The 136,190-nt window shown below is 44.7% G+C and overlaps 6 protein-coding genes and 2 pseudogenes across 6 annotated transcripts; all 8 read right to left on the reverse strand.

Annotated features, from left to right (window-relative positions):
- Positions 1-4,922: 4,922 nt before the first annotated feature.
- Positions 4,923-6,743, reverse strand: LOC134107038 (gastrula zinc finger protein XlCGF57.1-like; annotated as a pseudogene).
- A 17,479-nt stretch (positions 6,744-24,222) lies between these two features.
- Positions 24,223-29,184, reverse strand: LOC134107044 (zinc finger protein 235-like). Its single transcript, XM_062558317.1, has 2 exons — positions 28,777-29,184; positions 24,223-25,060 (listed from the first exon to the last, which is right to left on the reverse strand). The coding sequence occupies exons 1-2, from the start codon at positions 29,167-29,169 to the stop codon at positions 24,449-24,451; spliced, it is 1,005 nt and encodes a 334-aa protein (XP_062414301.1). The 5' UTR covers positions 29,170-29,184; the 3' UTR covers positions 24,223-24,448.
- Positions 29,185-33,605: 4,421 nt separating this feature from the next.
- On the reverse strand, positions 33,606-35,700 carry LOC119219249 (gastrula zinc finger protein XlCGF49.1-like). The gene has a single exon (XM_062558318.1). The coding sequence runs from the start codon at positions 35,342-35,344 to the stop codon at positions 34,745-34,747; it is 600 nt and encodes a 199-aa protein (XP_062414302.1). The 5' UTR covers positions 35,345-35,700; the 3' UTR covers positions 33,606-34,744.
- Positions 35,701-50,654: 14,954 nt separating this feature from the next.
- On the reverse strand, positions 50,655-51,721 carry LOC134107043 (gastrula zinc finger protein XlCGF49.1-like). The gene is made up of 2 exons (XM_062558316.1): positions 51,295-51,721; positions 50,655-51,209 (listed from the first exon to the last, which is right to left on the reverse strand). Exons 1-2 carry the CDS (start codon positions 51,666-51,668, stop codon positions 51,047-51,049), a joined length of 537 nt encoding a protein of 178 aa, XP_062414300.1. The 5' UTR covers positions 51,669-51,721; the 3' UTR covers positions 50,655-51,046.
- Positions 51,722-53,327: 1,606 nt separating this feature from the next.
- On the reverse strand, positions 53,328-72,223 carry LOC134107156 (gastrula zinc finger protein XlCGF57.1-like). Its single transcript, XM_062558639.1, has 3 exons — positions 72,051-72,223; positions 56,098-56,194; positions 53,328-55,438 (listed from the first exon to the last, which is right to left on the reverse strand). The coding sequence occupies exons 1-3, from the start codon at positions 72,221-72,223 to the stop codon at positions 54,482-54,484; spliced, it is 1,227 nt and encodes a 408-aa protein (XP_062414623.1). The 3' UTR covers positions 53,328-54,481.
- Positions 72,224-97,115: 24,892 nt separating this feature from the next.
- Positions 97,116-98,696, reverse strand: LOC134107045 (gastrula zinc finger protein XlCGF49.1-like; annotated as a pseudogene).
- Positions 98,697-119,026: 20,330 nt separating this feature from the next.
- LOC134107157 (gastrula zinc finger protein XlCGF7.1-like) lies at positions 119,027-121,013 on the reverse strand. Its single transcript, XM_062558640.1, has 3 exons — positions 120,993-121,013; positions 120,903-120,907; positions 119,027-120,401 (listed from the first exon to the last, which is right to left on the reverse strand). Exons 1-3 carry the CDS (start codon positions 121,011-121,013, stop codon positions 119,492-119,494), a joined length of 936 nt encoding a protein of 311 aa, XP_062414624.1. The 3' UTR covers positions 119,027-119,491.
- Positions 121,014-127,920: 6,907 nt separating this feature from the next.
- Positions 127,921-129,741, reverse strand: LOC134107039 (zinc finger protein 558-like). The gene is made up of 2 exons (XM_062558309.1): positions 129,515-129,741; positions 127,921-129,369 (listed from the first exon to the last, which is right to left on the reverse strand). Exons 1-2 carry the CDS (start codon positions 129,684-129,686, stop codon positions 128,309-128,311), a joined length of 1,233 nt encoding a protein of 410 aa, XP_062414293.1. The 5' UTR covers positions 129,687-129,741; the 3' UTR covers positions 127,921-128,308.
- Between the last annotated feature and the right edge of the window lie 6,449 nt (positions 129,742-136,190).

Raw genomic sequence — 136,190 nt, forward strand, 5'->3', positions numbered from 1 at the left:
TGGTCTATGACTGACTGCTACTGTAACTTCATGTCACCAATTCTGCCTGAAAAATCTGCAAAGTGCACGGTGATCTTTAGCTGTATGCCTAATGCCTAATGAATATGTATATTGCTTTGGATGAATTATTTGCAGTTTTAACTATTGACTTAACTATTGAGGACACACACATCCTCTCAGGGTCATTCTGTAACACACTGAGATTCAGATTCAATTCAATTCACTGAGATTTATCAAAGCAACATACACTTGCATAATCCGAGCTCTTTCCAGAAAGACCCTAACGAGGCGATAATACAGCACATTATTTCATGCATTTCTTTGACCATCCGCATTGAGCTCAACACTCCCCCTCTATCCTAACTGCGTAACTCTCCTCCTGTTGTGTCCCACTATCCTCCCCTCGTCCTTTAGTAGCCTCACCTATCTGGTGTGTTGATGCTAGTCTGGCATGGTCATTCTGGTTGATTGACTATCTCGCTGCCCCCCTTCATTCTTTCTCCTAGCTCCTACATACACACCCATGAGACTTTTGTCTCAAACTCTCCGTATCTGTTCAACCTGCTTGGCGTCTTACTATATCTGTCTGTGGGCCTCTTTCTAGCTTCTCCTCTCCCTCTGTCGAACTGTAACTCATGTACCTGGATATATAAATATAGCTGTATCCTTACTTACACAGTTTCCTAGAAATGATCATAATGAGTATATGTTGGAGAATAATGTTTTATTAATGTACATCACTAATTAAGCTTCTTTCCGGGAGTTCTTTGTGCTTTCTCGCCTAGCAGGTCTCCGTGGATCATAGTTTCGTGCGGACCCCGGTTCTGACTCCTGGCATGGCTCTGCTGACACCTGCTGCTGCCATCATCATTACTTCAAATATGATTCATATTACTGTAATCATAAACCAACATCTTTCTGCTCTCCCTCCCCACAGAAGCCTCTGTGGATGGTGGTTCTATCTGATGGTGGTTGTCCCTGCAGTGGTCCTGCCGTACACTTGTTCTGCTACTTGCAATTACTTTAATTTCTGTTTGAGAAATTGAATGTATTGTACATCTTTTACATTGTTGATTCTGTACACATGACATCCATTGCAGTCTGTCCATCCCGGGAGAGGGATCCCTCCTCTGACGTTCTCCCTAAGGTTTCTTCCCTTTTTTCCCCATTCAAGGGTTTTTTCATATTTTGGGGAGTTTGTCCTGTGCCGAAGTGAGGGTTTCGGGACAGAGGATCTTGCATGTGTACATGTGACTGTAAAGCCCTCTGAGGCAAATTTGTAATTTGCGATTTTGGGCTATGCAAAATAAAATGAATTGAATTGAATAAAGAAACACTTCCCTCTACAATATATATTGATGGATTTCTCTCTTTTTGTGTATCTATGTAATTATGTAATGACAAAGTTTAATTGAGGTTTTAACCAAGTTTCTTGAATGTGAAAAACATTTAGTTTGACTTTCAGATCAGCTAAAACTTTCTTGCCTTTATGTTATTAGACTTCTGGCATTCCATTGTAGGACATGCATCCCCATTATGACGTTTATCATCCTGAGCCTGTCCATCATAGTTGGGAGGGTTCAACATTTCATGAATCAGATAGGCCTTAAATTCTTTAATCCACAGTATCCTTTTGGCTGCCTCTTCAAATGTGTTTATTCTGTCACTTTCTATCTTTTGTTGAATTGCCAAATTCATAGTTTTGCAAATGAAGGCCACAAAAAAGATTTCATCTACAATTATATTATCCTAATTAATCTCTTGTATGCATGAATGTAATTCCATTTGACTCTCATATACGAAAAGGGGAAGGTCCAAAAGTGGTTGTCTAATCCCAGATTTACTTCTATCATTTCTCTGGGTTTCCCTGGATGTGACTTCATCATTTTCCTTCACTTTTTTCGCTGCTTCTGCATAAGACACTTGGTTAAGTATTTTATATTTCTGCACTTCCCATGCTTGCATTTGAACCAGACATCTTCCAAAAGCACGGCTGTGTTCACTGACGCAGTTACAACATTTAGTTATTTTCTTTTATTTTGACCAGATTTTCCTTATTCATGCTCACCTCCACATCATCTCGGCTTCCACTTACTTTGGCCTGCAGTGTGTTCCATTCTTTGACACCTGGAGGTCCTTAAATTGAGCGAACACATTCTTATTTCATTAGACAAGATCATTGCAAACTCGAGCAGCACTGATTGTAAATGACTTGTATCTGGATGGGACTGGAGGCTTCTCCAGCAGCCAAAGGAAGAGGTCTTACTTCACTACAAATTAAGATTTTGTTAGATAGTAAATAATATTTGTATTAAAGAGGTCTTGTGAGGTTAATATCATTTAGTCATGGATTGTTGTTTGACCAAAAGTTGTCTCTATTAGATAGAAGAGTATATTAGCATTTTATAAAATACATTTTACACACTTATCCTGTTTAACTGAAATTCAGGTTTCCAAATATCCCACAATCCAAGTATTTGGTTTATGTCTTCCTCCTACTCCAAATTAGTTTTATTTTAATCAAAATATTTTACCTTTTAGAAGAATATACCTCTGAGTTTTGTAATAAGTGGAAAATGTTTGAATGGGAGTTCCCTCTCAGGGAACTTGAGCTGCGTAAAGACGCTGTGGGAACACCTCTGTGTGACCGCGTCATGAAGCACGTGTGAAATCTAACCAATGGCGAGCTGGTACGTCGTAGGCGGGGGACGCCGGGACCAGGGCGCTATAAAGGGACCCGAAAGGCAGGAACATTCATCTCTGTGCCTTCATCTAGTGCGGTAGTGAAGTTTTCCCACCTAGTAATGGCTGAGCGGTTTGTCCAGTGTGTTCCCCCTTGCACCCATTTTATTACGGGCAGAGACTCACACGACCTGTGTGTTGTCTGCTTAGGCATGGAGCATGCCCAGCTAGCCCTTGAGTGGGCTAGCTGGGCGAATTGTGAGCACCTGTCGTGGCAATCTCGCATCTCCCGTCGAGCTCTCTTCACTGAGGACAGCTCGATGAGGCGTGCTCCCCGCAGCTACGGTCCAGCTCGTGCCGAGGCAGAGCACCGGATGTCTTCATTGGGATCACAAATGGATCTCGCGGAGGATTCCGGGACGGCTGAGGCCTTTTCCCGGCCCTTCACCGCGGGATCCAGGCGCTCGTTTTTGGCGTCGGAGGCACGCTCCGCGGCTTCCTGAGAAACTTTTTGGGAGAGTGGCGAGTATCTCAATGGGTCCTGCGCACAATCGACGAAGGCTACGCCACCCAGTTCAGGTGGTGGCCGCCTCGATTTTGCGGGGTACTACCCACTTTGGTAGACCCCAGCAGGCTCGGATATTGGAGCGAGAAGTACAGACCCTGCTGTGGATGGGAGCCTCAGAACGAGTTCTCCCTCCAGACACAGAGTTGGGCTACTACAGCCGCTAGAGCTTCAAGATGCTCACTCTCAAACAGATCGCGGCACAGATCAAATCACAGGGGCCGAGGCCCGGGGACTGGACCCCACTCCGAGGTAGTGGAGCTCCTGTGGAAAGGCGGTCTTACCGAGGTAGACCTGTTTGCCTTCGGAGAGACCACTCATTGTCCTCTGTGATTTCTCCCCTGGGCAGGATGCAGTGCAGGTGCAGGCATGGCCGAGGTCATGTCTGTACGTCTTTATCTCCGGTTGCTCTCCTCCCGGGGATTCTGGAGAAGGTCCGTCAGGACGGTGGTTGTAGCCCCGCCCTGGCCGGCCCTAGTATGGTTCACGGACCTTTTGTCGCTCCTCGCAGGTCCTCCGTTGGAGACCCCCATCAGGGTGGACCTGCTGTCTCAGGTGTTGGGGTCCATTGTTTACCCTCACCTCGGTGGAGGTTGCAGTGAAGTATGTGGCTCTCAAGACCCTCTTCCTGCTCGCTATTTCTTCCCTCAAGAGAGTTGGAGATGTGCAAGCCCTCCCGGTGGGCCCCATCGTGCTTGGAATTTGCACCCGGTATGGTGAAGGCGTTTTTTCTACCTTCCCCTGACTATATTCCTAAGGTCCCGTCCGCTACGGTCGGGCCTATGGTGCTGCAGGCTTTCTGTCCTCCCTCGTTCCTGTGAAGAAAAAGCGTCGGACCAGGCGAAGCTTAACCTCCTCTGTCCATTCAGAACCCTAGACCTGTACGTCCGCAGGACCTCCCTGTGTAGCCTCTCCGAACAGCTGTTTTTGTGTTTCGGGCCTCCCAACACTGGTGGCCCGGTAACTAAGCAGAGGATGCGCAAGTGGGTGGTTGAGGCCATCACACTTGCTTATGAATCGGCCGGCCAGCCCGCACCTTGGCTGTCCGGGCCCATTCTACTAGGGGTATGGCGGCTTCTAAAGCCCTGTTGTCGGGAAGAGTATCGCTACACGACGTTTGCATGGCGGCAGGCTGGTCCTCTCCCCACACGTTCGTGAGGTTTTACCACCTTGGCCTTAACGCTACACCTGGAGCACAGGTGCTCGTCTGAGTGTGCGTCTAAAAACTTCACACCACGGTCACTTGCTCATATGGTGAGTGGGTGTAGGGTTCCCACAGCGTCTTTACGCAGCTCCAGTTCCCTGAGAGGGAACGTCTCTCGGTTACGTATGTAACCTTCGTACTGAAGGGAACGAGACGCTACGTAAACGTTCTGGCATACTCCCGGCCTGCCCGTGGCACTCGATTCGGCCTTTCAGAGATGAATGGTCCTGCCCTTCGGTAACCGAGAGACGATTGATCTTTGTATTTTGACTTTTTCTAATTCTGCTTTATACAAATAATAATTAGGCAGGATGAAATCATTAGTAAACATCACTTGATCCTCACACTCGCTTTTCAGTTTAAGCAAAAAATATGATATTAATATATATTTATATCAAACCCGTTAAACATTAAACATACGCAAGATATGTTCACTCAATGCAACAGAGATTCAGGGGATGACAGTCAATCTTTAACTTTAATGACATTAAATTATATTACATGTCATTTACCTGAAGGTTTTATCTAAAGCAATTTTTATTGCATATTTAACCCATCTCACACAGTGGGAGTAGTATGCTGCAGTAAGGGTGCTCAATGAGCAGTTGGGTGTCCTCCTCAGGGACACTTTGACAGGAAATGGAGTTGGGAGGGTTCGAACTAACAACCTTGCGGTTCCCAGCGCAGCATCTCTACTCCATGCACCAAGGTCGCCTCTCTCTGTCTGTCTGCCGGAAGAAGAGATTACTGAAAAGACTTTTCTCTCAAATGGAGCATTTGTGTTCTCTTCTTATAAAAAGCATCAACTCGTTTTTATTCTAAAAAAATTGCTCAGACTATTTTCTCACAGGAGTTGCATCTATGACATTTCACCTTTGTGGGTTCTTCTCATGTGGACAATTAAGTCACTAGAACGTCTGAAACTTCTTTCACATATTTTACAGGAATATGGCTTCTCCCCAGTATGGATTTTTATATGACGTTTCAAATGTGAATTCTTAGTGAATGTTTTCCCACAGGTGATGCAGGAATATGGCTTCTCTCCAGTATGGATTCTTGTATGAGACTTCAAATGTGATGTCTGAGAGAATGTCTTTCCGCAGGTGATGCAGGAATATGGCTTCTCCCCACTATGAATTCTTGTATGAGACTTCAAATTTGATTTGTCACAGAATGTTTTCCCACAGGTGAAGCAAGAAAACGGCTTCTCCTAAACATGGATTCTTATATGACGATTAAAATTTGATGTATCAGTGAATGTTTTCCCACAGATGCTGCAGGAATATGGCTTCTCCCCAGTATGGATTCGTGTATGAGACTTCAAAGTTGATGTCTGAGAGAATGTTTTCCCGCAGGTTATACAGGAAAATGGCTTCTCCCCACTATGAACTCTTATATGTGACTTCAAATGTGAATTCTTAGTGAATGTTTTCCCACAGGTGATGCAGGAATATGGCCTTTCCCCAGTGTGAACTCTCATGTGGGCTTTTAAGATGCTACTATATTTGAATCCTTTTCCACATGTTTTGCAAGAAAAAGGTTTCTCATGAAATGCTGATTTATGAGAGTTGTGAGGGAGAAGCTGGTGGTCATTGTTTAGTTCAACTACAGTGGTGCTTTCAACTGAAATGTTGCTATGAGATGTTTCCTGTACCACACGCTCAGTTTCATCAGTACACAAGTCCAAAAGTTGATCTTCACCGTGTCCTCTTTCCTCACAAGTAGGAGCCAACGTAAAGGCCTCCTGCTTCGGTGCAAGCTGCTCTCCCTCTGGACTGCTGCAGAGTTCCTCCTGTTCCTCTTTAATCTGTGGAGGATCTGGGTCCTCTTGGTCCACACTGGGCTTCCTCTCCTGGAGACAGAGCTCCTGGTCAGAGGGAGCCTCCTCCTCCTCCTTACAGACACGTGACTGTGGGAGCTCTGGAGGGACAAAAGAAATACAAGACCAACGTTTGAGCGCAACGTGTGTATAAAACATAAGCATCACGTGTTCTATTGTTCGATTAGTAAACTAAGTTAAAAAAACTCGTTCGAGAACAGATGTTTCTAACAAAGTTGTACTCACCTATCCTGTGTAACCTTACTTCGGGTTTCCAAAAAACATCCAACAGTCTGCGCTGCCGGTCGATCTCTTCCTGATACTCGACGACGGTTCTTTTAAAAACTCCGAATATTTCCTCAGCAGCAGCAGATAGTCGCTCGTTGACAAACTCTCTCAAATTCTCCACTGAAGACATTGTTGCTTGGTTACCGAGGAAATAATTAACTGCTCTGACACAAGACCGAGCAACGGACGAGTGTAACACTACAAAGTTCCGACTGCAGACCTCGGTCACATTAAGGTTCCGCTTGCGATCATGGTTGCAGGTCAGTCTGCTTGCTGCGCCGTATCTGCACTCTGGGGGGTGAGAGGGGTTGAGAGGGTTTGAGGGGGGGCAGCAGCCGCCGCTGGTTGTCCGAGTCGCTCCGGTCCGGCAGCCCCAGTGACGACCCCCTGGTGGAGGTGGGAGAACCGCGGTGATCTCCTCCTCCGCTTAGTTTTCCACTAGATGTCACTGTAGACGTACCAGTTATGTGCAATTGATTGGGATTTTCGTCAGATGATCTTGAATTGCAAAAATGAAAGACTCTTTCTTCTTTATTTTTGCTTCACAAATGTTCTTTTTTTAGTTCGATTATCATCAGCAAGTTAGGCAAGTGTGAACTCTTGTTGATGCAATAAAAGGGTTATAATGGTTAATCATGAGAATATCATTCCTCTTGTGAGATGTATGGTTCTTTGAAGGAGTCGTTCATATTCTTTTTTAGCCATAGCAAAATTGTAACAACGTAGGAAATAATGCTGTGCATCGTATGACCATATACTGTAAACACTTGCGGCTGGGCTTCAGATAACCATATCTGGTAAACATGTGGACTGGGGAAGTATAATATGCGTAACGCTGTCAGGGCAGGAGTGACAGCGGGGCAAAAAACTAACAGCGACAGCTGCAGCGCCACTAATAAGGCAGAATAGAGAAGTACAAAAATACATCTTGTGTTATAACCGCCTTTACAAGCCAGTTTTTACCATTTCTTAGAGTGGGTAAAATATAAGAGAGGTCACAGTCTGACAGACTCTGTGAGGGAATACTTTTTGATGCGTGCTTAGGGTCTCCAGATATATCTGTGAGGAATCTAAATAAATGTTAACTTTTTTTACTTAATTGATTAGCGTGTCAGCAGTGTTGTGCCTGAACGTGTTCATTGAACGATAGTTCATGAACTCGTTCATATTTTGGGTGAACGTGAACTGAACGTACTGTATTAATGCCCGATGAAGGTTACTGTGAACTCGTTCATTCTGGTGTCTGTGAACGGCGCGTTCTTTCAGGTTAACGTCGTGTGTAAAAAGGTGACAAGACGCTCTGTATTGTATGGCCCAATAATGTGTGCACAACTGTGGCTCTCATCTCACACTCAGTGTCACACTATAAAGTTCCGACTGCAGACTTCAGTCACGTTAAGGTTCCGCTTCTTACTTTGGTTGCCGGTTTAGCCATAAGCCCTTTCTAAACATGCGTTTTGCATGTCACAGGAGAGTGCAGTTTAATCCGCTTCATCACTGTTTCAACGGATAGTAAAACCAATCAGAAAATATTCAACACAAATACAGTCTGATCCGTGGCAGGTCAATAGAGGGTTAGGGGGCGCGGCGAAAAAAAACAACACATTGATCGGGTGTTTTCCCATCAAACAAGGTTCATAGTTGCATCTCAATAAATACGTATATATACATATTCTAATAGAATTTATATAAATATATTCATATTGTAATATATTTGTCCTATTTGTTATATGATATTTATATATTTTGGATATTTATGATAGTTACGATATAGTTACATATATTCATTGATATGAAGGTTCAGATCAACAAAAAGTTTGGGTCAGAACACAATATAAAGATCATACACTTCAATAGTAGAAGCCTTTACGCTAATCTTTACAAGATTAAAGACTACTTAGACCAGTTCACCTCACCGTTCAGCATAATCACCATCCGGGAGACCTGGATTAGTCTGGAGAAAGGGGTGGATTTTGAGTTGGATGGTTATAATCTGAATTATGTGAACAGAGGCAACAAAAGGGGAGGGGGAGTTGCACTTTATGTTGATAGAAGACTTAAGTAAAAGATTGTTGAAAGTATGACGGCTGCAATTGATGATATATGTGAATGTATTACTATTGAAATTGATATGGGGAAAAGGAAGATCATCATTGTCAGCTGTGCATACCGGGCTCCCAACAATAGCATAGAGAAGTTCAAGGAGGTGATGGAGATTATGGCTACAAACACCGAGCAAAAGGTAACTTTTCTCCGTGGCAATTACAACATAGATTTTCTGAATCCTAACAAACTAACACAGAGAAATTCATTGATGCAATGTACAGCAGAAGCTTTTATCCTATTATTACTAAACCTAGTCGAATTACATCTCACTCTGCAACACTTATAGATAATATTTTTACTAATAACCTAATAGTTATTATAGAAAGTGGATTAATATTAAATTATATTAGTGACCATCTGCCGGTGTTTGCAATCTACAGCGGTGCACTTAGGTTGGCTGCAAGGAATGAAATGATAGAAAGGAAATTAAGAACGGTTGACACTCTAAACAATTCCGAAATGAATTGCACAAAACTGAAGATGTATACTAGTCAAAGTCAGACATATTGAATATAAAATCACTGCATACACTGTACTGTACACTGTTTTCCCCCTATTTGAGTTACGATGTGGAAGTGTGGGGTAATACCTACAAAAGCACCTTACAGGCAATATGCACCATTTTTAAAAAAGCAATAAGGATAGTTAATAATGTGGGGTACTATGAACACACAACACATAATTTCTGAAATTAAAAATATTAAAGTTTATGGATTTAAAAGATTTTAAAACGTTACAGATTGTATATAAAGCAAGAAACAGCCTCCTTTCAGGAATCATTCAAAGATGGTTTAGCGACAGACTGGGTGACTATAATTCAAGAGGGAGACTGAAACTGAGGCAACCAAAGGTGCACTCTACACTCAATAGCAGGTGCATATCGGTCTGTGGGGTGAAGTTGTAGAACAACTTATGAGATAAGATCAAAGATTGTAAACATATTGCACCGTTTAAAAAACATCTTAAATTATACACATTAGCCAAATTTGAGATCTGTGAAAATATTCAGTGATGGAAATAATAGGTAGTTTACTATCTTAAATTGTATTTATTTAAGACTGTGTGTTCGTGTGTACTAATAGGTGTATGTGTCACGGTTTGGCTTCGCTTCCTGTTTTAGTTTGAAGTTTCATGTCTCTTGTGGTCCTGGGTTAACTTCACTTCCTGCCTTGTCTTGTGATTGCGTGATTGTCTCCACCTGTGTCCAATCACCTGCACCTCCCTTGTGTATTTAAGCCCTGTGTGCCTGTTGTCCCCTGTCGCGTCATTGTCTATATGTCCCTCGTCGTTGGAGCACGTTATGAGTTTTGATAATAAAGAGCACTGTGGATCGAGAAACTCTGCGCCTGAGTCCTCCCTGTACTCTGCACCAGCCGCGAGTACGTGACAGAATGACGCGACCTAAGGAGGACTCAGCAGAGTTTTGGAGCGGTCAGGGCCCCGACTATTTGGACGTGGGAAGTCCATTCTGGCAGCGCAAGACGGACGTTGTTCTCGGGCCCAGAGCCTACAGGAAGATGTGCCTCGAGCTTCGAGACCTCCTCAATCCGAGGAAAGGGAGCCCGGGAGAGGAGGAGACCACGAACCCCCCGGTCCCGGCTCCTGTCCCGGGCCCCAGAGTCTCGTCTCCGTCCGTTTCTGCGCCGAGACGCCCGTCAGCGCCCGTTCCTGCGCCGAGACGCCCGTCAGCGCCTGCGCCGAGACGCCCGTCAGCGCCCGTTCCTGCGCCGAGACGCCCGTCAGCGCCCGTTCCTGCGCCGAGACGCCCGTCAGCGCCCGACTATTTGGACGTGGGAAGTCCATTCTGGCAGCGCAAGACGGACGTTGTTCTCGGGCCCAGAGCCTACAGGAAGATGTGCCTCGAGCTTCGAGACCTCCTCAATCCGAGGAAAGGGAGCCCGGGAGAGGAGGAGACCACGAACCCCCCGGTCCCGGCTCCTGTCCCGGGCCCCAGAGTCTCGTCTCCGTCCGTTTCTGCGCCGAGACGCCCGTCAGCGCCCGTTCCTGCGCCGAGACGCCCGTCAGCGCCTGCGCCGAGACGCCCGTCAGCGCCCGTTCCTGCGCCGAGACGCCCGTCAGCGCCCGTTCCTGCGCCGAGACGCCCGTCAGCGCCCGTTCCTGCCCCGAGAACCCCGTCAGCGCCCGTTCCTGCCCCGAGAACCACGCTCCCGGCCCCGCGGCGCCTGACCATGACCCCCCCTTCCCACCCTCTGGGGACCGTCTGGAATCCGGTCCTTGGAGGGGGATTGGGGTCAGGGCTCAGCCCGGTGATCCTCGCCACGACGACGCCGCAGCCGCACCGCCCGGCGCCCCCCGCCACGACGACGCCGGAGCCGCACCGCCCGGCGCCCCCCGCCACGACGACGCCGGAGCCGCACAGCTCGGCGCCCCCCGCCACGACGACGCCGGAGCCGCACCGCCCGGCGCCCCCCGCCACGCCGACGCCGGAGCCGCACAGCTCGGCGCCCCCCGCCACGACGACGCCGGAGCCGCACCGCCCGGCGCCCCCCGAGACCCTGAAGCCCGGTCGCCGTAGCGGCCGGCCCCCCGAGACCCTGAAGCCCGGTCGCCGTAGCGGCCGGCCCCCCGAGACCCTGAGGCCCGGTCGCCGACCCGGCAGGGCCCCCGAGACCCTGAGGCCCGGTCGCCGACCCGGCAGACCCCCCGAGACCCTGAGGCCCGGCCGCCGTAGCGGTCGGCCCCCCGAGACCCTGAGGTCCGGCGGTCATCCCGGCCGGAGGGACCCGACCCCGTGCCGCTGACCCTTGGAGTCCCCTGGGCGGCTGGGGGTTGTTGGGTTCCCCGCCCTCCCTCCCTTGTCTGTTTTGCTAGGTTCCACCCTCCTTTAGGACCGTCTGGAATCCGGTCCTTAAGGGGGGGGTTCTGTCACGGTTTGGCTTCGCTTCCTGTTTTAGTTTGAAGTTTCATGTCTCTTGTGGTCCTGGGTTAACTTCACTTCCTGCCTTGTCTTGTGATTGCGTGATTGTCTCCACCTGTGTCCAATCACCTGCACCTTCCTTGTGTATTTAAGCCCTGTGTGCCTGTTGTCCCCTGTCGCGTCATTGTCTATATGTCCCTCGTCGTTGGAGCACGTTATGAGTTTTGATAATAAAGAGCACTGTGGATCGAGAAACTCTGCGCCTGAGTCCTCACTGCACCCGCTCCAGCTGCGAGCACGTGACAGTATGTATGTATGATGAACAGAGGAGTGATTTTAATCTCCACCGTAATATATAACTTCTTTGAATAAGAGGTCCTTATTATGTCAAACTTTTGTAATAAATGTTTAACGTTTAACTGAAAAGTGATAATGCGTGTTTGATATCCTTTTTTTGCATTTAATCATACTGGGATGTTTAAATCCTGGAGGCAACAGAACTTTCTCAAACTCATCATCGGCCCTACAACCCACATCCACTCAGCCCTGACCTTCTCTCTCGACGTTGATGGCTCCGTCGTCACCCCCTCCAGCCTGCTCCGCAACCATCATCCTCAACATCATGAGGCGACAAGGCCTTCTCAGCTGCTGCACCTCCCCTCTGGAACGGCCTCCCCATTCCAATCCGCCAGGTTCCCACCGTATCATCATTCAAACCAGCACTCAAAACCCACCTCTTCAAACTTGCTTTTAAATGCCCCCACATGACTCATTGTCCAGTTGGGTCAAGTTCTATTTGTTTGTTTATTTTATTTTTTTGTGTTTTCTGTTTCTCTATTCTGTAATTTTTTACCTTAGATTTATATTGCAAAGCGTCTTGGGTACCAAGAAAAGCGCTATAAAAAATGAAAGTAGTATTATTATTATAACTGAAACTGATTGGCTGGCCCTACCAAAAAAAAAATCCACCAGCTGCAACGGAGTCTAATCATTTTTCTTATAGAAATCACAACTGAGGGTCTTACGTCATTCTTCATTCGCTGCCAGAACTCTAAATTTCACTCCCGTCCCAACCGACTCATTTTTTGCATCAAGATGTACTTTTCTAAATTGTCGCTTCTGTAAGATTACACATAGTGTACTTACCAGACTCATTTTTAGGTATTAAATACATCTTTAGGAAAACACTACCTTTCTGTTGTATTACCATTCTGAGTACGGATACAATTTAATGGACACCATATAGGAACGAGATCACTACCTAAATAAGATTTGTTCATTCTATTCCATTCACAGCATCAACCGCGCTACCTCTTCTACCATTAAGACAAATCAGTGGAGAGGCCACAACATCATCAAGGTCAGAACACTTCCCCAGCACACTCTTCTCTTCTGCCATTAGGCAGACGCTGCAGGAGTCTGGAATCAAGGACAAAGAGACTAGCAAGCAGTTCCTACAGCAAGCCACAAGGCTAGTTATTCATTCATAAATATTATTGTTTAATTCCTTAGGTTGATATAATATTAAGATAGCTTTTTCCATAGCCAGGTGTAGGACCAGCATGTACCTGCATGACAGCTTTTACCAGCACAGCATATGTGCAAGAGCAATGTGAGCAGCATTAGAAAGCCGCCACGGCATAGGAGCCACAAGCTATATATTGTACGTGTTTGTTGGTCTCTTTGAAAAGAATTGAAATTAAGCCTAGTTTAAAGGAAGACAAGGTACATTTCCAGAGGAACATTGTTACGTGTAGAGATTTGTGCCTCTTGCCCTCACCTTTTTTTTGTTTGTCCTGCAGGTGAGGGGCGGAGTATTGGCTGGCCCTGCCTCCAGAGCACCCCGGTATTGGCCCACACTCCGGCCAATCCGATATGGAGGGCAACTATAAAGCCTCTCACTGTGCGCTCTCTCAGTCTTGCTTTGTTTTCCATTGAGGTTTGTGGTGGGGGAAGTGGGACTGAGGTAAGACTGGGGTACCCTGTACACACCCACATCCACGCAGAGTTACTGTTATTCCACTAGGTTATGGGTTGTTGCCACCGATGTATTTCTGTTATTTTGAGCATTTGTAGAATAGAGTCAGGTCTTTTGTTTTCCTTTTTCTTTCCAGAGTTGAGCTAGGCCTGGTTTTATTGTACTTTGATAATTTTGTTTGGCACAACCCCCACAGTACACTCTCCCCCCGCCACCTTTTTCCAACCTACCCGTTATGTTCCTTTTTTTGTAAATAAACCTACTTTTCTTTAACTGCCTCACACGGTCCCTGTTTTATTCCCCCATTGGATGTCAGCGTTTCCCTCTTAACCGGAGGAAACGTAACAAACATTAATTCCCTCTGCTTACTTTTAAGGCAAACTAGGCTAAATAATAATACATTTTATTTATATAGTGCTTAACATGGTAACACTGATAACCGCCCCAATACACGCACACAGACATGCACATACTGGTCTATGACTGACTGCTACTGTAACTTCATGTCACCAATTCTGCCTGCAAAATTTGCAAAGTGCACGGTGATCTTTAGCTGTATGCCTAATGCCTAATGAATATGTATATTGCTTTGGATTAATTATTTGCAGTTTTAACTATTGACTTAACTATTGAGGACACAAACATCCTCTCAGGGTCATTCTGTAACACACTGAGATTCAGATTAAATTCAATTCACTGAGATTTATCAAAGCAACATACACTTGCATAATCCGAGCTCTTTCCAGAAAGACCCTAACGAGGCGATAATACAGCACATTATTTCATGCATTTCTTTGACCATCCGCATTGAGCTCAACACTCCCCCTCTATCCTAACTGCGTAACTCTCCTCCTGTTGTGTCCCACTATCCTCCCCTCGTCCTTTAGTAGCCTCACCTATCTGGCATGTTGATGCTAGTCTGGCATGGTCATTCTGGTTGATTGACTATCTCGCTGCCCCCCTTCATTCTTTCTCCTAGCTCCTACATACACACCCATGAGACTTTCGTCCCAAACTCTCCTGTCTCCGTATCTGTTCAACCTGCTTGGCGTCTTACTATATCTGTCTGTGGGCCTCTTTCTAGCTTCTCCTCTCCCTCTGTTGAACTGTTACTCATGTCCCTGGATATATAAAAATAGCTGTATCCTTACTTACAGTTTCCTAGAAATGATCATAATATGTTGAGTATGAGTACATGTTGGAGAATAATGTTTTATTAATGTACATCACTAAGCTTCTTTCCGGGAGTTCTTTGTGCTTTCTCGCCTAGCAGGTCTCCGTGGATCGTAGTTTCGTGCGGACCCTGGTTCTGACTCCTGGCATGGCTCTGCTGACACCTGCTGCTGCCATCATCATTACTTTAAATATGATTCATATTACTGTCATATTAAACCAACATCTTTCTGCTCTCCCTCCCCACAGAAGCCTCTGTGGATGGTGGTTCGACCTGATGGAGGTTGTCCCTGCAGTGGTCCTGCCGTACACTTGTTCTGCTACTTGCAATTACTATCATTTCTGTTTGAGAAATTTAATGTATTGTACATCTTTTACATTGTTGATTCTGTACACATGACATCCATTGCAGTCTGTCCATCCCGGGAGAGGGATCCCTCCTCTGACATTCGCCCTAAGGTTTCTTCCCTTTTTTCCCCATTCAAGGGTTTTTTCATATTTTGGGAGTTTTTCCTGTGCCGAAGTGAGGGTTTCGGGACAGAGGGTCTTGCATGTGTACATGTGACTGTAAAGCCCTCTTAGGCAAATTTGTAATTTGCGATTTTGGGCTATACAAAATAAAATGAATATAATAAAATGAATTGAATATAGAAACACTTCCCTCTACAATATACTGTATATTGATCGATTTCTCTCTTAGTGTATCTATGTAATTATGTAATGACAAAGTTCAATTGAGGTTTTAACCAAGTTTCTTGAATGTGAAAAACATTTAGTTTGACTTTCAGATCAGCTAAAACGTTCTTGCCTTTATGTAATTAGACTTCTGGCATTCCATTGTAGGACATGCATCCCCATTATGAGGTTCATCATCCTGAGCCTGTCCATCATAGTTGGGAGGGTTCAACATTTTATGAATCAGATAGGCCTTAAATTCTTTAATCCACAGTATCCTTTTGGCTGCCTCTTCATATGTGTTTATTCTGTCACTTTCTATCTTTTGTTGAATTGCCAAATTCATAGTTTTGCAAATGAAGGCCACAAAAAAGATTTCATCTACAATTATATTATCCTAATTAATCTCTTGTATGCATGAATGTAATTCCATTTGACTCTCATATACGAAAAGGGGAAGGTCCAAAAGTGGTTGTCTAATCCCAGATTTACTTCTATCATTTCTCTGGGTTTCCCTGGATGTGACTTCATTATTTTCCTTCACTTTTTTCGCTGCTTCTGCATAAGACACTTGGTTAAGTATTTTATATTTCTGCACTTCCCATGCTTGCATTTGAACCAGACATCTTCCAAAAGCACCGCTGTGTTCACTGACGCAGTTACAACATTTATTTTCTTTTATTTTGACCAGATTTTCCTAATTCATGCTCACCTCCACATCTTGCACATCTCGGCTTCCACTTACTTTGTCCTGAAGTGTGTTCCATTCTTTGACACCTGGAGGTCCTTAAATTGAGCGAACACATTCTTATTTCATTAGACAAGATCATTGCAAACTCGAGCAGCACTGATTGTAAATGACTTGCATCTAGATGGGACTGGAGGCTTCTCCAGCAGCCAAAGGAAGAGGTCTCACTTCACTACAAATTAAGATTTTGTTAGATAGTAAATCATATTTGTATTAAAGAGGTCTTGTGAGGTTGACATGTGACATGACATGTAATGTAATATCATTTAGTAATATCAAATTACATGTAATGTAATATCATTTAGTCATGGATTGTTGTTTGACCAAAAGTTGTCTCTATTAGAAGAGTATATTAGCATTTTAAAAAATACATTTTACACACATATCCTGTTTAACTGAAATTCAGGTTTCCAAATATCCCACAATCCAAGTATTTGGTTTATGTCTTCCTCCTACTCCAAATTAGTTTTATTTTAGTCAAAATATTTTACCTTTTAGAAGAATATACCTCTGAGTTTTGTAATAAGTGGAAAATGTTTGAATGGGAGTTCCCTATCAGGGAACTCGAGCTGCGTAAAGACGCTGTGGGAACTCCTCTGCGTGACCGCGTCATGAAGCACGCGTGAAATCTAACCAATGGCGAGCTGGTACGTCGTAGGCGGGGGACGCCGGGACCAGGGCGCTATAAAGGGACCCGAAGGGCAGGACCATTCATCTCTGTGCCTTCATCTAATGCGGTAGTGAAGTTTTCCCACCTAGTAATGGCTGAGCGGTTTGTCCAGTGTGTTCCCCCTTGCACCCGTTTTATTACGGGCAGAGACTCACACGACCTGTGTGTTGTCTGCTTAGGCATGGAGCACGCCCAGCTAGCCCTTGAGTGGGCTAGCTGGGCGGATTGTGAGCACCTGTCGTGGCAATCTCGCGTCTCCCGTCGAGCTCTCTTCACTGAGGACAGCTCGATGAGGCGTGCTCCCCGCGGCTCCGGTCCACCTCGTGCCGAGGCAGAGCGCCGGATGTCTTCATGGGGATCACAAATGGATCTCGCGAAGGATTCCGGGACGGCTGAGGCCTTTTCCCGACCCTTCACCGCGGGATCCAGGTGCTCGTTTTCGGCGTTGGAGGCACGCTCCGCGGCTTCCTGAGAGACTTTTTGGGAGAGATTGAGAGTATCTCAATGGGTCCTGCGCACGATCGACGAAAGGCTACGCCACCCAGTTCAGGTGGCGGCCGCCTCGATTTCGCGGGGTACTACCCACTTTGGTAGACCCCAGCAGGCTCGGATATCGGAGCGAGAAGTACAGACCCTGCTGTGGATGGGAGCCTCAGAACGAGTTCTCCCTCCAGACAGAGAGTTGGGCTACTACAGCCGCTACTTCACCGTTCCAAAGGAGGATGGGGGTTTGCGTCCCAAAGGGAGAAGAGATACTAGATCTCCACCGTTTGAACCGCGCTGTTGCGGAGCTGAGCTTCAAGATGCTCACTCTCAAACAGATCGCGGCACAGATCAAATCACAGGGGGCGAGGCCCGGGGACTGGACCCCACTCCGAGGTGGTAAAGCTCCTGTGGAAAGGCCGTCTTACCGAGGTAGACCTGTTTGCCTTCGGAGAGACCACTCATTGTCCTCTGTGATTTCTCCCTCGCGCATCCTGACCCAGGCATGGCCGAGGTCATGTCTGTACGTCTTTATCTCCGGTTGCTCTGCTCCCGGGGATTCTGGAGAAGGTCCGTCAGGACGGTGGTTGTAGCCCCGCCCTGGCTGGCCCTAGTGTGGTTCACGGACCTTTTGTCGCTCCTCGCAGGTCCTCCGTTGGAGACCCCCATCAGGGTGGACCTGCTGTCTCAGGTGTTGGGGTCCATTGTTTACCCTCACCTCGGCGGAGGTTGCAGTGAAATATGTGGCTCTTAAGACCCTCTTCCTGCTCGCTATTTCTTCCCTCAAGAGAGTTGGAGATGTGCAATGCTTGGAATTTGCACCCGGTATGGTGAAGGCGTTCTTTCTACCTTACCCCGGCTATATTCCTAAGGTCCCGTCCGCTACGGTCCGGCCTATGGTGGGTGCTGCAGTCTTTCTGTCCTCCCCCGTTCCTGAGAAGAAAAAGCGTCGGACCAGGCGAAGCTTAACCTCCTCTGCCCATTCAGAGCCCTAGACTTGTACGTCCGCAGGACCTCCCTGTGTAGGCTCTCCGAACAGCTGTTTGTGTGTTTCAGGCCTCCCAACACTGGTAGCCCGGTAACTAAGCAGAGGATGCGCAAGTGGGTGGTTGAGGCCATCACACTTGCTTATGAACCGGCCGGCCAGCCCGCACCTCTGCTGTCCGGGCCCATTCTACTAGGGATATGGCGGCTTCTAAAGCCCTGTTGTCGGGAAGAGTATCGCTACACGACGTGTGCATGGCCTTTCAGAGATGAATGGTCCTGCCCTTCGGGTCCCTTTATAGTGCCCTGGTCCGGCGTCCCCGACTATGACGAACCAGCTCGCCATTGGTTAGATTTCACAAGTGCTTCATGACGCGGTCACGCAGAGGCGTTCCCACAGCGTCTTTACACAGCGTCTCGTTCCCTTCAGGGAACGAAGGTTACATACGTAACCGAGAGACGATTGATCTTTGTATTTTGACTTTTTCTAAATCTGCTTTATACAAAAAATAATTAGGCAGGATGAAGTCTTTAGTAAACATCACTTGATCCTCACACTCGCTTTTCAGTTTAAACAAAACATATATATTAATATATATTTATATCAAACCCGTTAAACATTAAACATACGCAAGATATGTTCACTCAATGCAACAGAGATTCAGGGGATGACAGTAAATCTTAATGACATTAAATTATATTACATGTCATTTACCTGAAGGTTTTATCTAAAGCAATTTTTATTGCATATTTAACCCATCTCACACAGTGGGAGTAGTGTGCTGCAGTAAGGGTCCTCAATGAGCAGTTGGGTGTCCTCCTCAGGGACACTTTGACAGGAAATGGAGTTGGGAGGGTTCGAACTAACAACCTTGCGGGTCCCAGCGCAGCATCTCTACTCCATGCACCAAGGTCGCCTCTGTCTGACTGTCTGTCTGTCTGCCAGAAGAAGAGATTGCTGAAAAGACTTTTCTCTCAAATGGAGCATTTGTGTTCCCTTCTTATAAAAAGCATCAACTCCTTTTTATTCTGAAAAATTGCTCAGACTATTTCCTCACAGGAGTTGCATCTATGACATTTCACCTTTGTGGGTTCTTCTCATGTGGACAATTAAGTCACTAGAAGGTCTGAAACTTCTTTCACATATTTTACGGGAATATGGCTTCTCCCCAGTATGGATTCCCTAAATGTGACTTCAAATGTGATGCCTCAGTGAATGTTTTCCAACAGGTGATGCAGGAATATGGCCTTTACCCAGTGTGAACTGTCATGTGGACTTTTAAGCTCCTACTATATTTGAATCCTTTTCCACATGTTTTGCAAGAAAAAGGTTTCTCATCACTATGGACTCTTGTATGAGTCTCAAATGCTGATTCATGAGAGTTGTGAGGGAGAAGCTGGTGGTCAATGTTTAGTTCAACTACAGTGGTGCTTTCAACTGAAATGTTGCTATAAGATGTTTCCTGTACCACACTCTTAGTTTCATCAGTACACGAGTCCAAAAGTTGATCTTCACCGTGTCCCCTTTCCTCACAAGTAGGAGTCAACGTAAAGGCCTCCTGCTTCGGTTCAAGCTGCTCTCCCTCTGGACTGCTGCAGAGTTCCTCCTGTTCCTCTTTAATCTGTGGAGGATATGGGTCCTCTTGGTCCACACTGGGCTTCCTCTCCTGGAGACAAAGCTCCTGGTCAGAGGGAGCCTCCTCCTCCTCCTTACAGACACGTGACTGTGGGAGCTCTGGAGGGACAAAAGAAATACAAGACAAACGTTTGAGCGCATAAATACAACGATGACCATAAGCATCACGTGTCCTACTGTTTATTTTTAAGTTGAATTAAAAAAGTCACGTTGGTTCGAAAAACCTAAAAAATGTGTCTTCATTATTGCTTTAGAGAAGATGTTTCTAACAAAGTTGTACTCACCTATCCTGTGTAGCTTTACTTCGGGTTTCCAAAAAACATCCAACAGTCTGCGCTGCCGGTCGATCTCTTCCTGATACTCGACGACGGTTCTTTTAAAAACTCCGAATATTTCCTCAGCAGCAGCAGATATTCGCTCGTTGACAAACTCTCTTAAATTCTCCACTGAAGACATTGTTGCTTGGTTACCGAGGAAATAATTACCTGCACTGAAACAAGACCGAGCAACGGAAGAGTGTCACACTATAATGTTCCGACTGCAGACCTCAGTCACATTAAGGTTCCGCTTCTTACTGTGGTAGGCCCTTTCTCAATATGCGTTCTTGCATGGTCTTTTGTTCTCGTGGACTCGTGAATTGTCATCAGTCGTAGCCCGAGTGAGAGCCAAATATCCCAGAATGCATTTCACCTCAGCAACAGTCAAGAGTCAACAAATATACGGAAACAAACACAACTTTAAGTCGAAGTTTATAAATACCAATATATGCCAGTCACGAATTGTCCATAACAAACACCATGTTCAAACATAAGGATGTTCATAAGTGTTCGTGGTACCAGAGCACCCTAGGTCAAAGATCAATGATTGATGTAACTGGTTCAGGTTCTCAATGGCCTCTTGCATCTCTTTTTCTGCTCCAACAAAATGTGTACCAATGTCAGAGCGCATGATGGAAACCTGGCCTTTTCTGCTTAAAAAACAACATAAGGCATTGATGCAATAACTGGTGGCAAAACGGTCTGCGATTTCTATGCACAGCGCGAATGGCGAGACAGGTGAAGATTACACCATAGCTTTTGATGTTACTCCAGCCCCATCTAGCTTCATAGATACCAAAATAGTTGACGCCTACGTTGGTAAATGGTGGCTGATCTGGTGTTACACGATCTACTGGTAGGTTGGCCATTTTTTGCTCTCCCACTCTGCCTTCAAGCCTCCGGCAGACTACGCATCTTGAGATAAGCTTCCTTTTGGCAGAGGTGACTAGCGGAATCCAAAACTTTTCCCTTAGCCGAGACAACATATAGTTGCGCCCACAATGTCCAATCTTTTCATGAAGATCGAGCAAGAGGAGGGTGGCACTTCTGGAAGCTTTTGACAGAATTGCTGGGTGTTTCTCACTGTCTGTCATGGTGGATTTATTCAGCCATCCTCAAACTCTTAAGACGCCATCTTGCAAAGTAGGGACAAGCTTGTATAGCCAACTACTTCTTTTGACAGAACCACTAGATAGAGGGTCTTCACTTGCTTTTGACTGTGTCGAATGATTTCAGTTTCTGCAGCCATCAACTGTTCCCAGTTCAGTGTTTTCCTTTTAATGTCAGATTTGACCTTTTTCATTCGTTGCTGCATAAGTAATTTTAGTCTTGCTGGATCCTGGTCAACTTGACTGATGGCGCGCTGTAATTCTTTTCTCTTGTCCATCAGGTGGATCAAAGTTTGCATGGCAACAATGAGTGAGGTCAGGTCCCTGCAATAACTGTCCATTCAATGACACATCCTGAAAAGAGGCAGTGCAGTCAAAGACAACACTAATTTTCTTTTTCTTTGGGTGTTACACCCCATGGTAAGCAACGTACCAGACCCTGTAATCATCACGGTCAATCTGCTTTTCAGGAACTTCATCAGCGTAGCCTTTCTCCAGTATGCTTTTCATGAAATCTTTGTAATCTTTCAGGAAAACATTGTTCTTTTCCAGTTTTCTCTTCAGGCTAGCAGCTTGCTGTACTGCCATGCAGCGGTTGCTTGGCATCTTGGCTGCTTCATATTTCAATGGAAGTCCTATGCACCATCCACAAACTTTGTAATACTTTACACAGACATCATAAACTGCTTGTCCTCCTGCGACATCTCTTCCTTGTCATCATAGCGACGTTCTGGAAAGTCAGTGTTGTACTGCTGAACCATTAGTTGTTCTATTTGTACCACTGAAATTCAGTTGACGCTGTAATGAGCTGACTCCACTTTGGAATCAGTAGGCTTGTCCTTTACAGGTCCACACACCATCAAGCCCCGGACAGTCTTCACAGCGTAGGGCCCATCATCTTGACTATTGGATTTATGCCATGGTTCTATGGCTTTTGGGTTATTAGCTCCAATGAGAAGGCCTACGTCAGCATCAATGTGTGGTAAGGTTACTTCCTGCAAATACGGCCACTTTCGCAGATGTTGTTGAACTGGAATATTTATCTTTTGAACAGGGATACTGTTGTGTGTGAAGACTTTTGGTAGCTGGACATACCTTGTGTCTTCAAGGCCACACACTTCCAGTTCTGAGAGCATGTGACTCTCGAGTAGTTGCTGTTCACCAGGTTTATCCTGAGCCATAGTGCTCAACAAGATTTGAGGTTTTTTTCCTCTAATGTTTAGTCTCTTTTGCAGCTCGTCTGTACAGAACGTGGCGGTACTTCCAGGATCTATAAACGCGCATGTCTCTATACACCTTCCCCCTTTACGGGATCTGACTTTTACTGGCACAATTGATAGCATACACTCAGTGTTCTCTGTCCCAGCATACCCAACTATTTATTGTTTAACAGACTTCTGAGCTCTGGCGACCTCTTCATTTGAATTGCTGTCCGTTCTCTCTACTGTAGGCAACATACTATTAGTAGTTTCCTTCGCTATGTGAAGAATGTCTGGGTGTTTCTGTTTCTCTCTTCTTGCATGTTCGGCTCAGATGACCTTGTGTTAAGCAGCCAAAGCACATTCTTTTGTTTTTCAGGAATTCTATACAATCCTTCTGCGCTAGCTCTTTAACTTTGAATCAAGACTCCAATATGTGATCTTTTTGACAGAAAAGACATGGTGACTCGAAAGTATCTGCTGCCCCAACCGGGTCGGCCTGTCTTGCTGCCGCATCGGGCCTTTTTCTTTCCACCGACACATTTGTTGTGAAGCTGCTTCCTACTTTTGAAGAATTTATCCTTTTCTTTGCTTTTGCCTATCATAGATGAGAGTCTGTCTTGGAAGTTTCCAAACAGTGGGTCCATAGCAATCTTTGCTTGATGGTCAATAAAATTAACAAGATCGGCAAATCTTGCTCTGCGTTCTCTACTTTCCTTGAAGTAGTGTTTAAAAAAACATAGTTTACAGAAGGTCTACTTACCTATAGGCTACCTGAATTTCTGAAAGTACTATATTTCTAATTATGCTATTGCTACACTTGTCTGCTGGAATTAATTGAACAAAAATAAAAATTCATAAAATTCCATGTGAAAAAAATTACTTCTCACTGTTCTCAGGTCAAATATTTATGCAATTTAAAATGCGATTAATTCCGATTAGTTACAAAACCTCTAATTAATTAGATTAATATTTCTAATCGAGTCCCGGCCCTAATATATATATATAATATATATATATAAAATCCTAGAGTTAATTTTCCGGTGTCAGGCAAAAGTGTTGAAGTCACACTGCAAAAAGTTGATTCAACTCTTAGTCATTTGTACGACAGAGCTGGAGTCATTATCCAGTGTCAAGATCAGATTCATTTGCGACACTTGGTAGAGTTAAATTAACTCTTTGATTGAGGTTTTAAATGCAACTGTACAGTGTCACACTTCTTGGTATCTGAAAACCCCAGAACTCTTTCACCAGGTTTATTTTCCAACACTTTGCCTAATGGCCATGAAAGAACTAAAATGATACTACACTATGTTTTACATTTAGTACAATGTTTGTTGTACAGAAACATCGGAGATCTTATCAGCATAGTTCAGTCTGCATGTGCATTTAAGTGAATAACACTGCTTGAGTTACATCTGGTAAGCACAATGTAAAATTATTCAAAGTTTCTGAACTTGCACTCTTATGCGTGTTTACCTCGCAATATATATTTCAACGTCTTTTCAACCGGCTAAAAAGTTAATGAAAGATGAAACATCAACGTGCCAAACTATTTTTTTAACAAGAGACAATATTATCATTATAATTAATAATAGTAGTGATAATTAATGAACTTGTTGGCCAAATATATATATGTATATTGTGACGTCACGGGAGGCTACACCGCTCTCGGCGGAACAGTTCATTAAGTGCAAGGACACCAGGTTAATGGCTTTTAATGAGGAGCACTGTCTTATTTGCACATCCTTACAGAAGCGAGCATTTTTGGATAAAATTAGCAACATCAATCTTCATTAAGGTAAAGGAAACATGATAGTCCATCTTCACGAATCCGACATCGTACACGGGATTTCGTTCCTTTCTTTACCTTGTCTGACGTAGTCTTTTTAATCAGAAAAATTGCTCTGACTATTTTCTCACCAGAGTTGCATCTATGATGTTTCACCTTTGTGATTTCTTCTCATGTGGACAATTGAGTCAGTAGAACTTCTTTCCCCACTGTGTATTCTTATATGACGTTTCAAATGTGATGTGTCAGTGAATGTTTTCCCACAGGTGATGCAGAAATATGGCTTCTCCCCAGTATGGATTCTTGTATGAGACTTCAAATGTGATTTCTTAGTGAATGTTTTCCCGCAGGTGATGCAGGAATATGGCTTCTCCCCAGTATGGATTCTTGTATGAGACTTCAAATGTGATGTCTGAGAGAATGTTTTCCCGCAGGTGATGCAGGAAAATGGCTTCTCCCCAGTATGGATTCTTGTATGAGACTTCAAATGTGATTTCTTAGTGAATGTTTTCCCGCAGGTGATGCAGGAATATGGCTTCTCCCCAGTATGGATTCTTGTATGAGACTTCAAAGTTGATTTCTTAGTGAATGTTTTCCCGCAGGTGATGCAGGAATATGGCCTTTCCCCAGTGTGAACTCTCATGTGGGCTTTTAAGTTGCTACTATATTTGAATCCTTTTCCACATGTTTTGCACGAAAAAGGTTTCTCATCACTATGGACTCTTGTACGAGTCTCAAATGCTGATTTATGAGAGTTGTGAGGGAGAAAATGGTGGTCGTTGTTTAGTTCAACTACAGTGGTGCTTTCAACTGAAGTGTTGCTATAAGATGTTTCCTGTATCACACTCTCAGTTTCATCAGTACACAAGTCCAAAAGTTGATCATCACCGTGTCCCCTTTCCTCACAAGTAGGAGTCAACGTAAAGGCCTCCTGCTTTGGTGCAAGCTGCTCTCCCTCTGGACTGCTGCAGAGTTCCTCCTGTTCCTCTTTAATCTGTGGAGGATCTGGGTCCTCTTGGTCCACACTGGGCTTCCTCTCCTGGAGACAGAGCTCCTGGTCAGAGGGAGCCTCCTCCTCCTCCTCCTTACAGACACGTGACTGTGGGAGCTCTGGAGGGACAAAAAAAATACAAGACAAACGTTTGAGCGCATAAATACAACGATGACCATAAGCACCACGTGTCCTACTGTTTATTTGTAAGTTGAATTAAAAAAGACACGTTGGTTCAAAAAACCTAAATAATGTGTCTTTATTATTGCTTTAGAGAAGATTTTTCTAACAAAGTTGTACTCACCTATCCTGTGTAACCTTACTTCGGGTTTCCAAAAAACATCCAACAGTCTGCGCTGCCGGTCGATCTCTTCCTGATACTCGACGACGGTTCTTTTAAAAACTCCGAATATTTCCTCAGCAGCAGCAGATAGTCGCTCGTTGACAAACTCTCTCAAATTCTCCACTGAAGACATTGTTGCTTGGTTACCGAGGAAATAATTACCTGCACTGAAACAAGACCGAGCAACGGATGAGTGTCACACTATAAAGTTCCGACTGCAGACCTCGGTCACATTAAGGTTCCGCTTGCGTTCATGGTTGCAGGTCAGCCTGCTTGCTGCGCCGTATCTGCACTCTGGGGGGTGAGAGGGGTTGAGAGGGTTTGAGGGGGGGCAGCAGCCATCGCTGGTTGTCCGAGTCGCTCCGGTCCGGCAGCCCCAGTGACGACCCCCTGGTGGAGGTGGGAGAACCGCGGTGATCTCCTCCTCCGCTTAGTTTTCCACTAGATGTCACTGTTATGTGCAATCGATTAGGATTTTCGTCAGATGATCTTGAATTTCAAAAATGAAAGACTCTTTCTTCTTTATATTTGCTTCACAAATGTTCTATTTTTAGTTCGATTATCATCAGCAAGTTAGGCAAGTGTGAACTCTTGTTGATGCAATAAAAGGGTTATAATGGTTAATCCTGAGAATATCATTCCTCTTGTGAGATGTATGGTTCTTTGAAGGAGTCGTTCATATTCTTTTTTAGCCATAGCAAAATTGTAACAACGTAGGAAATAATGCTGTGCATCGTATGGCCATATACTGTAAACACTTGCGGCTGGGCTTCAGATAACCATATCTGGTAAACATGTGGACTGGGGAAGTATAATATGCGTAACGCTATCAGGGCAGGAGTGACAGCGGGGCAAAAAACTAACAGCGACAGCTGCAGCGCCACTAATAAGGCAGAATACAGAAGTACAAAAATACATCTTGTGTTATAACCGCCTTTAACAAGCCAGTTTTGACAATTTCTTAGTGTGGGAAAAATATAAGAGAGGTCACAGTCTGACAGCCTGAACGCGTTCATTGAACGATAGTTCATGAACTCGTTCATATTTTGGGCGAACGTGAACTGAACGTACTGTATTAATGCCCGATGAATGTTACTGTGAACTCGTTCATTCTGGTGTCTGTGAACGGCGCGTTCTTTCAGGCTAACGTTGTGTGTAAAAAGGTGACAAGACGCTCTGTATTGTATGTGTGCACAACTGTGACTCTCATCTCATCAGGGACACGCGGGTATTTGTTGGCTCTTTTCCTCAGGTTTCACCGGTGATCAACTGGCATCCAAAATCCTCATGCCCAGTCCTTGGAGTAGCTTTTTCTACTAATCACCAGTTTTTATTAATAGCGAGTTTTTCTACTATTTTATTCCGTCAAGCGGTAGAAAAACTGTGCACAAGTGCCTAATCAGCTCATCTCGGGAATCACCTGGTGGAAACATGATGTCAATATAAGCAGGAAAATAAAGGGGGCGTCAACGCCAACATACACTCAACTAAAGGATTATTAGGGACACCTGTTCAATTTCTCATTAATAGAATCATCTAATCAACCAATCACATGGCAGTTGCTTCAATGCATTTAGGGATGTGGTCCTGGTCAAGACAATCTCCTGAACTCCAAACTGGATGTCAGAATGGGAAAGAAAGGTGATTTAAGCAATTTTGAGCGTGGCATGGTTGTTGGTGCCAGACAGGCCGGTCTGAGTGTTGATGGTTGTTACGCCCTCCTCTACAGGCGAGGATACCGTAACACGCCATCACACGTGAGCTGGCCACAAGGTGGGTGAGGTGAAATAAAACAGTGGGCGCACAAGCAGGACCAACACAACACTGTACCGTTCAAACCAGGTTTATTTGACCTATACAACGGTAGTGGGGGAAAAGGGGCTGAGCGGAACCAAAGCAAAGAAATTAACCACTGAAAAAGACCCCTACTCTACCTAGTCCAAACACAACCTGCTAAACTCTCTGAAAAATACAGGGGATGGTCCGCCCAGATCTTACCTAGTGTGTATAGACAGAGGTTTATCTACTGATAGCATGTAAACCCCAGGGTCTCTTACCTACACACTCCCATTGTGCAGCCCCCTTTTCCCTGGGACAACTGAAGAAACAAAAAACGGAATAGTACAAACAATGGGATGAACACAGACAGAATAACAAAAATAATTTAACCTTGACCAGTTCAAGGTTCAAACACCAACGTACACAAAACAAAAGAAACGTCCCTTTGAACACCGCTCTGCTCAAAACACAAGTTTGTTCATTCGTTCCCATAAGTTCTGTTTAACAACAATCCTTCGGCTCTCTCTCTCTCTCCAACAGCTCTCCCCTTCTTGTCTCTCCCTACCTCCTTTAAGCCTCTACATCCTGCAGTTGATTGGCTGTGGGTGAGGGTGATTAGTGGCTGCAGGTGGGAGCTGGCAGGGGAGATTATTGCCTGGTGGGTGTGTCAGAACACCTGTGGGAACACAAAATCAAAACATACACACACACCCCCTCCCACAAGCAGGCCAAGGCACGTAACAATGGTAGAGTCAGAATTTGGCGTAAACAGAATGAGGACATGGATCCATCATGCCTTGTTACCACATCTTTGGGATGTGGTGGAACAGGAGCTTCGTGCCCTGGATGTGCATCCCACAAATCTCCATCAACTGCAAGATGCTATCCTATCAATATGGGCCAATATTTCGAAAGAATGCTTTCAGCACCTTGTTGAATCAATGCCACGTAGAATTAAGGCAGTTCACAAGGCGAAAGGGGGTCAAACGCAGTATTAGTATGGTGTTCCGAAAAATCCTTTAGGTGAGTGTATATAAAATATATGTCCTTAACATGAGAAGGTCCAATTAAACAACATACACACTTTGGGCTCTTACAATACATTTTACACACTTATTCTGTCGGGTTTCCAAATATTATCCCACAACCCAAGAATTTGGTTGATGTCTTCCTCCTACTCTACATTATATTTAGTTTAGTCTTTTTAATCGGAAAAATTGCTCAGACTATTTCCTCACCAGAGTTGCATCTATGATGTTTCACCTTTGTGATTTCTTCTCATGTGGACAATTGAGTCAGTAGAACTTCTTTCCCCACTGTGTATTCTTATATGACGTTTCAAATGTGATTTCTTAATGAATGTTTTCCCGCAGGTGATGCAGGAATATGGCTTCTCCCCAGTATGGATTCGTGTATGAGACTTCAACGATGATTTCTGAGAGAATGTTTTCCCGCAGGTGGTGCAAGAAAACTGCTTCTCGTGAACATGGATTCTGATATGACGATTTAAATTTGATGTCTCAGTGAATGTTTTCCCACAGATGCTGCAGGAATATGGCTTCTCCCCAGTATGAACTCTTAAATGTGTCTTCAAATGTGATTTCATAGTGAATGTTTTCCCACAAGTGATGCAGGAAAATGGCTTCTCCCCAGTATGAACTCTTAAATGTGTCTTCAAATGTGATTTCATAGTAAATGTTTTCCCACAGATGCTGCAGGAATATGGCTTCTCCCCAGTGTGAACTTTCATGTGGGCTTTAAAGCTGCTACTATATTTGAATCCTTTTGCACATGTTTTGCAAGAAAAAGGTTTCTCATCACTATGGACTCTTGTAAGAGTCTCAAATGCTGATTCATGAGAGTTGTGAGGGAGAAGCTGGTGGTCATTGTTTAGTTCAACTACAGTGGTGCTTTCAACTGAAATGTTGCTATGAGATGTTTCCTGTACCACACTCTCAGTTTCATCAGTACACAAGTCCAAAAGTTGATCTTCACCGTGTCCTCTTTCCTCACAAGTAGGAGTCAACGTAAAGGCCTCCTGCTTCGGTGCAAGCTGCTCTCCCTCTGGACTGCTGCAGAGTTTCTCCTGTTCCTCTTTAATCTGTGGAGGATCTGGGTCCTCTTTGTCCACACTGGGCTTCCTCTCCTGGAGACAGAGCTGCTGGTCAGAGGGAGCCTCCTCCTCCTCCTTACAGACACGTGACTGTGGGAGCTCTGGAGGGACAAAAGAAATACAAGACAAACGTTTGAGCGCATAAATACAACGATGACCATAAGCACCACGTGTCCTACTGTTTATTTTTAAGTTGCGCCGTATCTGCACTCAGTTCATATCTGAACTTGTGACAAACAATGCCCAAGCATGATTACATGATGCTTAAATATTTGAAGAATTTTGAGTTCATGTCTGGCTAGTCCTGTACGATGTCCGATTTGGATTAATCCACCTGCTCTGTCTGACTATCTGTGTACCGAACCCCTGCCTGATGTAACTTGACATGCATTAAATCAAATGGGGAGTAGGGAGAGAGTAACTCCATCAGCATGCTGTTGTGGGTCGCAAACCATTGCCTGATGATGTTGGAGCGATGGAAACTGGCATTGTCCCAAACTATCACGGACTTGGGTAAGTCATCTCCAATGTGACCCCTCTCTTGTTCAGGGATAAGGTCCCTGTACAGTGTGTAAAAAGGTGACAAGACGCTCTGTATTGTATGGCCCAATAATGTGTGCACAACTGTGGCTCTCATCTCATCAGGGACACGCATATTTCCTCGGCCTCATCCTCAGAAATGTATAGAAATATGTTAATATATTATGACAACTTGTTCAACCATTTTGCACCTAAAAATTCTTGCAATAAACTAATGTTAAAGGAAACCGCAGAGAAATGTACATAATCATTTGCATGGACGTACCAAAGCGTTTCCAACTTGTTCAAAGAAATGAGAAAATGCTTTTTTGATATGCACAAGTGACACAATTATGTGAAGTTTGAACAGGAAGTTTTGAGAATTTATTTTTCACATATTTTTTTCAGGATTATGGCTACTGCCCACAATGAGTTCTTATATGAGACTTCAAATTTGATTTCTGAGGGAATGTTCTCCCACAGGTGATGCAAGAATATGGCTTCTCCCCAATATGGATTTTTTTATGACGATTCAAATTTGATGCCTCAATGAATGATTTCCCACAGGTGATGCAGGAATAGGGCTTCTCCCCAGTATGGATTCTTCTATGACGATTCAAATGTGATGCCTCAATGAATGATTTCCCACAGGTGATGCAGGAATAGGGCTTCTTCCCAGTATGGATTCTTATATGACGATTCAAAAATGATGCCTCAATGAATGATTTCCCACAGGTGATGCAGGAATAGGGCTTCTCCACAGTATGAACTCTTATATGTGACTTCAAATGTGATTTCATAGTGAATGTTTTCCCGCAGATGCTGCAGGAATATGGCTTCTCCCCAGTATGGATTCTTGTATGATACTTCAACGATGATGCATGAGAGAATGTTTTCCCACAGGTGATGCAGGAAAATGGCATCTCCCCAGTATGAACTCTTAAATGTGTCTTCAAATGTGATGCCTCAATGAATGTTTTCCCACAGGTGATGCAGGAATATGGCCTTTCCCCAGTATGAACTCTCATGTGGGCTTTTAATCTGCTACTATATTTGAAACCTTTTCCACATGTTTTGCAAGAAAAAGGTTTCTCATCACTATGGACTCTTGTATGAGTCTCAAATGCTGATTCATGAGAGTTGTGAGGGAGAAGCTGGTGGTCATTGTTTAGTTCAACTACAGTGGTGCTTTCAACTGAAATGTTGCTATGAGATGTTTCCTGTACCACACTCTCAGTTTCATCAGTACACAAGTCCAAAAGTTGATCTTCACAGTGTCCTCTTTCGTCACAAGTAGGAGTCACCGTAAAGGCCTCCTGCTTCGGTGCAAGCTGCTCTCCCTCTGGACTGCTGCAGAGTTCCTCCTGTTCCTCTTTAATCTGTGGAGGATCTGGGTCCTCTTGGTCCACACTGGGCTTCCTCTCCTGGAGACAGAGCTGCTGGTCAGAGGGAGCCTCCTCCTCCTCCTTACAGACACGTGACTGTGGGAGCTCTGGAGGGACAAAAGAAATACAAGACAAACGTTTGAGCGCAACGTGTGTATAAAACATAAGCATCACGTGTTCTATTGTTCGATTAGTAAACTAAAGTTAAAAAAACTCGTTCGAAAACAGATGTTTCTAACAAAGTTGTACTCACCTATCCTGTGTAACCTTACTTCGGGTTTCCAAAAAACATCCAACAGTCTGCGCTGCCGGTCGATCTCTTTCTGATACTCGACGACGGTTTTTTTAAAAACTCCGAATATTTCCTCAGCAGCAGCAGATAGTCGCTCGTTGACAAACTCTCTCAAATTCTCCACTGAAGACATTGTTGCTTGGTTACCGAGGAAATAATTACCTGCACTGAAACAAGACCGAGCAACGGACGAGTGTCACACTATAAAGTTCCGACTGCAGACCTCGGTCACATTAAGGTTCCGCTTGCGATCATGGTTGCAGGTCGGCCTGCTTGCTGCGCCGTATCTGGGGGGTGAGAGGGGGTGAGAGGGGTTGAGGGGGGGCAGCAGCCATCGCTGGTTGTCCGAGTCGCTCCGGTCCGGCAGCCCCAGTGACGACCCCCTGGTGGAGGTGGGAGCACCGCGGTGATCTCCTCCTCCGCTTAGTTTTCCACTAGATGTCACTGTAGACGTACCAGTTATGTGCAATTGATTAGGATTTTCGTCAGATGATCTTGAATTTCAAAAATGAAAGACTCTTTCTTCTTTATATTTGCTTCACAAATGTTCTATTTTTAGTTCGATTATCATCAGCAAGTTAGGCAAGTGTGAACTCTTGTTGATGCAATAAAAGGGTTATAATGGTTAATCCTGAGAATATCATTCCTCTTGTGAGATGTATGGTTCTTTGAAGGAGTCGTTCATATTCTTTTTTAGCCATAGCAAAATTGTAACAACGTAGGAAATAATGCTGTGCATCGTATGGCCATATACTGTAAACACTTGCGGCTGGGCTTCAGATAACCATATCTGGTAAACATGTGGACTGGGGAAGTATAATATGCGTAACGCTATCAGGGCAGGAGTGACAGCGGGGCAACAAACTAACAGCGACAGCTGCAGCGCGACTAATAAGGCAGAATAGAGAAGTACAAAAATACATCTTGTGTTATAACCGCCTTTAACAAGCCAGTTTTGACCATTTCTTAGTGGGGGAAAAATATAAGAGAGGTCACAGTCTGACAGCCTGAACGCGTTCATTGAACGATAGTTCATGAACTCGTTCATATTTTGGGCGAACGTGAACTGAACGTACTGTATTAATGCCCGATGAATGTTACTGTGAACTCGTTCATTCTGGTGTCTGTGAACGGCGCGTTCTTTCAGGCTAACGTTGTGTGTAAAAAGGTGACAAGACGCTCTGTATTGTATGTGTGCACAACTGTGACTCTCATCTCATCAGGGACACGCGGGTATTTGTTGGCCCTTTTCCTCAGGTCTCACCGGTGATCAACTGGCATCCGAAATCCTCATGCCCAGTCCTTGGAGTAGCTTTTTCTACTAATCACCAGTTTTTATTAATAGCGAGTTTTTCTACTATTTTATTCCGTCAAGCGGTAGAAAAACTGTGCACAAGTGCCTAATCAGCTCATCTCGGGAATCACCTGGTGGAAACATGATGTCAATATAAGCAGGAAAATAAAGGGGGCGTCAACGCCAACATACACTCAACTAAAGGATTATTAGGGACAGCTGTTCAATTTCTCATTAATAGAATCATCTAATCAACCAATCACATGGCAGTTGCTTCAATGCATTTAGGGGTGTGGTCCTGGTCAAGACAATCTCCTGAACTCCAAACTGGATGTCAGAATGGGAAAGAAAGGTGATTTAAGCAATTTTGAGCGTGGCATGGTTGTTGGTGCCAAACGGGCCGGTCTGAGTGTTGATGGTTGTTACGCCCTCCTCTACAGGCGAGGATACCGTAACACGCCATCACACGTGAGCTGGCAACAAGGTGGGTGAGGTGAAATAAAACAGTGGGCGCACAAGCAGGACCAACACAACACTGTACCATTCAAACCAGGTTTATTTGACCTATACAATGGTAGTGGGGGAAAAGGGGCTGAGCGGAACCAAAGCAAAGAAATTAACCACTGAAAAAGACCCCTACTCTACCTAGTCCAAACACAACCTGCTAAACTCTCTGAAAAATACAGGGGATGGTCCGCCCAGATCTTACCTAGTGTGTATAGACAGAGGTTTATCTACGGATAGCATGTAAACCCCAGGGTCTCTTACCTACACACTCCCATTGTGCAGCCCCCTTTTCCCTGGGACAACTGAAGAAACAAAAAACGGAATAGTACAAACAATGGAATGAACACAGACAGAATAACAAAAATAACTTAACCTTGACCAGTTCAAGGTTCAAACACCAACGTACACAAAACAAAAGAAACGTCCCTTTGAACACCGCTCTGCTCAAAACACAAGTTTGTTCATTCGTTCCCAAAACTTCTGTTTAACAACAATCCTTCGGCTCTCTCTCTCTCCAACAACTCTCCCCTTCTTGTCTCTCCCGACCTCCTTTAAGCCTCTACATCCTGCAGTTGATTGGCTGTGGGTGAGGGTGATTAGTGGCTGCAGGTGGGAGCTGGCAGGGAAGATTATTGCCTGGTGGGTGTGTCAGAACACCTGTGGGAACACAAAATCAAAACAAACACACACACCCCCTCCCACAAGCAGGCCAAGGCACGTAACAATGGTAGAGTCAGAATTTGGCGTAAACAGAATGAGGACATGGATCCATCATGCCTTGTTACCACATCTTTGGGATGTGGTGGAACAGGAGCTTCGTGCCCTGGATGTGCATCCCACAAATCTCCATCAACTGCAAGATGCTATCCTATCAATATGGGCCAACATTTCTAAAGAATGCTTTCAGCACCTTGTTGAATCAATGCCACGTAGAATTAAGGCAGTTCACAAGGCGAAAGGGGGTCAAACGCAGTATTAGTATGGTGTTCCGAAAAATCCTTTAGGTGAGTGTATATAAAATATATGTCCTTAACATGAGACGGTCCAATTAAACAACATACACACTTCGGGCTCTTACAATACATTTTACACACTTATTCTGTCGGGTTTCCAAATATTATCCCACAACCCAAGTATTTGGTTGATGTCTTCCTCCTACTCTACATTATATTTAGTTTAGTCTTTTTAATCGGAAAAATTGCTCAGACTATTATCTCACCAGAGTTGCATCTCTGATGTTTCACCTTTGTGATTTCTTCTCATGTGGACAATTGAGTCAGTAGAACTTCTTTCCCCACTGTGTATTGTTATATGACGTTTCAAAGTTGAATACTTAGTGAATGTTTTCCCACAGGTGATGCAGGAATATGGCTTTTCCCCACTATGAATTCTTGTATGATCCTTCAACGATGATGTCTGAGAGAATGTTTTCCCGCAGGTGGTGCAAGAAAACTGCTTCTCGTGAACATGGATTCTGATATGACGATTTAAATTTGATGTCTCAGTGAATGTTTTCCCACAGATGCTGCAGGAATATGGCTTCTCCCCAGTATGAACTCTTAAATGTGACTTCAAATGTGATTTCATAGTGAATGTTTTCCCACAAGTGATGCAGGAAAATGGCATCTCCCCAGTATGGATTCGTGTATGAGACTTCAACGATGATGCCTGAGAGAATGTTTTCCCGCAGGTTATGCAGGAAAATGGCTTCTCCCCAGTATGAACTCTTAAATGTGTCTTCAAATGTGATGCCTCAATGAATGTTTTCCCACAGGTGATGCAGGAATATGGCCTTTCCCCAGTGTGAACTCTCATGTGGGCTTTTAAGATGCTACTATATTTGAATCCTTTTCCACATGTTTTGCAAGAAAAAGGTTTCTCATCACTATGGACTCTTGTATGAGTCTGAAATGCTGATTCATGAGAGTTGTGAAGGAGAAGCTGGTGGTCATTGTTTAGTTCAACTACAGTGGTGCTTTCAACTGAAATGTTGCTATGAGATGTTTCCTGTACCACACTCTCAGTTTCATCAGTACACAAGTCCAAAAGTTGATCTTCACCGTGTCCTCTTTCCTCACAAGTAGGAGTCACCGTAAAGGCCTCCTGCTTCGGTGCAAGCTGCTCTCCCTCTGGACTGCTGCAGAGTTCCTCCTGTTCCTCTTTAATCTGTGGAGGATCTGGGTCCTCTTGGTCCACACTGGGCTTCCTCTCCTGGAGACAGAGCTCCTGGTTAATGAGAGCCTCCTCCTCCTCCTTACAGACACGTGACTGTGGGAGCTCTGGAGGGACAAAAGAAATACAAGACAAACGTTTGAGCGCATAAATACAACGATGACCATAAGCACCACGTGTCCTACTGTTTATTTGTAAGTTGAATTAAAAAAGACACGTTGGTTCAAAAAACCTAAATAATGTGTCTTTATTATTGCTTTAGAGAAGATTTTTCTAACAAAGTTGTACTCACCTATCCTGTGTAACCTTACTTCGGGTTTCCAAAAAACATCCAACAGTCTGCGCTGCCGGTCGATCTCTTCCTGATACTCGACGACGGTTCTTTTAAAAACTCCGAATATTTCCTCAGCAGCAGCAGATAGTCGCTCGTTGACAAACTCTCTCAAATTCTCCACTGAAGACATTGTTGCTTGGTTCTTCTTCTTCTTCTTCTTTGGGATTTTACGGCAGCCGGCATCTAATGAGTTGCATTGCTGCCATCTATGGGCCTATCCCACTATTGCTTTACACTCTGTCATACACTCCAGCATCTCTCAAAAATTTAACAAGGCATTTCTTTCCCCACTCGCTTACTCCTAGAATATTTTCCAGAGTTAGATCTTCCACGCCAATTTCTCTCAGTCCTGAGAATAGCTCCTGCCTTTGCCGGTCATACTTCCTACACAACATCAGCACATGCTCCACTGTCTCAGGTTCCATACATGAGCACAGGCCACTCTGATGCTTTCCTATAATATATAAAGTGCTGTTCAGTCCTGTGCGACCAATTCTCATTCTAGCCATAGTAACCTGCTCTTTACGACTGCCCCCCCCTCTGCTTTTATTGATATTAACCATAGCATGTACCCTGAATAGCTGCCTCCCTTTGGCTTCCTGCTCCCATACTTGCTGCCACTTTAGCATTGTTTCCTGCCACACTACACTTTTACCTTCTGCCTTAGATAGGCTTAAATTTACCTCTATAACCTCTTTTTGAGCAGCCCTTTTCGCCAATTTATCAGCCTTTTCGTTATACGTAATGCCTACATGAGCTGGAACCCACATAAACGAAATTTCTACCCCTCTCCTTTTCACATCTCTAATTGCTATTAAAATCTCATATACAAGGTCTTGCCGCCTCTTTGACGACCCTTTCCCGATACTACTGATAGCTGACACAGAGTCACTACATATCACTACTTTTTGGTTCTGAATCTGCTCAGTCCATTGCACTGCCATCAAGATTGCATATAATTCCACTGTGAATACACTTAAAAAATTTGACGTTCTCTTAAAGTCTTGGACATTCCACCTCTGAATAATAAAAGCTGCTCCTGTGGCACCAGTTGTTTGATCTTTCGAACCATCTGTAAAGATGCTAATATGTTCCTGATATCTCTCCATTATCTGACATTGGACTGCATATACTAAATTTGCCTCAGGATTATCCGTCTTAATTTTAAGTATCTCTAAATCGGTTTTTGGGGCCTCTAATAGCCATATAGGAACTGCCGGCCACATTACCCCTGGGCAAAAGTTCTTATCTTTTACAGCCATTTCCTGTGCCACTGCCTCCCCTGTCCATCCAAAACTTGACAGTCTTACCATCTCTCTTTCCCAGCTTGCCTGAATTATACTGTTCACTGGGTGATCCCCCTTTTGACCCATCAGGTTTACCCAATAATTCGCCTGAAGCTGCTTTCTTCGCAGATCAAATGGCACTTCTCCTGCTTCTACCTGCAATGAACATACTGGAGAAGTTCGCACGGCTCCTGTACATATTCTCAGTGCCTTAGCTTGGATTACATCTAATCTGGCTAGCACTGACTTGGCTGCAGATCCATACACCAAACACCCATATTCAATTCTTGCTCTAATTAAATATATATATATTTGCTTCAAGGAGACTACGTCTGCTCCCCACTCTGTTCCAGCCAGGCATCTCATTACATTCATTACCTTTTTACATTTGTCTACTATACTTGCCACATGATTCCTCCACGTAAGTCTAGGATCAAATACCACACCAAGAAATTTAAAACCTTGCACCCTTTCCAAATTCTTACCATACAACTTCAAGGTTATATTTTCGTATATTTTCCTCTTAGTAAAACACATATATTTAGTTCTCAATTGAAAATCTAAAACCCCATTTCCTTCCCCAATCCTCTACTGACGTCAGAGCTTCCTGCACCTTCTTCAGTGTATATTTCACATTTTTCCCCCTTTTCCATAAGCTACCATCATCTGCGAATAATGACTTTCCAATTCCTGGCTGAACATTAGAAAACACATCATTAATCATTATATTTAACAGCAATGGACTCACCACACTACCTTGTGGCGTCCCATTTTCTACGAAACACCTTCTAGATATTGCTCCTCCTATTTTCACCTGAATGCTTCTATTATATAAGAAGTCCATTACCCAGTTAAACATGTTTCCCCCAATTCCTAGTATGTGCATTTTGATTAAGAGACCTTCTACCCATAGCATATCATATGCTTTTTCCACATCTATAAATACTGCCACAACAGTCTCTTTCTTTACCTGAGCTTTTCTTATTTCATCCTCAAGACATATGATTGAGTCAATCGTACTTCTTCCTTTTCTAAATCCACTCTGACAGCTAGCCACCTCCCCTTCTTGTCTCTCCCGACCTCCTTTAAGCCTCTACATCCTGCAGTTGATTGGCTGTGGGTGAGGGTGATTAGTGGCTGCAGGTCGGAGCTGGCAGGGGAGATTATTGCCTGGTGGGTGTGTCAGAACACCTGTGGGAACACAAAATCAAAACATACACACACACCCCCTCCCACAAGCAGGCCAAGGCACGTAACAATGGTAGAGTCAGAATTTGGCGTAAACAGAATGAGGACATGGATCCATCATGCCTTGTTACCACATCTTTTGGGATGTGGTGGAACAGGAGCTTCGTGGCCTGGATGTGCATCCCACAAATCTCCATCAACTGCAAGATGCTATCCTATCAATATGGGCCAACATTTCTAAAGAATGCTTTCAGCACCTTGTTGAATCAATGCCACGTAGAATTAAGGCAGTTCACAAGGCGAAAGGGGGTCAAACGCAGTATTAGTATGGTGTTCCGAAAAATCCTTTAGGTGAGTGTATATAAAATATATGTCCTTAACATGAGACGGTCCAATTAAACAACATACACACTTTGGGCTCTTACAATACATTTTACACACTTATTCTGTCGGGTTTCCAAATATTATCCCACAACCCAAGAATTTGGTTGATGTCTTCCTCCTACTCTACATTATATTTAGTTTAGTCTTTTTAATCGGAAAAATTGCTCAGACTATTATCTCACCAGAGTTGCATCTATGATGTTTCACCTTTGTGATTTCTTCTCATGTGGACAATTGAGTCAGTAGAACTTCTTTCCCCACTGTGTATTCTTATATGACGTTTCAAAGTTGAATTCTTAGTGAATGTTTTCCCACAGGTGATGCAGGAATATGGCTTTTCCCCAGTATGAATTCTTGTATGATCCTTCAACGATGATGTCTGAGAGAATGTTTTCCCGCAGGTGGTGCAAGAAAACTGCTTCTGGTGAACATGGATTCTTATATGGCGATTTAAATTTGATGTCTCAGTGAATGTTTTCCCACAGATGCTGCAGGAATATGGCTTCTCCCCAGTGTGAACTTTCATGTGGGCTTTTAAGCTGCTACTATATTTGAATCCTTTTCCACATGTTTTGCAAGAAAAAGGTTTCTCATCACTATGGACTCTTGTAAGAGTCTCAAATGCTGATTCATGAGAGTTGTGAGGGAGAAGCTGGTGGTCATTGTTTAGTTCAACTACAGTGGTGCTTTCAACTGAAATGTTGCTATGAGATGTTTCCTGTACCACACTCTCAGTTTTATCAGTACACAAGTCCAAAAGTTGATCTTCACCGTGTCCTCTTTCCTCACAAGTAGGAGTCAACGTAAAGGCCTCCTGCTTCGGTTCAAGCTGCTCTCCCTCTGGACTGCTGCAGAGTTCCTCCTGTTCCTCCTGTAATCTGTGGAGGATCTGGGTCCTCTTGGTCCACACTGGGCTTCCTCTCCTGGAGACAGAGCTCCTGGTCAGAGGGAGCCTCCTCCTCCTCCTCCTTACAGACACGTGACTGTGGGAGCTCTGGAGGGACAAAAGAAATACAAGACAAACGTTTGAGTGCATAAATACAACGATGACCATAAGCACCACGTGTCCTACTGTTTATTTTTAAGTTGGCCGTATCTGCACTCAGTTCATATCTGAACTTGTGACAAACAATGCCCAAGCATGATTACATGATGCTTAAATATTTGAAGAATTTTGAGTTCATGTCTGGCTAGTCCTGTACGATGTCCGATTTGGATGAATCCACCCGCTCTGTCTGACTATCTGTGTACCGAACCCCTGCCTGATGTAACTTGACATGCATTAAATCGAATGGGGAGTAGGGAGAGAGTAACTCCATCAGCATGCTGTTGTGGGTCGCAAACCATTGCCTGATGATGTTGGAGCGATGGAAACTGGCATTGTCCCAAACTATCACGGACTTGGGTAAGTCATCTCCAATGTGACCCCTCTCTTGTTCAGGGATAAGGTCCCTGTACAGTGTGTAAAAAGGTGACAAGACGCTCTGTATTGTATGGCCCAATAATGTGTGCACAACTGTGGCTCTCATCTCATCAGGGACACGCATATTTCCTCGGCCTCATCCTCAGAAATGTATAGAAATATGTTAATATATTATGACAACTTGTTCAACCATTTTGCACCTAAAAATTCTTGCAATAAACTAATGTTAAAGGAAACCGCAGAGAAATGTACATAATCATTTGCATGGACGTACCAAAGCGTTTCCAACTTGTTCAAAGAAATGAGAAAATGCTTTTTTGATATGCACAAGTGACACAATTATGTGAAGTTTGAACAGGAAGTTTTGAGAATTTATTTTTCACATATTTTTTTCAGGATTATGGCTACTGCCCACAATGAGTTCTTATATGAGACTTCAAATTTGATTTCTGAGGGAATGTTCTCCCACAGGTGATGCAAGAATATGGCTTCTCCCCAATATGGATTTTTTTATGACGATTCAAATTTGATGTCACAGAGAATGTTTTCCCACAGGTGATGCAGGAATAGGGCTTCTCCCCAGTATGGATTCTTATATGACGATTCAAAAATGATGCCTCAATGAATGATTTCCCACAGGTGATGCAGGAATAGGGCTTCTCCCCAGTATGGATTCTTCTATGACGATTCAAATGTGATGCCTCAATGAATGATTTCCCACAGGTGATGCAGGAATAGGGCTTCTCCACAGTATGAACCCTTATATGTGACTTCAAATGTGATTTCATAGTGAATGTTTTCCCGCAGATGCTGCAGGAATATGGCTTCTCCCCAGTATGGATTCTTGTATGATACTTCAACGATGATGCATGGGAGAATGTTTTCCCACAGGTGATGCAGGAAAATGGCATCTCCCCACTATGAATTGTTATATGTGACTTCAAATGTGAATTCTTAGTGAATGTTTTCCCACAGGTGATGCAGGAATATGGCCTTTCCCCAGTATGAACTCTCATGTGGGCTTTTAATCTGCTACTATATTTGAAACCTTTTCCACATGTTTTGCAAGTAAAAGGTTTCTCATCACTGTGGACTCTTGTATGAGTCTCAAATGCTGATTCATGAGAGTTGTGAGGGAGAAGCTGGTGGTCATTGTTTAGTTCAACTACAGTGGTGCTTTCAACTGAAATGTTGCTATGAGATGTTTCCTGTACCACACTCTCAGTTTCATCAGTACACAAGTCCAAAAGTTGATCTTCACAGTGTCCTCTTTCGTCACAAGTAGGAGTCAATGTAAAGGCCTCCTGCTTCGGTGCAAGCTGCTCTCCCTCTGGACTGCTGCAGAGTTCCTCCTGTTCCTCTTTAATCTGTGGAGGATCTGGGTCCTCTTGGTCCACACTGGGCTTCCTCTCCTGGAGACAGAGCTCCTGGTCAATGAGAGCCTCCTTCTCCTCCTCCTCCTTACAGACACGTGACTGTGGGAGCTCTGGAGGGACAAAAGAAATACAAGACAAACGTTTGAGCGCATAAATACAACGATGACCATAAGCACCACGTGTCCTACTGTTTATTTGTAAGTTGAATTAAAAAAGACACGTTGGTTCAAAAAACCTAAATAATGTGTCTTTATTATTGCTTTAGAGAAGATTTTTCTAACAAAGTTGTACTCACCTATCCTGTGTAACCTTACTTCGGGTTTCCAAAAAACATCCAACAGTCTGCGCTGCCGGTCGATCTCTTCCTGATACTCGACGACGGTTCTTTTAAAAACTCCGAATATTTCCTCAGCAGCAGCAGATAGTCGCTCGTTGACAAACTCTCTCAAATTCTCCACTGAAGACATTGTTGCTTGGTTACCGAGGAAATAATTACCTGCACTGACACAAGACCGAGCAACGGATGAGTGTCACACTATAAAGTTCCGACTGCAGACTTTAGTCACATTAAGGTTCCGCTTCTTACTTTGGTGTCCGGTTTAGCCATAAGCCCTTTCTAAATATGTATTCTTGCATGGTCACAGGAGAGTGCAGTTTAATCCGCTTCATCACTGTTTTAAACTGATATTAAAACCAATCAGAAAATATTCAATATAAATACAGTCCGATCCGTGGCAGCTGGTCAATAGAGGGTTAGGGGGCGTGGCGAAAAAACTTTTTGAGGATTTTGAGTTGGATGGTTATAATCTGAATTATGTGAACAGAGGCAACAAAAGGTGAGGGGAGTTGCACTTTATGTTGATAGAAGACTTAAGTAAAAGATTGTTGAAAGTATGACGGCTGCAATTGATGATATATGTGAATGTATTACTATTGAAATTGATATGGGGAAAAGGAAGAACATCATTGTCAGCTGTGCATACCGGGCTCCCAACAATAGCATAGAGAAGTTCAAGGAGGTGATGGAGAGTATGGCTACAAACACTGAGCAAAAGGTAACTATTCTCTGTCAAGAATAGAAATAAGGAGAAAGAAATGAAGTATAAGAGATATAAAAATAAATTAACTGATATTATGCGAAATTGTAAAAAAGATTATTATTGTACTACTAGATAAAAATAATATAAAGGAAACATGGAAGATCTTAAATTCAATTATAAGAAATAAATCGACCCAGTGACAAGGGTTAGGGTTAGGGTAATTTCTAGATAATGATAAGATTATTAATGAAAAAAAGGAGATGGTAGAAGGCTTCAATAAATTCTTTGTTGGGCCCTAAACTAGCAGAACAGATAAACCTTCCGCAAGGGGGATGTGTACCACATTATTTGGGTTAGAGGAACCCAGATACTATTTTTCTGAAGGACACAGATAAAAATGAAATTATTGCTATAGTTAATAAGTTTAAAAATAAAACATCAAGAGACTGGAATGGAATTGATATGACAATAGTAAAAGAAGTTATTATTAATATAGCAGATCCCTTAGCACATATCTGTAATGTTTCACTTCAAACGGGCTCCTTTCCAAAAAAAATGAAAACTGCCAAGGTAATTCCGATTTTCAAAGAAGGTGAAAAAAACCTTTACAATAACTACAGACCAGTCTCCCTGCAGTCCCAATTTTCCAAAATTTTGGAAAAAATATTTGCTACTAGGATGGACAGTTTCATAGATAAAAAAGAATTACTCATAGTCAATATGGTTTTAGGACAAACCGATCAACATCATTGGCACTCATGGACTTAGTACAAGAACTGACAAGCATAATAGATGACAAAAAGATTGCAATAGGGGTCTTCATAGATCTGAAGAAGGTATTTGACACAATAAACCATGATATATTGCTACACAAACTGGAAAGGGATCAGAGGGGTTGGACTTAATTGGTTACAAAGCTAGTTTGTACAGATAGGGGATAACAGGTCCACCTTAAGGAATATTACCTGTGGTGTGCTGCAAGGGTCAATACTGGGTCCAAAACTATTTATTATTTATATAAATGACATAAGTAATGCTTCCATGATCCTGAAAAATGATATTTTTGTTGATGACACAAATGTAATCTGTGAAGGAGGGAACCTCAAACAGTTGTTGGAGGCTGTCTCGACTGAGTTAACCAAGTTGAAATTGTGGTTTGATATGAATAGATTATAACTCAATGTAAAGAAAACTAAATTCATGGTCTTTGGCAAAAGTAACAAACAAGCAAACACACACATTGAACTAAAGATCAATAATATAAAAATCGAAAGGGTGTTTCAATGCTGCTTTCTAGGTGTAATGATAGACCACAAGCTCAGTTGGAGGCAACAGGTCACTCGTGTACACTCAAAATTGGCACGATGTTTAGGGATACTAGTCAAAGTCAGACATTTATTGAATATAAAATCACTGCAGACACTGTACTGTACACTGTTTTCCCCCTATTTGAGTTACGGTGTGGAAGTGTGAGGTAATACCTACAAAAGCACCCTACAGGCAATATGCACAATTTTTAAAAAAGCAATAAGGATAGTTAATAATGTGGGGTACTATGAACACACAAACACATTATTTCTGAAATTAAAAATATTAAAGTTTATGGATTTAAAACGTTACAGATTGTATATAAAGCAAGAAACAGCCTCCTTTCAGGAAACATTCAAAGATTGTTTAGCGAGAGACTAGGTGACTATAATTCAAGAGGGAGACTGAAACTGAGGCAACCAAAGATGCACTCTACACTCAAAAGCAGGTGCATATCGGTCTGTGGGGTGAAGTTGTGGAACAACTTACCAGATAAGATCAAAGATTGTAAACATATTGCACCGTTTAACAAACATCTCCCCAATACACGCACACACAGACATGCACATGCTGGTCTATGACTGACTGCTACTGTAACTTCATGTCACCAATTCTGCCTGAAAAATCTGCAAAGTGCACGGTGATCTTTAGCTGTATGCCTAATGCCTAATGAATATGTATATTGCTTTGGATGAATTATTTGCAGTTTTAACTTTTGACTTAACTATTGAGGACACACACATCCTCTCAGGGTCATTCTGTAACACACTGAGATTCAGATTCAATTCAATTCACTGAGATTTATCAAAGCAACATACACTTGCATAATCCGAGCTCTTTCCAGAAAGACCCTAACGAGGCGATAATACAGCACATTATTTCATGCATTTCTTTGACCATCCGCATTGAGCTCAACACTCCCCCTCTATCCTAACTGCGTAACTCTCCTCCTGTTGTGTCCCACTATCCTCCCCTCGTCCTTTAGTAGCCTCACCTATCTGGCATGTTGATGCTAGTCTGGCATGGTCATTCTGGTTGATTGACTATCTCGCTGCCCCCCTTCATTCTTTCTCCTAGCTCCTACATACACACCCATGAGACTTTTGTCTCAAACTCTCCGTATCTGTTCAACCTGCTTGGCGTCTTACTATATCTGTCTGTGGGCCTCTTTCTAGCTTCTCCTCTCCCTCTGTCGAACTGTAACTCATGTACCTGGATATATAAATATAGCTGTATCCTTACTTACACAGTTTCCTAGAAATGATCATAATGAGTATATGTTGGAGAATAATGTTTTATTAATGTACATCACTAATTAAGCTTCTTTCCGGGAGTTCTTTGTGCTTTCTCGCCTAGCAGGTCTCCGTGGATCGTAGTTTCGTGCGGACCCCGGTTCTGACTCCTGGCATGGCTCTGCTGACACCTGCTGCTGCCATCATCATTACTTTAAATATGATTCATATTACTGTCATCATAAACCAACATCTTTCTGCTCTCCCTCCCCACAGAAGCCTCTGTGGATGGTGGTTCGACCTGATGGAGGTTGTCCCTGCAGTGGTCCTGCCGTACACTTGTTCTGCTACTTGCAATTACTTTAATTTCTGTTTGAGGAATTGAATGTATTGTACATCTTTTACATTGTTGGTTCTGTACACATGACATCCATTGCAGTCTGTCCATCCCGGGAGAGGGATCCCTCCTCTGACGTTCTCCCTAAGGTTTCTTCCCTTTTTCCCCATTCAAGGGTTTTTTCATATTTTGGGGAGTTTGTCCTGTGCCGAAGTGAGGGTTTCGGGACAGAGGATCTTGCATGTGTACATGTGACTGTAAAGCCCTCTGAGGCAAATTTGTAATTTGCGATTTTGGGCTATGCAAAATAAAATGAATTGAATTGAATAAAGAAACACTTCCCTCTACAATATACACTCACCGGCCACTTTATTAGGTACCCCATGCTAGTAACGGGTTGGACCCCCTTTTGCCTTCAGAACTGCCTCAATTCTTCGTGGCATAGATTCAACAAGGTGCTGGAAGCATTCCTCGGGGAGTTTGGTCCATATTGACATGATGGCATCACACAGTTGCCGCAGATTTGTCGGCTGCACATCCATGATGCGAATCTCCCGTTCCACCACATCCCAAAGATGCTCTATTGGATTGAGATCTGGTGATTGTGGAGGCCATTTGAGTACAGCGAACTCATTGTCATGTTCAAGAAACCAGTCTGAGATGATTCCAGCTTTATGACATGGCGCATTATCCTGCTGAAAGTAGCCATCAGAAGTTGGGTACATTGTGGTCATAAAGGGATGGACATGGTCAGCAACAATACTCAGGTAGGCTGTGGCGTTGCAACGATGCTCAATTGGTACCAAGGGGCCCAAAGAGTGCCAAGAAAATATTCCCCACACCATGACACCACCACCACCAGCCTGAACCGTTGATACAAGGCAGGATGGATCCATGCTTTCATGTTGTAGACGCCAAATTCTGACCCTACCATCCGAATGTCGCAGCAGAAATCGAGACTCATCAGACCAGGCAACGTTTTTCCAATCTTCTATTGTCCAATTTCGATGAGCTTGTGCAAATTGTAGCCTCAGTTTCCTGTTCTTAGCTGAAAGGAGTGGCACCCGGTGTGGTCTTCTGCTGCTGTAGCCCATCTGCCTCAAAGTTCGACGTACTGTGCGTTCAGAGATGCTCTTATGCCCACCTTGGTTGTAACGGGTGGTTATTTGAGTCACTGTTGCCCTTCTATCAGCTCGAACCAGTCTGGCCATTCTCCTCTGACCTCTGGCATCAACAAGGCATTTCCGCCCACAGAACTGCCGCTCACTGGATGTTTTTTCTTTTTCGGACCATTCTCTGTAAACCCTAGAGATGGTTGTGCGTGAAAATCCCAGTAGATTAGCAGTTTCTGAAATACTCAGACCAGCCCTTCTGGCACCAACAATCATGCCACGTTCAAAGTCACTCAAATCACCTTTCTTCCCCATACTGATGCTCGGTTTGAACTGCAGGAGATTGTCTTGACAATGTCTACATGCCTAAATGCACTGAGTTGCCGCCATGTGATTGGCTGCTTAGAAATTAAGTGTTAACGAGCAGTTGGACAGGTGTACCTAATAAAGTGGCCGGTGAGTGTATATTGATGGATTTCTCTCTTTTTGTGTATCTATGTAATTATGTAATGACAAAGTTCAATTGAGGTTTTAACCAAGTTTCTTGAATGTGAAAAACATTTAGTTTGACTTTCAGATCAGCTAAAACTTTCTTGCCTTTATGTTATTAGACTTCTGGGATTCCATTGTAGGACATGCATCCCCATTATGACGTTTATCATCCTGAGCCTGTCCATCATAGTTGGGAGGGTTCAACATTTCATGAATCAGATAGGCCTTAAATTCTTTAATCCACAGTATCCTTTTGGCTGCCTCTTCAAATGTGTTTATTCTGTCACTTTCTATCTTTTGTTGAATTGCCAAATTCATAGTTTTGCAAATGAAGGCCACACAAAAGATTTCATCTACAATTATATTATCCTAATTAATCTCTTGTATGCATGAATTTAATTCTGTTTGACTCTCATATACAAAAAGGGGAAGGTCCAAAAGTGGTTGTCTAATCCCAGATTTACTTCTATCATTTCTCTGGGTTTCCCTGGATGTGACTTCATCATTTTTCTTCACTTTTTTAGCTGCTTCTGCATAAGACACTTGGTTAAGTATTTTATATTTCTGCACTTCCCATGCTTGCATTTGAACCAGACATCTTCCAAAAGCACCGCTGTGTTCACTGACACAGTTACAACATTTAGTTATTTTCTTTTATTTTGACCAGATTTTCCTTATTCATGCTCACCTCCACATCTTGCACATCTCTGCTTCCACTTACTTTGCCCTGAAGTGTGTTCCATTCTTTGACACCTGGAGGTCCTTAAATTGAGCGAACACATTCTTATTTCATTAGACAAGATCATTGCAAACTCGAGCAGCACTGATTGTAAATGACTTGTATCTGGATGGGACTGGAGGCTTCCCCAGCAGCCAAACGAAGAGGTCTCACTTCACTACAAATTAAGATTTTGTTAGATAGTAAATAATATTTGTATTAAAGAGGTCTTGTGAGGTTAATATCATTTAGTCATGGATTGTTGTTTGACCAAAAGTTGTCTCTATTAGATAGAAGAGTATATTAGCATTTTATAAAATACATTTTACACACTTATCCTGTTTAACTGAAATTCAGGTTTCCAAATATCCCACAATCCAAGTATTTGGTTTATGTCTTCCTCCTACTCCAAATTAGTTTTATTTTAATCAAAATATTTTACCTTTTAGAAGAATATACCTCTGAGTTTTGTAATAAGTGGAAAATGTTTGAATGGGAGTTCCCTCTCAGGGAACTTGAGCTGCGTAAAGACGCTGTGGGAACACCTCTGTGTGACCGCGTCATGAAGCACGCGTGAAATCTAACCAATGGCGAGCTGGTACGTCGTAGGCGGGGGACGCCGGGACCAGGGCGCTATAAAGGGACCCGAAAGGCAGGAACATTCATCTCTGTGCCTTCATCTAGTGCGGTAGTGAAGTTTTCCCACCTAGTAATGGCTGAGCGTTTTTTTCCAGTGTGTTCCCTCTTGCACCCGTTTTATTACGGGCAGAGACTCACACGACCTGTGTGTTGTCTACTTAGGCATGGAGCAGATAGGCGGATTGTGAGCACCTGTCGTGGCAATCTTGCGTCTCCCGTCGAGCTCTCTTCACTGAGGACAGCTGGATGAGGCGTGCTCCCCGCAGCTCCGGTCCGGCTCGTGCCGAGGCAGAGCACCGGATGTCTTCATGGGGATCACAAATGGATCTCGCGGAGGATTCCGGGACGGCTGAGGCCTTTTCCCGGCCCTTCACCGCGGGATCCAGGCGCTCGTTTTCGGCGTCGGAGGCACGCTCCGCGGCTTCTTGAGATACTTTTTGGGAGAGATTGAGAGTATCTCAATGGGTCCTGCGCACAATCGACGAAGGCTACGCCACCCAGTTCAGGTGGTGGCCGCCTCGATTTTGCGGGGTACTACCCACTTTGGTAGACTCCAACAGGCTCGGATATTGGAGCGAGAAGTACAGACCCTGCTGTGGATGGGAGCCTCAGAACGAGTTCTCCCTCCAGACAGAGAGTTGGGCTACTACAGCCGCTACTTAACCGCTCCAAAGGAGGATGGGGGTTTGCGTCCGAAAGGGAGAAGAGATACTAGATCTCCACCGTTTGAACCGCGCTGTTGCGGAGCTGAGCTTCAAGATGCTCACTCTCAAACAGATCGCGGCACAGATCAAATCACAGGGGCCGAGGCCCGGGGACTGGACCCCACTCCGAGGTAGTGGAGCTCCTGTGGAAAGGCGGTCTTACCGAGGTAGACCTGTTTGCCTTCGGAGAGACCACTCATTGTCCTCTGTGATTTCTCCCCTGGGCAGGATGCAGTGCAGGTGCAGGCATGGCCGAGGTCATGTCTGTACGTCTTTATCTCCGGTTGCTCTCCTCCCGGGGATTCTGGAGAAGGTCCGTTAGGACGGTGGTTGTAGCCCCGCCCTGGCCGGCCCTAGTATGGTTCACGGACCTTTTGTCGCTCCTCGCAGGTCCTCCGTTGGAGACCCCCATCAGGGTGGACCTGCTGTCTCAGGTGTTGGGGTCCATTGTTTACCCTCACCTCGGTGGAGGTTGCAGTGAAGTATCTGGCCTATGGTGCTGCAGGCTTTCTGTCCTCCCTCGTTCCTGAGAAGAAATAGCGTCGGACCAGGCGAAGCTTAACCTCCTCTGTCCATTCAGAGCCCTAGACCTGTACGTCCGCAGGACCTCCCTGTGTAGCCTCTCCGAACAGCTGTTTTTGTGTTTCGGGCCTCCCAACACTGGTGGCCCGGTAACTAAGCAGAGGATGCGCAAGTGGGTGGTTGAGGCCATCACACTTGCTTATGAATCGGCCGGCCAGCCCGCACCTTGTCTGTCCGGGCCCATTCTACTAGGGGTATGGCGGCTTCTAAAGCCCTGTTGTCGGGAAGAGTATCGCTACACGACGTTTGCATGGCGGCAGGCTGGTCCTCTCCCCACACGTTCGTGAGGTTTTACCACCTTGGCCTTAACGCTACACCTGGAGCACAGGTGCTCGTCTGAGTGTGCGTCTAAAAACTTCACACCACGGTCACTTGCTCATATGGTGAGTGGGTATAGGGTTCCCACAGCGTCTTTACGCAGCTCCAGTTCCCTGAGAGGGAACGTCTCTCGGTTACGTATATAACCTTCGTACTGAAGGGAACGAGACGCTGCGTAAACGTTCTGGCATACTCCCGGCCTGCCCGTGGCACTCGATTCGGCCTTTCAGAGATGAATGGTCCTGCCCTTCGGTAACCGAGAGACGATTGATCTTTGTATTTTGACTTTTTCTAATTCTGCTTTATACAAATAATAATTAGGCAGGATGAAATCATTAGTAAACATCACTTGATCCTCACACTCGCTTTTCAGTTTAAACAAAAAATATGATATTAATATATATTTATATCAAACCCGTTAAACATTAAACATACGCAAGATATGTTCACTCAATGCAACAGAGATTCAGGGGATGACAGTCAATCTTTAACTTTAATGACATTAAATTATATTACATGTCATTTACCTGAAGGTTTTATCTAAAGCAATTTTTATTGCATATTTAACCCATCTCACACAGTGGGAGTAGTGTGCTGCAGTAAGGGTCCTCAATGAGCAGTTGGGTGTCCTCCTCAGGGACACTTTGACAGGAAATGGAGTTGGGAGGGTTCGAACTAACATCCTTGCGGTTCCCAGCGCAGCATCTCTACTCCATGCACCAAGGTCGCCTCTCTCTGTCTGTCTGCCGGAAGAAGAGATTACTGAAAAGACTTTTCTCTCAAATGGAGCATTTGTGTTCTCTTCTTATAAAAAGCATCAACTCGTTTTTATTCTGAAAAATTGCTCAGACTATTTTCTGCAGGAGTTGCATCTATGACATTTCACCTTTGTGGGTTCTTCTCATGTGGACAATTAAGTCACTAGAACGTCTAAAACTTCTTTCACATATTTTACAGGAATATGGCTTCTCCCCACTATGAATTCTTGTATGAGACTTCAAATTTGATTTGTCACAGAATGTTTTCCCACAGGTGAAGCAAGAAAACGGCTTCTCCTGAACATGGATTCTTACATGACGATTAAAATTTGATGTATCAGGGAATGTTTTTCCCACAGATGCTGCAGGAATATGGCTTCTCCCCAGTATGGATTCGTGTATGAGACTTCAACGATGATGCCTGAGAGAATGTTTTCCCGCAGGTTATACAGGAAAATGGTTTCTCCCCAGTATGAACTCTTATATGTGACTTCAAATGTGATTTCTTAGTGAATGTTTTCCCACAAGTGATGCAGGAATATGGCATCTCCCCAGTATGGATTTGTGTATGAGACTTCAAAGTTGATGTCTGAGAGAATGTTTTTCCGCAGGTTATACAGGAAAATGGCTTCTCCCCAGTATGAACTCTTATATGTGACTTCAAATGTGAATTCTTAGTGAATGTTTTCCCACAGGTGATGCAGGAATATGGCCTTTCCCCAGTGTGAACTCTCATGTGGGCTTTTAAGATGCTACTATATTTGAATCCTTTTCCACATGTTTTGCAAGAAAAAGATTTCTCATCACTATGGACTCTTGTATGAGTCTGACATGCTGATTCATGAGAGTTGTGAAGGAGAAGCTGGTGGTCATTGTTTAGTTCAACTACAGTGGTGCTTTCAACTGAAATGTTGCTATGAGATGTTTCCTGTACCACACTCTCAGTTTTATCAGTACACAAGTCCAGAAGTTGATCTTCACCGTGTCCTCTTTCCTCACAAGTAGGAGTCAATGTAAAGGCCTCCTGCTTCGGTGCAAGCTGCTCTCCCTCTGGACTGCTGCAGAGTTCCTCCTGTTCCTCTTTAATCTGTGGAGGATCTGGGTCCTCTTGGTCCACACTGGGCTTCCTCTCCTGGAGACAGAGCTCCTGGTCAGAGGGAGCCTCCTCCTTCTCCTCCTCCTTACAGACACGTGACTGTGGGAGCTCTGGAGGGACAAAAGAAATACAAGACAAACGTTTGAGCGCATAAATACAACGATGACCATAAGCATCACTTGTCCTACTGTTTATTTTTAAGTTGGCCGTATCTGCACTCAGTTCATATCTGAACTTGTGACAAATAATGCCCAAGCATGATTACATGATGCTTAAATATTTGAAGAATTTTGAGTTCATGTCTGGCTAGTCCTGTACGATGTCCGATTTAGATGAATCCACCTGCTCTGTCTGACTATCTGTGTACCGAACCCCTGCCTGATGTAACTTGACATGCATTAAATCGAATGGGGAGTAGGGAGAGAGTAACTCCATCAGCATGCTGTTGTGGGTCGCAAACCATTGCCTGATGATGTTGGAGCGATGGAAACTGGCATTGTCCCAAACTATCACGTACTTGGGTAAGTCATCTCCAATGTGACCCCTCTCTTGTTCAGGGATAAGGTCCCTGTACAGTGTGTAAAAAGGTGACAAGACGCTCTGTATTGTATGGCCCAATAATGTGTGCACAACTGTGGCTCTCATCTCATCAGGGACACGCGGGTATTTGTTGGCTCTTTTCCTCAGGTTTCACCGGTGATCAACTGGCATCCAAAATCCTCATGCCCAGTCCTTGGAGTAGCTTTTTCTACTAATCACCAGTTTTTATTAATAGCGAGTTTTTCTACTATTTTATTCCGTCAAGCGGTAGAAAAACTGTGCACAAGTGCCTAATCAGCTCATCTCGGGAATCACCTGGTGGAAACATGATGTCAATATAAGCAGGAAAATAAAGGGGGCGTCAACGCCAACATACACTCAACTAAAGGATTATTAGGGACACCTGTTCAATTTCTCATTAATAGAATCATCTAATCAACCAATCACATGGCAGTTGCTTCAATGCATTTAGGGGTGTGGTCCTGGTCAAGACAATCTCCAAACTGGATGTCAGAATGGGAAAGAAAGGTGATTTAAGCAATTTTGAGCGTGGCATGGTTGTTGGTGCCAGACGGGCCGGTCTGAGTGTTGATGGTTGTTACGCCCTCCTCTACAGGCGAGGATACCGTAACACGCCATCACACGTGAGCTGGCCACAAGGTGGGTGAGGTGAAATAAAACAGTGGGCGCACAAGCAGGACCAACACAACACTGTACCGTTCAAACCAGGTTTATTTGACCTATAATACGGTAGTGGGGGAAAAGGGGCTGAGCGGAACCAAAGCAAAGAAATTAAACACTGAAAAAGACCCCCACTCTACCTAGTCCAAACACAACCTGCTAAACTCTCTGAAAAATACAGGGGGTGGTCCTCCCAGATCTTACCTAGTGTGTATAGACAGAGGTTTATCTACGGATAGCATGTAAACCCCAGGGTCTCTTACCTACACACTCCCATTGTGCAGCCCCCTTTTCCCTGGGACAACTGAAGAAACAAAAAACGGAATAGTACAAACAATGGGATGAACACAGACAGAATAACAAAAATAACTTAACCTTGACCAGTTCAAGGTTCAAACACCAACGTACACAAAACAAAAGAAACGTCCCTTGAACACCGCTCTGCTCAAAACACAAGTTTGTTCATTCGTTCCCAAAAGTTCTGTTTAACAACAATCCTTCGGCTCTCTCTCTCTCCAACAGCTCTCCCCTTCTTGTCTCTCCTCGACCTCCTTTAAGCCTCTACATCCTGCAGTTGATTGGCTGTGGGTGAGGGTGATTAGTGGCTGCAGGTGGGAGCTGGCAGGGGAGATTATTGCCTGGTGGGTGTGTCAGAACACCTGTGCGAACACAAAATCAAAACATACACACACACCCCCTCCCACAAGCAGGCCAAGGCACGTAACAATGGTAGAGTTAGAATTTGGCGTAAACAGAATGAGGACATGGATCCATCATGCCTTGTTACCACATCTTTGGGATGTGGTGGAATAGGAGCTTCGTGCCCTGGATGTGCATCCCACAAATCTCCATCAACTGCAAGATGCTATCCTATCAATATGGGCCAACATTTTTAAAGACTGTGTTCAGCATCTTGTTGAATCAATGCCACGTAGAATTAAGGCAGTTCACAAGGCAAAAGGGGGTCAAACGCAGTATTAGTATGGTGTTCCGAAAAATCCTTTAGGTGAGTGTATATAAAATATATGTCCTTAACATGAGAAGGTCCAATTAAACAACATACACACTTTGGGCTCTTACAATACATTTTACACACTTATTCTGTCGGGTTTCCAAATATTATCCCACAACCCAAGAATTTGGTTGATGTCTTCCTCCTACTCTACATTATATTTAGTTTAGTCTTTTTAATCGGAAAAATTGCTCAGACTATTTCCTCACCAGAGTTGCATCTATGATGTTTCACCTTTGTGATTTCTTCTCATGTGGACAATTGAGTCAGTAGAACTTCTTTCCCCACTGTGTATTCTTATATGACGTTTCAAAGTTGAATTCTTAGTGAATGTTTTCCCACAGGTCATGCAGGAATATGGCTTTTCCCCAGTATGAATTCTTATATGAGACTTCAACGATGATTTCTGAGAGAATGTTTTCCCGCAGGTGGTGCAAGAAAACTGCTTCTCGTGAACATGGATTCTTATATGATGATTTGAATTTGATGTGTCAGTGAATGTTTTCCCACAGATGCTGCAGGAATATGGCTTCTCCCCAGTATGGATTCGTGTATGAGCCTTCAAAGTTGATGCCAGAGAGAATGTTTTCCCGCAGGTTATACAGGAAAATGGCTTCTCCCCACTATGAACTATTAAATGTGTCTTCAAATGTGATTTCATAGTGAATGTTTTCCCACAAGTGATGCAGGAATATGGCATCTCCCCAGTATGGATTTGTGTATGAGACTTCAAATGTGATGTCTGAGAGAATGTTTTCCCACAAGTGATGCAGGAAAATGGCTTCTCCCCACTATGAACTCTTAAATGTGTCTTCAAATGTGATGTCTCAGTGAATGTTTTCCCGCAGGTGATGCAGGAATATGGCCTTTCCCCAGTGTGAACTCTCATGTGGATTTTTAAGATGCTACTATATTTGAAACCTTTTCCACATGTTTTGCACGAAAAAGGTTTCTCATCACTATGGACTCTTGTACAAGTCTCAAATGCTGATTCATGAGAGTTGTGAGGGAGAAGCTGGTGGTCATTGTTTAGTTCAACTACAGTGGTGCTTTCAACTGAAATGTTGCTATGAGATGTTTCCTGTACCACACGCTCAGTTTCATCAGTACACAAGTCCAAAAGTTGATCTTCACCGTGTCCTCTTTCCTCACAAGTAGGAGCCAACGTAAAGGCCTCCTGCTTCGGTGCAAGCTGCTCTCCCTCTGGACTGCTGCAGAGTTCCTCCTGTTCCTCTTTAATCTGTGGAGGATCTGGGTCCTCTTGGTCCACACTGGGCTTCCTCTCCTGGAGACAGAGCTCCTGGTCAGAGGGAGCCTCCTCCTTCTCCTCCTCCTTACAGACACGTGACTGTGGGAGCTCTGGAGGGACAAAAGAAATACAAGACCAACGTTTGAGCGCAACGTGTGTATAAAACATAAGCATCACGTGTTCTATTGTTCGATTAGTAAACTAAAGTTAAAAAACTCGTTCGAAAACAGATGTTTCTAACAAAGTTGTACTCACCTATCCTGTGTAACCTTACTTCGGGTTTCCAAAAAACATCCAACAGTCTGCGCTGCCGGTCGATCTCTTCCTGATACTCGACGACGGTTCTTTTAAAAACTCCGAATATTTCCTCAGCAGCAGCAGATAGTCGCTCGTTGACAAACTCTCTCAAATTCTCCACTGTAGACATTGTTGCTTGGTTACCGAGGAAATACTTACCCACACTGAAACAAGACCGAGCAACGGACGAGTGTCACACTATAAAGTTCCGACTGCAGACCTCGGTCACATTAAGGTTCCGCTTGCGATCATGGTTGCAGGTCAGCCTGCTTGCTGCGCCGTATCTGCACTCTGGGGGGTGAGAGGGGTTGAGAGGGGTTGAGGGGGGGCAGCAGCCGCCGCTGGTTGTCCGAGTCGCTCCGGTCCGGCAGCCCCAGTGACGACCCCCTGGTGGAGGTGGGAGAACCGCGGTGATCTCCTTCTCCGCTTAGTTTTCCACTAGATGTCACTGTAGACGTACCAGTTATGTGCAATCGATTAGGATTTTCGTCAGATGATCTTGAATTGCAAAAATGAAAGACTCTTTCTTCTTTATTTTTGCTTCACAAATGTTCTTTTTTTAGTTCGATTATCATCAGCAAGTTAGGCAAGTGTGAACTCTTGTTGATGCAATAAAAGGGTTATAATGGTTAATCACGAGAATATCATTCCCCTTGTTAGATGTATGGTTCTTTGAAGGAGTCTTTCATATTCTTTTTTAGCCATAGCAAAATTGTAACAACGTAGGAAATAATGCTGTGCATCGTATGACCATATACTGTAAACACTTGCGGCTGGGCTTCAGATAACCATATCTGGTAAACATGTGGACTGGGGAAGTATAATATGCGTAACGCTATCAGGGCAGGAGTGACAGCGGGGCAAAAAACTAACAGCGACAGCTGCAGCGCCACTAATAAGGCAGAATAGAGAAGTACAAAAATACATCTTGTGTTATAACCGCCTTTACAAGCCAGTTTTTACCATTTCTTAGAGTGGGTAAAATATAAGAGAGGTCACAGTCTGACAGACTCTGTGAGGGAATACTTTTTGATGCGTGCTTAGGGTCTCCAGATATATCTGTGAGGAATCTAAATAAATGTTAACTTTTTTTACTTAATTGATTAGCGTGTCAGCAGTGTTGTGCCTGAACGCGTTCATTGAACGATAGTTCATGAACTCGTTCATATTTTGGGCGAACGTGAACTGAACGTACTGTATTAATGCCCGATGAATGTTACTGTGAACTCGTTCATTCTGGTGTCTGTGAACGGCGCGTTCTTTCAGGTTAACGTCGTGTGTAAAAAGGTGACAAGACGCTCTGTATTGTATGGCCCAATAATGTGTGCACAACTGTGGCTCTCATCTCACACTCAGTGTCACACTATAAAGTTCCGACTGCAGACTTCAGTCACGTTAAGGTTCCGCTTCTTACTTTGGTGTCCGGTTTAGCCATAAGCCCTTTCTAAACATGCGTTTTGCATGTCACAGGAGAGTGCAGTTTAATCCGCTTCATCACTGTTTCAACGGATAGTAAAACCAATCAGAAAATATTCAACACAAATACAGTCTGATCCGTGGCAGGTCAATAGAGGGTTAGGGGGCGCGGCGAAAAAAAACAACACATTGATCGGGTGTTTTCCCATCAAACAAGGTTCATAGTTGCATCTCAATAAATACGTATATATACATATTCTAATAGAATTTATATAAATATATTCATATTGTAATATATTTGTCCTATTTGTTATATGATATTTATATATTTTGGATATTTATGATAGTTACGATATAGTTACATATATTCATTGATATGAAGGTTCAGATCAACAAAAAGTTTGGGCCAGAACACAATATAAAGATCATACACTTCAATAGTAGAAGCCTTTACGCTAATCTTTACAAGATTAAAGACTACTTAGACCAGTTCACCTCACCGTTCAGCATAATCACCATCCGGGAGACCTGGATTAGTCTGGAGAAAGGGGTGGATTTTGAGTTGGATGGTTATAATCTGAATTATGTGAACAGAGGCAACAAAAGGGGAGGGGGAGTTGCACTTTATGTTGATAGAAGACTTAAGTAAAAGATTGTTGAAAGTATGACGGCTGCAATTGATGATATATGTGAATGTATTACTATTGAAATTGATATGGGGAAAAGGAAGATCATCATTGTCAGCTGTGCATACCGGGCTCCCAACAATAGCATAGAGAAGTTCAAGGAGGTGATGGAGATTATGGCTACAAACACCGAGCAAAAGGTAACTTTTCTCCGTGGCAATTACAACATAGATTTTCTGAATCCTAACAAACTAACACAGAGAAATTCATTGATGCAATGTACAGCAGAAGCTTTTATCCTATTATTACTAAACCTAGTCGAATTACATCTCACTCTGCAACACTTATAGATAATATTTTTACTAATAACCTAATAGTTATTATAGAAAGTGGATTAATATTAAATTATATTAGTGACCATCTGCCGGTGTTTGCAATCTACAGCGGTGCACTTAGGTTGGCTGCAAGGAATGAAATGATAGAAAGGAAATTAAGAACGGTTGACACTCTAAACAATTCCGAAATGAATTGCACAAAACTGAAGATGTATACTAGTCAAAGTCAGACATATTGAATATAAAATCACTGCATACACTGTACTGTACACTGTTTTCCCCCTATTTGAGTTACGATGTGGAAGTGTGGGGTAATACCTACAAAAGCACCTTACAGGCAATATGCACCATTTTTTAAAAAGCAATAAGGATAGTTAATAATGTGGGGTACTATGAACACACAACACATAATTTCTGAAATTAAAAATATTAAAGTTTATGGATTTAAAAGATTTTAAAATGTTACAGATTGTATATAAAGCAAGAAACAGCCTCCTTTCAGGAATCATTCAAAGATGGTTTAGCGACAGACTAGGTGACTATAATTCAAGAGGGAGACTGAAACTGAGGCAACCAAAGGTGCACTCTACACTCAATAGCAGGTGCATATCGGTCTGTGGGGTGAAGTTGTAGAACAACTTATGAGATAAGATCAAAGATTGTAAACATATTGCACCGTTTAAAAAACATCTTAAATTATACACATTAGCCAAATTTGAGATCTGTGAAAATATTCAGTGATGGAAATAATAGGTAGTTTACTATCTTAAATTGTATTTATTTAAGACTGTGTGTTCGTGTGTACTAATAGGTGTATGTGTCACGGTTTGGCTTCGCTTCCTGTTTTAGTTTGAAGTTTCATGTCTCTTGTGGTCCTGGGTTAACTTCACTTCCTGCCTTGTCTTGTGATTGCGTGATTGTCTCCACCTGTGTCCAATCACCTGCACCTCCCTTGTGTATTTAAGCCCTGTGTGCCTGTTGTCCCCTGTCGCGTCATTGTCTATATGTCCCTCGTCGTTGGAGCACGTTATGAGTTTTGATAATAAAGAGCACTGTGGATCGAGAAACTCTGCGCCTGAGTCCTCCCTGTACTCTGCACCAGCCGCGAGTACGTGACAGAATGACGCGACCTAAGGAGGACTCAGCAGAGTTTTGGAGCGGTCAGGGCCCCGACTATTTGGACGTGGGAAGTCCATTCTGGCAGCGCAAGACGGACGTTGTTCTCGGGCCCAGAGCCTACAGGAAGATGTGCCTCGAGCTTCGAGACCTCCTCAATCCGAGGAAAGGGAGCCCGGGAGAGGAGGAGACCACGAACCCCCCGGTCCCGGCTCCTGTCCCGGGCCCCAGAGTCTCGTCTCCGTCCGTTCCTGCGCCGAGACGCCCGTCAGCGCCCGTTCCTGCGCCGAGACGCCCGTCAGCGCCTGCGCCGAGACGCCCGTCAGCGCCCGTTCCTGCCCCGAGACGCCCGTCAGCGCCCGTTCCTGCCCCGAGAACCCCGTCAGCGCCCGTTCCTGCCCCGAGAACCACGCTCCCGGCCCCGCGGCGCCTGACCATGACCCCCCCTTCCCACCCTCTGGGGACCGTCTGGAATCCGGTCCTTGGAGGGGGATTGGGGTCAGGGCTCAGCCCGGTGATCCTCGCCACGACGACGCCGCAGCCGCACAGCTCGGCGCCCCCCGCCACGACGACGCCGGAGCCGCACAGCTCTGCGCCCCCCGCCACGACGACGCCGCAGCCGCACAGCTCGGCGCCCCCCGCCACGACGACGCCGCAGCCGCACAGCTCGGCGCCCCCCGCCACGACGACGCCGGAGCCGCACAGCTCGGCGCCCCCCGCCACGACGACGCCGCAGCCGCACAGCTCGGCGCCCCCCGCCACGACGACGCCGGAGCCGCACAGCTCGGCGCCCCCCGCCACGACGACGCCGGAGCCGCACAGCCCGGCGCCCCCCGCCACGACGACGCCGGAGCCGCACAGCCCGGCGCCCCCCGCCACGACGACGCCAGAGCCGCACCGCCCGGCGCCCCCCGCCACGACGACGCCGGAGCCGCACGGCCCGGCGCCCCCCGCCACGACGACGCCGGAGCCGCACAGCTCGGCGCCCCCCGCCACGACGACGCCGGAGCCGCACCGTAGCGGTCGGCCCCCCGAGACCCTGAGGTCCGGCGGTCATCCCGGCCGGAGGGACCCGACCCCGTGCCGCTGACCCTTGGAGTCCCCTGGGCGGCTGGGGGTTGTTGGGTTCCCCGCCCTCCCTCCCTTGTCTGTTTTTCTAGGTTCCACCCTCCTTTAGGACCGTCTGGAATCCGGTCCTTAAGGGGGGGGTTCTGTCACGGTTTGGCTTCGCTTCCTGTTTTAGTTTGAAGTTTCATGTCTCTTGTGGTCCTGGGTTAACTTCACTTCCTGCCTTGTCTTGTGATTGCGTGATTGTCTCCACCTGTGTCCAATCACCTGCACCTTCCTTGTGTATTTAAGCCCTGTGTGCCTGTTGTCCCCTGTCGCGTCATTGTCTATATGTCCCTCGTCGTTGGAGCACGTTATGAGTTTTGATAATAAAGAGCACTGTGGATCGAGAAACTCTGCGCCTGAGTCCTCACTGCACCCGCTCCAGCTGCGAGCACGTGACAGTATGTATGTATGATGAACAGAGGAGTGATTTTAATCTCCACCGTAATATATAACTTCTTTGAATAAGAGGTCCTTATTATGTCAAACTTTTGTAATAAATGTTTAACGTTTAACTGAAAAGTGATAATGCGTTCCTGCGCCGAGACGCCCGTCAGCGCCCGTTCCTGCGCCGAGACGCCCGTTAGCGCCTGCGCCGAGACGCCCGTCAGCGCCCGTTCCTGCCCCGAGACGCCCGTCAGCGCCCGTTCCTGCCCCGAGAACCCCGTCAGCGCCCGTTCCTGCCCCGAGAACCACGCTCCCGGCCCCGCGGCGCCTGACCATGACCCCCCCTTCCCACCCTCTGGTCCTCGCCACGACGACGCCGCAGCCGCACAGCTCGGCGCCCCCCGCCACGACGACGCCGGAGCCGCACAGCTCTGCGCCCCCCGCCACGACGACGCCGCAGCCGCACAGCTCGGCGCCCCCCGCCACGACGACGCCGCAGCCGCACAGCTCGGCGCCCCCCGCCACGACGACGCCGGAGCCGCACAGCTCGGCGCCCCCCGCCACGACGACGCCGCAGCCGCACAGCTCGGCGCCCCCCGCCACGACGACGCCGGAGCCGCACAGCTCGGCGCCCCCCGCCACGACGACGCCGGAGCCGCACAGCCCGGCGCCCCCCGCCACGACGACGCCGGAGCCGCACAGCCCGGCGCCCCCCGCCACGACGACGCCAGAGCCGCACCGCCCGGCGCCCCCCGCCACGACGACGCCGGAGCCGCACGGCCCGGCGCCCCCCGCCACGACGACGCCGGAGCCGCACAGCTCGGCGCCCCCCGCCACGACGACGCCGGAGCCGCACCGTAGCGGTCGGCCCCCCGAGACCCTGAGGTCCGGCGGTCATCCCGGCCGGAGGGACCCGACCCCGTGCCGCTGACCCTTGGAGTCCCCTGGGCGGCTGGGGGTTGTTGGGTTCCCCGCCCTCCCTCCCTTGTCTGTTTTTCTAGGTTCCACCCTCCTTTAGGACCGTCTGGAATCCGGTCCTTAAGGGGGGGGTTCTGTCACGGTTTGGCTTCGCTTCCTGTTTTAGTTTGAAGTTTCATGTCTCTTGTGGTCCTGGGTTAACTTCACTTCCTGCCTTGTCTTGTGATTGCGTGATTGTCTCCACCTGTGTCCAATCACCTGCACCTTCCTTGTGTATTTAAGCCCTGTGTGCCTGTTGTCCCCTGTCGCGTCATTGTCTATATGTCCCTCGTCGTTGGAGCACGTTATGAGTTTTGATAATAAAGAGCACTGTGGATCGAGAAACTCTGCGCCTGAGTCCTCACTGCACCCGCTCCAGCTGCGAGCACGTGACAGTATGTATGTATGATGAACAGAGGAGTGATTTTAATCTCCACCGTAATATATAACTTCTTTGAATAAGAGGTCCTTATTATGTCAAACTTTTGTAATAAATGTTTAACGTTTAACTGAAAAGTGATAATGCGTGTTTGATATCCTTTTTTTGCATTTAATCATACTGGGATGTTTAAATCCTGGAGGCAACAGAACTTTCTCAAACTCATCATCGGCCCTACAACCCACATCCACTCAGCCCTGACCTTCTCTCTCGACGTTGATGGCTCCGTCGTCACCCCCTCCAGCCTGCTCCGCAACCATCATCCTCAACATCATGAGGCGACAAGGCCTTCTCAGCTGCTGCACCTGCCCTCTGGAACGGCCTCCCCATTCCAATCCGCCAGGTTCCCACCGTATCATCATTCAAACCAGCACTCAAAACCCACCTCTTCAAACTTGCTTTTAAATGCCCCCACATGACTCATTGTCCAGTTGGGTCAAGTTCTATTTGTTTGTTTATTTTATTTTTTTGTGTTTTCTGTTTCTCTATTCTGTAATTTTTTACCTTAGATTTATATTGCAAAGCGTCTTGGGTACCAAGAAAAGCGCTATAAAAAATGAAAGTAGTATTATTATTATAACTGAAACTGATTGGCTGGCCCTACCAAAAAAAAAATCCACCAGCTGCAACGGAGTCTAATCATTTTTCTTATAGAAATCACAACTGAGGGTCTTACGTCATTCTTCATTCGCTGCCAGAACTCTAAATTTCACTCCCGTCCCAACCGACTCATTTTTTGCATCAAGATGTACTTTTCTAAATTGTCGCTTCTGTAAGATTACACATAGTGTACTTACCAGACTCATTTTTAGGTATTAAATACATCTTTAGGAAAACACTACCTTTCTGTTGTATTACCATTCTGAGTACGGATACAATTTAATGGACACCATATAGGAACGAGATCACTACCTAAATAAGATTTGTTCATTCTATTCCATTCACAGCATCAACCGCGCTACCTCTTCTACCATTAAGACAAATCAGTGGAGAGGCCACAACATCATCAAGGTCAGAACACTTCCCCAGCACACTCTTCTCTTCTGCCATTAGGCAGACGCTGCAGGAGTCTGGAATCAAGGACAAAGAGACTAGCAAGCAGTTCCTACAGCAAGCCACAAGGCTAGTTATTCATTCATAAATATTATTGTTTAATTCCTTAGGTTGATATAATATTAAGATAGCTTTTTCCATAGCCAGGTGTAGGACCAGCATGTACCTGCATGACAGCTTTTACCACCACAGCATATGTGCAAGAGCAATGTGAGCAGCATTAGAAAGCCGCCACGGCATAGGAGCCACAAGCTATATATTGTACGTGTTTGTTGGTCTCTTTGAAAAGAATTGAAATTAAGCCTAGTTTAAAGGAAGACAAGGTACATTTCCAGAGGAACATTGTTACGTGTAGAGATTTGTGCCTCTTGCCCTCACCTTTTTTTTGTTTGTCCTGCAGGTGAGGGGCGGAGTATTGGCTGGCCCTGCCTCCAGAGCACCCCGGTATTGGCCCACACTCCGGCCAATCCGATATGGAGGGCAACTATAAAGCCTCTCACTGTGCGCTCTCTCAGTCTTGCTTTGTTTTCCATTGAGGTTTGTGGTGGGGGAAGTGGGACTGAGGTAAGACTGGGGTACCCTGTACACACCCACATCCACGCAGAGTTACTGTTATTCCACTAGGTTATGGGTTGTTGCCACCGATGTATTTCTGTTATTTTGAGCATTTGTAGAATAGAGTCAGGTCTTTTGTTTTCCTTTTTCTTTCCAGAGTTGAGCTAGGCCTGGTTTTATTGTACTTTGATAATTTTGTTTGGCACAACCCCCACAGTACACTCTCCCCCCGCCACCTTTTTCCAACCTACCCGTTATGTTCCTTTTTTTGTAAATAAACCTACTTTTCTTTAACTGCCTCACACGGTCCCTGTTTTATTCCCCCATTGGATGTCAGCGTTTCCCTCTTAACCGGAGGAAACGTAACAAACATTAATTCCCTCTGCTTACTTTTAAGGCAAACTAGGCTAAATAATAATACATTTTATTTATATAGTGCTTAACATGGTAACACTGATAACCGCCCCAATACACGCACACAGACATGCACATACTGGTCTATGACTGACTGCTACTGTAACTTCATGTCACCAATTCTGCCTGCAAAATTTGCAAAGTGCACGGTGATCTTTAGCTGTATGCCTAATGCCTAATGAATATGTATATTGCTTTGGATTAATTATTTGCAGTTTTAACTATTGACTTAACTATTGAGGACACAAACATCCTCTCAGGGTCATTCTGTAACACACTGAGATTCAGATTAAATTCAATTCACTGAGATTTATCAAAGCAACATACATTTGCATAATCCGAGCTCTTTCCAGAAAGACCCTAACGAGGCGATAATACAGCACATTATTTCATGCATTTCTTTGACCATCCGCATTGAGCTCAACACTCCCCCTCTATCCTAACTGCGTAACTCTCCTCCTGTTGTGTCCCACTATCCTCCCCTCGTCCTTTAGTAGCCTCACCTATCTGGCATGTTGATGCTAGTCTGGCATGGTCATTCTGGTTGATTGACTATCTCTCTGCCCCCCTTCATTCTTTCTCCTAGCTCCTACATACACACCCATGAGACTTTCGTCCCAAACTCTCCTGTCTCCGTATCTGTTCAACCTGCTTGGCGTCTTACTATATCTGTCTGTGGGCCTCTTTCTAGCTTCTCCTCTCCCTCTGTTGAACTGTTACTCATGTCCCTGGATATATAAAAATAGCTGTATCCTTACTTACAGTTTCCTAGAAATGATCATAATATGTTGAGTATGAGTACATGTTGGAGAATGATGTTTTATTAATGTACATCACTAAGCTTCTTTCCGGGAGTTCTTTGTGCTTTCTCGCCTAGCAGGTCTCCGTGGATCGTAGTTTCGTGCGGACCCCGGTTCTGACTCCTGGCATGGCTCTACTGACACCTGCTGCTGCCATCATCATTACTTTAAATATGATTCATATTACTGTCATATTAAACCAACATCTTTCTGCTCTCCCTCCCCACAGAAGCCTCTGTGGATGGTGGTTCGACCTGATGGAGGTTGTCCCTGCAGTGGTCCTGCCGTACACTTGTTCTGCTACTTGCAATTACTATCATTTCTGTTTGAGAAATTTAATGTATTGTACATCTTTTACATTGTTGATTCTGTACACATGACATCCATTGCAGTCTGTCCATCCCGGGAGAGGGATCCCTCCTCTGACATTCGCCCTAAGGTTTCTTCCCTTTTTTCCCCATTCAAGGGTTTTTTCATATTTTGGGAGTTTTTCCTGTGCCGAAGTGAGGGTTTCGGGACAGAGGGTCTTGCATGTGTACATGTGACTGTAAAGCCCTCTTAGGCAAATTTGTAATTTGCGATTTTGGGCTATACAAAATAAAATGAATATAATAAAATGAATTGAATATAGAAACACTTCCCTCTACAATATACTGTATATTGATCGATTTCTCTCTTAGTGTATCTATGTAATTATGTAATGACAAAGTTCAATTGAGGTTTTAACCAAGTTTCTTGAATGTGAAAAACATTTAGTTTGACTTTCAGATCAGCTAAAACGTTCTTGCCTTTATGTAATTAGACTTCTGGCATTCCATTGTAGGACATGCATCCCCATTATGAGGTTCATCATCCTGAGCCTGTCCATCATAGTTGGGAGGGTTCAACATTTTATGAATCAGATAGGCCTTAAATTCTTTAATCCACAGTATCCTTTTGGCTGCCTCTTCATATGTGTTTATTCTGTCACTTTCTATCTTTTGTTGAATTGCCAAATTCATAGTTTTGCAAATGAAGGCCACAAAAAAGATTTCATCTACAATTATATTATCCTAATTAATCTCTTGTATGCATGAATGTAATTCCATTTGACTCTCATATACGAAAAGGGGAAGGTCCAAAAGTGGTTGTCTAATCCCAGATTTACTTCTATCATTTCTCTGGGTTTCCCTGGATGTGACTTCATCATTTTCCTTCACTTTTTTCGCTGCTTCTGCATAAGACACTTGGTTAAGTATTTTATATTTCTGCACTTCCCATGCTTGCATTTGAACCAGACATCTTCCAAAAGCACCGCTGTGTTCACTGACGCAGTTACAACATTTATTTTCTTTTATTTTGACCAGATTTTCCTAATTCATGCTCACCTCCACATCTTGCACATCTCGGCTTCCACTTACTTTGTCCTGAAGTGTGTTCCATTCTTTGACACCTGGAGGTCCTTAAATTGAGCGAACACATTCTTATTTCATTAGACAAGATCATTGCAAACTCGAGCAGCACTGATTGTAAATGACTTGCATCTAGATGGGACTGGAGGCTTCTCCAGCAGCCAAAGGAAGAGGTCTCACTTCACTACAAATTAAGATTTTGTTAGATAGTAAATCATATTTGTATTAAAGAGGTCTTGTGAGGTTGACATGTGACATGACATGTAATGTAATATCATTTAGTAATATCAAATTACATGTAATGTAATATCATTTAGTCATGGATTGTTGTTTGACCAAAAGTTGTCTCTATTAGAAGAGTATATTAGCATTTTAAAAAATACATTTTACACACATATCCTGTTTAACTGAAATTCAGGTTTCCAAATATCCCACAATCCAAGTATTTGGTTTATGTCTTCCTCCTACTCCAAATTAGTTTTATTTTAGTCAAAATATTTTACCTTTTAGAAGAATATACCTCTGAGTTTTGTAATAAGTGGAAAATGTTTGAATGGGAGTTCCCTATCAGGGAACTCGAGCTGCGTAAAGACGCTGTGGGAACTCCTCTGCGTGACCGCGTCATGAAGCACGCGTGAAATCTAACCAATGGCGAGCTGGTACGTCATAGGCGGGGGACGCCGGGACCAGGGCGCTATAAAGGGACCCGAAGGGCAGGACCATTCATCTCTGTGCCTTCATCTAATGCGGTAGTGAAGTTTTCCCACCTAGTAATGGCTGAGCGGTTTGTCCAGTGTGTTCCCCCTTGCACCCGTTTTATTACGGGCAGAGACTCACACGACCTGTGTGTTGTCTGCTTAGGCATGGAGCACGCCCAGCTAGCCCTTGAGTGGGCTAGCTGGGCGGATTGTGAGCACCTGTCGTGGCAATCTCGCGTCTCCCGTCGAGCTCTCTTCACTGAGGACAGCTCGATGAGGCGTGCTCCCCGCGGCTCCGGTCCACCTCGTGCCGAGGCAGAGCGCCGGATGTCTTCATGGGGATCACAAATGGATCTCGCGAAGGATTCCGGGACGGCTGAGGCCTTTTCCCGACCCTTCACCGCGGGATCCAGGTGCTCGTTTTCGGCGTCGGAGGCACGCTCCGCGGCTTCCTGAGAGACTTTTTGGGAGAGATTGAGAGTATCTCAATGGGTCCTGCGCACGATCGACGAAAGGCTACGCCACCCAGTTCAGGTGGCGGCCGCCTCGATTTCGCGGGGTACTACCCACTTTGGTAGACCCCAGCAGGCTCGGATATCGGAGCGAGAAGTACAGACCCTGCTGTGGATGGGAGCCTCAGAACGAGTTCTCCCTCCAGACAGAGAGTTGGGCTACTACAGCCGCTACTTCACCGTTCCAAAGGAGGATGGGGGTTTGCGTCCCAAAGGGAGAAGAGATACTAGATCTCCACCGTTTGAACCGCGCTGTTGCGGAGCTGAGCTTCAAGATGCTCACTCTCAAACAGATCGCGGCACAGATCAAATCACAGGGGGCGAGGCCCGGGGACTGGACCCCACTCCGAGGTGGTAAAGCTCCTGTGGAAAGGCCGTCTTACCGAGGTAGACCTGTTTGCCTTCGGAGAGACCACTCATTGTCCTCTGTGATTTCTCCCTCGCGCATCCTGCCCCAGGCATGGCCGAGGTCATGTCTGTACGTCTTTATCTCCGGTTGCTCTGCTCCCGGGGATTCTGGAGAAGGTCCGTCAGGACGGTGGTTGTAGCCCCGCCCTGGCTGGCCCTAGTGTGGTTCATGGACCTTTTGTCGCTCCTCGCAGGTCCTCCGTTGGAGACCCCCATCAGGGTGGACCTGCTGTCTCAGGTGTTGGGGTCCATTGTTTACCCTCACCTCGGCGGAGGTTGCAGTGAAATATGTGGCTCTTAAGACCCTCTTCCTGCTCGCTATTTCTTCCCTCAAGAGAGTTGGAGATGTGCAATGCTTGGAATTTGCACCCGGTATGGTGAAGGCGTTCTTTCTACCTTACCCCGGCTATATTCCTAAGGTCCCGTCCGCTACGGTCGGGCCTATGGTGGATGCTGCAGTCTTTCTGTCCTCCCCCGTTCCTGAGAAGAAAAAGCGTCGGACCAGGCGAAGCTTAACCTCCTCTGCCCATTCAGAGCCCTAGACTTGTACGTCCGCAGGACCTCCCTGTGTAGGCTCTCCGAACAGCTGTTTGTGTGTTTCAGGCCTCCCAACACTGGTAGCCCGGTAACTAAGCAGAGGATGCGCAAGTGGGTGGTTGAGGCCATCACACTTGCTTATGAACCGGCCGGCCAGCCCGCACCTCTGCTGTCCGGGCCCATTCTACTAGGGATATGGCGGCTTCTAAAGCCCTGTTGTCGGGAAGAGTATCGCTACACGACGTGTGCATGGCCTTTCAGAGATGAATGGTCCTGCCCTTCGGGTCCCTTTATAGTGCCCTGGTCCGGCGTCCCCGACTATGACGAACCAGCTCGCCATTGGTTAGATTTCACAAGTGCTTCATGACGCGGTCACGCAGAGGCGTTCCCACAGCGTCTTTACACAGCGTCTCGTTCCCTTCAGGGAACGAAGGTTACATACGTAACCGAGAGACGATTGATCTTTGTATTTTGACTTTTTCTAAATCTGCTTTATACAAAAAATAATTAGGCAGGATGAAGTCTTTAGTAAACATCACTTGATCCTCACACTCGCTTTTCAGTTTAAACAAAACATATATATTAATATATATTTATATCAAACCCGTTAAACATTAAACATACGCAAGATATGTTCACTCAATGCAACAGAGATTCAGGGGATGACAGTAAATCTTAATGACATTAAATTATATTACATGTCATTTACCTGAAGGTTTTATCTAAAGCAATTTTTATTGCATATTTAACCCATCTCACACAGTGGGAGTAGTGTGCTGCAGTAAGGGTCCTCAATGAGCAGTTGGGTGTCCTCCTCAGGGACACTTTGACAGGAAATGGAGTTGGGAGGGTTCGAACTAACAACCTTGCGGGTCCCAGCGCAGCATCTCTACTCCATGCACCAAGGTCGCCTCTGTCTGACTGTCTGTCTGTCTGCCAGAAGAAGAGATTGCTGAAAAGACTTTTCTCTCAAATGGAGCATTTGTGTTCCCTTCTTATAAAAAGCATCAACTCCTTTTTATTCTGAAAAATTGCTCAGACTATTTCCTCACAGGAGTTGCATCTATGACATTTCACCTTTGTGGGTTCTTCTCATGTGGACAATTAAGTCACTAGAAGGTCTGAAACTTCTTTCACATATTTTACGGGAATATGGCTTCTCCCCAGTATGGATTCCCTAAATGTGACTTCAAATGTGATGCCTCAGTGAATGTTTTCCAACAGGTGATGCAGGAATATGGCCTTTACCCAGTGTGAACTGTCATGTGGACTTTTAAGCTCCTACTATATTTGAATCCTTTTCCACATGTTTTGCAAGAAAAAGGTTTCTCATCACTATGGACTCTTGTATGAGTCTCAAATGCTGATTCATGAGAGTTGTGAGGGAGAAGCTGGTGGTCAATGTTTAGTTCAACTACAGTGGTGCTTTCAACTGAAATGTTGCTATGAGAGGTTTCCTGTACCACACTCTTAGTTTCATCAGTACACGAGTCCAAAAGTTGATCTTCACCGTGTCCTCTTTCCTCACAAGTAGGAGTCAATGTAAAGGCCTCCTGCTTCGGTTCAAGCTGCTCTCCCTCTGGACTGCTGCAGAGTTCCTCCTGTTCCTCTTTAATCTGTGGAGGATCTGGGTCCTCTTGGTCCACACTGGGCTTCCTCTCCTGGAGACAAAGCTCCTGGTCAGAGGGAGCCTCCTCCTCCTCCTTACAGACACGTGACTGTGGGAGCTCTGGAGGGACAAAAGAAATACAAGACAAACGTTTGAGCGCATAAATACAACGATGACCATAAGCATCACGTGTCCTACTGTTTATTTTTAAGTTGAATTAAAAAAGTCACGTTGGTTCGAAAAACCTAAAAAATGTGTTTTCATTATTGCTTTAGAGAAGATGTTTCTAACAAAGTTGTACTCACCTATCCTGTGTAGCTTTACTTCGGGTTTCCAAAAAACATCCAACAGTCTGCGCTGCCGGTCGATCTCTTCCTGATACTCGACGACGGTTCTTTTAAAAACTCCGAATATTTCCTCAGCAGCAGCAGATATTCGCTCGTTGACAAACTCTCTTAAATTCTCCACTGAAGACATTGTTGCTTGGTTACCGAGGAAATAATTACCTGCACTGAAACAAGACCGAGCAACGGAAGAGTGTCACACTATAATGTTCCGACTGCAGACCTCAGTCACATTAAGGTTCCGCTTCTTACTGTGGTAGGCCCTTTCTCAATATGCGTTCTTGCATGGTCTTTTGTTCTCGTGGACTCGTGAATTGTCATCAGTCGTAGCCCGAGTGAGAGCCAAATATCCCAGAATGCATTTCACCTCAGCAACAGTCAAGAGTCAACAAATATACGGAAACAAACACAACTTTAAGTCGAAGTTTATAAATACCAATATATGCCAGTCACGAATTGTCCATAACAAACACCATGTTCAAACATAAGGATGTTCATAAGTGTTCGTGGTACCAGAGCACCCTAGGTCAAAGATCAATGATTGATGTAACTGGTTCAGGTTCTCAATGGCCTCTTGCATCTCTTTTTCTGCTCCAACAAAATGTGTACCAATGTCAGAGCGCATGATGGAAACCTGGCCTTTTCTGCTTACAAAACAACATAAGGCATTGATGCAATAACTGGTGGCAAAACGGTCTGCGATTTCTATGCACAGCGCGAATGGCGAGACAGGTGAAGATTACACCATAGCTTTTGATGTTACTCCAGCCCCATCTAGCTTCATAGATACCAAAATAGTTGACGCCTACGTTGGTAAATGGTGGCTGATCTGGTGTTACACGATCTACTGGTAGGTTGGCCATTTTTTGCTCTCCCACTCTGCCTTCAAGCCTCCGGCAGACTACGCATCTTGAGATAAGCTTCCTTTTGGCAGAGGTGACTAGCGGAATCCAAAACTTTTCCCTTAGCCGAGACAACATATAGTTGCGCCCACAATGTCCAATCTTTTCATGAAGATCGAGCAAGAAGAGGGTGGCACTTCTGGAAGCTTTTGACAGAATTGCTGGGTGTTTCTCACTGTCTGTCATGGTGGATTTATTCAGCCATCCTCAAACTCTTAAGACGCCATCTTGCAAAGTAGGGACAAGCTTGTATAGCCAACTACTTCTTTTGACAGAACCACTAGATAGAGGGTCTTCACTTGCTTTTGACTGTGTCGAATGATTTCAGTTTCTGCAGCCATCAACTGTTCCCAGTTCAGTGTTTTCCTTTTAATGTCAGATTTGACCTTTTTCATTCGTTGCTGCATAAGTAATTTTAGTCTTGCTGGATCCTGGTCATCTTGACTGATGGCGCGCTGTAATTCTTTTCTCTTGTCCATCAGGTGGATCAAAGTTTGCATGGCAACAATGAGTGAGGTCAGGTCCCTGCAATAACTGTCCATTCAATGACACATCCTGAAAAGAGGCAGTGCAGTCAAAGACAACACTAATTTTCTTTTTCTTTGGGTGTTACACCCCATGGTAAGCAACGTACCAGACCCTGTAATCATCACGGTCAATCTGCTTTTCAGGAACTTCATCAGCGTAGCCTTTCTCCAGTATGCTTTTCATGAAATCTTTGTAATCTTTCAGGAAAACATTGTTCTTTTCCAGTTTTCTCTTCAGGCTAGCAGCTTGCTGTACTGCCATGCAGCGGTTGCTTGGCATCTTGGCTGCTTCATATTTCAATGGAAGTCCTATGCACCATCCACAAACTTTGTAATACTTTACACAGACATCATAAACTGCTTGTCCTCCTGCGACATCTCTTCCTTGTCATCATAGCGACGTTCTGGAAAGTCAGTGTTGTACTGCTGAACCATTAGTTGTTCTATTTGTACCACTGAAATTCAGTTGACGCTGTAATGAGCTGACTCCACTTTGGAATCAGTAGGCTTGTCCTTTACAGGTCCACACACCATCAAGCCCCGGACAGTCTTCACAGCGTAGGGCCCATCATCTTGACTATTGGATTTATGCCATGGTTCTATGGCTTTTGGGTTATTAGCTCCAATGAGAAGGCCTACGTCAGCATCAATGTGTGGTAAGGTTACTTCCTGAAAATACGGCCACTTTCGCAGATGTTGTTGAACTGGAATATTTATCTTTTGAACAGGGATACTGTTGTGTGTGAAGACTTTTGGTAGCTGGACATACCTTGTGTCTTCAAGGCCACACACTTCCAGTTCTGAGAGCATGTGACTCTCGAGTAGTTGCTGTTCACCAGGTTTATCCTGAGCCATAGTGCTCAACAAGATTTGAGGTTTTTTTCCTCTAATGTTTAGTCTCTTTTGCAGCTCGTCTGTACAGAACGTGGCGGTACTTCCAGGATCTATAAACGCGCATGTCTCTATACACCTTCCCCCTTTACGGGATCTGACTTTTACTGGCACAATTGATAGCATACACTCAGTGTTCTCTGTCCCAGCATACCCAACTATTTATTGTTTAACAGACTTCTGAGCTCTGGCGACCTCTTCATTTGAATTGCTGTCCGTTCTCTCTACTGTAGGCAACATACTATTAGTAGTTTCCTTCGCTATGTGAAGAATGTCTGGGTGTTTCTGTTTCTCTCTTCTTGCATGTTCGGCTCAGATGACCTTGTGTTAAGCAGCCAAAGCACATTCTTTTGTTTTTCAGGAATTCTATACAATCCTTCTGCGCTAGCTCTTTAACTTTTAAGCAAGACTCCAATATGTGATCTTTTTGACAGAAAAGACATGGTGACTCGAAAGTACCTGCTGCCCCAACCGGGTCGGCCTGTCTTGCTGCCGCATCGGGCCTTTTTCTTTCCACCGACACATTTGTTGTGAAGCTGCTTCCTACTTTTGAAGAATTTATCCTTTTCTTTGCTTTTGCCTATCATAGATGAGAGTCTGTCTTGGAAGTTTCCAAACAGTGGGTCCATAGCAATCTTTGCTTGATGGTCAATAAAATTAACAAGATCGGCAAATCTTGCTCTGCGTTCTCTACTTTCCTTGAAGTAGTGTTTAAAAAAACATAGTTTACAGAAGGTCTACTTACCTATAGGCTACCTGAATTTCTGAAAGTACTATATTTCTAATTATGCTATTGCTACACTTGTCTGCTGGAATTAATTGAACAAAAATAAAAATTCATAAAATTCCATGTGAAAAAAATTACTTCTCACTGTTCTCAGGTCAAATATTTATGCAATTTAAAATGCGATTAATTCCGATTAGTTACAAAACCTCTAATTAATTAGATTAATATTTCTAATCGAGTCCCGGCCCTAATATATATATATAATATATATATATAAAATCCTAGAGTTAATTTTCCGGTGTCAGGCAAAAGTGTTGAAGTCACACTGCAAAAAGTTGATTCAACTCTTAGTCATTTGTACGACAGAGCTGGAGTCATTATCCAGTGTCAAGATCAGATTCATTTGCGACACTTGGTAGAGTTAAATTAACTCTTTGATTGAGGTTTTAAATGCAACTGTACAGTGTCACACTTCTTGGTATCTGAAAACCCCAGAACTCTTTCACCAGGTTTATTTTCCAACACTTTGCCTAATGGCCATGAAAGAACTAAAATGATACTACACTATGTTTTACATTTAGTACAATGTTTGTTGTACAGAAACATCGGAGATCTTATCAGCATAGTTCAGTCTGCATGTGCATTTAAGTGAATAACACTGCTTGAGTTACATCTGGTAAGCACAATGTAAAATTATTCAAAGTTTCTGAACTTGCACTCTTATGCGTGTTTACCTCGCAATATATATTTCAACGTCTTTTCAACCGGCTAAAAAGTTAATGAAAGATGAAACATCAACGTGCCAAACTATTTTTTTAACAAGAGACAATATTATCATTATAATTAATAATAGTAGTGATAATTAATGAACTTGTTGGCCAAATATATATATGTATATTGTGACGTCACGGGAGGCTACACCGCTCTCGGCGGAACAGTTCAATAAGTGCAAGGACACCAGGTTAATGGCTTTTAATGAAGAGCACTGTCTTATTTGCACATCCTTACAGAAGCGAGCATTTTTGGATAAAATTAGCAACATCAATCTTCATTAAGGTAAAGGAAACATGATAGTCCATCTTCACGAATCCGACATCGTAAACGGGATTTCGTTCCTTTCTTTACCTTGTCTGACGTAGTCTTTTTAATCAGAAAAATTGCTCTGACTATTTTCTCACCAGAGTTGCATCTATGATGTTTCACCTTTGTGATTTCTTCTCATGTGGACAATTGAGTCAGTAGAACTTCTTTCCCCACTGTGTATTCTTATATGACGTTTCAAATGTGATGTGTCAGTGAATGTTTTCCCACAGGTGATGCAGAAATATGGCTTCTCCCCAGTATGGATTCTTGTATGAGACTTCAAATGTGATTTCTTAGTGAATGTTTTCCCGCAGGTGATGCAGGAATATGGCTTCTCCCCAGTATGGATTCTTGTATGAGACTTCAAATGTGATGTCTGAGAGAATGTTTTCCCGCAGGTGATGCAGGAAAATGGCTTCTCCCCAGTATGGATTCTTGTATGAGACTTCAAATGTGATTTCTTAGTGAATGTTTTCCCGCAGGTGATGCAGGAATATGGCTTCTCCCCAGTATGGATTCTTGTATGAGACTTCAAAGTTGATTTCTTAGTGAATGTTTTCCCGCAGGTGATGCAGGAATATGGCTTCTCCCCAGTGTGAACTCTCATGTGGGCTTTAAAGCTGCTAATGTGTTTTAATTCCTTTGCACATGTTTTGCAAGAAAAAGGTTTCTCATCACTATGGACTCTTGTACGAGTCTGAAATGCTGATTCATGAGAGTTGTGAGGGAGAAGCTGGTGGTCATTGTTTAGTTCAACTACAGTGGTGGTTTCAACTGAAATGTTGCTATGAGATGTTTCCTGTACCACACTCCTAGTTTCATCAGTACACAAGTCCAAAAGTTGATCTTCACCGTGTCCTCTTTCCTCACAAGTAGGAGTCAACGTAAAGGCCTCCTGCTTCGGTGCAAGCTGCTCTCCCTCTGGACTGCTGCAGAGTTCCTCCTGTTCCTCTTTAATCTGTGGAGGATCTGGGTCCTCTTGGTCCACACTGGGCTTCCTCTCCTGGAGACAGAGCTCCTGGTCAGAGGGAGCCTCCTCCTCCTCCTCCTTACAGACACGTGACTGTGGGAGCTCTGGAGGGACAAAAAAAATACAAGACAAACGTTTGAGCGCATAAATACAACGATGACCATAAGCACCACGTGTCCTACTGTTTATTTGTAAGTTGAATTAAAAAAGACACGTTGGTTCAAAAAACCTAAATAATGTGTCTTTATTATTGCTTTAGAGAAGATTTTTCTAACAAAGTTGTACTCACCTATCCTGTGTAACCTTACTTCGGGTTTCCAAAAAACATCCAACAGTCTGCGCTGCCGGTCGATCTCTTTCTGATACTCGACGACGGTTCTTTTAAAAACTCCGAATATTTCCTCAGCAGCAGCAGATAGTCGCTCGTTGACAAACTCTCTCAAATTCTCCACTGAAGACATTGTTGCTTGGTTACCGAGGAAATAATTACCTGCACTGAAACAAGACCGAGCAACGGATGAGTGTCACACTATAAAGTTCCGACTGCAGACCTCGGTCACATTAAGGTTCCGCTTGCGTTCATGGTTGCAGGTCAGCCTGCTTGCTGCGCCGTATCAGCACTCTGGGGGGTGAGAGGGGTTGAGAGGGTTTGAGGGGGGGCAGCAGCCATCGCTGGTTGTCCGAGTCGCTCCGGTCCGGCAGCCCCAGTGACGACCCCCTGGTGGAGGTGGGAGCACCGCGGTGATCTCCTCCTCCGCTTAGTTTTCCACTAGATGTCACTGTAGACGTACCAGTTATGTGCAATTGATTAGGATTTTCGTCAGATGATCTTGAATTTCAAAAATGAAAGACTCTTTCTTCTTTATATTTGCTTCACAAATGTTCTATTTTTAGTTCGATTATCATCAGCAAGTTAGGCAAGTGTGAACTCTTGTTGATGCAATAAAAGGGTTATAATGGTTAATCCTGAGAATATCATTCCTCTTGTGAGATGTATGGTTCTTTGAAGGAGTCGTTCATATTCTTTTTTAGCCATAGCAAAATTGTAACAACGTAGGAAATAATGCTGTGCATCGTATGGCCATATACTGTAAACACTTGCGGCTGGGCTTCAGATAACCATATCTGGTAAACATGTGGACTGGGGAAGTATAATATGCGTAACGCTATCAGGGCAGGAGTGACAGCGGGGCAAAAAACTAACAGCGACAGCTGCAGCGCCACTAATAAGGCAGAATAGAGAAGTACAAAAATACATCTTGTGTTATAACCGCCTTTAACAAGCCAGTTTTGACCATTTCTTAGTGGGGGAAAAATATAAGAGAGGTTGTAGCGACTATTTACCATCTTGTCACTAGTTAGAGGTGTTTGTAGGGCTATCTGACGCGTGGTTCCGAACAAATCCACTTCCAGTCCAATACTGCATTTATCTTCTTTATTTTGGCTCGGTTCTGATGCTCAAACACATTGCAATCAATAGTTATGGTCCACCATGATTCTTGATCCTCACGGTCAAAAACTGTTTGCTTCCCCATAACACCTGGCCTCCCCTGCTCTCTGATTATCTATATACCTTAAACCCATACTCCACCCAGTGTTCTCCAGTGGAACTACATGTATGGTTCTTTGAAGGAGTCTTTCATATTCTTTTTTAGCCATAGCAAAATTGTAACAACGTAGGAAATAATGCTGTGCATCGTATGACCATATACTGTAAACACTTGCGGCTGGGCTTCAGATAACCATATCTGGTAAACATGTGGACTGGGGAAATATAATATGCGTAACGCTGTCAGGGCAGGAGTGACAGCGGGACAAACAACTACAGATATATCTGTGAGGAATCGCTCATGTATACTTTTTCTCTTCTAAATAAATGTTAACTTTTTTTATTTAATTGATTGACGTCTCAGCAGTGTTGTGCCTGAACGTGTTCATTGAATGATAGTTCATGAACTCGTTCATATTTTGGGCGAACGTGAACTGAACGTACTGTATTAATGCCCGATGAATGTTACTGTGAACTCGTTCATTCTGGTGTCTGTGAACGGCGCGTTCTTTCAGGCTAACGTCGTGTGTAAAAAGGTGACAAGACGCTCTGTATTGTATGTGTGCACAACTGTGGCTCTCATCTCATCAGGGACACGCGGGTATTTGTCGGCTCTTTTCCTCAGGTTTCACCGGTGATCAACTGGCATCCGAAATCCTCATGCCCAGTCCTTGGAGTAGCTTTTTCTACTAATCACCAGTTGTTATTAATAGCGAGTTTTTCTTCTATTTTATAGCAACGTTCCTTTGTTGTCATGCATTTCTAAGCCACTATTGAGCTGCAGGTGTGACAGAGTGGCTCAGTCCACTTCAATTTACCGATCTAGTGGGTTGGTCTAACCCAGGTGGCTTGCCACCTATGCACCTCCAATCACGGTGGGGTACCCAGCTGTAAACAATTATTCCCCGTCTTTTTGATCACAGGGCGGGGCTCTCCCCGGGAGAGTATATGTTTCAGTCCACCTACCTGTGGTGCGTCTTCCTTTTTCCGCTTCTCGGGGGTATAATGGTTGCTTGGGGGCTCCTGTGAGACTCACCTGGTCGTGGGCTTTGGCCAGCCGTGGTTTGGAGGTTGCGGCTGAGGGAGCGTGCCTGCAGGAAGCTGGTGTGGCAACTTCCCATTCTGTGCCATCAACGGTACTCACCCGCTTGTCGGCTGAGTTGATTTGAAAGAGCGTGGTTCTCCAGCCTGGTGTATTCAAGTGTGACACCATATTCCGACGGTAGGCTGTCTCATCTGTACTGCGATTACAGTTGCTCTGGCCAGCTGTTTTAAGCGATGTGTTAATTTGCAGCCAGCGGCACTGGCCTGATGCACGGCTGACCAGCGGACCAACTGCGGAGGCAAGCCCCACAAGATACTGCGGAAACCCCCTCCACTGCTGTTCTGTCTGAACTCGTTTTGTGAATTAATCATTCTTTTCTTTGTTTTTGTTTGTGTGTGTGGGCCCCGTGGCCGATATTTTGTGTTTATTAATTGTTTTCTTTCTTTATTTAAGGGACAGGAGTTTCTTGGGCTGCTGGTAAGAGTGGTTGGCTGAGCCTGGTGGTGGTGGTCCCCCTCGTTTGATTTATATTACTTCATCATATATTCAGCTGTGTGGTTTTCTTTTATTTTGTTTGGTTTGGTTTTCTTTGCTGTGACATTAGGGACCGTCCACCCCCACCTTTTTCTCAGAAGTCATCTCTGCCAGCGAGCCCTCAGTCTTCTGTCCCCTTTTCCTGGTTTGATTTATTTCTTTTTGTAACATGGATGACTTTTAAGCATTTTTCATTGTTTTGGTCTAATCGTGTATCAATTTAGAGACCATATCACTAGTCTCGAGACTGTTTTTTAAGAACGATGTACTCATAAATAAACGTATAATTTTGTATAATGGAATCACGTCTAGTGCCGGTGTTGTTCGAATCTGTGTCCTGTTGCTGACCATAATTAGGTGCTCCATGTCATTAATTCCGGGGGTGAAATTCCCACGGTGGCGTTGCTCGTATATTAATTAAGATTATTTGGTCGTCCTCCCGACATTGCTACAAACTTGGCGTTGCTGGCAGGATAACACTTTGAGCCGGACGTGTATTCCTTTTTTTGTTGTAAATAAATATATATATTATCATTTTTATTATTATTATTATTATTTTTTTTTGTTATTTGTGTGAGTGGTTGTAGAGACAGAACAGCAGTGGATTAATTTGGCTTAACTATTGGATTTCTAAAATTTGCCTAGCAGGTTCTGCTCCTGTCCCTCTCTGGTACCATGGAAGAGGAACTGCAACAGCTCAGAGACCTTGTTATACAGCTGAAGGCAGACAATGAGCAGCTGCGCCGGGAAACGGATGCTTCGCAGGCTGGCCCAAGCTCAATCACACCAACCCTTTCAGCTCCGGTGAGTGGTGCTCCCTTAGCCGAGACTAGTGCTACCATAACCGAGCGACTGGTCGTGGTGCCACGAGACCGGCGGTGTCCAATATTTAATGGAAAAACCGGTATAGGTGTGGATGACTGGGCAGAGGAAATTCAAGCCTGCATGCGCACTCGCCGCTTGACAGCTGCTGATCAGGCCCACTTCATATTTGATCATTTAGAGGGAGAGGCAAGGAACGAGATCAAATATCGTACTAGCACTGAACAAGCGGACCCGGTCCAGATTCTTGCCGTCCTGAGAGAATTGTATGGTTGCACTCGGTCATATATAGTTTTACAGCAAGCCTTCTTCGCTAGGACACAACAGCAAGGAGAAACCTTGCAGGAGTTCTCCTTGGCCCTGATGGCCCTGATGGAGCAGGTTAAGCAGCGGGCACCTGATGGTCTGCTTAATTCGGCCGTTCTTCTTCGAGACCAATTTGTGGAACATGTCCTTGACGGGGCCCTTCGTAGGGAACTGAAACAGTTGGTCCGTCGTCAGCCGTACGTCACCCTGATAGAAGTGCGTGCAGAAGCTATCCGCTGGGAACGAGAGGGACTCCCAGGTGGCGTTAGAGAGCGAAGTCATTCTCTTCCAGCCGTGTACGGTCTACAGTATGGAGTACAGAGTAGTCCTCGTCTACCGCTGGTTCCTGCAACAAGCTCAGAATTGGGAGAGCTGAAGGAACTGTTGAAACAACAGCAGCAACAACTCAACCAGCTCACCCAGACGGTGGCCTCCCTGCAGACTTCCTCTTTTCCGCCTCACCCTCGTCGTACGGGCCCTGTAATATGTCGTAGGTGTCAGCGGCCAGGCCATTTTGCCAGGGAGTGTCATAGCCGACAAGCTCCCGCTCATGCTGGTTCGGCACTTGGTTTAAGTACAAGTATGCCAAGACCTTCCGCTCCTGCTTCCCATTCGGAAAACTGAAACCCTCTGAGTTCACGAGTCACAGCTCAGGTGGGGAGTCAATCGACTCAACGAGAGAGGCCGTGGGTAAACTAGTGTCATCTTGTCCCCAACTCAATCTTTTGATGGGAGGCATTAAGGTCCCATGCTTGGTGGATACTGGACCCATGGTATCCACTATAATAGAGAGTTTCTTTTTGGCGCATTTTTCATCTTGGGGCCAGGAGCGCCTACAATCTTGTCATTGGCTTCAACTTCGAGCGGCCAATGGCTTGGCAATTCCATACATCGGCTATCTTGAGCTGGATGTGACGTTGTGTGACCAGGTGTTTCAGGGTTGTGGGATACTGGTGGTGCGAGACCCTCCTGGGGGGTCGTCTTCAGTCCCCGGAATCCTGGGGATGAACGTCATCCGACGCTGTTACCAAGAGCTCTTTGGAGCACATGGCACTGGGCTGTTCACGTTGCCGGTAGTTAACCAGGCCCCTGATTCAGTTCTTGAAGCCCTACAGCAATGCCACCAGTCAACCACCCAACAATCCAGGGACCTCTCTGGAATGGTGAGAGTTCGAGGCCCACAGGCAGTACGCCTGCCTGGTGGGGTCATGCAGTTCATCGCGAGCACCTGTCCAGAACAGCCCTCCAGTCCAGTGGTGCTATTTGAGCCCAGGGCATCTGGGCTTCCGGCAGGGCTCCTTGCATCCCCCTGCCTTATCAAAGTTGTCCGAGGTACAGTGTACATCCCTGTAGTTAACGTAGGGACTACTGAAGTCCTCCTCTACCCACGCACCACACTGGGCAGTCTTGGTAGTGCCAAAGTAGTCAGTTTACCCACTGGGGTTACTGAAGTGAGATCAACCATGGCTACAGTTTCCTCTTGCACGGCTGGTGGCCCTGTGCAGAGTGGTATAGAGGAGGTAGACTTAACAGCTTTGGTTGACCAAGACGAAGTTGATGCTCGGCACCTTCTGCGCCAGTATAGCTCTGTCTTTTCGGCACATGTGGGTGACTTGGGGTGCACCGAGCTTATTTCTCATAACATACCATTGCTTGACGATGTCCCGGTGCGACAACGATACAGGCGCATCCCTCCATCGGAGTATGAGGAGGCAAAGGCCCATATTAATCAACTTCTGGAGGCCAAGGTGATTAAGGAGAGCAGCAGCCCCTATGCTTCACCTATTGTTCTGGTTAGGAAAAAGGATGGCAGTCTACGCCTGTGCGTGGACTACCGGCTCCTTAATAGTAAGACCAGGAAGGATGCTTTTCCCCTCCCTCGTATAGAGGAGAGTCTTGATGCCCTCTCTGGTGCCTGTTGGTTCTCAACTTTGGATTTGGCCAGTGGGTATAACCAAGTTCCAGTGGCGGAACAGGATAAGCCTAAAACGGCCTTCTGCACACCCTTTGGCCTTTTTGAATGGAACCGGATGCCTTTTGGGCTGTGTAACGCCCCAAGTACATTCCAACGGCTAATGCAGAGGATGTTCGGAGCTCAACATTGCCAGTCCCTTCTCTTATATCTCGACGACATTGTTGTGTTCTCGTCTTCCTTCACTCAACATCTCCAACGTCTGGACGTTGTTTTGAGTCGCCTACAGAAGGAAGGATTAAAGGTCAATTTGGGGAAGTGCTCATTCTTTCAGAAAGAAGTTCGCTATCTTGGGCATGTTATTTCGGCGAATGGTGTTTCCACCGACCCGACAAAGATTGAGGCAGTTTCTAAGTGGCAGCGTCCCCGCCATGTTTCAGAGCTGCGTTCTTTTCTGGGGTTTGCAAGCTATTACAGACGCTTTGTAGAGGGATTTGCCCAGTTGGCAGCCCCTCTTCATAAGCTAGTGGCAGAAAAAGCGGGTACCAAGTCCAAACGACGCCAGAAACAAGATCTTGGTTCGGAATGGACATCTCTGTGTGATGAGAGCTTTGAGGCTTTGAAGGCCAAGTTGGTTTCAGCCCCAGTTTTGGCATATGCAGACTTTTCTTGCCCTTTTATTCTGGAGATTGACGCAAGTCACAATGGCCTAGGGGCTGTCCTGTCCCAAGAGCAAGAAGGTAGCATTAGGCCAGTGGCCTATGCCAGTCGAGGCCTTCGGCCCACTGAAAGAAATATGGACAATTATAGTTCAATGAAATTGGAGTTTCTCGCCCTGAAATGGGCTATGACCGAGAAGTTTCGGGAATACCTGTTGGGCCACAAGTGTGTTATCTTCACTGATAACAACCCGTTAAGTCACCTGCAATCTGCCAAATTGGGGGCCACAGAACATCGGTGGGCTGCACAACTGGCTGCTTTCAATTTTGAAATTAAATATCGATCTGGCCGGAGCAATAGAAATGCTGATGCACTTTCTCGGCAGTACGTTTCGGACCATGGCTTATTTGAACAGGCTCTACCAGGCACATCAGTCCCAGCTGTACTTCAGCAAGCTACTCATTCGGACTCGCTACCCTCAGCATCTCAGGCGATGATATCTGCTCTTCCGTCCTACTCGTGTGTGGACATTCATGCGATGCAGAATGGTGATCCCCTCTTAGAGGAGGTTATGGTTTTTTGGAGGCGGCAGGTTCCACCGACCCTGGAGGAAAGGCGAGAGTTGTCCAAGCCAGCCTTGGCATTGTTGCGACAGTGGGACCGCCTGGTTGAGACAGATGGTATTCTGTACCGCAGAGTGTTCCGATCAAATGGTGGAGAAGAGAACCTCCAGCTGATCTTGCCAGCTTGTCTAAAGCAGGAGACACTGAGGCAGCTCCACCAAGCGCACGGACATCAAGGAATCGATCGAACAACTGAATTGGTTCGAGAACGGTGCTACTGGCCAGGGATGTGCTCGGACATAAAGCAGTGGGTCCAAGAATGTGAGCGGTGTCAGGTCGCAAAGGATTCTGGACCAGTCATTCACAGCTTTATGGGGCACCTGTTGGCAGCCCGTCCAAACCAGATTGTTGCCATGGACTTCACGATCTTGGAGTCTTCCAGCACTGGCATGGAAAATGTCCTCGTAATGACTGACGTGTTCAGTAAGTACACAGTGGCTGTCCCAACTCGGGATCAGCGTGCTTCCACCGCGGCTCAAGTCTTGTTGAACGAATGGTTTTTTAAGTTTGGGGTACCGAGCCGCATCCACTCCGACCAAGGCCGCAGTTTTGAGAGTGCCTTGATACGGCAACTTTGTTGTCTGTATGGGGTGGAGAAATCCCGCACTACCCCATACCATCCTGCCGGGAACGGACAGTGTGAGCGGTTCAATCGAACCCTACACAACCTCCTGCGCACGCTTCCAGTTTCACGAAAGCATGACTGGACGTCATGTCTTCCGCAGGTCCTGTTCTGTTATAACACCACGCCCCACCAGGTCACAGGGGAATCTCCGTTCTTCCTGATGTTCGGCCGCGACCCTGGGCTTCCTGTTGACTTTTTGTTAGGTCGGGTCCGCGACCCTGTACCCGGGAAAGTACAGGATTGGGTGGTCGAGCATCAGGCCAGACTTAGAATGGCTTTTGAGGGGGCGCATGATCGTCTGTTGGCAGCGGCTGGTCGCCGCAAGGAGCGGTATGACCAGCGGGTCCATGATGAACCATTGCGGGTGGGACAGCTTGTCTATATGAGAGACAACAGTGTCAGGGGCCGTCACAAAATCCACAACATTTGGAGTTCTGTGGTATATCAGGTGCTTAGAGCGCCTCATGGCGAGGGTCCGGTGTATACTATTGCACCGGTAGACAATTTGGAGAGATTGAGGAATGTGCACCGCAACATGTTGAAGGCTCAAGTGGGGCCTGCTACGGTGGCCCTTCCCGTTCCGTCACCACCGTTACCAACAGTAACGGAGGGTAACTCCTCCAGTGATGATGATCTGTGGGTCATGGTCTCTGAAACCACTGGAACCGGCTACCCAAGTACTAGGGGGCCCGCTGTGGCGAAGGACTTGCCTGTCCTTGATGCGCCTCTGGCAAAGGGCCCGGCCGACACACTAGTTACTTGTCCATCTCCATCAGAACCGGTCGGTGTCTGTCAACCCGCTGTTCGTCGGACTGGTCGGTCCACTGCTGGCAGGCACCCTAACGTCCATCATCTTCCACGGCCTGCTGGTCGCTTTGACAATAACCCTGTTGAACCGCCTAGGGCTGTGTCCAATGTTCAGGTAGCCTTCCATCGGCCTTGGTGTTAACCTCTAGACCTTCCCCCCCCCGTCCCGTAGGTTCATCGCCGGGGCGACGATGCAAAAAGCTGGGGGTAAATGTGACAGAGTGGCTCAGTCCACTTCAATTTACCGATCTAGTGGGTTGGTCTAACCCAGGTGGCTTGCCACCTATGCACCTCCAATCACGGTGGGGTACCCAGCTGTAAACAATTATTCCCCGTCTTTTTGATCACAGGGCGGGGCTCTCCCCGGGAGAGTATATGTTTCAGTCCACCTACCTGTGGTGCGTCTTCCTTTTTCCGCTTCTCGGGGGTATAATGGTTGCTTGGGGGCTCCTGTGAGACTCACCTGGTCGTGGGCTTTGGCCAGCCGTGGTTTGGAGGTTGCGGCTGAGGGAGCGTGCCTGCAGGAAGCTGGTGTGGCAACTTCCCATTCTGTGCCATCAACGGTACTCACCCGCTTGTCGGCTGAGTTGATTTGAAAGAGCGTGGTTCTCCAGCCTGGTGTATTCAAGTGTGACACCATATTCCGACGGTAGGCTGTCTCATCTGTACTGCGATTACAGTTGCTCTGGCCAGCTGTTTTAAGCGATGTGTTAATTTGCAGCCAGCGGCACTGGCCTGATGCACGGCTGACCAGCGGACCAACTGCGGAGGCAAGCCCCACAAGATACTGCGGAAACCCCCTCCACTGCTGTTCTGTCTGAACTCGTTTTGTGAATTAATCATTCTTTTCTTTGTTTTTGTTTGTGTGTGTGGGCCCCGTGGCCGATATTTTGTGTTTATTAATTGTTTTCTTTCTTTATTTAAGGGACAGGAGTTTCTTGGGCTGCTGGTAAGAGTGGTTGGCTGAGCCTGGTGGTGGTGGTCCCCCTCGTTTGATTTATATTACTTCATCATATATTCAGCTGTGTGGTTTTCTTTTATTTTGTTTGGTTTGGTTTTCTTTGCTGTGACATTAGGGACCGTCCACCCCCACCTTTTTCTCAGAAGTCATCTCTGCCAGCGAGCCCTCAGTCTTCTGTCCCCTTTTCCTGGTTTGATTTATTTCTTTTTGTAACATGGATGACTTTTAAGCATTTTTCATTGTTTTGGTCTAATCGTGTATCAATTTAGAGACCATATCACTAGTCTCGAGACTGTTTTTTAAGAACGATGTACTCATAAATAAACGTATAATTTTGTATAATGGAATCACGTCTAGTGCCGGTGTTGTTCGAATCTGTGTCCTGTTGCTGACCATAATTAGGTGCTCCATGTCATTAATTCCGGGGGTGAAATTCCCACGGTGGCGTTGCTCGTATATTAATTAAGATTATTTGGTCGTCCTCCCGACATTGCTACACAGGCACATTGAATTCCTTTTCTTGACGCAAATGACAGGAGATCTTATGTTTGTTTTGTTTGGAGTTTATTTACGCATTAAAAACGTAAACTAAATACACAAAAATAAAACATTCCGTCACACGGTAGAAAAACTGCACAAGTGCCTAATCAGCTCATCTCGGGAATCACCTGTTGGCAACATGATGTCAATATAAGCAGGAAAATAAAGGAGGCGTCACGCCAACATACACTCACCTAAAGGATTATTAGGAACACCTATTCAATTTCTCATTAATAGAATTATCTAATCAACCAATCACATGGCAGTTGCTTCAATGCATTTAGGGGTGTGGTCCTGGTCAAGACAATCTCCTAAACTCCAAACTGGATGTCAGAATGGGAAAGAAAGGTGATTTAAGCAATTTTGAGCGTGGCATGGTTGTTGGTGCCAGACGGGCCGGTCTGAGTGTTTCACAATCTGCTCATTTACTGGGAACTTTTTTTACTTAATTGATTGACGTGTCAGATTCTTCTCAATAGCCACCCCGGAGGGATCGGTGATCCCGACACTCCCCAGGACTACAACACACTCGATAGTTTGTTCCAACTCTTGTCCCTCATATTCCTTGTTGCTCATGTCAGGATATAAACCTCAGACTTCATACGTGATGTCTGGCTAGTCCTGTACGATGTCCGATTTGGATCAATCCACCTGCTCTGTCTGACTATCTGTGTACCGAACCCCTGCCTGATGTAACTTGACATGCATTAAATCGAATGGGGAGTAGGGAGAGAGTAACTCCATCAGCATGCTGTTGTGGGTCGCAAACCATTGCCTGATGATGTTGGAGCGATGGAAACTGGCATTGTCCCAAACTATCACGTGCTTGGGTAAGTCATCTCCAATGTGACCCCTCTCTTGTTCAGGGATAAGGTCCCTGTACAGTGTGTAAAAAGGTGACATGACGCTCTGTATTGTATGGCCCAATAATGTGTGCACAACTGTGGCTCTCATCTCATCAGGGTGTGGGTGGTTGGTGTAAACTCCTGGGGCCAGTTGTTCAAAACATTTAATCTGGATCAAAATTATCCGCATTTGGAAATCCCCTTTTTTCTTATCCAGGATCAGGTAATCCATCTTACTTTTATGCCGGTTTTTCAAAGCAACATTGGACTGGTTCACTCTGATCCAGATACACAGTTTTCAAGATTACCAAATCCGGATTACAGTGCTCTAAATGGGACAACATATCACAATGTGGGCTATGTAAAGAACAGGTAGAAGTAAGAGCCAACATAGGGTCACTGTAAGTGTTTATTTTGAGCCAAAACACAAAAATAATATAAACATCCACTTCCATTCATAATTTAACTTTAATTAAATTATATTAAAAAATAATTATATTAAATAATTACTTTTATGACCCCTCATCTGAACCACAACAAATAAAAAACAAATATACATTAACAAATACATAGTGGATATTTTGAAAACATCTTTAAAAAATAAAATGGCTAAATATCCAATTGTTAACGAAATAAAGAATGTTCAGGGTTCTTCTTCATCTGAGGAGGAGAGACCAGCATTTCCAAGCCCTGCTTTTAGGAGGCGGATCTGAAGTTTCGCTTTGGTTTTTCTGCAGTTTGGTCAGCTTGATTTGTTCCTCTGCCAGGAGTATCTGTGCTTCTGCTCTTTCAGTTTCTCGTTTAAGAAGTGATTCATAGGCATCATCATTATTATTCGGCAAAGGATGCTTCAAGCCTCTTTTCTGAGCTCCTGTGACTGCTGGCTCTACCAGTGAGGATCCAGGTTGTTCTTCAACAATAGGGCTGAGATCCAGAATGAATGTTTCCTCTGCATTAGGAAGAACTGGCTCACTTTCCTCTACAATTGTAGGCTCACCATCCCCTACAACACCATGAATCCCATGCAGAGCTTTAGAGTTCTCACCTCCAATAATGTCCAGAACCACATCTGTGTATTCACCTTTCTTAAAGGGTTTGTTGCCTGTTTGGGTGTTTTTTTGCCTCAGCAAGGTCCTTCGTTGCTCTGGCCCTCAGATTCTTCCATCTAAATTTCACTTGCTCCAAGGTCCTCTTCTGGCCAGACCCCATTGCATTTACATTCTGGGTGATTTCAACCCAAATGTCTTTCTTCCTTTTGTTAGTCACCATTCCACCTGCAACAGAGCTTCCTACTATTGAGGCATAATGGCACTTGACACCCTCCAGCAGTGCATGGGTTTCTGCAACAGTGAAATTAGGTCCTTTTGAGTCCATGGTTTCACCGCTTCTGTTGTAGTGAACATAGTATTTGTATGCCTTGGGCATGATTGATTTAATTGAACACAAGCCACAGCACGTCAGCCAATTGGTGTGTGGGTATTTGACAGCCATCTTATATTCAGCCTTTCTCAGAGGACTTAGAGAGAGACACTGACATGGCAGGTATTGTCCATCGCTACCACCGTGTTGGTGGAAGAGGATACCGTCAAAGGGTGTATGTTGAGCGTGCACAACCACTGGAGCAATACACCACTGAAGAACTGTATGCTCGCTTTCGCTTTGGGAATGCTGATATTAAGTACATTGCAGACCTTGTCAGGCCAAAACTTCAACGGAGAACCCGAAGGAGCCACAGTCTGTCTGTGGAAGAACAGGTCCTCATTGCTCTGCGCTTCTATGCATCTGGGACTTTCTACCAAGTTGTTGGTGACAATATAGGAGTGGACAAATCAACTGTGAGTGATGTAGTGAAAGCTGTGTCAATTGCATTGGCCAGCCTGGTCAATCAGTTTGTTTCACTTCCAAAGGATGTTCAGATTGCCCAGACCAAGCACAAGTTTTTTCTTTTGGGGAATATGCCCAATACTATTGGGGTTATTGACTGCACTCATGTGCATATCCAAGCACCTCATGAGAGGGATTGGGAGTACATCAACCGAAAGGGGAGGCGCAGCATCAACATCCAACTTGTGGGCGATGCTGACCTCATCATCACAAACTGTGTTGTGAAGTGGCCTGGGTCTGTTCATGATGCACGCATCCTGAGAGAGAGTGCTTTATACAGAGAGCTCCAAACCAACCGACCGGATGGCATAATATTAGGAGACAGTGCCTATCCACTCCTACCATGGCTGATGACTCCTTTTCTTGCAGCAACCACACCTGCGCAGGCACGCTTCAACACTGCTCATTGCAAAACAAGATGTGCAATTGAGCGTTTAAATGGAGTTCTGAAGAGACGCTTTGCATGCCTTAACTACTTGCGAGTGGAACCACAGGGAGCATGCAACATAATACTTGCGTGTATCGTCCTGCACAACATCGCTACCAGGCGCAATGTCCCTCTCTGTGATGATGTTTGTGATGCACCTGAGCCTGTTGAAGAACCAGACCAACCTCTGGTGGTCTGTCAGAATCAGGGACTGACTGGACGTATAGTAAGGGATGCAATTGTTAGACATTATTTTTGACAGGCTCATCTCTGATGATTGTTTCTTTGAAATTAATATACGGTGATGAATGACCGAAAAATGAATATATTATTTTTGTTTATTGAAATCTGTTTGGGGGATTATTTCATGGGGACACAATCATTTTTATTTTATTTTTACTTTACTATACTGAATAGCTTAATTGTTAGCCTATGTCTACTTTATCACTGTTACAACGGTTACACAAGTTAAGTGCAAAATATAAATAAAAGTATATACACTAAATGATACAAATGTATTATTTGACCAATTTTAAAGTTTTACTACATTTTCTTCCTGAAATCCTACCCCCTGTTGGGATCAGGATAATCCTGTTTTTTTGGATCAAAGTTATCCAAATCCCACTGACAAGTTTTGAACAACACAAACTGAAGGTTTGATCCAGATTAAAACTAGGATTGGATTCCCTGATCTAATCTGATTTCAGATTCCTTCTTTCCCTTTTGAACAACTCATTTTCAAGATTTGATCCAATCCGATAACCAAAATCCGATCAGTTTACCTTTGAACAACTGGCCCCTTGGGTTACATATATGGGAACGGTTTCTGTCCTGACTAAGGAAGCAAGGTCAGCGGGTCAACCAGCAGATGTGTAAGATAAGGGGGGGTTCACACCACACGATCCAACATCCACACTTTTTTCATTGTTTACGTTAGGCAAGGTGGTCTGGACATTGAATGTGACAGGATCTTTAGATGCGGGGGGAGGAAGATCCTCCTCTACGCCAGCTTAGGGCCAATAGAAATCTTTTCTTTGTCTTTCGGGTTATAAAACATGATGTTCTTGCTGATGTTAGTTAGTGTGTTCTTCCGGCCTGCTCTGTATTGTATGGCCCAATAATGTGTGCACAACTGTGGCTCTCATCTCATCAGGGACACGCGGGTATTTGTCGTCTCTTTTCCTCAGGTTTCACCGGTGATCAACTGGCATCCGAAATCCTCATGCCCAGTCCTTGGAGTAGCTTTTTCTACTAATCACCAGTTTTTATTAATAGCGAGTTTTTCTACTATTTTATAGCAGCGTTCCTTTGTTGTCATGCATTTCTAAGCCGCTATTGAGCTGCGGGCACATTGAATTCCTTTTCTTGACGCAAATGACAGGAGATCTTATGTTTGTTTTGTTTGGAGTTTATTTACGCATTAAAAACGTAGACTAAATACACTTTTTCCACTATTTTATTCCGTCACACGGTAGAAAAACTGTGCACAAGTGCCTAATCAGCTCATCTCGGGAATCACCTGTTGGAAACATGATGTCAATATAAGCAGGAAAATAAAGGAGGCGTCACGCCAACATACACTCACCTAAAGGATTATTAGGAACACCTATTCAATTTCTCATTAATAGAATCATCTAATCAACCAATCACATGGCAGTTGCTTCAATGCATTTAGGGGTGTGGTCCTGGTCAAGACAATCTCCTGAACTCCAAACTGAATGTCAGAATGGGAAAGAAAAGTGATTTAAGCAATTTTGAGCGTGGCCTGGTTGTTGGTGCCAGACGGGCCGGTCTGAGTGTTTCACAATCTGCTCAGTTACTGGGATTTTCACGCAAAACCATTTCTAGGGTTTACAAAGAATGGTGTGAAAAGGGAAAAACATCCAGTATGCGGCAGTCCTGTGGGGGACAATGCCTTGTTGATGCTAGAGGTCAGAGGAGAATGGGCCGACTGATTCAGGCTGATAGAAGAGCAACATTGACTGAAATAACCACTCGTTACAACCGAGGTATGCTGCAAAGCATTCGTGAAGCCACAACCCGCAAAACCTTGAGGCGGATGGGCTACAACAGCAGAAGACCCCTCTGGGTACCATTCATCTCCACTACAAATAGGAAAATGAGGCTACAATTTGCAAGAGCTCACCAAAATTGGACAGTCGAAGACTGGAAAAATGTTGCCTGGTCTGATAAGTCTCGATTTCTATTGAGACATTCAGATGGTAGAGTCAGAATTTGTCGTAAACAGAATGAGGACATGGATCCATCATGCCTTGTTACCATATCTTTGGGATGTGGTGGAATAGGAGTTTCGTGCCCTGAATGTGCATCCCACAAATCTCCATCAACTGCAAGATGCTATCCTATCAATATGGGCCAACATTTCTAAAGAATGCTTTCAGCACCTTGTTGAATCAATGCCACGTAGAATTAAGGCAGTTCACAAGGTGAAAGGGGGTCAAACGCAGTATTAGTATGGTGTTCTGAAAAATCCTTTAGGTGAGTGTATATCAAATATATGTCCTTAACATGAGAAGGTCCAATTAAACAACATACACACTTTGGGCTCTTACAATACATTTTACACACTTATTCTGTCGGGTTTCCAAATATTATCCCACAACCCAAGTATTTGGTTGATGTCTTCCTCCTACTCTACATTATATTTAGTTTAGTCTTTTTAATCGGAAAAATTGCTCAGACTATTTCCTCACCAGAGTTGCATCTATGATGTTTCACCTTTGTGATTTCTTCTCATGTGGACAATTGAGTCAGTAGAACTTCTTTCCCCACTGTGTATTCTTATATGACGATTGAAATAAGATTTGTCACCGAATGTTTTCCCGCAGATGCTGCAGGAATATGGCTTCTCCCCAGTATGGATTCTTATATGTGACTTCAAATGTGATTTGTTAGTGAATGTTTTCCCACAGGTGATGCAGGAATATGGCCTTTCCCCAGTGTGAACTCTCATGTGGGCTTTAAAGTTGCTACTATATTTGAATCCTTTTCCACATGTTTTGCACGAAAAAGGTTTCTCATCACTATGGACTCTTGTATGAGTCTCAAATGCTGATTCATGAGAGTTGTGAGGGAGAAGCTGGTGGTCATTGTTTAGTTCAACTACAGTGGTGCTTTCAACTGAACCGTTGCTATGAGATGTTTCCTGTACCACACTCTCAGTTTCATCAGTACACAAGTCCAAAATTTGATCTTCACCGTGTCCTCTTTCCTCACAAGTAGGAGTCACCGTAAAGGCCTCCTGCTTCGGTGCAAGCTGCTCTCCCTCTGGACTGCTGCAGAGTTCCTCCTGTTCCTCTTTAATCTGTGGAGGATCTGGGTCCTCTTGGTCCACACTGGGCTTCCTCTCCTGGAGACAGAGCTGCTGGTCAGAGGGAGCCTCCTCCTCCTCCTCCTTACAGACACGTGACTGTGGGAGCTCTGGAGGGACAAAAGAAATACAAGACAAACGTTTGAGCGCATAAATACAACGATGACCATAAGCATCACGTGTCGTACTGTTTATTTTTAAGCTGCGCCGTATCTGCACTCAGTTCATATCTGAACTTGTGACAAACAATGCCCAAGCATGATTACATGATGCTTAAATATTTGAAGAATTTTGAGTTCATGTCTGGCTAGTCCTGTACGACGTCCGATTTGGATGAATCCACCTGCTCTGTCTGACTATCTGTGTACCAAACCCCTGCCTGATGTAACTTGACATGCATTAAATCGAATGGGGAGTAGGGAGAGAGTAACTCCATCAGCATGCTGTTGTGGGTCGCAAACCATTGCCTGATGATGTTGGAGCGATGGAAACTGGCATTGTCCCAAACTATCACGTACTTGGGTAAGTCATCTCCAATGTGACCCCTCTCTTGTTCAGGGATAAGGTCCCTGTACAGTGTGTAAAAAGGTGACAAGACGCTCTGTATTGTATGGCCCAATAATGTGTGCACAACTGTGGCTCTCATCTCATCAGGGACACGCATATTTCCTCGGCCTCATCCTCAGAAATGTATAGAAATATGCTTAATATATTATGACAACTTGTTCAACCATTTTGCACCTAAAAATTCTTGCAATAAACTAATGTAAAAGGAAACCGCAGAGAAATGTACATAATCATTTGCATGGACGTACCAAAGCATTTCCAACTTGTTTAAAGAAATGAGAAAATGCTTTTTTGATATGCACAAGTGACACAATTATGAAGTTTGAACAGGTAGTTTTGAGAATTTATTTTTCACATATTTTTTCAGGAATATGGCTACTGCCCACAATGAGTTCTTATATGAGACTTCAGATTTGATGTCACAGAGAATGTTTTCCCACAGGTGATGCAGGAATATGGCTTCTCCCCAATATGGATTTTTTTATGACGATTCAAATTTGATGTCACAGAGAATGATTTCCCACAGGTGATGCAGGAATATGGCTTCTCCCCAGTATGGATTCTTGTATGATACTTCAAATGTGATGTCTCAGAGAATGATTTCCCACAGGTGATGCAGGAATATGGCTTCTCCCCAGTATGGATTCTTGTATGAGACTTCAAAGTTGATGTCTCAGAAAATGTTTTCCCACAGGTGATGCAGGAATATGGCTTCTCCCCAATATGGATTCTTATATGACGATTCAAATATGATGTCTCAGTGAATGTTTTCCCACAGGTGATGCAGGAATATGGCCTTTCCCCAGTGTGAACTCTCATGTGGGCTTTTAAGATGCTACTATATTTGAATCCTTTTCCACATGTTTTGCAAGAAAAAGGTTTCTCATCACTATGGACTCTTGTATGAGTCTTAAATGCTGATTCATGAGAGTTGTGAGGGAGAAGCTGGTGGTCATTGTTTAGTTCAACTACAGTGGTGCTTTCAACTGAAATGTTGCTATGAGATGTCTCCTGTACCACATGCTCAGTTTCATCAGTACACAAGTCCAAAAGTTGATCTTCACCGTGTCCTCTTTCCTCACAAGTAGGAGTCAACGTAAAGGCCTCCTGCTTCGGTGCAAGCTGCTCTCCCTCTGGACTGCTGCAGAGTTCCTCCTGTTCCTCTTTAATCTGTGGAGGATCTGGGTCCTCTTGGTCCACACTGGGCTTCCTCTCCTGGAGACAGAGCTCCTGGTCAATGAGAGCCTCCTCCTCCTCCTTACAGACACGTGACTGTGGGAGCTCTGGAGGGACAAAAGAAATACAAGACAAACGTTTGAGCGCATAAATACAACGATGACCATAAGCACCACGTGTTCTATTGTTCGTTTAGTAAACTAAGTTAAAAAACTCGTTCGAAAACAGATGTTTCTAACAAAGTTGTACTCACCTATCCTGTGTAACCTTACTTCGGGTTTCCAAAAAACATCCAACAGTCTGCGCTGCCGGTCGATCTCTTCCTGATACTCGACGACGGTTCTTTTAAAAACTCCGAATATTTCCTCAGCAGCAGCAGATAGTCGCTCGTTGACAAACTCTCTCAAATTCTCCAGTGAAGACATTGTTGCTTGGTTACCGAGGAAATAATTACCTGCACTGACACAAGACCGAGCAACGGACGAGTGTCACACTATAAAGTTCCGACTGCAGACCTCGGTCACATTAAGGTTCCGCTTGCGATCATGGTTGCAGGTCAGTCTGCTTGCTGCGCCGTATCTGCACTCTGGGGGGTGAGAGGGGTTGAGAGGGTTTGAGGGGGGGCAGCAGCCATCGCTGGTTGTCCGAGTCGCTCCGGTCCGGCAGCCCCAGTGACGACCCCCTGGTGGAGGTGGGAGAACCGCGGTGATCTCCTCCTCCGCTTAGTTTTCCACTAGATGTCACTGTAGACGTACCAGTTATATGCAATCGATTAGGATTTTCGTCAGATGATCTTGAATTGCAAAAATGAAAGACTCTTTCTTCTTTATTTTTGCTTCACAAATGTTCTTTTTTTAGTTCGATTATCATCAGCAAGTTAGGCAAGTGTGAACTCTTGTTGATGCAATAAAAGGGTTATAATGGTTAATCATGAGAATATCATTCCTCTTGTGAGATATGGTTCTTTGAAGGAGTCGTTCATATTCTTTTTTAGCCATAGCAAAATTGTAACAACGTAGGAAATAATGCTGTGCATCGTATGACCATATACTGTAAACACTTGCGGCTGGGCTTCAGATAACCATATCTGGTAAACATGTGGACTGGGGAAGTATAATATGCGTAACGCTGTCAGGGCAGGAGTGACAGCGGGGCAACAAACTAACAGCGACAGCTGCAGCGCCACTAATAAGGCAGAATAGAGAAGTACAAAAATACATATTGTGTTATAACCGCCTTTAACAAGCCAGTTTTGACCATTTCTTAGTGGGGGAAAAATATAAGAGAGGTCACAGTCTGACAGACTCTGTGAGGGAATACTTTTTGATGCGTGCTTAGGGTCTCTAGATATATCTGTGAGGAATCTAAATAAATGTTAACTTTTTTTACTTAATTGATTGACGTCTCAGCAGTGTTGTGCCTGAACGTGTTCATTGAACAATAGTTCATGAACTCGTTCATATTTTGGGCGAACGTGAACTGAACGTACTGTATTAATGCCCGATGAATGTTACTGTGAACTCGTTCATTCTGGTGTCTGTGAACGGCGCGTTCTTTCAGGTTAACGTCGTGTGTAAAAAGGTGACAAGACGCTCTGTATTGTGTGGCCCAATAATGTGTGCACAACTGTGGCTCTCATCTCATCAGGGACACGCGGGTATTTGTCGGCCCTTTTCCTCAGGTTTCACCGGTGATCAACTGGCATCCGAAATCCTCATGCCCAGTCCTTGGAGTAGCTTTTTCTACTAATCACCAGTTTTTATTAATAGCGAGTTTTTCTACTATTTTATTCCGTCAAGCGGTAGAAAAACTGTGCACAAGTGCCTAATCAGCTCATCTCGGGAATCACCTGGTGGAAACATGTCAATATAAGCAGGAAAATAAAGGGGGCGTCAACGCCAACATACACTCAACTAAAGGATTATTAGGGACAGCTGTTCAATTTCTCATTAATAGAATCATCTAATCAACCAATCACATGGCAGTTGCTTCAATGCATTTAGGGGTGTGGTCCTGGTCAAGACAATCTCCTGAACTCCAAACTGGATGGCAGAATGGGAAAGAAAGGTGATTTAAGCAATTTTGAGCGTGGCATGGTTGTTTGTGCCAGACGGGCCGGTCTGAGTGTTGATGGTTGTTACGCCCTCCTCTACAGGCGAGGATACCGTAACACGCCATCACACGTGAGCTGGCCACAAGGTGGGTGAGGTGAAATAAAACAGTGGGCGCACAAGCAGGACCAACACAACACTGTACCGTTCAAACCAGGTTTATTTGACCTATAATACGGTAGTGGGGGAAAAGGGGCTGAGCGGAACCAAAGCAAAGAAATTAACCACTGAAAAAGACCCCTACTCTACCTAGTCCAAACACAACCTGCTAAACTCTCTGAAAAATACAGGGGATGGTCCGCCCAGATCTTACCTAGTGTGTATAGACAGAGGTTTATCTACTGATAGCATGTAAACCCCAGGGTCTCTTACCTACACACTCCCATTGTGCAGCCCCCTTTTCCCTGGGACAACTGAAGAAACAAAAAACGGAATAGTACAAACAATGGGATGAACACAGACAGAATAACAAAAATAACTTAACCTTGACCAGTTCAAGGTTCAAACACCAACGTACACAAAACAAAAGAAACGTCCCTTGAACAGCGCTCTGCTCAAAACACAAGTTTGTTCATTCGTTCCCAAAACTTCTGTTTAACAACAATCCTTCGGCTCTCTCTCTCTCCAACAGCTCTCCCCTTCTTGTCTCTCCTCGACCTCCTTTAAGCCTCTACATCCTGCAGTTGATTGGCTGTGGGTGAGGGTGATTAGTGGCTGCAGGTCGGAGCTGGCAGGGGAGATTATTGCCTGGTGGGTGTGTCAGAACACCTGTGGGAACACAAAATCAAAACAAACACACACACCCCCTCCCACAAGCAGGCCAAGGCACGTAACAATGGTAGAGTCAGAATTTGGCGTAAACAGAATGAGGACATGGATCCATCATGCCTTGTTACCACATCTTTGGGATGTGGTGGAACAGGAGCTTCGTGCCCTGGATGTGCATCCCACAAATTTCCATCAACTGCAAGATGCTATCCTATCAATATGGGCCAACATTTCTAAAGAATGCTTTCAGCACCTTGTTGAATCAATGCCACGTAGAATTAAGGCAGTTCACAAGGCGAAAGGGGGTCAAACGCAGTATTAGTATGGTGTTCCGAAAAATCCTTTAGGTGAGTGTATATAAAATATATGTCCTTAACATGAGACGGTCCAATTAAACAACATACACACTTGGGGCTCTTCCAATACATTTTACACACTTATTCTGTCGGGTTTCCAAATATTATCCCACAACCCAAGTATTTGGTTGATGTCTTCCTCCTACTCTACATTATATTTAGTTTAGTCTTTTTAATCGGAAAAATTGCTCAGACTATTTCCTCACCAGAGTTGCATCTCTGATGTTTCACCTTTGTGATTTCTTCTCATGTGGACAATTGAGTCAGTAGAACTTCTTTCCCCACTGTGTATTCTTATATGACGTTTCAAAGTTGAATTCTTAGTGAATGTTTTCCCGCAGGTCATGCAGGAATATGGCTTTTCCCCACTATGAATTCTTGTATGATCCTTCAACGATGATGTCTGAGAGAATTTTCCCGCAGGTGGTGCAAGAAAACTGCTTCTGGTGAACATGGATTCTGATATGACGATTTAAATTTGATGTCTCAGTGAATGTTTTCCCACAGATGCTGCAGGAATATGGCTTCTCCCCAGTATGAACTCTTAAATGTGACTTCAAATGTGATTTCATAGTGAATGTTTTCCCACAAGTGATGCAGGAAAATGGCATCTCCCCAGTATGGATTCGTGTATGAGACTTCAACGATGATGCCTGAGAGAATGTTTTCCCGCAGGTTATGCAGGAAAATGGCTTCTCCCCAGTATGAACTCTTAAATGTGTCTTCAAATGTGATGCCTCAATGAATGTTTTCCCACAGGTGATGCAGGAATATGGCCTTTCCCCAGTGTGAACTCTCATGTGGACTTTTAAGATGCTACTATATTTGAATCCTTTTCCACATGTTTTGCAAGAAAAAGGTTTCTCATCACTATGGACTCTTGTATGAGTCTGAAATGCTGATTCATGAGAGTTGTGAAGGAGAAGCTGGTGGTCATTGTTTAGTTCAACTACAGTGGTGCTTTCAACTGAAATGTTGCTATGAGATGTTTCCTGTACCACACTCTCAGTTTCATCAGTACACAAGTCCAAAATTTGATCTTCGCCGTGTCCTCTTTCCTCACAAGTAGGAGTCAACGTAAAGGCCTCCTGCTTCGGTGCAAGCTGCTCTCCCTCTGGACTGCTGCAGAGTTCCTCCTGTTCCTCTTTAATCTGTGGAGGATCTGGGTCCTCTTGGTCCACACTGGGCTTCCTCTCCTGGAGACAGAGCTCCTGGTCAATGAGAGCCTCCTCCTCCTCCTTACAGACACGTGACTGTGGGAGCTCTGGAGGGACAAAAGAAATACAAGACAAACGTTTGAGCGCAACGTGTGTATAAAACATAAGCATCACGTGTTCTATTGTTCGATTAGTAAACTAAAGTTAAAAAACTCGTTCGAAAACAGATGTTTCTAACAAAGTTGTACTCACCTATCCTGTGTAACCTTACTTCGGGTTTCCAAAAAACATCCAACAGTCTGCGCTGCCGGTCGATCTCTTCCTGATACTCGACGACGGTTCTTTTAAAAACTCCGAATATTTCCTCAGCAGCAGCAGATAGTCGCTCGTTGACAAACTCTCTCAAATTCTCCACTGAAGACATTGTTGCTTGGTTACCGAGGAAATAATTACCTGCTCTGACACAAGACCGAGCAACGGATGAGTGTCACACTATAAAGTTCCGACTGCAGACTTTAGTCACATTAAGGTTCCGCTTCTTACTTTGGTGTCCGGTTTAGCCATAAGCCCTTTCTAAATATGTATTCTTGCATGGTCACAGGAGAGGGCAGTTTAATCCGCTTCATCACTGTTTTAAACTCATAGTAAAACCAATCAGAAAATATTCAACATAAATACAGTCCGATCCGTGGCAGCTGGTCAATAGAGGGTTAGGGGGCGTGGCAAAAAAACTTTAAAAAGTTACGATATAGTTACATATATTCATTGATATAAAGGTTCAGTTCAACGAAAAGTTTGGGTCAGAACACAATATAAAGATCATACACTTCAATAGTAGATGCCTTTACGCTAATTTTTACAAGATTAAAAATTTCTTAGACCAGTTCCCCTCACCGTTCAGCATAATCACCATCCGGGAGACCTGGATTAGTCTGGAGCAGGGCCGGCGCTAGCCATTTGGGTGCCCTAAAGACAAATGCTTGGTGGTGCCCCCCCCCAACCAACGAACCAACCAACCACCACCACCACCAAAGGAATAACAACCATTCAGAATGTCTTAGTTAGGTTCTCTTTATTCCCCGAATAACTTCTAAACATAAATAATTTACAATAAACAAACATGAAAAGAAATACATTATACAAAAGATAAAATTATAAATTATAAATACCAAATACCACCACAATTACCAAAAACACAGATTTGGAACTGAACATTGTAAACGCAGAAAGTATTCAAGTATATAACCGTGTAAGTAATAATGTGCACATTTCTTCAGTAAGTACAAATAATAATAATAAACTGCAAACTACACAGTAGAATTTACTTTACCATCTCTATAAAAGAGACCATTCTGCTATCCGATAGAACTATATTACAAACATTTTCACTACCATCAGTTGTCAAAGGCCCTACAGAGGCACACACCTGCATTTCCTAGCTGCAAAATCAGCTCTCAGGTCATATGAGAGTTTCTGAGCCACGTCCCCATTGATGCTGATGACAGCGAGACCACTTAAACGTTCCTGCCCCATTGATGAGCGCAGGTACGTTTTGATTAGTTTGAGCTTTGAAAAGCTTCGCTCAGCAACTGTGACAGGGAGAGTCAGTGCAATACGAAGAGCAAACCACAGATTGGGATATGCCTCTTGAAGCTGATTGTTATGCAAAAACTTTAATGATAACATGAAAAACAAATGATAACAGAAACGGTAACGGTAACAGAAACTTCAGGCGGGCCGCGGACGAGTACCGACTACGACCCACCGGCGGTCCGTGCGGACATTATGAGGCGAGTACATGTGGGCAGCCGGCCGCCCGGTGGCCGCTAGCAACGGTCCTCACGAGACAAAGTTTGGGGACCCCTGATTTAAAACATTGTCTTAGCTGAGAGCGACGCGCGAGCATCATCCCGCTGTCTCTTCTTTTTTCTTTTTTCCGCCCCCGACTCTTGACGCCTTTTCGAAGCCGTTTCAAAGCTGTCTGCCACATTTGAGATTTGAGGCATAATGGAACAAACCACTGGGAGGTGGGGGGAGGGGGGGCCGCACATGAGGTTCCCCTTTTTCTCCACTAATTTGGTCTAGGCCTATTACTTTTTGACTTTGTATTGATTTTGCATATTAGCATGCTTTAGACATATTTTATTTATACTAGTAGCCTACTGTGATAATTTTTCACGTCCCAGATTTTTTGGTGCCCCCCCAGGCACTTGGTGCCCTACGCGCAGCGCGTGATGTGCGTGTGCGGAGCGCCGGCACTGGTTTGGAGAAAGGGGTGGATTTTGAGTTGGATGGTTATAATCTGAATTATGTGAACAAAGGCAACAAAAGGTGAGGGGAGTTGCACTTTATGTTCATAGAAGACTTAAGTAAAAGATTGTTGAAAGTATGACGGCTGCAATTGATGATATATGTGAATGTATTACTATTGAAATTGATATGGGGAAAAGGAAGAACATCATTGTCAGCTGTGCATACCGGGCTCCCAACAATACCATAGAGAAGTTCAAGGAGGTGATGGAGATTATGGCTACAAACACCGAGCAAAAGGTAACTTTTCTCTGTGGCGATTACAACATAGATTTTCTGAATCCTAACAAACTAACACAGAGAAATTCATTGATGCAATGTACAGCAGAAGCTTTTATCCTATTATTACTAAACCTAGTCAAATTACATCTCACTCTGCAACACTTATAGATAATATTTTTACTAATAACCTAATAGTTATTATAGAAAGTGGATTATTATTAAATTATATGAGTGACCATCTGCCGGTGTTTGCAATCTACAGCGGTGCACTTAGGTTGGCTGCAAGGAATGAAATGATAGAAAGGAAATTAAGAACGGTTGACACTCTAAACAATTCCGAAATGAATTGCACAAAACTGAAGATGTATACTAGTCAAAGTCAGATATATTGAATATAAAATCACTGCATACACTGTACTGTACACTGTTTTCCCCCTATTTGAGTTACGATGTGGAAGTGTGGGGTAATACCTACAAAAGCACCTTACAGGCAATATGCACCATTTTTTAAAAAGCAATAAGGATAGTTAATAATGTGGGGTACTATGAACACACAACACATAATTTCTGAAATTAAAAATATTAAAGTTTATGGATTTAAAAGATTTTAAAACGTTACAGATTGTATATAAAGCAAGAAACAGCCTCCTTTCAGGAATCATTCAAAGATGGTTTAGCGACAGACTGGGTGACTATAATTCAAGAGGGAGACTGAAACTGAGGCAACCAAAGGTGCACTCTACACTCAATAGCAGGTGCATATCGGTCTGTGGGGTGAAGTTGTAGAACTTATGAGATAAGATCAAAGATTGTAAACATATTGCACCGTTTAAAAAACATCTTAAATTATACACATTAGCCAAATTTGAGATCTGTGAAAATATTCAGTGATGGAAATAATAGGTAGTTTACTATCTTAAATTGTATTTATTTAAGACTGTGTGTTCGTGTGTACTAATAGGTGTATGTATGTATGATGAACAGAGGAGTGATTTTAATCTCCACCGTAATATATAACTTCTTTGAATAAGAGGTCCTTATTATGTCAAACTTTTGTAATAAATGTTTAACGTTTAACTGAAAAGTGATAATGCGTGTTTGATATCCTTTTTTTTTGCATTTATTCATACTGGGATGTTTAAATCCTGGAGGCAACAGAACCGTCTCAAACTCATCATCGGCCCTACAACCCACATCCACTCAGCCCTGACCTTCTCTCTCGACGTTGATGGCTCCGTCGTCACCCCCTCCAGCCTGCTCCGCAACCATCATCCTCAACATCATGAGGCGACAAGGCCTTCTCAGCTGCTGCACCTCCCCTCTGGAACGGCCTCCCCATTCCAATCCGCCAGGTTCCCACCGTATCATCATTCTAACCAGCACTCAAAACCCACCTCTTCAAACTTGCTTTTAAATGCCCCCACATGACTCATTGTCCAGTTGGGTCAAGTTCTATTTGTTTGTTTATTTTATTTTTTAGTGTTTTCTGTTTCTCTATTCTGTAATTTTTTACCTTAGATTTATATTGCAAAGCGTCTTGGGTACCAAGAAAAGCGCTATAAAAAATGAAAGTAGTATTATTATTATAACTGAAACTGATTGGCTGGCCCTACCAAAAAAAAAATCCACCAGCTGCAACGGAGTCTAATCATTTTTCTTATAGAAATCACAACTGAGGGTCTTACGTCATTCTTCATTCGCTGCCAGAACTCTAAACTTCACTCCCGTCCCAACCGACTCATGTTTTGCATCAAGATGTACTTTTCTAAATTGTCGCTTCTGTAAGATTACACATAGTGTACTTACCAGACTCATTTTTAGGTATTAAATACATCTTTAGGAAAACACTACCTTTCTGTTGTATTACCATTCTGAGTACGGATACAATTTAATGGACACCATATAGGAACGAGATCACTACCTAAATAAGATTTGTTCATTCTATTCCATTCACAGCATCAACCGCGCTACCTCTTCTACCATTAAGACAAATCAGTGGAGAGGCCACAACATCATCAAGGTCAGAACACTTCCCCAGCACACTCTTCTCTTCTGCCATTAGGCAGACGCTGCAGGAGTCTGGAATCAAGGACAAAGAGACTAGCAAGCAGTTCCTACAGCAAGCCACAAGGCTAGTTATTCATTCATAAATATTATTGTTTAATTCCTTAGGTTGATATAATATTAAGATAGCTTTTTCCATAGCCAGGTGTAGGACCAGCATGTACCTGCATGACAGCTTTTACCAGCACAGCATATGTGCAAGAGCAATGTGAGCAGCATTAGAAAGCCGCCACGGCATAGGAGCCACAAGCTATATATTGTACGTGTTTGTTGGTCTCTTTGAAAAGAATTGAAATTAAGCCTAGTTTAAAGGAAAGACAAGGTACATTTCCAGAGGAACATTGTTACGTGTAGAGATTTGTGCCTCTTGCCCTCACCTTTTTTCTGTTTGTCCTGCAGGTGAGGGGCGGAGTATTGGCTGGCCCTGCCTCCAGAGCACCCCGGTATTGGCCCACACTCCGGCCAATCCGATATGGAGGGCAACTATAAAGCCTCTCACTGTGCGCTCTCTCGGTCTTGCTTTGTTTTCCATTGAGGTTTGTGGTGGGGGAAGTGGGACTGAGGTAAGACTGGGGTACCCTGTACACACCCACATCCACGCAGAGTTACTGTTGTTATTCCACTAGGTTATGGGTTGTTGCCACCGATGTATTTCTGTTATTTTGAGCATTTGTAGAATAGAGTCAGGTCTTTTGTTTTCCTTTTTCTTTCCACAGAGTTGAGCTAGGCCTGGTTTTATTGTACTTTGATAATTTTGTTTGGCACAACCCCCACAGTACACTCTCCCCCCGCCACCTTTTTCCAACCTACCCGTTCTGTTCCTTTTTTTGTAAATAAACCTACTTTTCTTTAACTGCCTCACACGGTCACTGTTTTATTCCCCATTGGATGTCGTTTACCGGAGGAAACGTAACAAGTGGGGGCTCGTCCGGGATATACCTGTTTTTTTCTTCTTTTGACAACCAATGGGAAATTATACATGGGGTTTGTTTGGCATGTGATTGAAAATGAGTTTCAATTTACAAGATTTTGTTGACAATCCCTCTTTTGAAAAGGTTGTGTGTCGCAAGAATGATTTATTGTGTATTGCAGCACAATTTGATATTACTGTTCACAAGTACGGACTTAAGAAAGAAATAAAGACGCAGATCCTAGAAGAATTGGTTGATTTAAATGTCCTTAGTCCTGCCCAGTCCGTGGCTGAAGTTTCAACTAATGATGTTCCTTCTACTACAGCAGGGGTTTTGTCTCAGAATGCCGAGGAGACCGCAGCATTATTCACACCTCCTGCAGACCGTGCTGGGAAGTCTGCGCCAGCTACGTTACCTCGTTTTGATCCTTTCTCTCCTTCACACCCTCCGGGGTTCAGTTCAAGTTCCAAGCTGAAGGTTCGCTTGACTCGCCTTCAGCTGGAGGCCCAAGAAAGAGTCCATGCGTAAGGCAGAGTATGATCTCCGCCTACAGGTACGAAAGTTGGAAATTGAAGCGGATAAAGAAGTAAGACTAAAGCAACTTGAGGTTGAGGCTCTGAAAATCTCTTCCAGTCACTCGTTGAACATGTCCGACCGGTCGACACCTTTTCAAACGGTAGCCGGCAAGCAAAGTTTTGATGTCAGTAAAAATATTTCTCTGGTGCCAGCATTTCGGGAGGCCGAAGTCGATTCATATTTCAGTGCTTTTGAACAAATAGCCTCCGCACTCGACTGGCCGAGGGACATGTGGCCTATCCTCCTCCAATGCCACCGCACTGGTGGCGCCCCCCGCCACGACTACGCCGCAGCCGCACAGCTCGGCGCTCCAAGCCCCGACGACGCCGGAGCCGCACAGCTCGGCGCCCCACGCCAAGACGACGCCGGAGCCGCACAGCTCGGCGCCCCACGCCAAGACGACGCCGGAGCCGCACAGCTCGGCGCCCCACGCCAAGACGACGCCGGAGCCGCACAGCTCGGCGCCCCACGCCAAGACGACGCCGGAGCCGCACAGCTCGGCGCCCCACGCCCCGACGTCGCCGGAGCCGCACCGCTCGGCGCCGCACCGCTCGGCGCCGCACCGCTCGGCGCCGCACCGCTCGGCGCCCCACGCCACGACGACGCCGGAGCCGCACCGCTCGGCGCCCCACGCCACGACGACGCCGGAGCCGCACCGCTCGGCGCCCCACGCCACGACGACGCCGGAGCCGCACCGCCCGGCGCCCCCCGAGGCCCGGTCGCCGACCCGGCAGACCCCCCGAGACCCCGAGGCCCGGTCGCCGACCCGGCAGACCCCCCGAGACCCCGAGGCCCGGCCGCCGACCCGGCAGACCCCCAGAGCACCCCACGCCCGGCCGCCGCCCCGGCAGGCCGCCGGACCATAGCTGTCGGGTCCCCACCCTCCCGCCCCTTGTCTGATTTTCATGGTTCGGCCCCCCTTTAGGACCGTCTGGAATTCGGTCCTTGAGGGGGGGGTTCTGTCACGGTTTGGTTCTGCTCTATGTCTTATTTTGTAGTTTTCATGTCTCTTGTGTTCCTGGGTAACTTCACTTCCTGCCTTGTCCCGTGATTGCCTGAGTGTTTCCACCTGTGTCCAATCACCTGCACCTCCCTTGTGTATTTAAGCCCTGCGTGCCAGTTGTCCTTTGTCGCGTCATTGTCTACATGTCAGTGTTCAAGTAAGTCAAGTCAAGTCTGTTTCACGTTTCATGTTTCCAGGTCCCTGTTTTTGTCTTGTTTTCTCATCCTTCCTCCCCTTTTTTGGTTGGAGCGATTTTGATTTTGTGAGTTTGACAATTAAAGTCTTTTTATTTTTCCATTACCCTGCGTTTGAGTCCTCCCTTGCCCTCGCACCAGCCGAACTGACACTCGAGTGTTTGCCCAGGTACTGAAAACCTTGGGCATTAAGCACATAATGTCAAGCCCATACCATCCTGAAAGCCAAGGGGCACTAGAAAGGTTTCATCAGACCTTAAAGTCCATGCTCAGAAAGCATTGTTTTGAGAGTCAAAAGGACTGGGATGATGCTGTGCCATTTGTGTTGTTTGCTGCTCGCAAAGCTGTACAGGAGTCACTCGGATATAGTCCTGCTGAACTGGTGTTTGGACATGAGGTTCGTGGCCCCCTAAAACTTTTGAAAGAACAACTTCTCTTGCCTGAAGGGAAGGTCCATAGCATCCCTGATTATGTTACGAAACTCAGAGCTCGGCTTCAGAGAGTCTGCTCTTTGGCCAGAGAATCGCTATCCTCTGCTCAGGTGAAAATGAAGAAATACTACGATCAGAAGAAATACTACGATCAGAAAGCCACTGCCCATTCGTTTCAACCTGGTGACAAGGTTTTGATTCTTTCTCCCATCTCTGGTTCTGCCCTGTCGTTGAAATTTTCTGGTCCCTATGTTGTGGAAAAGAAAGTCAGTGACACTAACTTCATCATTCAAACGCCCGATCGCAGACTGAGAAACCGATTATGTCATGTGAATATGATGAAGCCATATTTTACAGCAGAGAATGAAAGTGGAACGTCTGGACTTCCTAAAATACAAAATGTGTCAGCGGTATCTGCTTGCTCAGCAGAGAGCTCCACTGAGGAGGATGGGCTGGTTATGCGTAGTGCCACCCCACAGGGGTTAAGACTGAAAAACACTGAGCTACTTTCGGATTTGTCTCACTTTTTGTCCCACCTGCCTGATGACCATCGTGGTGATGTGGAGAATTTAATATCTGGCTTCCCATGCTTATTTGGTGATATACCCTCTCAAACTTCTGTCCTTATGCATGACATTGTTTTGACTAACCTGAAGCCCATCAAACAGCATGCTTATCGAGTTAATCGTGCAAAGAGGGAATGCATGAGGAAGGAGGTGAACTACCTTGTGGAACATGGATTCGCTGTACCCAGCTCCAGTTCATGGAGCTCACCATGTGTCCTGGATGCGAAGTCCGACGGCAGTCAAAGGTTCTGTACTGACTTTCGTAAGGTGAATTCCGTGACTGTCCCCGATGCACATCCCTTACCTCTTATTGAAGGCTATCGATGAGGTCGGTCCAGCAGAGTATGTCAGTAAACTTGACATGTTAAAGGGTTACTGGCAGGTTCCGTTAACCCCACGTGCCTCGGTGATCTCAGCTTTTGTCACCCCTGACAGTTTTCTTCAGTACACAGTAATGCCCTTTGGACTCTGCAATGCGCCTGCTACTTTTCAGAGACTTGTAAACAAGGTTTTGCGAGATGTTCCACACTGTAAGGCATACTTGGATGACATTGTTATATATTCTGATGATTGGAATTCTCACATGGCTACCTTAAGGGATGTTTTCAAACGTTTAGCTGAGGAGTCTCTGACTCTCAACCTCTCAAAGTGTGAAGTTGGGAGGGGTTCTCTTTTGTATCTAGGTCAGCAGGTTGGTCGAGGCCAGGTGTGTCCTGCGGATGCAAAGATCACTGCAATTGCTGCCTTTCCTGAGCCAACCACCAGGCGGGAGTTGCAGCGGTTTCTTGGGATGGCCGGGTACTACCGCAGGTTTTGTAAAAACTTTTCTACGGTGGCCGCCCCATTGACTGCACTTACCAGTCCGTTGAAGCCATTTACTTGGTCTAGTGAGTGCCAACAGTCTTTTGAGGATCTCAAGTGGCTTCTCATGTGTAACCCTGTCTTGTCTGCGCCAAACTTTTCCTTGCCATTTAAGTTAGAAGTTGATGCCAGCGCTGTGGGAGCAGGAGCTGTACTCCTACAGGAGGATTTCCAGGGCATCGACCATCCTGTGGCCTACTTTTCAAGGAAATTTGACAAACACCAACTAAAGTACTCCACAATAGAGAAAGAAACCCTTGCATTGTTGTATGCTTTGCAACATTTTGAAGTATATCTTGTCTCCACTGGTAAACCTATAATGGTTTTCACTGACCACAACCCTCTAGTCTTCCTCTCCAGGATGTACAACAGTAACCACCGCCTAATGCGTTGGTCCCTGTTCAGAACTACAACCTGGAGATTGCGCATAAAAAGGGTTCTGAAAATGTACTCGCCGATGCCCTGTCTCGTGCATTATAACTAAATGATTGTCCAAACCTTTGGTTGGACTTGTATGTGTGGGGGTGTTACGTGTAGAGATTTGTGCCTCTTGCCCTCACCTTTTTTTTGTTTGTCCTGCAGGTGAGGGGCGGAGTATTGGCTGGCCCTGCCTCCAGAGCACCCCGGTATTGGCCCACACTCCGGCCAATCCGATATGGAGGGCAACTATAAAGCCTCTCACTGTGCGCTCTCTCGGTCTTGCTTTGTTTTCCATTGAGGTTTGTGGTGGGGGAAGTGGGACTGAGGTAAGACTGGGGTACCCTGTACACACCCACATCCACGCAGAGTTACTGTTATTCCACTAGGTTATGGGTTGTTGCCACCGATGTATTTCTGTTATTTTGAGCATTTGTAGAATAGAGTCAGGTCTTTTGTTTTCCTTTTTCTTTCCAGAGTTGAGCTAGGCCTGGTTTTATTGTACTTGATAATTTTGTTTGGCACAACCCCCACAGTACACTCTCCCCCCCCCCCACCTTTTTCCAACCTACCCGTTATGTTCCTTTTTTTGTAAATAAACCTACTTTTCTTTAACTGCCTCAAACGGTCCCTGTTTTATTCCCCCATTGGATGTCAGCGTTTCCCTCTTAACCGGAGGAAACGTAACAAACATTTATTCCCTCTGCTTACTTTTAAGGCAAACTAGGCTAAATAATAATACATTTTATTTATATAGTGCTTAACATGGTAACACTGATAACCGCCCCAATACACGCACACAGACATGCACATACTGGTCTATGACTGACTGCTACTGTAACTTCATGTCACCAATTCTGCCTGCAAAATTTGCAAAGTGCACGGTGATCTTTAGCTGTATGCCTAATGCCTAATGAATATGTATATTGCTTTGGATTAATTATTTGCAGTTTTAACTATTGACTTAACTATTGAGGACACAAACATCCTCTCAGGGTCATTCTGTAACACACTGAGATTCAGATTAAATTCAATTCACTGAGATTTATCAAAGCAACATACACTTGCATAATCCGAGCTCTTTCCAGAAAGACCCTAACGAGGCGATAATACAGCACATTATTTCATGCATTTCTTTGACCATCCGCATTGAGCTCAACACTCCCCCTCTATCCTAACTGCGTAACTCTCCTCCTGTTGTGTCCCACTATCCTCCCCTCGTCCTTTAGTAGCCTCACCTATCTGGCATGTTGATGCTAGTCTGGCATGGTCATTCTGGTTGATTGACTATCTCGCTGCCCCCCTTCATTCTTTCTCCTAGCTCCTACATACACACCCATGAGACTTTTGTCCCAAACTCTCCTGTCTCCGTATCTGTTCAACCTGCTTGGCGTCTTACTATATCTGTCTGTGGGCCTCTTTCTAGCTTCTCCTCTCCCTCTGTTGAACTGTTACTCATGTACCTGGATATATAAAAATAGCTGTATCCTTACTTACAGTTTCCTAGAAATGATCATAATATGTTGAGTATGAGTATATGTTGGAGAATAATGTTTTATTAATGTACATCACTAAGCTTCTTTCCGGGAGTTCTTTGTGCTTTCTCGCCTAGCAGGTCTCCGTGGATCGTAGTTTCGTGCGGACCCCGGTTCTGACTCCTGGCATGGCTCTGCTGACACCTGCTGCTGCCATCATCATTACTTTAAATATGATTCATATTACTGTCATATTAAACCAACATCTTTCTGCTCTCCCTCCCCACAGAAGCCTCTGTGGATGGTGGTTCGACCTGATGGAGGTTGTCCCTGCAGTGGTCCTGCCGTACACTTGTTCTGCTACTTGCAATTACTATCATTTCTGTTTGAGAAATTTAATGTATTGTACATCTTTTACATTGTTGATTCTGTACACATGACATCCATTGCAGTCTGTCCATCCCGGGAGAGGGATCCCTCCTCTGACATTCGCCCTAAGGTTTCTTCCCTTTTTTCCCCATTCAAGGGTTTTTTCATATTTTGGGAGTTTTTCCTGTGCCGAAGTGAGGGTTTCGGGACAGAGGGTCTTGCATGTGTACATGTGACTGTAAAGCCCTCTGAGGCAAATTTGTAATTTGCGATTTTGGGCTATACAAAATAAAATGAATATAATAAAATGAATTGAATATAGAAACACTTCCCTCTACAATATACTGTATATTGATCGATTTCTCTCTTAGTGTATCTATGTAATTATGTAATGACAAAGTTCAATTGAGGTTTTAACCAAGTTTCTTGAATGTGAAAAACATTTAGTTTGACTTTCAGATCAGCTAAAACGTTCTTGCCTTTATGTAATTAGACTTCTGGCATTCCATTGTAGGACATGCATCCCCATTATGAGGTTCATCATCCTGAGCCTGTCCATCATAGTTGGGAGGGTTCAACATTTTATGAATCAGATAGGCCTTAAATTCTTTAATCCACAGTATCCTTTTGGCTGCCTCTTCATATGTGTTTATTCTGTCACTTTCTATCTTTTGTTGAATTGCCAGATTCATAGTTTTGCAAATGAAGGCCACAAAAAAGATTTCATCTACAATTATATTATCCTAATTAATCTCTTGTATGCATGAATGTAATTCCATTTGACTATCATATACGAAAAGGGGAAGGTCCAAAAGTGGTTGTCTAATCCCAGATTTACTTCTATCATTTCTCTGGGTTTCCCTGGATGTGACTTCATCATTTTCCTTCACTTTTTTCGCTGCTTCTGCATAAGACACTTGGTTAAGTATTTTATATTTCTGCACTTCCCATGCTTGCATTTGAACCAGACATCTTCCAAAAGCACCGCTGTGTTCACTGACGCAGTTACAACATTTATTTTCTTTTATTTTGACCAGATTTTCCTAATTCATGCTCACCTCCACATCTTGCACATCTCTGCTTCCACTTACTTTGTCCTGAAGTGTGTTCCATTCTTTGACACCTGGAGGTCCTTAAATTGAGCGAACACATTCTTATTTCATTAGACAAGATCATTGCAAACTCGAGCAGCACTGATTGTAAATGACTTGCATCTAGATGGGACTGGAGGCTTCTCCAGCAGCCAAAGGAAGAGGTCTCACTTCACTACAAATTAAGATTTTGTTAGATAGTAAATCATATTTGTATTAAAGAGGTCTTGTGAGGTAGACATGTGACATGACATGTAATGTAATATCATTTAGTAATATCAAATTACATGTAATGTAATATCATTTAGTCATGGATTGTTGTTTGACCAAAAGTTGTCTCTATTAGAAGAGTATATTAGCATTTTAAAAAATACATTTTACACACATATCCTGTTTAACTGAAATTCAGGTTTCCAAATATCCCACAATCCAAGTATTTGGTTTATGTCTTCCTCCTACTCCAAATTAGTTTTATTTTAGTCAAAATATTTTACCTTTTAGAAGAATATACCTCTGAGTTTTGTAATAAGTGGAAAATGTTTGAATGGGAGTTCCCTCTCAGGGAACTTGAGCTGCGTAAAGACGCTGTGGGAACACCTCTGCGTGACCGCGTCATGAAGCACGTGTGAAATCTAACCAATGGCGAGCTGGTACGCCATAGGCGGGGGACGCCGGGACCAGGGCGCTATAAAGGGACCCGAAGGGCAGGACCATTCATCTCTGTGCCTTCATCTAGTGCGGTAGTGAAGTTTTCCCACCTAGTAATGGCTGAGCGGTTTGTCCAGTGTGTTCCCCCTTGCACCCGTTTTATTACGGGCAGAGACTCACACGACCTGTGTGTTGTCTGCTTAGGCATGGAGCACGCCCAGCTAGCCCTTGAGTGGGCTAGCTGGGCGGATTGTGAGCACCTGTCGTGGCAATCTCGCGTCTCCCGTCGAGCTCTCTTCACTGAGGACAGCTCGATGAGGCGTGCTCCCCGCGGCTCCGGTCCACCTCGTGCCGAGGCAGAGCGCCGGATGTCTTCATGGGGATCACAAATGGATCTCGCGGAGGATTCCGGGACGGCTGAGGCCTTTTCCCGACCCTTCACCGCGGGATCCAGGTGCTCGTTTTCGGCGTCGGAGGCACGCTCCGCGGCTTCCTGAGAGACTTTTTGGGAGAGATTGAGAGTATCTCAATGGGTCCTGCGCACGATCGACGAAAGGCTACGCCACCCAGTTCAGGTGGCGGCCGCCTCGATTTCGCGGGGTACTACCCACTTTGGTAGACCCCAGCAGGCTCGGATATCGGAGCGAGAAGTACAGACCCTGCTGTGGATGGGAGCCTCAGAACGAGTTCTCCCTCCAGACAGAGAGTTGGGCTACTACAGCCGCTACTTCACCGTTCCAAAGGAGGATGGGGGTTTGCGTCCCAAAGGGAGGAGAGATACTAGATCTCCACCGTTTGAACCGCGCTGTTGCGGAGCTGAGCTTCAAGATGCTCACTCTCAAACAGATCGCGGCACAGATCAAATCACAGGGGGCGAGGCCCGGGGACTGGACCCCACTCCGAGGTGGTAAAGCTCCTGTGGAAAGGCCGTCTTACCGAGGTAGACCTGTTTGCCTTCGGAGAGACCACTCATTGTCCTCTGTGATTTCTCCCTCGCGCATCCTGCCCCAGGCATGGCCGAGGTCATGTCTGTACGTCTTTATCTCCGGTTGCTCTGCTCCCGGGGATTCTGGAGAAGGTCCGTCAGGACGGTGGTTGTAGCCCCGCCCTGGCTGGCCCTAGTGTGGTTCACGGACCTTTTGTCGCTCCTCGCAGGTCCTCCGTTGGAGACCCCCATCAGGGTGGACCTGCTGTCTCAGGTGTTGGGGTCCATTGTTTACCCTCACCTCGGCGAAGGTTGCAGTGAAATATGTGGCTCTTAAGACCCTCTTCCTGCTCGCTATTTCTTCCCTCAAGAGAGTTGGAGATGTGCAATGCTTGGAATTTGCACCCGGTATGGTGAAGGCGTTCTTTCTACCTTACCCCGGCTATATTCCTAAGGTCCCGTCCGCTACGGTCGGGCCTATGGTGGGTGCTGCAGTCTTTCTGTCCTCCCCCGTTCCTGAGAAGAAAAAGCGTCGGACCAGGCGAAGCTTAACCTCCTCTGCCCATTCAGAGCCCTAGACTTGTACGTCCGCAGGACCTCCCTGTGTAGGCTCTCCGAACAGCTGTTTGTGTGTTTCAGGCCTCCCAACACTGGTAGCCCGGTAACTAAGCAGAGGATGCGCAAGTGGGTGGTTGAGGCCATCACACTTGCTTATGAACCGGCCGGCCAGCCCGCACCTCTGCTGTCCGGGCCCATTCTACTAGGGATATGGCGGCTTCTAAAGCCCTGTTGTCGGGAAGAGTATCGCTACACGACGTGTGCATGGCCTTTCAGAGATGAATGGTCCTGCCCTTCGGGTCCCTTTATAGTGCCCTGGTCCGGCGTCCCCAACTATGACGAACCAGCTCGCCATTGGTTAGATTTCACAAGTGCTTCATGACGCGGTCACGCAGAGGCGTTCCCACAGCGTCTTTACACAGCGTCTCGTTCCCTTCAGGGAACGAAGGTTACATACGTAACCGAGAGACGATTGATCTTTGTATTTTGACTTTTTCTAAATCTGCTTTATACAAAAAATAATTAGGCAGGATGAAGTCTTTAGTAAACATCACTTGATCCTCACACTCGCTTTTCAGTTTAAACAAAACATATATATTAATATATATTTATATCAAACCCGTTAAACATTAAACATACGCAAGATATGTTCACTCAATGCAACAGAGATTCAGGGGATGACAGTAAATCTTAATGACATTAAATTATATTACATGTCATTTACCTGAAGGTTTTATCTAAAGCAATTTTTATTGCATATTTAACCCATCTCACACAGTGGGAGTAGTGTGCTGCAGTAAGGGTCCTCAATGAGCAGTTGGGTGTCCTCCTCAGGGACACTTTGACAGGAAATGGAGTTGGGAGGGTTCGAACTAACAACCTTGCGGGTCCCAGCGCAGCATCTCTACTCCATGCACCAAGGTCGCCTCTGTCTGACTGTCTGTCTGTCTGCCAGAAGAAGAGATTGCTGAAAAGACTTTTCTCTCAAATGGAGCATTTGTGTTCCCTTCTTATAAAAAGCATCAACTCCTTTTTATTCTGAAAAATTGCTCAGACTATTTCCTCACAGGAGTTGCATCTATGACATTTCACCTTTGTGGGTTCTTCTCATGTGGACAATTAAGTCACTAGAAGGTCTGAAACTTCTTTCACATATTTTACGGGAATATGGCTTCTCCCCAGTATGGATTCCCTAAATGTGAATTCAAATGTGATGCCTCAGTGAATGTTTTCCAACAGGTGATGCAGGAATATGGCCTTTACCCAGTGTGAACTGTCATGTGGACTTTTAAGCTGCTACTATATTTGAATCCTTTTCCACATGTTTTGCAAGAAAAAGGTTTCTCATCACTATGGACTCTTGTATGAGTCTCAAATGCTGATTCATGAGAGTTGTGAGGGAGAAGCTGGTGGTCAATGTTTAGTTCAACTACAGTGGTGCTTTCAACTGAAATGTTGCTATGAGAGGTTTCCTGTACCACACTCTTAGTTTCATCAGTACACGAGTCCAAAAGTTGATCTTCACCGTGTCCTCTTTCCTCACAAGTAGGAGTCAATGTAAAGGCCTCCTGCTTCGGTTCAAGCTGCTCTCCCTCTGGACTGCTGCAGAGTTCCTCCTGTTCCTCTTTAATCTGTGGAGGATATGGGTCCTCTTGGTCCACACTGGGCTTCCTCTCCTGGAGACAAAGCTCCTGGTCAGAGGGAGCCTCCTCCTCCTCCTTACAAACACGTGACTGTGGGAGCTCTGGAGGGACAAAAAAAATACAAGACAAACGTTTGAGCGCATAAATACAACGATGACCATAAGCATCACGTGTCCTACGGTTTATTTTTAAGTTGAATTAAAAAAGTCACGTTGGTTCGAAAAACCTAAAAAATGTGTCTTCATTATTGCTTTAGAGAAGATGTTTCTAACAAAGTTGTACTCACCTATCCTGTGTAGCTTTACTTCGGGTTTCCAAAAAACATCCAACAGTCTGCGCTGCCGGTCGATCTCTTCCTGATACTCGACGACGGTTCTTTTAAAAACTCCGAATATTTCCTCAGCAGCAGCAGATATTCGCTCGTTGACAAACTCTCTTAAATTCTCCACTGAAGACATTGTTGCTTGGTTACCGAGGAAATAATTACCTGCACTGAAACAAGACCGAGCAACGGAAGAGTGTCACACTATAATGTTCCGACTGCAGACCTCAGTCACATTACGGTTCCGCTTCTTACTGTGGTAGGCCCTTTCTCAATATGCGTTCTTGCATGGTCTTTTGTTCTCGTGGACTCGTGAATTGTCATCAGTCGTAGCCCGAGTGAGAGCCAAATATCCCAGAATGCATTTCACCTCAGCAACAGTCAAGAGTCAACAAATATACGGAAACAAACACAACTTTAAGTCGAAGTTTATAAATACCAATATATGCCAGTCACGAATTGTCCATAACAAACACCATGTTCAAACATAAGGATGTTCATAAGTGTTCGTGGTACCAGAGCACCCTAGGTCAAAGATCAATGATTGATGTAACTGGTTCAGGTTCTCAATGGCCTCTTGCATCTCTTTTTCTGCTCCAACAAAATGTGTACCAATGTCAGAGCGCATGATGGAAACCTGGCCTTTTCTGCTTACAAAACAACATAAGGCATTGATGCAATAACTGGTGGCAAAACGGTCTGCGATTTCTATGCACTGCGCGAATGGCGAGACAGGTGAAGATTACACCATAGCTTTTGATGTTACTCCAGCCCCATCTAGCTTCATAGATACCAAAATAGTTGACGCCTACGTTGGTAAATGGTGGCTGATCTGGTGTTACACGATCTACTGGTAGGTTGGCCATTTTTTGCTCTCCCACTCTGCCTTCAAGCCTCCGGCAGACTACGCATCTTGAGATAAGCTTCCTTTTGGCAGAGGTGACTAGCGGAATCCAAAACTTTTCCCTTAGCCGAGACAACATATAGTTGCGCCCACAATGTCCAATCTTTTCATGAAGATCGAGCAAGAGGAGGTTGGCACTTCTGGAAGCTTTTGACAGAATTGCTGGGTGTTTCTCACTGTCTGTCATGGTGGATTTATTCAGCCATCCTCAAACTCTTAAGACGCCATCTTGCAAAGTAGGGGCAAGCTTGTATAGCCAACTACTTCTTTTGACAGAACCACTAGATAGAGGGTCTTCACTTGCTTTTGACTGTGTCGAATGATTTCAGTTTCTGCAGCCATCAACTGTTCCCAGTTCAGTGTTTTCCTTTTAATGTCAGATTTGACCTTTTTCATTCGTTGCTGCATAAGTAATTTTAGTCTTGCTGGATCCTGGTCAACTTGACTGATGGCGCGCTGTAATTCTTTTCTCTTGTCCATCAGGTGGATCAAAGTTTGCATGGCAACAATGAGTGAGGTCAGGTCCCTGCAATAACTGTCCATTCAATGACACATCCTGAAAAGAGGCAGTGCAGTCAAAGACAACACTAATTTTCTTTTTCTTTGTGTGTTACACCCCATGGTAAGCAACGTACCAGACCCTGTAATCATCACGGTCAATCTGCTTTTCAGGAACTTCATCAGCGTAGCCTTTCTCCAGTATGCTTTTCATGAAATCTTTGTAATCTTCCAGGAAAACATTGTTCTTTTCCAGTTTTCTCTTCAGGCTAGCAGCTTGCTGTACTGCCATGCAGCGGTTGCTTGGCATCTTGGCTGCTTCATATTTCAATGGAAGTCCTATGCACCATCCACAAACTTTGTAATACTTTACACAGACATCATAAACTGCTTGTCCTCCTGCGACATCTCTTCCTTGTCATCACAGCGACGTTCTGGAAAGTCAGTGTTGTACTGCTGAACCATTAGTTGTTCTATTTGTACCACTGAAATTCAGTTGACGCTGTAATGAGCTGACTCCACTTTGGAATCAGTAGGCTTGTCCTTTACAGGTCCACACACCATCAAGCCCAGGACAGTCTTCACAGCGTAGGGCCCATCATCCTGACTATTGGATTTATGCCATGGTTCTATGGCTTTTGGGTTATTAGCTTCAATGAGAAGGCCTACGTCAGCATCAATGTGTGGTAAGGTTACTTCCTGCAAATACGGCCACTTTCGCAGATGTTGTTGAACTGGAATATTTATCTTTTGAACAGGGATACTGTTGTGTGTGAAGACTTTTGGTAGCTGGACATACCTTGTGTCTTCAAGGCCACACACTTCCAGTTCTGAGAGCATGTGACTCTCGAGTAGTTGCTGTTCACCAGGTTTATCCTGAGCTATAGTGCTCAACAAGATTTGAGGTTTTTTTCCTCTAATGTTTAGTCTCTTTTGCAGCTCGTCTGTACAGAACGTGGCGGTACTTCCAGGATCTATAAACGCGCATGTCTCTATACACCTTCCCCCTTTACGGGATCTGACTTTTACTGGCACAATTGATAGCATACACTCAGTGTTCTCTGTCCCAGCATACCCAACTATTTATTGTTTAACAGACTTCTGAGCTCTGGCGACCTCTTCATTTGAATTGCTGTCCGTTCTCTCTACTGTAGGCAACATACTATTAGTAGTTTCCTTCGCTATGTGAAGAATGTCTGGGTGTTTCTGTTTCTCTCTTCTTGCATGTTCGGCTCAGATGACCTTGTGTTAAGCAGCCAAAGCACATTCTTTTGTTTTTCAGGAATTCTATACAATCCTTCTGCGCTAGCTCTTTAACTTTGAATCAAGACTCCAATATGTGATCTTTTTGACAGAAAAGACATGGTGACTCGAAAGTATCTGCTGCCCCAACCGGGTCGGCCTGTCTTGCTGCCGCATCGGGCCTTTTTCTTTCCACCGACACATTTGTTGTGAAGCTGCTTCCTACTTTTGAAGAATTTATCCTTTTCTTTGCTTTTGCCTATCATAGATGAGAGTCTGTCTTGGAAGTTTCCAAACAGTGGGTCCATAGCAATCTTTGCTTGATGGTCAATAAAATTAACAAGATCGGCAAATCTTGCTCTGCGTCCTCTACTTTCCTTGAAGTAGTGTTTAAAAAAACATAGTTTACAGAAGGTCTACTTACCTATAGGCTACCTGAATTTCTGAAAGTACTATATTTCTAATTATGCTATTGCTACACTTGTCTGCTGGAATTAATTGAACAAAAATAAAAATTCATAAAATTCCATGTGAAAAAAATTACTTCTCACTGTTCTCAGGTCAAATATTTATGCAATTTAAAATGCGATTAATTCCGATTAGTTACAAAACCTCTAATTAATTAGATTAATATTTCTAATCGAGTCCCGGCCCTAATATATATATATAATATATATATATAAAATCCTAGAGTTAATTTTCCGGTGTCAGGCAAAAGTGTTGAAGTCACACTGCAAAAAGTTGATTCAACTCTTAGTCATTTGTACGACAGAGCTGGAGTCATTATCCAGTGTCAAGATCAGATTCATTTGCGACACTTGGTAGAGTTAAATTAACTCTTTGATTGAGGTTTTAAATGCAACTGTACAGTGTCACACTTCTTGGTATCTGAAAACCCCAGAACTCTTTCACCAGGTTTATTTTCCAACACTTTGCCTAATGGCCATGAAAGAACTAAAATGATACTACACTATGTTTTACATTTAGTACAATGTTTGTTGTACAGAAACATCGGAGATCTTATCAGCATAGTTCAGTCTGCATGTGCATTTAAGTGAATAACACTGCTTGAGTTACATCTGGTAAGCACAATGTAAAATTATTCAAAGTTTCTGAACTTGCACTCTTATGCGTGTTTACCTCGCAATATATATTTCAACGTCTTTTCAACCGGCTAAAAAGTTAATGAAAGATGAAACATCAACGTGCCAAACTATTTTTTTAACAAGAGACAATATTATCATTATAATTAATAATAGTAGTGATAATTAATGAACTTGTTGGCCAAATATATATATGTATATTGTGACGTCACGGGAGGCTACACCGCTCTCGGCGGAACAGTTCAATAAGTGCAAGGACACCAGGTTAATGGCTTTTAATGAAGAGCACTGTCTTATTTGCACATCCTTACAGAAGCGAGCATTTTTGGATAAAATTAGCAACATCAATCTTCATTAAGGTAAAGGAAACATGATAGTCCATCTTCACGAATCCGACATCGTAAAGGGGATTTCGTTCCTTTCTTTACCTTGTCTGACGTAGTCTTTTTAATCGGAAAAATTGCTCAGACTATTTTCTCACCAGAGTTGCATCTATGATGTTTCACCTTTGTGATTTCTTCTCATGTGGACAATTGAGTCAGGAGAACTTCTTTCCCCACTGTGTATTCTTATATGACGACAAATGTGATTTGTCAGTGAATGTTTTCCTGCAGGTGATGCAGGAATATGGCTTCTCCCCAGTATGGATTCTTGTATGATCCTTCAAATGTGAGGTCCGAGAGAATGTTTTCCCGCAGGTGATGCAAGAAAACGGCTTCTCCTGAACATGGATTCTTATATGACGATTTAAATTTGATGTATCAGTGAATGTTTTCCCACAGATGCTGCAGGAATATGGCTTCTCCCCAGTATGGATTCGTGTATGAGTCTTCAAAGTTGATGTCTTAGAGAATGTTTTCCCACAGGTGATGCAGGAAAATGGCTTCTCCCCAGTATGAATTCTTATATGTGACCTTAAATGTGATTTGTTAGTGAATGTTTTCCCACAGGTGATGCAGGAATATGGCCTTTCCCCAGTATGAACTCTTAAATGTGTCTTCAAATGTGATGCCTCAATGAATGTTTTCCCACAGGTGATGCAGGAATATGGCCTTTCCCCAGTGTGAACTCTCATGTGGGCTTTTAAGTTGCTACTATATTTGAATCCTTTTCCACATGTTTTGCACGAAAAAGGTTTCTCATCACTATGGACTCTTGTAAGAGTCTCAAATGCTGATTTATGAGAGTTGTGAGGGAGAAAATGGTGGTCGTTGTTTAGTTCAACTACAGTGGTGCTTTCAACTGAAATGTTGCTATAAGATGTTTCCTGTATCACACTCTCAGTTTCATCAGTACACAAGTCCAAAAGTTGATCATCACCGTGTCCCCTTTCCTCACAAGTAGGAGTCAACGTAAAGGCCTCCTGCTTTGGTGCAAGCTGCTCTCCCTCTGGACTGCTGCAGAGTTCCTCCTGTTCCTCTTTAATCTGTGGAGGATCTGGGTCCTCTTGGTCCACACTGGGCTTCCTCTCCTGGAGACAGAGCTGCTGGTCAGAGAGAACCTCCTCCTTCTCCTCCTTCTCCTCCTCCTCCTCCTCCTTACAGACACGTGACTGTGGGAGCTCTGGAGGGACAAAAGAAATACAAGACAAACGTTTGAGCGCATAAATACAACGATGACCATAAGCACCACGTGTCCTACTGTTTATTTGTAAGTTGAATTAAAAAAGACACGTTGGTTCAAAAAACCTAAATAATGTGTCTTTATTATTGCTTTAGAGAAGATTTTTCTAACAAAGTTGTACTCACCTATCCTGTGTAACCTTACTTCGGGTTTCCAAAAAACATCCAACAGTCTGCGCTGCCGGTCGATCTCTTCCTGATACTCGACGACGGTTCTTTTAAAAACTCCGAATATTTCCTCAGCAGCAGCAGATAGTCGCTCGTTGACAAACTCTCTCAAATTCTCCACTGAAGACATTGTTGCTTGGTTACCGAGGAAATAATTACCTGCACTGACACAAGACCGAGCAACGCATGAGTGTCACACTATAAAGTTCCGACTGCAGACTTTAGTCACATTAAGGTTCCGCTTCTTACTTTGGTGTCCGGTTTAGCCATAAGCCCTTTCTAAATATGTATTCTTGCATGGTCACAGGAGAGTGCAGTTTAATCCGCTTCATCACTGTTTTAAACTCATAGTAAAACCAATCAGAAAATATTCAATATAAATACAGTCCGATCCGTGGCAGCTGGTCAATAGAGGGTTAGGGGGCGTGGCGAAAAAACTTTTAAAAGTTACGATATAGTTACATATATTCATTGATATGAAGGTTCAGTTCAACGAAAAGTTTGGGTCAGAACAAAATATAAAGATCATACACTTCAATAGTAGATGCCTTTACGCTCATTTTTACAAGATTAAAAACTTCTTAGACCAGTTCCCCTCACCGTTCAGCATAATCACCATCCGGGAGACCTGGATTAGTCTGGAGAAAGGGGTGGATTTTGAGTTGGATGGTTATAATCTGAATTATGTGAACAGAGGCAACAAAAGGTGAGGGGAGTTGCACTTTATGTTCATAGAAGACTTAAGTAAAAGATTGTTGAAAGTATGACGGCTGCAATTGATGATATATGTGAATGTATTACTATTGAAATTGATATGGGGAAAAGGAAGAACATCATTGTCAGCTGTGCATACCGGGCTCCCAACAATAGCATAGAAAAGTTCAAGGAGGTGATGGAGAGTATGGCTACAAACACTGAGCAAAAGGTAACTATTCTCTGTCAAGAATAGAAATAAGGAGAAAGAAAGGAAGTATAAGAGATATAAAAATAAATTAACTGATATTATGCGAAATTGTAAAAAAGATTATTATTGTACTACTAGATAAAAATAATATAAAGGAAACATGGAAGATCTTAAATTCAATTATAAGAAATAAATCGACCCAGTGACAAGGGTTAGGGTTAGGGGGTTAGGGTTAGGGTAATTTCTAGATAATGATAAGATTATTAATGAAAAAAAGGAGATGGTAGAAGGCTTCAATAAATTCTTTGTTGGGCCCTAAACTAGCAGAACAGATAAACCTTCCGCAAGGGGGACGTGTACCACATTATTTGGGTTAGAGGAACCCAGATACTATTTTTCTGAAGGACACAGATAAAAATGAAATTATTGCTATAGTTAATAAGTTTAAAAATAAAATATCAAGAGACTGGAATGGAATTGATATGACAATAGTAAAAGAAGTTATTATTAATATAGCAGATCCCTTAGCACATATCTGTAATGTTTCACTTCAAACGGGCTCCTTTCCAAAAAAAATGAAAACTGCCAAGGTAATTCCGATTTTCAAAGAAGGTGAAAAAACCCTGATATGATATGAATAGATTATCACTCAATGTAAAGAAAACTAAATTCATGGTCTTTGGCAAAAGTAACAAACAAGCAAACACACACATTGAACTAAAGATCAATAATATAAAAATCGAAAGGGTGTTTGAATGCTGCTTTCTAGGTGTAATGATAGACCACAAGCTCAGTTGGAGGCAACAGGTCACTCGTGTACACTCAAAATTGGCACGATGTTTAGGGATACTAGTCAAAGTCAGACATTTATTGAATATAAAATCACTGCAGACACTGTACTGTACACTGTTTTCCCCCTATTTGAGTTACGGTGTGGAAGTGTGAGGTAATACCTACAAAAGCACCCTACAGGCAATATGCACAATTTTTAAAAAAGCAATAAGGATAGTTAATAATATGGGGTACTATGAACACACAAACACATTATTTCTGAAATTAAAAATATTAAAGTTTATGGATTTAAAACGTTACAGATTGTATATAAAGCAAGAAACAGCCTCCTTTCAGGAAACATTCAAAGATTGTTTAGCGAGAGACTAGGTGACTATAATTCAAGAGGGAGACTGAAACTGAGGCAACCAAAGATGCACTCTACACTCAAAAGCAGGTGCATATCGGTCTGTGGGGTGAAGTTGTGGAACAACTTACCAGATAAGATCAAAGATTGTAAACATATTGCACCGTCTAACAAACATCTCCCCAATACACGAACACACAGACATGCACATACTGGTCTATGACTGACTGCTACTGTAACTTCATGTCACCAATTCTGCCTGAAAAATCTGCAAAGTGCACGGTGATCTTTAGCTGTATGCCTAATGCCTAATGAATATGTATATTGCTTTGGATGAATTATTTGCAGTTTTAACTATTGACTTAACTATTGAGGACACACACATCCTCTCAGGGTCATTCTGTAACACACTGAGATTCAGATTCAATTCAATTCACTGAGATTTATCAAAGCAACATACACTTGCATAATCCGAGCTCTTTCCAGAAAGACCCTAACGAGGCGATAATACAGCACATTATTTCATGCATTTCTTTGACCATCCGCATTGAGCTCAACACTCCCCCTCTATCCTAACTGCGTAACTCTCCTCCTGTTGTGTCCCACTATCCTCCCCTCGTCCTTTAGTAGCCTCACCTATCTGGTGTGTTGATGCTAGTCTGGCATGGTCATTCTGGTTGATTGACTATCTCGCTGCCCCCCTTCATTCTTTCTCCTAGCTCCTACATACACACCCATGAGACTTTTGTCTCAAACTCTCCGTATCTGTTCAACCTGCTTGGCGTCTTACTATATCTGTCTGTGGGCCTCTTTCTAGCTTCTCCTCTCCCTCTGTCGAACTGTAACTCATGTACCTGGATATATAAATATAGCTGTATCCTTACTTACACAGTTTCCTAGAAATGATCATAATGAGTATATGTTGGAGAATAATGTTTTATTAATGTACATCACTAATTAAGCTTCTTTCCGGGAGTTCTTTGTGCTTTCTCGCCTAGCAGGTCTCCGTGGATCATAGTTTCGTGCGGACCCCGGTTCTGACTCCTGGCATGGCTCTGCTGACACCTGCTGCTGCCATCATCATTACTTCAAATATGATTCATATTACTGTAATCATAAACCAACATCTTTCTGCTCTCCCTCCCCACAGAAGCCTCTGTGGATGGTGGTTCTATCTGATGGTGGTTGTCCCTGCAGTGGTCCTGCCGTACACTTGTTCTGCTACTTGCAATTACTTTAATTTCTGTTTGAGAAATTGAATGTATTGTACATCTTTTACATTGTTGATTCTGTACACATGACATCCATTGCAGTCTGTCCATCCCGGGAGAGGGATCCCTCCTCTGACGTTCTCCCTAAGGTTTCTTCCCTTTTTTCCCCATTCAAGGGTTTTTTCATATTTTGGGGAGTTTGTCCTGTGCCGAAGTGAGGGTTTCGGGACAGAGGATCTTGCATGTGTACATGTGACTGTAAAGCCCTCTGAGGCAAATTTGTAATTTGCGATTTTGGGCTATGCAAAATAAAATGAATTGAATTGAATAAAGAAACACTTCCCTCTACAATATATATTGATGGATTTCTCTCTTTTTGTGTATCTATGTAATTATGTAATGACAAAGTTTAATTGAGGTTTTAACCAAGTTTCTTGAATGTGAAAAACATTTAGTTTGACTTTCAGATCAGCTAAAACTTTCTTGCCTTTATGTTATTAGACTTCTGGCATTCCATTGTAGGACATGCATCCCCATTATGACGTTTATCATCCTGAGCCTGTCCATCATAGTTAGGAGGGTTCAACATTTCATGAATCAGATAGGCCTTAAATTCTTTAATCCACAGTATCCTTTTGGCTGCCTCTTCAAATGTGTTTATTCTGTCACTTTCTATCTTTTGTTGAATTGCCAAATTCATAGTTTTGCAAATGAAGGCCACAAAAAAGATTTCATCTACAATTATATTATCCTAATTAATCTCTTGTATGCATGAATGTAATTCCATTTGACTCTCATATACGAAAAGGGGAAGGTCCAAAAGTGGTTGTCTAATCCCAGATTTACTTCTATCATTTCTCTGGGTTTCCCTGGATGTGACTTCATCATTTTCCTTCACTTTTTTCGCTGCTTCTGCATAAGACACTTGGTTAAGTATTTTATATTTCTGCACTTCCCATGCTTGCATTTGAACCAGACATCTTCCAAAAGCACGGCTGTGTTCACTGACGCAGTTACAACATTTAGTTATTTTCTTTTATTTTGACCAGATTTTCCTTATTCATGCTCACCTCCACATCATCTCGGCTTCCACTTACTTTGGCCTGCAGTGTGTTCCATTCTTTGACACCTGGAGGTCCTTAAATTGAGCGAACACATTCTTATTTCATTAGACAAGATCATTGCAAACTCGAGCAGCACTGATTGTAAATGACTTGTATCTGGATGGGACTGGAGGCTTCTCCAGCAGCCAAAGGAAGAGGTCTTACTTCACTACAAATTAAGATTTTGTTAGATAGTAAATAATATTTGTATTAAAGAGGTCTTGTGAGGTTAATATCATTTAGTCATGGATTGTTGTTTGACCAAAAGTTGTCTCTATTAGATAGAAGAGTATATTAGCATTTTATAAAATACATTTTACACACTTATCCTGTTTAACTGAAATTCAGGTTTCCAAATATCCCACAATCCAAGTATTTGGTTTATGTCTTCCTCCTACTCCAAATTAGTTTTATTTTAATCAAAATATTTTACCTTTTAGAAGAATATACCTCTGAGTTTTGTAATAAGTGGAAAATGTTTGAATGGGAGTTCCCTCTCAGGGAACTTGAGCTGCGTAAAGACGCTGTGGGAACACCTCTGTGTGACCGCGTCATGAAGCACGTGTGAAATCTAACCAATGGCGAGCTGGTACGTCGTAGGCGGGGGACGCCGGGACCAGGGCGCTATAAAGGGACCCGAAAGGCAGGAACATTCATCTCTGTGCCTTCATCTAGTGCGGTAGTGAAGTTTTCCCACCTAGTAATGGCTGAGCGGTTTGTCCAGTGTGTTCCCCCTTGCACCCATTTTATTACGGGCAGAGACTCACACGACCTGTGTGTTGTCTGCTTAGGCATGGAGCATGCCCAGCTAGCCCTTGAGTGGGCTAGCTGGGCGAATTGTGAGCACCTGTCGTGGCAATCTCGCATCTCCCGTCGAGCTCTCTTCACTGAGGACAGCTCGATGAGGCGTGCTCCCCGCAGCTACGGTCCAGCTCGTGCCGAGGCAGAGCACCGGATGTCTTCATGGGGATCACAAATGGATCTCGCGGAGGATTCCGGGACGGCTGAGGCCTTTTCCCGGCCCTTCACCGCGGGATCCAGGCGCTCGTTTTTGGCGTCGGAGGCACGCTCCGCGGCTTCCTGAGAAACTTTTTGGGAGAGTGGCGAGTATCTCAATGGGTCCTGCGCACAATCGACGAAGGCTACGCCACCCAGTTCAGGTGGTGGCCGCCTCGATTTTGCGGGGTACTACCCACTTTGGTAGACCCCAGCAGGCTCGGATATTGGAGCGAGAAGTACAGACCCTGCTGTGGATGGGAGCCTCAGAACGAGTTCTCCCTCCAGACACAGAGTTGGGCTACTACAGCCGCTAGAGCTTCAAGATGCTCACTCTCAAACAGATCGCGGCACAGATCAAATCACAGGGGCCGAGGCCCGGGGACTGGACCCCACTCCGAGGTAGTGGAGCTCCTGTGGAAAGGCGGTCTTACCGAGGTAGACCTGTTTGCCTTCGGAGAGACCACTCATTGTCCTCTGTGATTTCTCCCCTGGGCAGGATGCAGTGCAGGTGCAGGCATGGCCGAGGTCATGTCTGTACGTCTTTATCTCCGGTTGCTCTCCTCCCGGGGATTCTGGAGAAGGTCCGTCAGGACGGTGGTTGTAGCCCCGCCCTGGCCGGCCCTAGTATGGTTCACGGACCTTTTGTCGCTCCTCGCAGGTCCTCCGTTGGAGACCCCCATCAGGGTGGACCTGCTGTCTCAGGTGTTGGGGTCCATTGTTTACCCTCACCTCGGTGGAGGTTGCAGTGAAGTATGTGGCTCTCAAGACCCTCTTCCTGCTCGCTATTTCTTCCCTCAAGAGAGTTGGAGATGTGCAAGCCCTCCCGGTGGGCCCCATCGTGCTTGGAATTTGCACCCGGTATGGTGAAGGCGTTTTTTCTACCTTCCCCTGACTATATTCCTAAGGTCCCGTCCGCTACGGTCGGGCCTATGGTGCTGCAGGCTTTCTGTCCTCCCTCGTTCCTGTGAAGAAAAAGCGTCGGACCAGGCGAAGCTCAACCTCCTCTGTCCATTCAGAACCCTAGACCTGTACGTCCGCAGGACCTCCCTGTGTAGCCTCTCCGAACAGCTGTTTTTGTGTTTCGGGCCTCCCAACACTGGTGGCCCGGTAACTAAGCAGAGGATGCGCAAGTGGGTGGTTGAGGCCATCACACTTGCTTATGAATCGGCCGGCCAGCCCGCACCTTGGCTGTCCGGGCCCATTCTACTAGGGGTATGGCGGCTTCTAAAGCCCTGTTGTCGGGAAGAGTATCGCTACACGACGTTTGCATGGCGGCAGGCTGGTCCTCTCCCCACACGTTCGTGAGGTTTTACCACCTTGGCCTTAACGCTACACCTGGAGCACAGGTGCTCGTCTGAGTGTGCGTCTAAAAACTTCACACCACGGTCACTTGCTCATATGGTGAGTGGGTGTAGGGTTCCCACAGCGTCTTTACGCAGCTCCAGTTCCCTGAGAGGGAACGTCTCTCGGTTACGTATGTAACCTTCGTACTGAAGGGAACGAGACGCTACGTAAACGTTCTGGCATACTCCCGGCCTGCCCGTGGCACTCGATTCGGCCTTTCAGAGATGAATGGTCCTGCCCTTCGGTAACCGAGAGACGATTGATCTTTGTATTTTGACTTTTTCTAATTCTGCTTTATACAAATAATAATTAGGCAGGATGAAATCATTAGTAAACATCACTTGATCCTCACACTCGCTTTTCAGTTTAAGCAAAAAATATGATATTAATATATATTTATATCAAACCCGTTAAACATTAAACATACGCAAGATATGTTCACTCAATGCAACAGAGATTCAGGGGATGACAGTCAATCTTTAACTTTAATGACATTAAATTATATTACATGTCATTTACCTGAAGGTTTTATCTAAAGCAATTTTTATTGCATATTTAACCCATCTCACACAGTGGGAGTAGTATGCTGCAGTAAGGGTGCTCAATGAGCAGTTGGGTGTCCTCCTCAGGGACACTTTGACAGGAAATGGAGTTGGGAGGGTTCGAACTAACAACCTTGCGGTTCCCAGCGCAGCATCTCTACTCCATGCACCAAGGTCGCCTCTCTCTGTCTGTCTGCCGGAAGAAGAGATTACTGAAAAGACTTTTCTCTCAAATGGAGCATTTGTGTTCTCTTCTTATAAAAAGCATCAACTCGTTTTTATTCTAAAAAAATTGCTCAGACTATTTTCTCACAGGAGTTGCATCTATGACATTTCACCTTTGTGGGTTCTTCTCATGTGGACAATTAAGTCACTAGAACGTCTGAAACTTCTTTCACATATTTTACAGGAATATGGCTTCTCCCCAGTATGGATTTTTATATGACGTTTCAAATGTGAATTCTTAGTGAATGTTTTCCCACAGGTGATGCAGGAATATGGCTTCTCTCCAGTATGGATTCTTGTATGAGACTTCAAATGTGATGTCTGAGAGAATGTCTTTCCGCAGGTGATGCAGGAATATGGCTTCTCCCCACTATGAATTCTTGTATGAGACTTCAAATTTGATTTGTCACAGAATGTTTTCCCACAGGTGAAGCAAGAAAACGGCTTCTCCTGAACATGGATTCTTATATGACGATTAAAATTTGATGTATCAGTGAATGTTTTCCCACAGATGCTGCAGGAATATGGCTTCTCCCCAGTATGGATTCGTGTATGAGACTTCAAAGTTGATGTCTGAGAGAATGTTTTCCCGCAGGTTATACAGGAAAATGGCTTCTCCCCACTATGAACTCTTATATGTGACTTCAAATGTGAATTCTTAGTGAATGTTTTCCCACAGGTGATGCAGGAATATGGCCTTTCCCCAGTGTGAACTCTCATGTGGGCTTTTAAGATGCTACTATATTTGAATCCTTTTCCACATGTTTTGCAAGAAAAAGGTTTCTCATGAAATGCTGATTTATGAGAGTTGTGAGGGAGAAGCTGGTGGTCATTGTTTAGTTCAACTACAGTGGTGCTTTCAACTGAAATGTTGCTATGAGATGTTTCCTGTACCACACGCTCAGTTTCATCAGTACACAAGTCCAAAAGTTGATCTTCACCGTGTCCTCTTTCCTCACAAGTAGGAGCCAACGTAAAGGCCTCCTGCTTCGGTGCAAGCTGCTCTCCCTCTGGACTGCTGCAGAGTTCCTCCTGTTCCTCTTTAATCTGTGGAGGATATGGGTCCTCTTGGTCCACACTGGGCTTCCTCTCCTGGAGACAGAGCTCCTGGTCAGAGGGAGCCTCCTCCTCCTCCTTACAGACACGTGACTGTGGGAGCTCTGGAGGGACAAAAGAAATACAAGACCAACGTTTGAGCGCAACGTGTGTATAAAACATAAGCATCACGTGTTCTATTGTTCGATTAGTAAACTAAGTTAAAAAAACTCGTTCGAGAACAGATGTTTCTAACAAAGTTGTACTCACCTATCCTGTGTAACCTTACTTCGGGTTTCCAAAAAACATCCAACAGTCTGCGCTGCCGGTCGATCTCTTCCTGATACTCGACGACGGTTCTTTTAAAAACTCCGAATATTTCCTCAGCAGCAGCAGATAGTCGCTCGTTGACAAACTCTCTCAAATTCTCCACTGAAGACATTGTTGCTTGGTTACCGAGGAAATAATTAACTGCTCTGACACAAGACCGAGCAACGGACGAGTGTAACACTACAAAGTTCCGACTGCAGACCTCGGTCACATTAAGGTTCCGCTTGCGATCATGGTTGCAGGTCAGTCTGCTTGCTGCGCCGTATCTGCACTCTGGGGGGTGAGAGGGGTTGAGAGGGTTTGAGGGGGGGCAGCAGCCGCCGCTGGTTGTCCGAGTCGCTCCGGTCCGGCAGCCCCAGTGACGACCCCCTGGTGGAGGTGGGAGAACCGCGGTGATCTCCTCCTCCGCTTAGTTTTCCACTAGATGTCACTGTAGACGTACCAGTTATGTGCAATTGATTGGGATTTTCGTCAGATGATCTTGAATTGCAAAAATGAAAGACTCTTTCTTCTTTATTTTTGCTTCACAAATGTTCTTTTTTTAGTTCGATTATCATCAGCAAGTTAGGCAAGTGTGAACTCTTGTTGATGCAATAAAAGGGTTATAATGGTTAATCATGAGAATATCATTCCTCTTGTGAGATGTATGGTTCTTTGAAGGAGTCGTTCATATTCTTTTTTAGCCATAGCAAAATTGTAACAACGTAGGAAATAATGCTGTGCATCGTATGACCATATACTGTAAACACTTGCGGCTGGGCTTCAGATAACCATATCTGGTAAACATGTGGACTGGGGAAGTATAATATGCGTAACGCTGTCAGGGCAGGAGTGACAGCGGGGCAAAAAACTAACAGCGACAGCTGCAGCGCCACTAATAAGGCAGAATAGAGAAGTACAAAAATACATCTTGTGTTATAACCGCCTTTACAAGCCAGTTTTTACCATTTCTTAGAGTGGGTAAAATATAAGAGAGGTCACAGTCTGACAGACTCTGTGAGGGAATACTTTTTGATGCGTGCTTAGGGTCTCCAGATATATCTGTGAGGAATCTAAATAAATGTTAACTTTTTTTACTTAATTGATTAGCGTGTCAGCAGTGTTGTGCCTGAACGTGTTCATTGAACGATAGTTCATGAACTCGTTCATATTTTGGGTGAACGTGAACTGAACGTACTGTATTAATGCCCGATGAAGGTTACTGTGAACTCGTTCATTCTGGTGTCTGTGAACGGCGCGTTCTTTCAGGTTAACGTCGTGTGTAAAAAGGTGACAAGACGCTCTGTATTGTATGGCCCAATAATGTGTGCACAACTGTGGCTCTCATCTCACACTCAGTGTCACACTATAAAGTTCCGACTGCAGACTTCAGTCACGTTAAGGTTCCGCTTCTTACTTTGGTTGCCGGTTTAGCCATAAGCCCTTTCTAAACATGCGTTTTGCATGTCACAGGAGAGTGCAGTTTAATCCGCTTCATCACTGTTTCAACGGATAGTAAAACCAATCAGAAAATATTCAACACAAATACAGTCTGATCCGTGGCAGGTCAATAGAGGGTTAGGGGGCGCGGCGAAAAAAAACAACACATTGATCGGGTGTTTTCCCATCAAACAAGGTTCATAGTTGCATCTCAATAAATACGTATATATACATATTCTAATAGAATTTATATAAATATATTCATATTGTAATATATTTGTCCTATTTGTTATATGATATTTATATATTTTGGATATTTATGATAGTTACGATATAGTTACATATATTCATTGATATGAAGGTTCAGATCAACAAAAAGTTTGGGTCAGAACAGAATATAAAGATCATACACTTCAATAGTAGAAGCCTTTACGCTAATCTTTACAAGATTAAAGACTACTTAGACCAGTTCACCTCACCGTTCAGCATAATCACCATCCGGGAGACCTGGATTAGTCTGGAGAAAGGGGTGGATTTTGAGTTGGATGGTTATAATCTGAATTATGTGAACAGAGGCAACAAAAGGGGAGGGGGAGTTGCACTTTATGTTGATAGAAGACTTAAGTAAAAGATTGTTGAAAGTATGACGGCTGCAATTGATGATATATGTGAATGTATTACTATTGAAATTGATATGGGGAAAAGGAAGATCATCATTGTCAGCTGTGCATACCGGGCTCCCAACAATAGCATAGAGAAGTTCAAGGAGGTGATGGAGATTATGGCTACAAACACCGAGCAAAAGGTAACTTTTCTCCGTGGCAATTACAACATAGATTTTCTGAATCCTAACAAACTAACACAGAGAAATTCATTGATGCAATGTACAGCAGAAGCTTTTATCCTATTATTACTAAACCTAGTCGAATTACATCTCACTCTGCAACACTTATAGATAATATTTTTACTAATAACCTAATAGTTATTATAGAAAGTGGATTAATATTAAATTATATTAGTGACCATCTGCCGGTGTTTGCAATCTACAGCGGTGCACTTAGGTTGGCTGCAAGGAATGAAATGATAGAAAGGAAATTAAGAACGGTTGACACTCTAAACAATTCCGAAATGAATTGCACAAAACTGAAGATGTATACTAGTCAAAGTCAGACATATTGAATATAAAATCACTGCATACACTGTACTGTACACTGTTTTCCCCCTATTTGAGTTACGATGTGGAAGTGTGGGGTAATACCTACAAAAGCACCTTACAGGCAATATGCACCATTTTTAAAAAAGCAATAAGGATAGTTAATAATGTGGGGTACTATGAACACACAACACATAATTTCTGAAATTAAAAATATTAAAGTTTATGGATTTAAAAGATTTTAAAACGTTACAGATTGTATATAAAGCAAGAAACAGCCTCCTTTCAGGAATCATTCAAAGATGGTTTAGCGACAGACTGGGTGACTATAATTCAAGAGGGAGACTGAAACTGAGGCAACCAAAGGTGCACTCTACACTCAATAGCAGGTGCATATCGGTCTGTGGGGTGAAGTTGTAGAACAACTTATGAGATAAGATCAAAGATTGTAAACATATTGCACCGTTTAAAAAACATCTTAAATTATACACATTAGCCAAATTTGAGATCTGTGAAAATATTCAGTGATGGAAATAATAGGTAGTTTACTATCTTAAATTGTATTTATTTAAGACTGTGTGTTCGTGTGTACTAATAGGTGTATGTGTCACGGTTTGGCTTCGCTTCCTGTTTTAGTTTGAAGTTTCATGTCTCTTGTGGTCCTGGGTTAACTTCACTTCCTGCCTTGTCTTGTGATTGCGTGATTGTCTCCACCTGTGTCCAATCACCTGCACCTCCCTTGTGTATTTAAGCCCTGTGTGCCTGTTGTCCCCTGTCGCGTCATTGTCTATATGTCCCTCGTCGTTGGAGCACGTTATGAGTTTTGATAATAAAGAGCACTGTGGATCGAGAAACTCTGCGCCTGAGTCCTCCCTGTACTCTGCACCAGCCGCGAGTACGTGACAGAATGACGCGACCTAAGGAGGACTCAGCAGAGTTTTGGAGCGGTCAGGGCCCCGACTATTTGGACGTGGGAAGTCCATTCTGGCAGCGCAAGACGGACGTTGTTCTCGGGCCCAGAGCCTACAGGAAGATGTGCCTCGAGCTTCGAGACCTCCTCAATCCGAGGAAAGGGAGCCCGGGAGAGGAGGAGACCACGAACCCCCCGGTCCCGGCTCCTGTCCCGGGCCCCAGAGTCTCGTCTCCGTCCGTTTCTGCGCCGAGACGCCCGTCAGCGCCCGTTCCTGCGCCGAGACGCCCGTCAGCGCCTGCGCCGAGACGCCCGTCAGCGCCCGTTCCTGCGCCGAGACGCCCGTCAGCGCCCGTTCCTGCGCCGAGACGCCCGTCAGCGCCCGTTCCTGCCCCGAGAACCCCGTCAGCGCCCGTTCCTGCCCCGAGAACCACGCTCCCGGCCCCGCGGCGCCTGACCATGACCCCCCCTTCCCACCCTCTGGGGACCGTCTGGAATCCGGTCCTTGGAGGGGGATTGGGGTCAGGGCTCAGCCCGGTGATCCTCGCCACGACGACGCCGCAGCCGCACAGCTCGGCGCCCCCCGCCACGACGACGCCGGAGCCGCACAGCTCTGCGCCCCCCGCCACGACGACGCCGCAGCCGCACAGCTCGGCGCCCCCCGCCACGACGACGCCGCAGCCGCACAGCTCGGCGCCCCCCGCCACGACGACGCCGCAGCCGCACAGCTCGGCGCCCCCCGCCACGACGACGCCGGAGCCGCACAGCTCGGCGCCCCCCGCCACGACGACGCCGGAGCCGCACCGCCCGGCGCCCCCCGCCACGACGACGCCGGAGCCGCACCGCCCGGCGCCCCCCGCCACGACGACGCCGGAGCCGCACAGCTCGGCGCCCCCCGCCACGACGACGCCGGAGCCGCACCGCCCGGCGCCCCCCGCCACGCCGACGCCGGAGCCGCACAGCTCGGCGCCCCCCGCCACGACGACGCCGGAGCCGCACCGCCCGGCGCCCCCCGAGACCCTGAAGCCCGGTCGCCGTAGCGGCCGGCCCCCCGAGACCCTGAAGCCCGGTCGCCGTAGCGGCCGGCCCCCCGAGACCCTGAGGCCCGGTCGCCGACCCGGCAGGGCCCCCGAGACCCTGAGGCCCGGTCGCCGACCCGGCAGACCCCCCGAGACCCTGAGGCCCGGCCGCCGTAGCGGTCGGCCCCCCGAGACCCTGAGGTCCGGCGGTCATCCCGGCCGGAGGGACCCGACCCCGTGCCGCTGACCCTTGGAGTCCCCTGGGCGGCTGGGGGTTGTTGGGTTCCCCGCCCTCCCTCCCTTGTCTGTTTTGCTAGGTTCCACCCTCCTTTAGGACCGTCTGGAATCCGGTCCTTAAGGGGGGGGTTCTGTCACGGTTTGGCTTCGCTTCCTGTTTTAGTTTGAAGTTTCATGTCTCTTGTGGTCCTGGGTTAACTTCACTTCCTGCCTTGTCTTGTGATTGCGTGATTGTCTCCACCTGTGTCCAATCACCTGCACCTTCCTTGTGTATTTAAGCCCTGTGTGCCTGTTGTCCCCTGTCGCGTCATTGTCTATATGTCCCTCGTCGTTGGAGCACGTTATGAGTTTTGATAATAAAGAGCACTGTGGATCGAGAAACTCTGCGCCTGAGTCCTCACTGCACCCGCTCCAGCTGCGAGCACGTGACAGTATGTATGTATGATGAACAGAGGAGTGATTTTAATCTCCACCGTAATATATAACTTCTTTGAATAAGAGGTCCTTATTATGTCAAACTTTTGTAATAAATGTTTAACGTTTAACTGAAAAGTGATAATGCGTGTTTGATATCCTTTTTTTGCATTTAATCATACTGGGATGTTTAAATCCTGGAGGCAACAGAACTTTCTCAAACTCATCATCGGCCCTACAACCCACATCCACTCAGCCCTGACCTTCTCTCTCGACGTTGATGGCTCCGTCGTCACCCCCTCCAGCCTGCTCCGCAACCATCATCCTCAACATCATGAGGCGACAAGGCCTTCTCAGCTGCTGCACCTCCCCTCTGGAACGGCCTCCCCATTCCAATCCGCCAGGTTCCCACCGTATCATCATTCAAACCAGCACTCAAAACCCACCTCTTCAAACTTGCTTTTAAATGCCCCCACATGACTCATTGTCCAGTTGGGTCAAGTTCTATTTGTTTGTTTATTTTATTTTTTTGTGTTTTCTGTTTCTCTATTCTGTAATTTTTTACCTTAGATTTATATTGCAAAGCGTCTTGGGTACCAAGAAAAGCGCTATAAAAAATGAAAGTAGTATTATTATTATAACTGAAACTGATTGGCTGGCCCTACCAAAAAAAAAATCCACCAGCTGCAACGGAGTCTAATCATTTTTCTTATAGAAATTGCAACTGAGGGTCTTACGTCATTCTTCATTCGCTGCCAGAACTCTAAATTTCACTCCCGTCCCAACCGACTCATTTTTTGCATCAAGATGTACTTTTCTAAATTGTCGCTTCTGTAAGATTACACATAGTGTACTTACCAGACTCATTTTTAGGTATTAAATACATCTTTAGGAAAACACTACCTTTCTGTTGTATTACCATTCTGAGTACGGATACAATTTAATGGACACCATATAGGAACGAGATCACTACCTAAATAAGATTTGTTCATTCTATTCCATTCACAGCATCAACCGCGCTACCTCTTCTAACATTAAGACAAATCAGTGGAGAGGCCACAACATCATCAAGGTCAGAACACTTCCCCAGCACACTCTTCTCTTCTGCCATTAGGCAGACGCTGCAGGAGTCTGGAATCAAGGACAAAGAGACTAGCAAGCAGTTCCTACAGCAAGCCACAAGGCTAGTTATTCATTCATAAATATTATTGTTTAATTCCTTAGGTTGATATAATATTAAGATAGCTTTTTCCATAGCCAGGTGTAGGACCAGCATGTACCTGCATGACAGCTTTTACCAGCACAGCATATGTGCAAGAGCAATGTGAGCAGCATTAGAAAGCCGCCACGGCATAGGAGCCACAAGCTATATATTGTACGTGTTTGTTGGTCTCTTTGAAAAGAATTGAAATTAAGCCTAGTTTAAAGGAAGACAAGGTACATTTCCAGAGGAACATTGTTACG

This window comes from Pungitius pungitius, chromosome 17, assembly GCF_949316345.1.
Source record: "Pungitius pungitius chromosome 17, fPunPun2.1, whole genome shotgun sequence".
NCBI classification, from domain to species: domain Eukaryota; kingdom Metazoa; phylum Chordata; class Actinopteri; order Perciformes; family Gasterosteidae; genus Pungitius; species Pungitius pungitius.

Bases quoted from the DNA above. Each gene is read 5' to 3' on its own strand.
- LOC134107044 (XM_062558317.1), bottom strand. From the start codon at position 29,169: ATGAAAGTTCACACTGGGGAGAAGCCATATTCCTGCAGCATCTGTGGG. The intron at 25,061-28,776 runs ATTAAGAAATCA...CTCCCTCACAAC, and splicing joins TCACCTGCGGGAAAACATTC to TCTCATAAATCAGCATTTGA.
- LOC119219249 (XM_062558318.1), bottom strand. From the start codon at position 35,344: ATGAGAGTTCACACTGGGGAAAGGCCATATTCCTGCATCACCTGTGGG.
- LOC134107043 (XM_062558316.1), bottom strand. From the start codon at position 51,668: ATGAGAGTTCACACTGGGGAAAGGCCATATTCCTGCATCACCTGTGGG. The intron at 51,210-51,294 runs CATCTGTGGGAA...GTTTTCTTGCTT, and splicing joins GAGAAGCCATATTCCTGCAG to CACCTGTGGGAAAACATTCT.
- LOC134107156 (XM_062558639.1), bottom strand. From the start codon at position 72,223: ATGCCAAGCAACCGCTGCATGGCAGTACAGCAAGCTGCTAGCCTGAAG. The intron at 56,195-72,050 runs GTACGTTGCTTA...CACCTCCACCAG, and splicing joins CGTGATGATTACAGGGTCTG to GGGGTCGTCACTGGGGCTGC. The intron at 55,439-56,097 runs GTGCAGATACGG...GCACCGAAGCAG, and splicing joins AACCCCTCTCACCCCCCAGA to GAGGCCTTTACGTTGGCTCC.
- LOC134107157 (XM_062558640.1), bottom strand. From the start codon at position 121,013: ATGGCTAAACCGGACACCAAA.
- LOC134107039 (XM_062558309.1), bottom strand. From the start codon at position 129,686: ATGTCTTCAGTGGAGAATTTGAGAGAGTTTGTCAACGAGCGACTATCT. The intron at 129,370-129,514 runs GTGAGTACAACT...TTGTCCCTCCAG, and splicing joins AGTAAGGTTACACAGGATAG to AGCTCCCACAGTCACGTGTC.